Source organism: Anguilla rostrata, chromosome 5 (genome assembly GCF_018555375.3).
Source record: "Anguilla rostrata isolate EN2019 chromosome 5, ASM1855537v3, whole genome shotgun sequence".
Lineage (NCBI taxonomy): Eukaryota > Metazoa > Chordata > Actinopteri > Anguilliformes > Anguillidae > Anguilla > Anguilla rostrata.
In genome coordinates this window covers 44,142,740-44,270,139 of record NC_057937.1, presented here as the reverse complement: position 1 = coordinate 44,270,139, position 127,400 = coordinate 44,142,740, and the positions used below count along the sequence as shown (strand labels likewise).

Genomic DNA, 127,400 nt, shown 5'->3' with positions numbered 1-127,400 from the left:
ATTTCTGTGTTGATCCCAGTTTATCCCATTTTCTGTCATCAAGGGAGTGAAATTGGATTTGCCTGACCGGAAAGAGCACTTAAACGTATCACATATACATATAGGCATGTGCTCCACTTAAGGATGTGTGCTTGTCCAAATCGTATACTAACTCCATGTGCAGAAAAGGCACAGATGCCAAATTTCTCTGGGCCATTGAGTTTATGAAGCTGTTGGTAGTTTCCTTTTAAGCTAGAACAGCACTGTGTCATAAGGTTAACATAACGTTCCCTGCTACCTTTTGGGTCCTGATACCACAGAAACAGTGGAGTGTCTGCAGGGATGAGCAAATCTCTTAAATCCACTTGCTGAAAAATTACATTATATGTGATTGCATCAGTGTTATATTAATGTATGACATCGCATTGATATGGCATAATTTGAGTCATTAAAGTCGAGATAAAAATCAATTGTGTATGGTACAATATATGGGTAAATACCCTGAATAAATAAAACCAAAGTATTCAAATTATTCCTTTGTCATACAGTACATGAAGTTATGTTAATGTGCCATTGGCTTGCTTTTCTCCAGCTGTGCTTAGGGGAGCACTTTCGATTTCTGGTGTTGGTGCAACAGATAGACTGGAGTTACATTATTGTATAGACATTTTATGGACTATTAATATTATGCAGTCTGCATCCATGCTTAATTTGCTCTGGAGTAATATACCTCAATCAATAACTGTTGGCTATTTTAATGTAAGCACGCTGAGATTAAATTTAAACTTTGGCCTCCTTCACTTAATGGCCAATACTGTACATGGACCTGCTGTATCCCAGGCAGAATGTGCCACCAGCAGGTCTTTTGTAATTTGCTATCAGCGGGAGGGTCACAGTTTTTATTTAACCCCAGCTTCTGTCTCAAAAGCCTTGTATATTGGTATTGACAGGGTCTGTTTGGTAGGGGATCGAGATGCATCATCTCAAGGAGAAGAAAAAATTTAATTTTCTTTTTCCAATCACATAGCACATAAGTATTGTGTTTCAGGCAACTGGTACAACAGTATGTCAGATGCAGACTTCACGAAACTACAGATTCAGATTTTAAGCTTCCAGTTGTATACATTCATGTCGTAGGTTTACCAAAATCAACTGTTTGGAACACCATTTAGATGAAGACCACTCACCATAATGAAGAAAAAGACTCAAACACCTGTCTGACAGATCAGATCTTCAGGAGGCAGGCGTGGATATGTCAGTGACCACTGTCCACAGAAGACTTCACAAACAGAACTGCAGAGGCTACACTGCAAGATGCAAACCACTAGTTAGCTGCAAAATATAATGACCAGGTTACAGTTTGCTAACAAGTACCTAAAAGAGCCTGCAGAGTTCTGGATAAAAGGTCTTGTGGACAGATGAGGCCAAGATTCACTTGTATCAGAGTGATGGCAAGAGCAAAGTGTCAAGGCCAAAAGTATCTGCCCAAGATCCAAAGCACCCCACTTAATCTATGAAACATGGTGGTGGGAGTGTTATGGTTTGGGCATGTATGGCTGCCAAAGTTACTGGCTCATTTGTTATTTGTGGTGATGTAACTGTTAATAGCAGAAGTAGAATGAATTCTGTACAGAAGTGTCTTATTTGCTCAAGTTCAACCAAATGCCTCCAAACTCATTTGAAACATCATCAAGAGAAGTGTGGACCATTAATTGGTGTTCATACGGTCAAAACTGTGTCATAATAATGGTTTGATGGGTTTGTCTCGTAATGGGTTATAATAATCTCTGGCCTGTGGGCATTTTGTATGTATTTAACTGTAAGCTATTAATAACAGTTCTCATATGAGGTGTAATTGGTGGTCTGACCACTTAAATGTAGTCATTTTTGCTGCCAATTGGAAATTATGCTGCATGCATGGTCAGTCATGGTGGGAATGTGCATTAATGTGCTTTTGGCTGACTCCTGGTGATCGGCAGCTGAGGAACGCTCTTTGAGTAATAGCTTCTGCTGAAAGCCTTTCAACCAGCATGTGGTGGGAGGAGGGGTGGAAGATTACACCTCAATCAAGCAGTTGGCTCAGTGTGGATTGATGCAATACGGGGATGAACAGGGATTGATTCAGCTGGAACAGCTGCGCAGGCTAAATGCGCCAAAGGACAAAGTGGAATGCTCGGCTTTTCTGTTTGATGTGCAACATCAACAAATCTATCAGAAAAATGTGACCACCTGTAGATGTTCAATTTACAGGAATGTAAAGGACTTACTGTGTGTAGATCTGAGAGCAAGGTATAGCCTGTTTAGAAAAAAAGACCTCAATTTTACACCAGTTTTAGCTCAACCTTGATATTTTAGACCATTAAGAGTAATCCCCCTGTCACCGTTGTTCAGCCTGTTTTTTTAGGTAAAATGACCACAGTCCCCACACCTAATTTGTGGATATTACTAAAGTAGTGTTGTGCTGACATCCTTATTCAGTTTGAGAACTTTCATGTTGGGTGCAATAACTGTGGCTCATCCCTTACATTAACCTGCAGCCATCTTTATCCTTGGGCTTTCATCCAACACCTGTGGTGCACCACTCATAAAAAACCTATTTTATATTCAACAATCAGGGCCATTAGAAACATGAAGCCCACCTTATGGCCAGTAGGATATGGTGGTGCTGTTTACCTATTCCCACAGCTCTTGGCTTTGGAAGTGTTAGTGAGAGGTGCAGCGAGGGTGACTGTGCAGAGAGGCTGGCTGTGCAGAGAGGGTGGCTGTGCAGAGAGGGCGACTGTGCAGAGAGGGCGGCTGTGCAGAGAGGGAGGCTGTGCAGAGAGGCTGACTGTGCAGAGAGGGCAGCTGTGCAGAGAGGCTGGCTGTGCAGAGAGGGCAGGTGGGAGCAAGCATGGCCCCCTCGCCGCCCACGGCAGCTGTGTCCTTTCACCCTCTGGTACATGTGGCAATCAAAGGGATTTTACCTTTCAGGTCACCAGCAGGTCAACAGAAATGTTTTTTCAACATGGATGTTTTTGTAAATGTAGCTTCTATTTATAGGAGATTAACTAGGACATAAAGCAAACATAAACATTCATTAATTTCACAGTTCTCGGTATAAGAGTTATTGTGCTTCTGTTATGATAACCTGCCATATAAATATGCTCAGAATGTCGCATGTTAACCTTCAGAATGCGTGTTTGGAGGTCACCAGTTTACGTTTAGAAGGCTGGTTTACATTTTGATTTTTCACTAGTCTGTAGAACCTAAACTAGAGTTGGGGTCAATTCATTTTCATGAATGAATTGGAGTTATATTCCATGCTGGACTGAAATAAAATTATCCCCATCTCTGACCTCAACAGAAAAATAACCAATTTATTTACACTTGTTTTTAATAATAAAGTAATTGGCAGTGTGCTGTAATGGTTAGGGAACTGGGCTTGTAACCTAATGGTTGAATGTTTGTTTCCCAGATAGGACCCTGCCATTGTACCCTTGAGCAAGGTACTCACAGTAACCTGAATTGCTTCAGTAGAATATCCAGCTGAATAAATGGGTTGGCAAAAGCCACGTTTCCACCAAAAGTACCCAGAACTTTTAGTCCCAGGAACTACTTTTCAAGGAACTAAAAGGTTCCTTCAGCCCATGGTTGTCTGCGTTTCCACCGCGGTCTAAAGTCCCGCGAAGATTAGGCAAATTAGCCTACTGACGTATGAAAAAGCGACGTTGTCGTCGGTCCATCTGTCCTATGATTTCTTCTGTAACCCCATACTACCACCGAAGTAGCCTACATTATTTTCTAATAACCGGGACAGCCCGGAGGGGTTTATTCCACTTATATACAACGGGTGTACCAACAATGACTTATATATAGCGTTTACTTGCATTTATTGATTTTTATCGATTTAATCACCTGGAATTGAAATATTCTTCTGCAGCCGTTTGGGCATATTTTACCGTTGTCAAACAAAACTGTCGTCGGTAGTTGAACTTGGACCGTTGTTATGCAACAAATAGGATATAACAGGCCAATAGTCAGATTGTAACTGTTTTATATATCCTCTCAAACACATTCATTATGTTTTCATGCGAACATTCACTTTCATGTCTTGACTTCCGAGGCGACAGAATGCATTCACATTTCCAATATAACTGGCAACAACAGCAGAAAACATGCACACGTTGTAAACAATTTGCTGTTTGATTACTTTCTCATCGTCAATTCCATATAGGCTAATCGCAAAATGACAAGAATAGAACGAAAACTCGGACTTGCGTGAAAATTTAAATTAGCAGTGGTACAGCCACCGTTTGCTTTCCTTCGTTAGTTACTGCTAGCCGAGCAGCGAAGTGTGCCCTCCAGATGCGAACCATGCCCCATAAATTAGTCCATAGTCCTCCTGGTCTTTTTGTGGAATTGAAGAATGGCAGAGTAAAATTACGGCAGTCTGAAAAAGGTAAAGGGACGATTACTAGAATTAACCTGTTATTTTACCCTGACAAAAAGTGCGGAAGGTGATTTCCAATTTGCTTTTACTGTATCACCAATGTGAATTATGCAGAACTACCGCATACCTCACATAACTGTATCAAACGTTTTGAGTCAATTACAACGGGCTAACAAAGAAAATCCGGAAGAAAATATTCAGCAACCGAATTAATCCGTTTGAATGTTTTGGTACGTAATATGCTGTCCCAGTACGAATGCTTAGCATTTTATAAAACGAATACTAAAGCAAGAAAAGAACAGAAGAGCACATGTTATAATTCCAAGACGTTGGCAGGTTATAACCAATAGTATGCTACTGCGCCGCATAACATACAAGTTTGATTTGAAGTTATTATGAAAAGAAATCGGTTTGCGGCTGTAGATTTTTAAACATGGCGGTTGAAATAAAACAAATAACACTGCAAGTAGTCGACCAATCAGAAATTTTCAGTGCTTGAGCCCCACCCCAAAGGTTCCGGTACTTTTGGAAAGTACTACCCCCCGAGCAGGAACTTTTTTTGGGGTAAAATTTAGACCCTAGTTCCTGCGGTGGAAACGAGTTCCTCAAAAGGTTCCTAGTTCTGGGGTAAAGTTCCTGCGGTGGAAGCGCTGCTAAAGAGTGTCTGCCGGTAATGTAAATGTAGTGTAATATGCCCGTGGAAACTTTTGAAGGAACCAGGCAGTTAGTGGCACATTTTCAGGCATACTAAATTGGATGAAACGTTTATGCTACAAGTTCCAGCCCCACTTGTTTTCATTACAAACATGACCTATGTTTTTTTCTACCAGGATTTAAAGACACTTAAGTTTATATTCAGTTGTCATTGCTTGTGCATTTTTATAAATCCTTTCTTTTTGTTAATGAGACCTACACATGTTCCTATGTAAGTGAATCGGTTGATTTAAAGATAGACAATATTATATAGGTGTAAGCAGACACCCAAACATCTTAGAGGTTACTTGGTAATATATATCTTTCCTATTGCAGTAGCAGCCATTGTTTTAAAACTATTTTATGTAACTTAGCAGAAAATCTGTGTCTTAAGGGTGACCTATCATTACAGTGTTATATAGAAACTAATGTTAAATCATATATCAAAGTTCTAGTGACTGTCAGTCCAGTGTCATGATGTACAGCTTTCATTGCTAAATGCTATGCAGGAATGAGATGAGAACCTTGCATTTAGTGAAAAAAGAAAGAAAGTTATTATTATGCGGTGCCACAAGACACAAAAGAATGCATCAGTGCATTGTGGGAGTGAAGGCATGAAAGGATGAAATCTCTATGATGTGAAGCGTGTTTGCTTTAAGCTTTGTTTTATTGAATCCGCTTAAGTCTGGTTTAATTGTATTGCCTATGCCCTTAAACAAAAAAATGTGATCATTGAATCTAGGGGATGGTTCTGGAATTCATGTTTAGAAATTGACATAAAATGGAATATTTTTTGGTTCCTGCCAATCTGACTGTATGCAAATGAAAATAACTTTCTCATGTTGCATAACCAAATAATATATTAGCGCTAATTGAAATGAGGACACTTATATAATTCCACAATTTGAAAAATGCTTCAGATAATAAGCGTCCACTTAGACTTATTTTGGGTTTGCTCAACAACAGCAAAGGTGTGGTAACATGGTGAACCTTGAGTCGTTGCTATGGTAATTCATCCCACAATGCAGTGCTCTTCATACTCAAGTGCCACCAGTCAGTCCTCTGAGCTGCATAATGACGAGTTTTCAAAAGCTATATAAATTGTGCCTTAATGTAGGGTTTTTGCACAGCAAGAGTGGCTTTGGGCTGTAAAATTTAAGATTATATCATGCTGTTGAACAGAATGCTGTAGCACTGTCTTGTGCCTCTCCAATAATTGGCAGCACTGAGGAAGGACTTAAGGTAGACGATTGGCAAGAAGCTTAACGTGGACTGCCTCTTCTGTTTCTTAGTTTGAAGAACTTCTAAGCTTTGAGGGGATCTTCTGTAGTAGATCAGGAAATCAGGAAAGACTCGGTGCTTGTGTGAAAAGCTGTTCATGCTAATATGATCAAGATGTGGACCCTTAGAAGAAACAGCCTCTTTAGCAGGCCAGCTGACCATGAACATTTCAAGGTACAGGATGTGCTCTATATATATAGAACATGTTAATGTGTACACTAGCTGATGTCTGTACTGCATGTACTGCCTCTTGTTTGTGTGTCCAGTTGAGTATTTCTTACTCCTGGTGTAATTCTTGATGGGATTCCATGCTGAGTGCAGTGAGCGTGCTAATTGTCTAGTTCATGAATGACTTGAATGGCATTGTGGTGTTGTGTTGTCCGACATGGTGGGAATCTAAATGTAAGCTATAAACCCTGGATCTGCCACCTACATTGGTACTGAATGAGATTTATTTTTGTGAATATTTATGTTATTCATGCACTTGAATAAGGAGCACCCAGTTAGATCATCACATTCCATGCCCAAACAAGTCATATTATTTCCCCAGACAGTGAGTTGCACAGATTGACGTTTGTAACACAGACTAGGGATGTGAAGTGCCAAGATGTATGTCTGTGGCTTGGCAAACTGATCTGTCTTTTTGACTCATCTCACAGCAAGAACCTGCCAGTTGTGCCCAATGCCAAATCTATCTCTGTGTGCTTGTTGCTTTCCTACGTACGTATCAGTTTCCACTTACACTGGAGACACCTGGCAAATTCTTTTCATGAGGTCTTTTCAGATTGTATGTACTGCACTTGGTTCTGACTGTGAGTCTCCCGTCGAAATGTTTGTATACCACACCCAGGCGAAAATCTGCAGTAGTTGTGACATGGCAGTTTGAACTTGAACATGGATTCACTTATTTGCATGACTTAATTACAAGCAGAAAGCAGTTACAGTAAACATCCACCGCGCATCCGTGTCGTATATGGTAAATTGTAAATGGACTGCATATATATAGCGCTTTTATCCAAAGCGCTTTACAATTGATGCCTCTCATTCACCAGAGCAGTTAGGGGTTAGGTGTCTTGCTCAGGGACACTTCGACATGCCCAGGGTGGGGATCAAACCGGCAACCCTCCGACTGCCAGACGACCGCTCTTACCTCCTGAGCTGTGTCGTCCCTGTGTCACAATGCCGGTGGATCACAGGGTAGTCATACTGACCAGCTATCCTTTCCTTGTTGACGATTATTATCAACAGGTTTAAAAACGCTTGAAACAAAATAAAATAAAGATTTTCAAGGTGGCTGTTATGGCCAGTCCCTGACGAGTCACGTCATAAAGCATGAAAAATCACATGTTTATAAAAGATGAATTTATTTATAAAATGAAAGACATAGTAACAAAAAGGCTAAAGCAGAACACGGAGGGTTGCCGCAGAGTGAATCCTCTCTATGGCATCACAGGGCTGCTCTTAAAGGGCAATTTTAAGAAAGGAACAGAACAAGGAAAAGTAAGGCAACCAAATATCACTATGGGCGCCAGTAAGAGGGCTGGGACATAACAGTTGCATACTTGTGAATGATGTTTTAATTGTGTGAAACCAAATTGCTTGTGAAGTAATCCTTTGCGCGTACTGTCTCTCATCGCAGTTTGATTAATCCACTGTCTCTTTCTGTTTCGTGTCAGCTGTTTTCTTTGGCTGGTGTCATAAGGAGTAAGGTCTGTGACACGCATTTGGAATCCCCTGGTTATTGTGATGCAGAGGAAGACAGTAAGGACGCAACACCATCATCACTGGTACGTGTGTTATGTACGTTATGTATGTGTGTGCATGTGTGCGGGTCTGTGTGTGCGGGCATATGTTTAGCTGTTATCTGGATTCCGTGCACCCTCAGTGGGCTTGGAAGGGGAAAGTGCCCCAAGGTCTACTGAATTTATACTTTGCTCTCTTCAACCTAGGAGGCCATAGGCCTTTAAGATAAATGGTACCTTGAGTAATAATCTGTTGTTTGTTATTTGTTAACCTTGTTATTTTAACCTATTGCCTTGTCTCAGTTGCAAGCTGTCAGGCTTTGATCATCAAAACTTCTCAGTACAGCAAAAACCACATTCTGTTTGTACTGCCAAACCAGCTCTTTAGTTAAACTGTTTGTCCTGTCTGATTTTTTTTAACTTACTACATGGATAATACATAAAGGAATAACAAATGTCATCCATTAAAGTACTCTGAAGGGAGCTTTAGGCCTATCGTTCTGTTACTGGCAGTGGGGTTTAACCCAACACAGAAGGCCCTTGACTGAATTGTCGAAACGTGATTGAGTGGCAAACCCTCAGGCGTGAGTCTACTGTGAGAAAAAGTCACCCCCCAAGTAATACAACAACAGACATTATTATATAACTTCATTAAGTTTCTCCTCTCTTGAGGTGCACCAAGCTCCCCGGTGCTCTGGAGATGCAAGGCTACAGAAACGTTACAGTTCCCCGCAGCTGTTGCAGTGATAGACAAACTCAAATAAAGTGAATTATCAGCACTAGATTTATCTATGATATAGAGAACTCTAATGTTCTAGTACTTTCAGGACCGAAATTTATGACGCTATCAAATTCACACTCTCCTTGCTGCGAGTTTGGCATTAGTTTGAGTCACATAGTAATGACTTTGAGCAAGTACAATATTTATATTTGTTGCCGTATGAAGTTCACACCTCGGCTGGGCATTGATCTCAGTGTTTCTCGTCTCCAGTTGACAAACTTTGCCTTCAGCACTCTTGAATTATTCCATAAAAATTGGTGTATATGTTGATGCCTCTAAAAGAGTAGAATGTTTTTTGTTAGATAAGATGCAAACTCACACAGTGATTATTTTTGTGCATAAGTATGCCCTTGGTATGGCCTGGAACGGCTATGGATAGGCCGCTTTGTGAAATGGGTAGATGCTGTATTTCTTTGATGGGGTGCAGGTGTTGTTGCTGATTATTACGGTCTCCTCATGAAGGTCATGTTGGATTAGTTGGGTTTGGAGTCAGCTCGGCAGCAAATATGGCTCACTATTGCAGCGTCCATCCTCAACCGGAGGTACTGTACTTATGTCTATATTAAGTTTGTATTGATATTCATTACTGGAATGTAAATAATTTTTCGGTAGTTCCTGTTTGTATCCCTCCCTCTGACTCTGGTTGCTAGTATGGCCTTACTATTATGTCAAATGTAAAAATATAAAAAAGAGGCTCCAAAAATATGAACCTTCAGTATTGTCACCTTAACTTGTTTGACTTTTGGCTGCCTTTTTCCAGAGGGAAAGAAACCTCTGTCTTCTGTGAAATATGAGAGATGATGTTTTAATAAGATGCACATTCTGTGGAGATAGTTGTTTACGTGTCCATCTCCCCTTTGAATGGTCTATTTTGTAGAAAAATTGGGTCATTTGTTTCTTTTAGATAGCTAATGATAACGAATGGTGATTGCATATTTTATTCTGTGAAAATGAATTTGGTTTTATTTCCATGGACGACTAACTTTAATTAAAATGCAAAGAAGTAACTTTGCCTTCCCAAGATTAATCATAATTTAATTCCATCACCCTTGTCTTTAGTTCTTTGTAAAAGCAATAGGGGGAGAAAGTTTTTCCCAACTTCTTCTTGGAAATCATTCAGTTACATAGTCATGCATTAAGTGTTTTTAATTTAAAAGCTAAGTAGTGGACAATAATGCTTTAGAAATATAAATTAAGTTATACAAGAAAATGTAAAAACTGCACTGGCAACCAGTTTCTTTTGTAATCTTTTGTTTGCAACAGTTTACTGTAGTGGGACGTGGGTTTTAGTTTTAAGTAATAGAATGTTTTTTAACTACGAAGGTCAGCTGATTACTGATTACTTTTACAGTGATGAACTTGGGAAGAAACAGATATAAAAACAAAGCAGTCAACTGTGAGATGATTTGGTGACCGCAGTGAAACTGCGATTTGATCAGGAACTGTTGTTCACACCCCTGCCGTTGGATATTAAATAGTTTAAGAGTCGGGACCTGGCCCAGGTTTCAGGATAGTGGCCACCCGGCTGTAAAAGGGAAGTCAAGTCACATCTACAAAAATTACTTTAATAACCTGCATGGTTTGCTGAGCAAATGAGTGAGTAATTCTCATAATAAAGTAAATGGCCTCTCAGAAAGGTCACAACAGTTAAAATAGATTTTTCTTGGGGGTGAAGCAGGACATTGCATAGCATGCTACCAGACCTCTCACAGAGTGGTTGGAGAGGTCAGGCATGCCATCATTTGCTGTGCCTCTTTGTTTTTTTATCATATTCAACATCTGTGCATCTTCTTCATAATTTTCTTTCTCTGTGCTGGAATAACTGTTGTCATGGATCAAGAAAGGTAATCCATGACAACATAAGTGAAGTATTGCATGTTTCAGTCTTTTTTTCACATCAAAGCAGGATGAGTTACACCTCTGAATGAAGATTCAGGTTCAGAAAGTAAAAGTCATTCCCAGTATTGTGTTCCAATCACCTGGAATTAGCACAGTTCTTCAGCCAGGAGGTAGAGCTAATTAGTGAAATCAGCTGGTTGAGTTCATGGGTGGAAGAAATATATGGCAGGACTTTTACTTTCTGGCCCCTGAACAAGCCGCTATAGGATGTTGCTGTTAGACATTGCCAATGAAAATAATTTCTAATGAGGAGCACATGGACTGGCAGTGAGTCGTGTAAGTATGTAGTGTTGTTTGAAGGACAGTGGACGTGTTGTGAAGGGCCCACACAGTGGAATGGTTCTTCATAAATTACACTCCAGTAGCTGACAAAATAATAAGGAAGAGGTATCATAGGTGCATCGTCCCACAGAATGAGCCACTGATGTCTTTTTTATGGAACAGAGCAATGTGGTATATGGCATTTTCTTACTTGGAGCTGTGCTGTTGTTATTATTTTTCATTTATTTGGCAGATTGTTCCAGTGTGACTCACTGAGTATTAGAAAACTTGGTGCTGAATACAAACAGCTTGCATGCAAAGGGCAATACAGCCCATAGCCTTCAACTGCTTAAAAAGCAGATCTATCTTATTGAAGCTCAAGGTCAAATGTTTGTTTAGTTTCTTGTAGTTTTTATTTTTAATACACTGACCTTTGCCATTTATTGTGAAAAGAAACAGGAAAGGACATATTTTCATTTCAAAAGAAAAACCCTGGAATCATGTCTGTCTTGTTAATTGTTGTGCATTTTGTGATATCTAGACCCACCTATTGAGAATAAATCTTTATGAGCCATTGGTTTTACCAGCAGTTTTGAAATGTTTGAAACATGATGTACTTGGTGTTGGAGCAGTCCAGGAAAGACATAAGTGGGAAAATGAGAAAAGCTGTTATTTTTCCTTTGTTGTTTTAGAGTATGTTTTCAAGGCTCTGGCATAGTCTGATGGTATGGCCTTGTGGTTGGAAATTGCAATAACAAAGAAGGTTTTTATTAATGGTGTGAGACAGATCCTTCTGTCAAACTCATCAGTCCAGTGAAATTCATTTTTCACTCCCTCTAAAAGGGTTTAGGATGTGGACAGCAGTGTGTACAGATGAGCTCAACACTTTAAAAGTTCAAAGTAAAGCAGTTTGTTATTTGTATTTATGTTTTTTCTCTCTTTTTTGACAAAATGTGTTCAGTTATCCTGGAAAGTATAACTGCATATTGCATAATTTTGTCTGTCATGTTTTTATACCATCTCTTCTGCCACCATCCACCCCTCACTCAAATACCCCTCCAAACATTTGAAATCCCCCCAAAATGTTGCTTATAAAGGGGGAAAATCCGCCCCAAACCAAAAATGAATTTTAAGCCTTGTGTTAATTGGCTGAAGTTAAGCACCCAGAAATAGTCCCTAAAGTAAAGAAAGGTTTACATTTTATGTTGTTGTAAGATAGGGGGGAGAAAATGGTGGTGGGAGAGGGGTGATAGGCTTGAGCAATTGTGGTTAGATTTATTATAGCCCTCATTGATTGCTTTGGTCTGATTACTTTTTTTTTTTGTTAAACTTAATTCCCAATATACACACACACACACACACACACACACACACATTGCCACAGCTTCCCACTTTTAGGGACAGATCTCCACATAGAGTTCAATCATCGTTTATAAGGATTGTTTATAAGTATAAGGATATACAAAAGCTGCATACCAAAGGGGTGTCACCAGTAGCAGACCCAATGGCTGTCACCATGTATACTCCTTCCTGGGGACGTTCACACTTGGCAATTGCTACACCTCTGACCAGGATACTTAAACCCTCACTTGTGGCTGTCTTGTTGAGATTTGGACGGAACACTTGTTGATGCTCCTTGCCGAGTCTTCCTTTGCATAAAACCTTTTTTATTCGGAAAGGGGTCATAAGTGTGTTACTTCACCGGTCCCGATTTGGTTCCACAAAGGCATAAGATTCCCAATAGGGGGAGCATGGTTGCACTGATTGGGTGAGGTGTGTAGGAGTGGTGTATGTTTTAGCAGCAAGTTGACAAATTTAGTTATCAAATGTTATCAAATGTTGTGGGAAGCAGGGCTAAACACTATGGTATTATTATAAAATGATTCATAGTTTTAACCTATTTTTAAAGAGACCAAACATGAATATGTCAGAAGGTAATCTAGCTCAGCTATTGAATTCCTCTAAAGAAAACATGGGAATTTCCTTCTACTTCTAACAACAGAGGTGATATTTTTAGCCAAATGTAATAAAACCCAAATCATGTGGGTTTCCGCTTGAAACTGATACTGCATATAAAAATGTAGTTTTCAACTATCAGGCCTCAACAACCATTATCTATATAGATATTAATATTTTCAATCACTGATATCAATTAAATGTCACAGATTGCATTCAAACTTAAAATCAAAAGGAACACGTCGTTGTGTGTTCTTTGGCCATGCTGAGCCCCTGGCCCCATACATAACTTTGCGTTCTGTTTCTTCCAGTAATGAAGGAATTACATACATGTAATGATGCGATTTTATGCCTATTCCGGGTAGGGGGAGAAACAAAGGCCATCAGTGTGACTCCGATTGCACTAAGGATGTTTCCTTTGGTGTTTTTGATGAGGGGAAGAGAACAGACAATATTCCTATGGCTACACAAAGCAGGTTTTCCAGATCAAATTATATTGTCTGTTTCTCAAAGGTGATAATCTAAAAACCAGGTATCCAAGGTTGAAAATAATGTGTAATGTGCATTTAGAGTCACTGATTCCTATTTGGTTCTTTATGATTCTGTATGTATTAGAAAGTGACATATATCAGTTGGCCAAGAAAATGAACAATCGATGCAGTGGTGCTGCTTTTTAGTTAATTAATTAATTATGTTAATTATGTTAATTAATGAATATGTCTGAATCTACAAGTTTATTTGAGTGTAGGTTAGTCATTATTCTGTTGTCCCTTTTCATCTCCTTTGTCTTTAGTAATGAATGTCTGTAGTAACTAAACTGAATCACATATATCATCTGTACTTACATTTGCGGTATGATTTCATGCATTTTTATTTAATTAAACCCTGAACTTTAAACAAAATATAGCACAAACAATGAAAAAGAGATGAGCAATGACACGTTTTTGGCCATGTAACAGTCATCAGCATGAATGTTTCCTCTATAAAACTCAGCCTTGCGCATGCATGCTGGTAATGGTCTGTAGTGAGGACATAATGAGGGAGAATTGCTCGATTCATTAAGATAATCCCCAGGGTGACCCAGTGGTTGTCACTGCCAGTGCCTAGCAGTAATGCCAGGGAGAAGTGTACAGCTGAAAGAAATGTGTTTGTTTGGTTGTAGTAAAGGTTCCCCATGGAGTACCTTTGTAATCTCAGCAATTGAAAGACCCAGTTAGTTGTGTGAGTTGTGTGTTTAGTGTTGCCACTTGATGCAAGCACAACATTTCTGGAAAACAATGCATGTTTCATGAACATCTGGGAACATGGTGCTTAGCTGATTTTGTTGTGAAATAATGTTATAATGGGATTTTTCCCCGAAGAGTCTTAGAATGTATCTATTGTTCCAAGCAAGTTTTGTCAGTGTCCAAATGTGCTAGGCATCTTATATACAACAGCGACTTACTGGCAACCTCCCCATGATGGTTATCATAACAAATATTGAAACTATATTTTAAATACAATTTCAGAATGGTTCAAATGCAATGGCAGAATTGCACAGCGTTGCCTCAATTTCTTATAAAATTAGATGAATTACAAAAATGATTTGGGGACATTCCTGCAATGTTCATTGTGACTTAAAGATAACATTCAAGGGACATCCAAGAAGCTATAAACATCCTGTATGTGCTGGAAACCTTCCTAGCATTGAATGTTCCAAGTACCAAACATTGTTAGCTCAAATGGTACTACTGCTCTAGAGAAAGTAATACTTTCATATTCAGGTATCACTCAATATATATCTTATAGATATTAGGATATTGGCTGGTAATGCGATGCATCCAAGAAATAATAAGCAGATTAAATGTGTGGTGATGGGGAGGGACACTTCTGTGGCCTTCACCACTGTTCATGTCTAGCTGATCCAGCAACAGCTTTGGCGATTGGGGTGTTTTTTGGCTGTTCCTCAATAGGAGGGAAAAATGATTGCAGAGATGTCATCCTAGAAAATGGAGCCTATCTGTCTCACAGACATGGCTGCTGTACTTCGTCTGCTGTTGCTTTTGTTTCCTGATGTTTTTGTTGCCGTTGCTCTTTGCTTACTAATTAAGACCTTTGCTAATTTCTCCAACCCCTTCATTAACAGAAGAGGGCAGTAAAATATATCACATCACCCTGTGTTTTGTAGTGTTGATTGCCATGGAAAGACCTCATGGTCCTGATTTAGAGTCTTTATCTCTCATTAGCTCTTTGCTTGACTTCATCTCTAAAGTGTCAAGGTTAATTACAGCATTTATATGGTTCATATTATGTATATCAAACTAATGTGTTGAAAAGAAGTAGATTGTTGCTAAGGACGGCTCGGAGCTCCATAGCCACTCAGTGTACACTGATCAGTACCTCCTCACTCTTTTGCTTATCTTTTTTTTTTTTTTTTAATCTCTGGCTTGTTTTGTGCATTCTTTAATTGTATTTCAGCCATGTGTGTATGAATGTGATGAGGGAATTACTCTTTAAAACTTGACAAAGAAACCCACATTTTGCAATGCGTATCTTTTACTCATTTGATTGGAATTGTTACATTAGTATTGATTGGGAAAATCTAGTTGTATTACATTTACATGAATTGTAGCAAATTGTCTCGTAATTCACAAGACCTTTTGAATATTTGTTACTTAAAAACTGATTAAAATATAATATGAATTGGTGATGCATTTCTCCCAGTAGAAGCACTGTTTTGATAAAAGAGGTTACCTGTTCTCAGTATTACAGTGTGGGATGCAATGTACTATAAATAACACATGCCTTGCTGTGTTCCTGCTGTTAAAGTGCACTGCATAGATCTTATTGTCAACTTATTGTCAATTAGGGAAAGCACAGTAAAGGTGTGGACAGCTATCAGTAATAGTGGTGTCCTCTCCTAGTGGGGAACAGCCAGTGTGGGTGCAAGCTTTCATTGTAGCCCAGTGCTACTATGTTTCACTTTATGCATTGATCGTGGTGATCAATTAAGATCTTGATTAGTTGAATTGGGGGTTTGTGCTGGGCTAGAACAAAAGCCTGCACCAACACCAGGCCTTTTCAAATAGGTTTGGACCCCTGGTTTCGACACTTGCAGCCCCATACTATTCCGCTGGTCAGTCCTTTGACTGCTTGCCTCTGATTATTACAAGACTGTAGCCTGCAATTTATGCCTTGAAAATAAGGATGGGACTACTGGTTAATTGTTTCTCAGGTCACATGTTCAGGAAGAGAAACTCCTGACCCCAGCTGTATTAAATGTGACAGTTTTTTAAGTGCAGGGGTGCTTGGCAAGAGAGGCCTTAAACCATATTTTGATGATAAGTTGTAAGTGTGATCCTGTCTGTACACACAGTGAACTGACAATTCAGCTTTATTTCAGAAACATCTCGTGTTAATGGTGAATACAGCTGAATGAGTTTAAAGTTCTAGCTGCTATTTAAATTATGAGAGATTGTAGTTGTTGTTTCTTCACTAAATGTCTTCATCATTGATACATTTTAAGTTTGAAGCATTCAAGCCTTTTCTTCCTCATTTTATCAAGACATTGGTTGGTAGTTATCTTTCCCTTTTGCATTTGGATATTGAATTTTTTAGGAAAATTTGTGTGGTGCAGGTGTGTGACTGAATGACTGTGAATGCTAGATTAATTACATTTCATTACCTCATGGTGCTAATTGCATTTAGCTGGATTTAGGAAGGAGCACTCCTCCCATCCGTAATCAATCCATACCGGAGGGCTCAGAAAAAGAATTTGAAAATTTGATACCGTCTTTTTGTTCATTTTAGCTCAAAGTCAGAATGTCGCAGGAATTAGGGCATCTTGGAAGACACTTGACTCTTCTCTGCAACTTCCTGCTTCCTTAATCCAGTATTTGTGCTCAGAGTGTATCTGGATGGCTTTTAAGCTTCTCATGGGATTACTTCTGCTTTTATGGTACTTTCTGTCTTAGTTCTCTTTTACTCAGATCAGTGGTTTTACATAAGTAGACAAAAGTCTGTGCTCCATTTTGGATTCCAGCTGAGGAACTGTGGCATCATGACTGGAAAGAGGTAGTCTTCAGTGGGTCTGGTTTTAAAGCCTTTTAAAATTATTACAAAATATAAAGCAATCATATGTCTGCATACAAATATTTGTACTGTATGTACGTATGCCAAAGTATCATAGAAGTAAAGATGATACTACCTTTGACTCCAAATAATTGCATATTATGAAACAGAAGCTGAAAACCATAGCTAACAGCATTCACTCACTAGCAAAGATGCTAATGAGGAACACTGCAGCTATAATGCTAGTTAAACTGTTGACTAAATATGAAGACACATTTTTATGACATTACAGCATTTTATCTAGGTTATTGGCATAACCTTGACATGTTCATGGGTGCTTATGTAACATTTCTCACCTTAAAATAATGAAACAATCCATGTAGGCCTACCAGTGGGCTATTGCTCCACTGGCAATAGTCACTGTCATATAGGCAGTGGGAAATTTTGTAAACTGAAGTTCTCTGCCAAACTACCATGAAAAAATAACGGGACCCAGACAGACGTGATTTTAAAGTTTGTTTTATTTGAAATGGATGTTTGATATTTTGTTTGAATTTTGTTTTGGTCATATTTGTCAGTCACGCCACACCATTTCTGTTCACTTTCCAGCAGCTCTCAAACGATGTGTAGTCCTCAACTAAAGAGCTGTAATGCATTTTAATCAGTAGGCAAAGTACCAGGTTTTCCTCGTAGTTACAGTGAAAATGACTGTTACAATGGGTAATTACTGGAATGTGGCATGTGGTAGCATTGTACATACATGATAACATTGCAGATAATCTGGCTGTTTGCAAATCAAATAGAGCTCAAAGTACCTTTGCTGTGCTGCTGAACAATTACCATTGATAAAATGTCTCTGTGGTGCATTTCAAATGATAATGTTCAACATGTGCTCTGATTTATCAGCGTTACATCAGCACAGATAATGTTTATCGGTTACAGAATCATCAGTTGGATTGTTCTCTCTCAAACAGCTGAACCAGTTTTTGTCAGTTGACAGAAAGCTGTTGATCCTTTCAAAATGTACAATCAAATACCTATATATGTAAAAAATAATTTGTTGTTTCTTATATCGATGAAGACAACATTGCAGTTAAGATATTGGTCACTACAAGTAATATAAGTAAGAGTATCAAGTGTATAAGCAGATGTGGCTATTAGCTCTGGTCAGTGTGTCTCTGGTCTAACAGAGCTAACTTGACAGTTTAAGCAAATAGGAGCTTATGTCAATCAGAAATAGAGGGTTCCAAAAAGCATTAGTTTATTCAACATTGTATGAATACCTAGAAACCTGATAGCTTCTTGGCTGCTGCAGGAATTATGTCTCCAGGAATCAGATGTTCTGACTCAGCTCAGAGTCAGAGATATGTGTGATTCGTGTTGCTCTTTTGAGTGTGGTTTTGAAGGGCTTTATGGGTTCAGGGTAAAATATGGAGTGTTGAATATGCAGCTGCTGGAGAGGGATTTCATCTGCAATGCAGCAGCTTCGGGCTTTGTTTAGAGCAGCGAGCTCAAACCCAAATCCTGGAGGGCTGATGGATCTGCTGGCTTTTGATGTGCTCCTGCACATACAGTAAGCACGTAAGTCATTGATTGTGTATGCACAGCTTGTTTCCAAGGCCTAAACTGGCTGCTGATTGAAAGGAAATCCCAAAAACCTGCAGTCTGCAGCCAGGAGTGTGAGACCCCTGGTCTGGAAACTTGAGTTAGATACAGAGTACCCCAGGCAGCAACTACCAAATGAGTTCTGCTGAACTTCTCTTTCTCACCATTAATCCAATGCTCTGTTTTATATTTTACGGCTGAATCAAATTGTGGGTGCTGTGTGGTAGGCAAACACATTTTGTCATATTGTCAGAAATGTCTGACTGCATAAAAATGCCTTGAAACATGTAGATTTTTGGGGCAGGAGAGGCATAAGGTTGTCTTTAAGGACTGATATTTTATAGTATTATTACCATGACTTATTATTCCCCCTGCTCCGTCTTCTGGGATTTGCATTGTGTTTTTACAAATTCTATTCATCCAGGCTGACTCATGTGCATTTACGTATTTACACAGGCGAATGTAGGTCGTTTTAGAAATGAATTTATGAGTTATTTCGCAGTTTTGTACCATCTTCTCAAAAGGAGTAAAAGACTCGGTGAAAATTAATTTTGGCTGAGCTAAGTTGGCAGAATGACATGTCTTTCCTTTCTTTTTAAAGTTAAATTAGCACATTTCTTTTTGTTGTCACTTGATGGACTGTCACACAAAACACGCTGAAAAAAGTGAAGACAGGGACCTTTGGATCGGGATGAAAGAAGACTTCATTTACTTGCCTCTGATATGCAGCCCTTATAATATGCCTGTCTAATATTCTCAAATGTCAAAAAGGCTGAGCCTTTAGAGTGTCAATCATGAAAGAATTTCAAGTTTTGTCCACACTGGATTCGCTTGAAAAAATGTAAAAACGGAAATATATCCAGCAGCAGTGTGTGACATTAAATCACCATGCACAGTGTGTGGCCATAAATTATGACCGTTTTGTTGGTACACAATAGAGATGTTGTCCTAGACCTTGAAAGGACCTGAATGGCATATCTGCTGTGTTAATGGATAGAGAAACAAAACAGCCTGCACGCTTTGCAGGGTCCTGCAGAACAGTCGATTTTTCTGGCTCTGGTTCACCCGTCCACATACTCAGTAAGCATGCCTGCATCTATTCAGCAACAACTGCAGGCTTCTACAAAATGTAGTCTGGTAGCTGTGCACAGGATTTCAAATGAGTAAAATCAACAGACGATCTAATTCTCTGGGTCATATGACATATGATTGCAGTGACATGCAAGTAGGTCACTGAGAAAAGCTAACTGTGTACTGGAGGGGGTAATTGTGAAGTGGGACGAAGGCAATAGCGTCTGTGTTCCTGTTCTGGTTGGGCCAGGACACCGGTGGAACAGAGGTGATCATTTCAGCATGACAGTACCCCACATGAGTCGCACATCCTCATTCTTTGGTCACTATAGAAACCAGAGCATCACCCAGTTAAGACACTGTTCTAATGCATGGATGGCCCCCCACAGTCCAGGAATACATCCTGACTGTACCACTTCTGACTGTGGCTGGTAGCCCTGCAAGGCTGCACTGTGCTCTGTGGGGTGTCTATGTGACAGTGTTTCTGGAAAACATGCTATACAAATAAAATTGAATTCAATTGATGAATTATCGGTAGCATAATCCAGAGTTGGAGAGGCTTCAGTCAGCTGGAATTCACATCTCATCGTTCTCTAACGACCCCCTCTGATTGGTTGGGCTCCCCCAGCCTGCTTACTAAAGCTGCACATATGAAGTGTTGTCCTCTGACTGATGTCTGTGCATTTTTGGCTTGTGGTCTGTGGTGTGAAAATGAGCAGCTGGCAATATCACAAACTTAGGAGGAGAGTGCATGCCTGTCTACATTCTCCTGCATCAGCTGTGGAGATTTCAGAATGAGTGCAGCTGTGTACGTTTCAGACTGGGTAGAAAATGGGAGGAAAAGCATTAAAAATTCTTGTTTTCTTACTGCTGATAACCAAATAAAACGGACAGATGTTCTAATCTTGCAAGTCGGGAGTCGCGCACCATAATTCCACACATTATGATGTGTTTCTTTCTCGCAATTGCTCTGCATATGGGGAAAATTTATTTTTGCTTTGAATGCATATGCGGAGGCATGGCACAAAGGACGCTATCTAGAACGTGTATGGAATTAAGTGAGGGTAGAGATACATTTAGCGCTGCATTGAACCAGAGGATTTAAAAAAAGATCTTGGTCAGTATGAAGATTGAGAGAAAGCTTCAAGTCAGTGTGGTCCCTGGTGTCTGCATAAGGGAAGGAGCCTTTTCACTGCGTGAGCTCATTGACCATCTGAATGATAAGTGAGTTTTGCACTGACCACACTTACTCAAACGCGCACACACACACACACACACACAGAGCAATTTCTCAGATATATGTGTCCTTTATGGGCCAGTAGGGGGCGTAGGATGGTCATTCCTGGAATCAGCTTCTCCCAGTCCAGCGCTGAGGAGAGAGGAAAGGAAAGCAGTGAGTGATCGACAATTAATGACTGTTGGTTTGAACATCAGCCATCAGTCTTTCCTCAGTGTTACGGAAAACCCCAGAAATAGGGACAAATTCTAGAAGACTGATATTGAGTGGAATTGATCCAGAGGCCAGATACAAGCAGGGAGTTTAAACTTCAATTCCTGGACACATTTAGTATACATTGCATTGTCTCTCTTTGGTATTACTCCTTAACGTAGGATGTGTGAAATTTTGCTTTTACTATTTCGGGTCAAATTGATGTAAACATAAATGTTAATTTCAAATCCTCTGTTTAAATGTTGTGGTTTCCACTGTGGTCTAATTAAATGTAAAGGTATCATGATGTTCACAGGATGTGTTTTCATGAAAGGAGCATTTGCTCTACTAGTTATCTGGAGCATAAAGTACAACACAGTTGCATAACAGCTATCATGACGTAGTGTTTGTTATTCTGTTTATAATACCAGTGAAATTCTCAGTTTGCTTCTGCACGTTCCGTTGCCTTAGTGCATTAGTAATTAGGTATTCAGCCAATGATCCAAATGAGGTTTTAAATTTTCAGAATAGATCTGTTATTGGAAGGAGAAGTTTGCAAACGTAATGCAGCAAGTTCCCTGTGTGAACAATTGTGGTGTGTGAAAAGGGTGGGTATAAAAGTGAGAGGGGGAGCAGAAGAGAACGAGACACCACAAAACACGGACAGAGGAAATGTGTATCAGTTGTCGCCTGAGGTGACGCTGGGCTGATAAATTAACAGCAAGGAGCGACACGGCGATGGCACCGTGCTGTCTTCCCAGCAGACGCGGGCTGACCGTTATCAATACCGTAGCCACTGCTGTGCCACTGCCTTCTCCCAGTGTCACATGTGTTTTTATCTGCGAGCCGAGGCTTTCGCTAAGCGCATTTCACTCCCATCCGGGGGGGGAGGGGGGAGGGTAGGGGAGGTGGGGAGTGGGGGAGTTGCTTTCCACTGATGCGCTGGGTGGGGGGGGTGGGGGGAAGCAACTCTTGGAGTCGAGGCTGGGGGAAGGCAGTAGCAGTCCATCAATGACTGCCACCCCTTTAAAACAACCGCGAGGCATGCTCTATCCCAGAAGCTGACTGCATCAGCATCGCGGGCTACTACTCGCACAGAGGAGAGAAAAGAAAGGGACCCCGGGCTGTCAGTTGCAACATTTAAGCACCGTAACCAGGAGAAGAGGGGGGAGCGGAGGACAGGGGAAGGGCTGATTTCTGCGACTCCGGAGTGAGAGCTATGAACTGTGCTGAAGGTTTGTGGCTCGAGACGGTCCAGGTTTGCAGAGAGCAGTTCTGGGAGCGCTATGGAATTTGTAGGAAAACGCAGAACCCCTCGCTGACGGAGTGCCGGTCTGCACTGGAGTTGGGCTGTTAGGAGGCTGCTTCATGTCGCGCTGCACATTTGCTTCTTTTCCCAGCTGAATGGGGAATGCCTCGTCCGTCTTTTCTCTCCGCTTGCTTCTGCGTTAGTGAGGGGAGCTGAATTGCAGGAGCTGTTGCTGGTGGGTAAATTTAGTTGGCTTTTATAAGGAGTCTCAAAAATCAGGTATGTTCAGTAGTTTGAAGATTGACTGTGTTGTGGTTGTACATGGTTTGTGTTCCTCGTTGCTTTCCAGCTTTTTTATATGCTAATACATACATGCTTTCACTCATTGAACCGTCAGGTTCAGTGGTTATAAATGAGTGAATAATTCTTCTCAGTAAAAGGCTCTATTATTGATACCAATCAAATGTAATCTAATTGAATCTAAGTTGTGTGATGGTGATGCATGTTGAAGGCATCTGTATTAATTTAATAGTGCAAATAATTTAATAGTGTAAATTATTTTAGCATGTGATTTTTGTTTCCAATGTCTAGTTATTCACGCAGTGCATTAAACCATAGGGTGCATTTTGTGTTGGATGAAACGCATAGCTTTCATTTGGGAAGTGTTTCAAGATGAACTGCTTGCAGCGCTGCTCTGAAGGAATAGCATGACTTCATTAAAAATTCAGCGTTTTCCTTGACTAAAAACAGAAAGCCTCCTAATGCCATAAGCTTCTACGTTTCGTTAATCTGTCACTCTACCCTGCCAGATCTCACAATCTGCGGGAGAAGAGGAGCATGGATGGCACGGTGATGCAGAACAGCAGCAAATCAGCGCCCATTTAAAGCATGCATATTGAAATAGCCCTTTAGCTGCTTTGATATCCTGTAACATTCAAGTCTGTAATCCGGAGGAATTCAAAGTCTGTTCCTTGGAATTGAATCGTAATTGCCTTTGTTCCCATTAAGCAATTGGGTATGAAAATAACGAAATGGCATACATTAGAAGCGTTCAGGTGTCCCCCCAAAGCTTTCGACTGTGTTAGTGGGTGGGGCTTACTGTGGGCCCCATAGTCTACCTGATGAAGATGCTGTCATGCAGGCTAAAGTTTACCTAATATATGGCTAAGACTAGGATTCACAGATCAGGTTTTCTACTTTGACCACAAGTTGGTCATTTTTGAATTCCCATAGTGAGAGAGCCTGCCACACACTTGAATAATCTTTTACTAATGTACCAGTAAAAACATAAACTTTCCTTTTTCTCATATTGTACCCCCTACACACAACATCTGTATACATAGCTTTTTTTCATAGGGCTTGACTTGATTGATCAACTCCATTTTTCCAGTGTCAGGCATTATGAATCATGCTGCTTAGATCTAAAGGCGCAGTAATAGTCTGTGGAGGTGGAAAAGAGCAGGCAAAATTGGTGTTAATAAAATGGTTCAGAGATTAAAGAGCCTTATTAAGAAGTGCATGGCTGCACTGAAGTGTTGGTGGTACTGGACCACAATGCAAATTCTAATTTGAAATATGCACTTCCTGGCATTGGGGTTGTCACCCAGTTTTTATGTTGAAGTTCATCTGACCCCAGTAAGGAACTAATGTACTAATTTTCATAATTCTACAAACTTACTGTATGTCATCTCAATTTTCATTTGCCTCTGCATCGCTGCCTCCCTAATCATATTATATGAAATGTCCCTAGGGTGACCTCATGTCATTTGTATGCACAGTCATTCTACATACATGGAAATTGGGTATTGAATATAGTAGATTCAGAGTCAGATTCAACTGTCCATTTATTTGCTGAAACATTAGAATTCCAAAGAATTAGTAATAAGTATCACTAAGTTTCAGTATTCTACGTAATGATGAATTCAGCCTTCATGTAAATACAGCATGCAAGTGGATGCCCCTATACAGTACTCAGTACTTTGCACCTACCGTAATATAGGCATTTTATAAATTGTCAGATATATTTTTGAAAGGTAGTCATATATGAGCAGTCCAATTAATTCATTTTTTTATGCAATATAGGCTCGTGCTGTCAATCTGGCCATTTTATTACATGTTATTTGTTTAACTGTAACAGGATGTAGTTCTGTAGCATTACACCAGGAATAGTGGGCAGTTGGAGAGCAGGTTGGGATTTATGGCTCAAACTCTTCTGTTTTCTTCCAGATCTTATTGTTTCCTCATTGCTTTTTGTACTGTATTGACTCATTTATTACTAGAAATAGATACCAGTCATTTATTTATGGTCTCAGACAAAGTAGGCTACTTATTCACTTTAAAGCTAACATGTCAATAATGATGTACACTGATGCTATTGCATAGCACGCCCAAAGATCGAGGAACATAATATTTTCAATAACTGAAACTACATTCACTAAGCTGTTTGTCATACAGAGCAGTACAGGCACACAGTTCTGTAGTACACACATCCACACATACAGGTTAGTTGTCATGTGGTGTCTTGTTCAAACCTTTCAGTGTCACAAATTTCAAGTGACACTGAAAGGTTTGAATGGCATCTTGGGAAAAATGCAGAAAAGCAGTAAGTTTTGAAGCTAAAACAATTCACTAAACTCACAGCTAGATATAATTTCATTGTTTTTAGTTCAAGCCATAGAAAAATGTTATGGCTTGAATAGTTATATAGGCTGGCCTTCATGGTGTCCTTGTTGGTCCTTTGGATTGAATAAACAAATTCTCAGTTCTATTTCTATTTATATACATTGGGATGTGCTTCCTCAATGCCATGTCCACAGTTCAGCAGCACATCACTAATAAGGATTAGGCCAATTCATGTAATTGTTGTGCCCCCTGTTGTAAAAGGTGCATTTTGGCGAGGTTCCTGTTTATTGACTTTGATAAATCTATACATCTATATCCAAGTGCCAGAGAGCATGCCTAATGAAGACTGCCCAAGCAGTTTTCTGCTGTGTTTTAAAATGCAATGAGTCATTGCACTGCGTTCACCTCAAAAAGAAAAATCCACAAACAGATTCAATTGACTACAGATATAATGATAATGCATAATTGTGCTATTCCTCCAGTTCTGGTGGCGGTTCGTCTTGAAAACAATGTTTTGTGTGATGCATAGCTTTTTAAACTATGAGTAATCTGTGATAAAATTGATCATTTGGGTACCTGATATGAGCAGATAAGTGTTGTGTTGAATAGTGATGAAACAACTGTGTTAATATACTTCTATACACTTATTTTTCATGTGTGCAACTGTGTTTAATCTTTATTTTATATGTAATCAATGGGTTTCCTTTGTAGAGCAATGCGTTTAGCCACAAGGAGAGTCACTGGATTTTACAGTATTTCTGGGCCTCCACTAGGATGTACAGTTTTTGCGGAGTGGTATGATCACCTTTGAAAGCAACACGCTGAACTTTTTTATCCTGTCACTCAGGGTTAACATTAAAAAAAAAACTTTTTAAGTGCTCCTTGTATATTTTGTCACTGCTGGATTTATAAGTCAGTCCAGTTTTACTACGTTTGGAAAGCAGCACCAAAACATTGCCCTCCATGGTTTCTGCCCTACTCAAGAGCCTCCCATCATACATTGTAAAGATTTGCAAAGGAATGTTTACAAAGAAATTGGCAAATCCCACAAAGAAGAAAGAAAGTAGCGAAAAAAAAGAACCAAAATTGACCCTGGAACCGCAGGCACGGAATCCGACTTTTTCCACAGCTCTGAAAAGCACAGTCAAAAAAATCTCCAAATGTTCCTCAGCTCGCAACATATCCCTTGAGGAGGACGACGGAAAAAACGATCCCTCGTCACTTTCCCCGACATTCAGTTACCGAGTTGCAATAGCTAATGGACTTCAAAAAAACGCTATTTTGTTTAATAATAATGAGAGTCAGCTCCAAGAGGTCTTATCTATCGATAGCAGTTACTCTGACTCTCTGAGTGAGGTTAAACTTGCCCATAGATTCGATGAACAAAAAGCCCACACTATGCCAGTAAGACGGAACAGGAAGAGTTTGACCAGCCTGGCACCCTCTGATGGAAGTTCAGAGGGGGAAAGGGTGGAACGAAGCAGTCTGCACACCCTCCGGCTGGGAGCTTTGCGAAAGCTAAGAAAATGGAAAAAAAGTCAAGAATGTGTCTCTTCAGATTCAGAGGTCAGCAACTGGAGGAAAACTCTAGGTATCCGGAGCAAGTCTCTGGACAGGGCTGGACGGCAGCAGAAGGTAACCTCGCTGGAGCCTGGATCCAGCTCAACAGGCTGCATCAGCCAGACTCAGGACGTCATGGAGATGATTTTCAAAGAATTGCAGGGGATCAGCCAGATCGAGACGGAGCTCTCTGAACTGCGAGGGCATGTCAACGCCCTCAAGAACTCCATCGATGAGATCTCCAGCAGTGTGGAGGTGGTGCAGAGCGAGATTGAGCAGCTGCGCTCAGGCTTTGTCCAGTCGCGGAGAGAAACGCGAGACATACATGATTACATCAAGCAGGTCCACCACCAAGGTAGCAAAGCCACTCTGAGATTCATAAATGTGCCTGAGGAAAAGCATGAGAAAACTGACAGTCTTATTTACCAAATTTTAAAGGAAAAAATGGGGTTTACTGAAGCACACAAGACACTAAAAATTGAACTTGCCCATCGGTTAGGGCAACAACGAGAATGTCCTAATGCTAAGCCACGTCCCATCATTGTTATCTTTTCCACCTTCCAAGACAGGGATTTAGTTTTGAAAAAGTGTTACAAGCTCAAAGGCACGGGCATTTCAGTCTCAACTGATAGTCTTGTACATGAACCAAAAGACAGGAAAGACAAAGGGATGACCTCATCGCAAACGTACGAAAGCATGGACATAAAAGTCTCAACGAAAGAGAAAACAGATACTGATGACTGGGACTCTATGGACAGTGATAAAGAGTTAGAGGACTTGAACAGAAATAAATATGCAGTTGTGACTAAGGCCGCAGTCAAAGGCAAGTCTGATAAAAAAAAATCCCACGATGGACATAATCGGTCCACTGATGCCAGCATGTATTCTGGCTCAGTGCATTATGCTGAAGATACCTTCCAGTCAGCAGGATACGAAGACCAGGATAAGCAAACAAAGCCTTATTACACAGACCTGACTCCCGTGTGGCTTTCCCAGAGTGACTACTCCACACCCAAACTCAGTCGCTCAGAGTCAGACTGTTCAAAATTGTGCCAGTCTTATTCTGAGGATTTCTCAGAGAGCCAGTTTTTCACCAGGGCTAATGGCTGCTCCTTGCTGTCATCCTCAGATCAGGAACTTTGGCAGAGGAAGCAGGAGGACTTGGCATCCTCTTGGTATGCAAGCCCACCCAGCCAAACCCTCAGCCAGGAAAACCCACCTTTTGTGGAACCAAATGAAGCAGAGACCGCAGAAACGGTTGACAGCGGTGTTAGCAATGGGTTAGTCTGTGCATCAGGTGACAGGAGCCACTACAGTGGTTCTCAGCTCTCTTTGCAGGCTGACCTTTCACCATGGAAGGACTGGCACCATTTAGAACAAGGTGCTGACTCAGGCCTCGATGCTTCAACTGAACAGAACTTAGTTTCTGAGATCAGCAGCCCTTTTGACCCCACAGCTAATCCTGGTTTCCCTGAAAATATTACAAAATGCCAAGAGGTGGACCTGCAGTTTGAGGGTGAGAGCTACATGACACTTGATAGCACTCCTTCTACTTGTCCTGGTGTGGAGAGTGAATCTGCAAGCCAACCTGATGTCCAGAGTGACCCTTTCCCAGAAGTCAACATTAATCACATTTATCAAAATCAGAACAAGACAGCCACTATGTATCGGAGTCAGAGCGAACTTCCCATTGAGAAATGTGAAGAGGTTCCCAAATCCTGGCACAGCCGGCTCAGCATTGACCTCACTGATAAATCCTTCAGCTTCCCAACATTTGGTTCTACCCTACAGCGAGCCAAATCCGCATTAGAGGTAGTCTGGACCAAAAGCTCCCAGAGCGTTAGTGCAACAGAAGAACCTAGCAATTCCTCATTCATGAGTCGGTTCAGAACTTTATCCCAGTCTACTGCAAATGATTCCAGCACAACCATTGATTCAGATGTGTACACTGAGCCGTTCTATTACAAGGCTGATGAAGAGGAGCTCAGTGAACAGCCCGTGGACAATGAGACACATTATGTGGAGGTCATGGAGCAGGTACTTGCTAATCTGGAGAACAAGAAAAATGCAAATGAACCCCAGGAACAGGACCAGCCGGAAGAGTGCCAGGAGGAACAGTCTCCACAGGACCTGATCCAGGAGGAACAGTATCAGGAAGATGAAGAACCTCAGGAAGAAAGCATTGTGTTAGAATATGACTGTAGCTATGATGAGCAGTATGACGAAGAGTACAGCGAGGACTACGATGACAACCAAGCAACAGAAGAAACACCAGAGATTGAGTCAATGCTCTATACTGAAGAAACCGAGGACACTGAAGATTTAGAGGAAAGTGAGGGAGCAGTTGAACAACAGGATGAAAATCTAAATGTTACAGCAGAACCATCGGGTGAAACTGCACCCAAAAAGAGAATACGACCAACTTTCAAAGAAGTAGCACTGAGGGCATACAGGAAACAAATGGCTGAGCTAGAGGAACAGATTCTTGCTGGAGGTACATACAACACTGTACATTTCATTTTATTTTGTAATGCTCAGTGTAAGGCTGTAATGATTTGAGAAACAAGCAATATTAAAAAATTTGGAGTAGGAGATATACACACATACATGATATACAATATAACATAATAGCATATTAAAAGGAAAACATACCTGTGAAATATTATACCATTGAGATAAATTTGTCTTTAAGACATACTTGACACTACAGTAAATGGAATAGGATTAGTCTGTCACTTTTACTTCAGAAATACAGTACAAAATCATCAGAGTTTTTAAACATTCTGAAATACATGATAGCTCTCAGGCATAGAAGCTGAACTGATTGGAAACCCCAGACTCTGTTTCAGTGGTGTAAGGGACGTCAGTGAGGCAGCTAACATGGGTTGTCATCTGGAGAGGTCTTGTTTTCTCTTGGTCTAATTGGAGTTGATATTTGACTTTGTGTGTGGTGATGAATAGGCAGGGGTCAAGTATTTCATGCATAATAGATGATGGCAGTACGCTCTACTCTCTCTCTTTTTCTTTCTTTCCCTCTCTGTCTTTCTCTCTCTCTCTCTCTTTTTCTTTCTCTCTTTTTTCCGTTAGATTAGTAATTGCCCTAACTTTCCTGTACGTCTCCCTGAAACGGTTCATGAGTCTTTAAACTCAGATATTTATTAGTCTTGGCCATGCTTTTTTATAAATATGTAACATTTGAATGGTGAGAGCCATGCATGCATTTTAATTGATTTTGAACATTGGTTTTATTGTTAAATGGATGGAGCATATATGCATAAACAAATTATGAAATCAGTATGCCCCATAACACCCTGATGTTGGCAGGTCTTTCAGATAGAAATAGCTGCCCAAAACAGTCCATGACAAATTTCCACCTTGATGGCACCTCAATGGAACAAAAATAATTAATGGCTTTTAATCACTAAATTGAAAGTGGTGTATATATAACTTTTATGTTTGGCTTATTATACTAGTGGGGCATGTTTGCTATTATTGGAAGGTAGCAGTTGATCTGTTATTTGATGGAATGACATTCTTATATGTAGACATTTTAAAAATGGTTTTTTGGGAAGCATGTTTGCACTTATTCTTGGTGTACTTATTTAGGTATCTTAACATCGGCCATTGTTTTCTCTGGATATTTTTTTATAATCATTAAAGACCAATCAAGTGTTTCAGAAGCATGAACAATAACTAGATTATTTCCTCACCATGAGGCTGTGGTACTCCTTTCAGTGCTGGTTGCATGACTTCCTCCCAGCTGGCTGTGATATGTCTTCCATATGCATATTGTGCTGATTCTTTTGTTGCTTTTTCTATTTTGATTTGTTATTGCCTATTGATGAATCATTTTGGGAATAAGCATTTTATCATTGATCTATACAGCTCCTATTTATTTGTATGACTAAATGAATATTCTCGGTCATAAATGCATGTTTGATTAACAGTTTTTATTTATATAAAATGTTAAACACCGCTTTTGCTGGCTTTATTTTGAGACACAAGAATAATGTAAAAAAAGACTGGCATTGTCCAGTTTTCTGAAGCAGGACAATGACATGAGAAATTTCATGGCATTGATTCTCACCAAGGTTATGGTGTATTAGTGTCAAATTACAAATCATTTCGTAACATGCAACAATTGAAACAATATCTAGACAGAACTGTGGCAACAGCAAAATCATTCTCTGCTCGATACACATGACAGATATTGACCGAGAGACAGGAGGAATGGGCTTAGCTGTGGAGAACAACATACTCTGCTTTGAGGAGGACACACTTTGGTAGTGGTTTTCAATTACAATCATCAGAGAGCCAATGGACTCAATTCCGCCTTATTCAGAATGCTCCTAACCCAGATTTTTGAAACTTGAACACAAAATACAGTACCAGGGTCCCATAGTCAGGCATATGATATATAGTTATACATTTTGGTGTTATGGAATGGCAGGTATTTACAGGAGCTTAGGTTTAAATTGGGGATGCTCAGAACATACAGTAGACCAGGGCTGCTTGGGTCTTAAACAGGGCAGGGCCTGCCAGAGCTGTTCTTGGCTTTCTGTGTGATCTGCAGCCTTTTTTTTGGAGAGCTGTTGGAGGTTAGTTGAGTTAATTAGCTTGCCAGCTTGCTAAAGTTAGTAGCATACTGTAACCGTTGTGTATATTTTATTATAAAAGGAAGTGTATGGGTACACCAGCCACTGTATTCACAATAAAAACAAAAAAATCTGCTGGAATTGTACTAGCCTGCTCATATAGTTGTCAGTGAATTTTAATATTGGTGTAAATATTCGGGTTGTTGTGTATACTGACAAAGCTTTCACTGTATAGGGTAGCCTGCTTGCACTCAATAAAATTTGCTCTGTGTAACACAGAGTAGAAGATCAGTATCCCTGTAGGAAATAAAGACCCTGATTTGTTTAGTTGTTATGAATGTTTAAATACTCAGTACGTGGTGTGAGTTATTTTTGACAGATTTTAAGATTTCAATATATCAAATTTTGTTGATTCAGCTTTAGTTGATTATCATGATGGCACATGTTTAAACAATTCTTGCTCAAGGAAAAATCTATCTTCATTAATTAAGAGCAGAAAAGCACAATGAATTATTAAAGTGTATGTAAATTACTAGATTTCTAAGTTACAAATGTCTGGGAAAGCCCAGATTGGTCAAGAGAGACCTTTGTCAGAGCTCATTGTGGGCAGCATGATTATGATATGAGTGCACGTTTGTTTAAACGTGCATTTCAAGTCATCTTCAGCATAAACTGGTGCCCAAGAACACAGCAGTGTAGAACAACAACAGAACCGTAGTGTGTGAACATTTGCATTTATATTCTATGCGCACCTCCAAAATCACGCTGTTCATGTTCATAGCTTGGCAGCCGAGTCTTGATCTTCTTGCATTGCCTGCCAGCCCAATCTTCACTTTGCTACAAGAGGCTACTGTATTCAGATGCTAATTCCTCCATCCCAGGGGCATTTTTTAACCAGGTCAGCTTTGTTTAGAATATTTATTGCAGTCTAGTAGTGGGCTGCCATGTGTTCTGAAGATGGGCTGAGCTCCACTCCTTCCCTCTCTGTATCTGCTTCGTGCAGATGGAAGGAGCATGCCTGCTCCAGATTTCAGTTTGAACCTGTCATTAAAAATAGAGGTCTCAATGAGAGAGGGCCATGTTGTTTTATCTACTGCGCAAATACGATTTGTGAGATACAAATTTACGTGGTTTTCTTGTGAGAAATGGGCACAATTTTTTTTGTAAATATTCTCTAGGTATAGTCTCTGAATTCAAACACTTTTAACTGACTGTTTATGAACATTGAGATGTTCACGCTATATGTCTTTCCTTCTTTCTTCTTCCACACTCATACAAGAAGCACTGCTAAGTAATATGCACCCCATCAATGTAATTGCACTTGAGCCGACGTATATTTTGTACACTTCAGTCCGCTGTTGGTATCTTGCCATCTTTTCCAATCTTCTGTTGATGATCTTTTAAAATCCAATATCTTAATATTTGTGTGATTGAATTCCATAGTCCTCCCAGGTGGGGCTTTATGTGTTTTTAGACTTCTTTATAGATTTCTTTGTTCTGAAACTCTGCACGTCTTCATTTGGAACTCATATATATCGTTGTTGTAGACAGTTTAGGCAGAATGTGGTTGCAATTCATTCCCCAAGAATTTCTGGCTGACTGAATTCTAAGTGTACTTGTTTTTGGACCATTCCTTTTCAAAATTAACTGTGTACTCAGTGACACACATGCCCTAATGTGCCGGCCAGTAACTGTTCTCTCATTGAAGAGTGCTCTGTGTGGTCTTACATGACCAGGTGGTGTTTTTTATAGTAAATAAGATTGCAATGCCAGGCCATGTCCTCTAATACAACACACTGATGATGTGCAATGTGGGATACATTTTCTGGTGTGAGATACATACATACATTTGGAAAATTGATTAATGCCAAAACACAATACAATTTTTTTAAATTTTAAAATGGGATGGCTACTTATTTCTCTATGTTTTTAAATGTATTGTTGTCCTTCACTGTTTTTGGCTCTTACCCAGTGATTGCTCCTGCTTATAATGCAGTTTGTTTTGGTTCCCATGAATAATATTGATATGATGATTTTTTTAGAGAATTACAACTGGGATATAGGTAAAAACATCATCTTTTGGTATTGTTACCTCACAGACGGAACCACTTGAAATAACACTATGTGTGTTTGTAGATGTGAGGCTGTTATCGCAACACAGTAATTGTGTGTAGATTGCTTTAAAATGACAGGGACACTGAATTCAAAGAAGATAAGTAACCTTCATTTACAGTCTGATGATATCATTAGCATCTCTTCAACCTTTGAATATAGTCCCATTGACTGAATTCCAGCTGTTTCTATGGTAAATTCCAGGGTTTCCTGTTGGAAAATAGTTTGTCTCTGTGGCAAGTGCTGACCTGGGTGGGTGGGGAGTTGAGGTGGAGGTGGTTGATTGAATTGGGAGGGAGGGGGTCTGTGTGGTTCGTCTGCTCATGACAAGTTACATGCAAATGTCTTCATATCGACCTTTATTGAACACACTATACTATTTGATTTAAACATTGTAGTTCTGTTTTCCAAAACGTATGTGCAATTGTTTATAATACTGTGCAATCCCACTACTTCCTTTTGTCCAACTTGCACTTTGGGTTGCTTCATGCCATTCTTATGGGCACTGTATGTCAAAGAATATTTACAGCACCCTCTGGTACTCCATGTCCTCTACTGAAGGCCATTCTCACCCGCATGCACAAGTGAAAACTTTTATTTTTTTGGGAAGTACATGAGATGTCGATTTTGGCAATTATGTCGTAATCCAAAAGAAACGGTTCACACAATACAAGACTATAAAAAGTCACTTTCAACTATTTATTATCTTATACTGTAGCGGCAGGGGGACAAGATACACAAACAGTTCTGCAATATGCCTTTTTCAGTGTATAAAGCTACCATAGGTGCAGCTGACTATAAAAGTGACTCAGTTGTTACTCATTAACGAAGTGATAATTAAATAATTGGCACCAATTTACTCTCCAGGGACATCATGTTCATTTACACAAATCGAAAATAGAGTGCAAACCGCACGATTTGCAATTGTGAAATATAGCAGCTCACCGCAAATTGGTCCCGGTGTACTGTTGAGGCTAAGTAGGTCTGAGGGAAACCCTGCATTTTGATAATAATATTGTTGGTTTATTACGAAACAGGCTGGTAAAAATATCAGCCCTTGTGTGGGCTAACAGAAGGGGAGTGCTCTAGATAATGCTTATCAGTATGGTGTTTAACCATCCATGTCTGCTTCATATTAACAGCAGAGATTTAGCTGTGCAGGCTATTTCATAGTGGTCCTGGCATTCCTTTTAAGGCGAGTTATACTTGTACTTCATTGCCTTATGTTGTCTAATATGCAGTAGCCTTTTATGACTGTAATACTCATTTGTTTTAGATTTTGTTTTATTTTATGTAATTGCAAAAAAACCAAAAGCAGATGTGTACAGATTCTGGGGTTTCTATGTAGACAACAGGACATTTATACCAGTTATATTGATCAGTGGCTTATTGTATGCAATGTTTTTCAATTGTCAACTGCAGAGGATATGAAATTTATTCGAATTTGGTTAAGATTAAGAATCTGGAGCAGTGATACATAACATGCATGAAAAATGAGCTGCTCTCCACAATTCCCTGATGCACTGGCTGGCAGACAGTTCTGAATTATCTAGATGGAAGCATGATTAATTTGTTGATATCAAAGATGAAAACATTTTCAGGGTGGTATAAACCGAATGCCTTACAGTGGCAACAGTCCCTGTCACAGAAAAAAAATACAGAATAGCTGCAGAAAACACCACTGACAGTTTAATATTTATTCCAGGGTTTCTTGTAAAGCCTGAATGATTCAATACCAGAGGACTATTAGTATTATGAATGCAACAATTCACAGTCAGATATCCCTAGGGGCACTTTTACATTTTGCAAGGATAAATCTCAAGTCTTACAATGCCGCACTTGTGCGAAAAACACTTAGCGTTGTATAATTCTCAGGAAAAGTCTTGTCAGAAAATACCCCTTAAAGGAACTTTTCTAATGTTCTACCTTCCTGTCCTTGGCTCTCTTTTTCAGATAGCACTGCTTTGGATGCACAGGTTTTAAATTTGCTGTTCCTCATATTTCATATTTAATATTTATTTTATCCTCATGTTCTTTTTCTCTCTTTCCTTTCTTGTCAGTGTGGTGTATCCATGACCATTTCATTCAGTCACTGTAAAGCACTGCATGTGATTGAGTATTTTCATTAAATTCTTTCTATGTATTTTTGTTAATCATTCTTTTATTTTAACGCCATCGCTTTGTTTTCTTTTGAAAATGCAACTTGTTGCATTTGTTAGACAGTTCTCCAGAATCAAGGACATTCTATCACGTGGTGCATTTTACAAGTGATGGTACCCAGTTCAGTAAAAAGCATGCATTATAAATGAGAAAAATAGTGCTCAAAACTGTGAGCTGGCACTTCAAACTTAATAGAGGCATTGCTCAAATTACACAGAAAATAATAACTGATATTGTTTTCCCTTTCCTGGATTTTGACCCAGTTCTGCTCTTTTTACTCTTCTGTGCCTGAACCGTCCTGCAGATAAAGTGCACCACTCTAAATAACAGTCAATTTGATATGTATTGTGTGTGAAGTAATATTGGAGGGGCTTTACTGTCTCTAAAACAATGGCGTGTGATAAGACTCCAAAGTAACATTTTCACTGTCTCTTGTGTGAAGGCACGGCTTGTAAGCAGCAATGTCCTGGATCCATCAAAACTGGGGAGTGCTGGAGGGTGAGTGGAACAGATTGTTAACAATCAGCACTGGGGGGGGGGGGGGGTTATCTTCATGAAGGGCTGATGGTTATCAGATCCAGTTATATTTACGGCATATGTAAATGTGAAAAAAAAAATGTAATTTCAGAATTACAAGCATTCATTTGGTACAAATTGTTCAATGTAGAAGCATGGAAAATGTGGAGCAATATCAAAGGCTAATGTGGCACCCTTCATTATTATCACATTTGACATAAACAGTTGAAAATACACAAAATATATATTTTAATTTGTGCACAAAGCTAAGGGAAGCAAATAAAAGAGCACACTACCAATGTAAATTGAATGTAATTTAAACAGACATGGTTTTCTTTTTTAACTACTGCCTAGTTTAGCTAGATGACCACTTGAGTTATCCTCTACAAAAACACACTCCACAGAATTTAGAATTGGACATTGGAGGAATTATCTCATAATTTATTTGCATATTCACACGTTCATTGAACATATATATGCATGCATATAAGACAACCAAAGTCAGGTCATAGACATGTTGCCTCTTGTTTTTTTTCTGTACATTTTTAACCCTATTACAGGAAATGTAAACAGGACAATGTGAAAAGCACATCTGAAGTAATTAATGTTAGAGATTATGGCCTGCTCTCCTGTTGATACTGTGTCCTGCCAGCATTGTGCAGTTAACAAGCTGGTCCAATGGAAATGTGTTCTGGCTTGATTGCTTGCAGAGATGCAATTATAAACATCATAAAAAAATAGTGTTATCAATGTCAATGTTATTTGTATAGCAAGAGGGAAAGAATTTCTGCCAAATGTGGGACTGTTTGACCTTTCTAAAAGTATAACAACCAAGTATTTTCACCTCCAAGTTGCATGAACCTAGGTGGTAGTGTGCTTTCTGAGCTACAGTTTTTTCCATCTGATAAATCTCACATTATAGTGACTTGCGAAGACACTGCTGAAACAGTATCAAAATCATATGGCCTTTAATTGGTCAAAGGGCAGCAAATGTGCAGAGCATTGTTATGTGTCTCATTCAATGCACGGTCTGGTATCCAGTTATATTGCTTATAACTGCGGATGATCTGATGAGGAAATTTTCAGACTGAGCGAAATGCAGTGTTAGCGTGGGTTCAATCAGTGTCTGCTCTTTTATTTGACGAACACATGCAAATGTTAGTTTTTTTCCAACTTGAGATCACTACAGCTTGCTGCTATTATATGTGCATCTGTCAGTTGAGAATTTTCAATGACCACTCCTGTAGGCAGGATTAAATAAGATTTTATTTTTGTTACATTTTGTTATTTTCATTCCATATAATGTAACCTGAAGTCGAAAACAAGGCCATACTGCAAAGCATGAGGACTAAATTTCACTTGCTGGCAGAGAGGTTCAGACAGTCGCTGTTTATCAGAAATTCCATCAAATAGAAAAGCACTCTCTCTCCAGACCACGCATAAGTGTCCAGACCGCTCCCTGAAAATGCAGTCCGCACAGGTGAAGTGTCTGGGTCACTCTTCACACAAATGCAGTCACCCTATGTGGCTGGGGATCGAGTGCGCGTCACCTGGTGGGACCCCTGGGGGGGCTGGGGCGTTCCCTGTGCGACCTTGACACCCACCCACCTGGGCGTGACGCTCGCCCCGCGCAACGCGGCGGGAAGGAGCAGCTGGGGGCCGCGCAGCCTCCCGAAAGCTGCACCTGAGGATCTCTGTTTAAAGTCACCCTCGCCGTCACTCAGCTAAAGCCTGCCCTCCCGCTGTCGAGCCCAATGGCAGTGCCTGCTTCACTGCGCTGCGCCCTGCTGGCTTGCCATTTGAAGGAGGAGGTGTAAAACGTGTTAGCTGTTCTTACTGTGGGGCCACGCAAGCCAAAACCGTAAGACCAAAAAATGAAATGACGTACGGTCGGCGCCGGGCACCGGTCACCGTTACCGTAAATCAAATAATCCTTTCTCTCTCAGTCCTGTTATGTCTTACATGTACAGTGCACAGCATTATTATGATATTAATATGCACTAAATCTGTCTGCTCCACCAGGCCGGGCAGCATACTTTACGGTATCGACAGCATGCCAGATTTACGACGCAAGAGAACTATGCCTATTGTCCGAGACCTGGTGAGTTATCCACCTCAACAAGGTTACTCCTGATTTATGGAGAATTTATCTGGCTTCCAATATATTATGTAGGACAAGTGTTATTATAGCCTTTGCCTGCAACAGCGCCTTGTGTTAGTATGTGCCATTATACTTCATAGACTTGTAATTCATTCATGCGAAGAATTGCCCAATAGCATTTACCGTATGTGTGTCTGATCATTTTAGTATTTCATATGTTATTATTTTATAATTGGGCTGCATAAAGTATGTTCAGTATAATTCATGTTCATAGCACATTGAATTGTAAAAGTGTAAAATTGTTGAGTAAATCAGTACAATTAATGTCCTGCCAAAGATACAATGGCTCTTTGTATTAATTGACAGCATAATGTAAACAGAGATTATTGCTCTGATATTTTTTACATGACAAATGCTTAAACACTGAAGAGCAAAAGTTGATGCTTGATGATTGTATTTGTCCATATCTCTCATGAAATAAAAAAACAACTTTTATCTGGGTAAGTATGGGCTGTCATATTTTGGGTTTTGCGTATATATTACCATTCCCACATGGCCCCATAATGACTATGGGTGATATTTTTCAGTGAGTTGTCAGATTTCAGCCCGAGTGCTATTCGTCATCCCTCTGCCGAACAGGATATACGTAACATTGGCGCCATTTGAAATGTTGACAACTCAACCCAAAAATATATACGAGGACTTCATTGAAATCTGACTGAACTGTGCCAAGGCTTTTAGTCATGTACATGTGATGCGCCAGAAAGCCTTCCGCACCCCAGATGAAGTCACCGAACGCAAGCGGTTTAATCCGGCTCCCGTCCTCCCATTCCTCTCCTCTGTTTTCTCTCCTCAGTGGGCTGTGTGATTGCTTCAGTGCAGCAGCAGTGTTTAGATAATTTGGGGGAGGGTGAGATGGGAGGAACCTGCAATAGGGGCGGGGAGGAGGTTGTAAAAACATATAGCCAGCCCTGTTTAAAATTTGGATGCGCGTCATCCCGATGCCTGCAGCAACCTCGGCTGTTCTACACTGCATGACCAGGAGACTTACATCAACATTTACGTTCATGTACAGCTCACTGTAACCCCTCACCTACATTCCCGTGCTTTCGAAGCCTGTGGCATTCCATGAATCTTTACCATGATTCTGGCTGTAGCTGAGGGGCGAATGGTAAAGAAAAATCCAATATTGTCAGCTGTCAATGCCTGCATTCCTATTGTGTTGCCTGGACTGGTGCCAATTAAGTGTAGCCTACCTTTCTTTAACCACTTGGGCCAAGGTCAAAATTCACTCCTCAATGTAACTGCGTCAGTCTTGTGTTGCTGGCTTCACAGTGAAGGATTATAAGGGCCTCTTGTCCGTCGGTCTGCGTCCTTCTGAAACTGTGCATTATAGACAGCAGAAATATTATAAATTCCTTCTGTAGCAGGCATAAGAGATATCGCAAAGCATGGTTGAATTGGATTATTGCAGTCTGTAATGCTTGCATCAGTAATGACTTTTTGATCATTTCTCAGAATTATATTTTAAAAGTGCTTTCATGAACTTCACGCTCTCCTCCTGTATAATGATAAGCTGTTTTTGCATGGCAACAGAAGCAGAATATACTGTATGTGCAGTTTGTGCAGGGCTTCTGTTGATATAATTTTAGATCTTTTATTCTCGTCCTTTCCCTAACTGAATTTTTTTGTCTTCTTCTTTTTGCTGCTGGACCTCTCAAGGCTTTGGTAAGAGCTTGTTCTTGTCTTATTTTTGCTTTTGTCATTATCTTGCTTAAAAGGTAAATTTTTTTATAAGGTATCACTCAGCATATCTCTTAGCTGTTGTCCTACAGTAAGTAGAATTACAGTTCTATTTACATGAACTTGTGTACACAAGTACACACACACACACACACACACACACATGGTATACATTGTTTACATCACATTTGATAGATGCATGACATTATCCAATTAAGGTATTTTTAGCCATGCTATTTATGGTAGGGAGTCAGAAGAACATGGTGGAGGTGGGGCTCTCCGTGGGAGGTTCAATCTGATCAATTTGACTTTAATTGCTTTGGAGGTGTAAATCCCTCTGTACTCTGGGGGAACCATGACCAGTGTATAATTTTGCATGCTTTTGCTTTCTTTAATTGGCTTGTCTTAACTGATTATAATTTGAGGAATTATGTTTTGGCTTTGGATTTTAGAATTAATTCCCCTAAGCCATATATTCACATTATAGAGAAAAAGAACAGAGATTATTTTTTCATTTTTCAATATAGAAAATGAATATGTGTTATTTCCATTAGTTTTCACACTAAACCAAAACATGCAAAGCATTTAACTGTTTTGTTTCTTCAGCTATAAAAGTTCTGGAATTTACATATTAGCTATACTGAATTCAAAATAACAGCTTTCCTTAAACCCCCTCTGACTTCTAGGAGGCTCTTTATCTAATTGTAACACTAAGGAAAAATATTCAGTTTATCGCAGACCAAAGGGCTGTGGCTCTTTGTGATTCTTTTTTACTGCATGGCAGTTAGCAGGAATAATAGGAAATTCTCTCAGAGCAAAACAATCAGGCCAAATTGTTGAATATGTGATGCTCTGGTAACCCACCCTCTTATCACAAAGAGACGCCTGCATGCTGTTTTATTTTTACTGCAGAACTCAAAGGAAGGAGAATGCTTTTGCCAGAGAGGAAATTTTCTCCTCTCCAAAAAATCCACATTTAAAAAAAAAAAAATTTGTCTTCATATCTTATAGCTACGAATCCAGCATGGCATTAACAATGGAAAATGTATAAATACTGTCGTCGAGGAAATTTTGAGAATCAAATTTTTCCTGTATTTGCACAGTATGTTATATTATATTTTTTTATGTCCTGTTTTAACTGACTGTTTAATTTGACTCTCATTCTCGGGGTCACATTATTTTCCATCTGTTTAATTTCTTGCAGACATTGGCTGCTCGAAAGGCAGGCATATCTTTTGCCCTTGTGACCCGATCCACCTTAAACAATGAAGACCTGGTAAGATTTCTGATGCTCTGCCGCTCTCAGAAATATTGCACTTAAATCAGAGTCTAGAGCTAAACGGAGGCAGCCAAGTGTGACTAATGTAAGGTAATCCCAACAACTGAGGCATTCACAGGAAGCAGGGTTGTGGGAGAGGGGACAAGGCCAAATTCATACTGACAGACCGATTCACTGAGTTCAAACAGGCAGGTTTTCTCAATTTGACTCGTGAAAATACGGAGTTGTTGGTTGGTGCACTTCTAATGCATTGAAGAATATAAAAAATAAACTAAATAGAGCTTTGCAATGAAGTGTTGTCTTCAGAGTCACACATCCAGTGGGTTGTGCTGCAATTAATTCATTTTCAGCAAAATTTCTGAAATGACCTGCTTCATTTTCAGTCTACTCTAGATTGTGAGACTACTGTTTGCAAACTGCTCTAGATTGTGGCAACAGTGGAGCTTTGTAGAAGGCTTCAGTCAGTGAAGAGATGACCTATCTCATCAAATGTAAAGAAAACCTCATACAATATAACAAGCTAATGTTAGTAATGATTCATGCAATGGAAGATCACATCTCTTGGGAGGGCACTTTAACAGGGGTCTTATGTCTTCTGGATGTATGTACATCACGTCATCTTGTTGCATCAGTCCTAATTTAATGTTATTTTTAATACACGGTATGCTGTTGTTGAGGGAATTTCACCGTGCAGAGAAGCATCTTTAATGTATTTGTTTTGGACTTGGCGTTGTTTCCTAACAAGGCTAATCCTGTCCTTTCCATTTGCGAGTGGAGCTGGTTTGAGTCACTGGATTTATGGGGGTGACGGGGCATAGCTCAGCTCTAAACAGGCAGCCGCGAGCGCGGGCCACAGGGGTGCTCGCGGGGCCTCAGATCGCGTCGGCGGCTATAGGAGTAATTTTAGGGCCGGCCAGATGTCCGCGTGTTAGCCGCTGCGTTAAGCACACAACCGCGCGTCCCTGTGAGGAATCCCTCTCCGGCATGTTCCGGCAAACTGAGCCATATGTTTTACTGGGGTTACAGAGGAGAGCGACATATCCACCCTGAGCCCTCCATTTGATTCGGCAGTCTCCCTCACATTTTGGCAAAAAAAGTATGCTTCCCTGCATGGGAGGTGTAGTTTTACCCAGCTCCTCTCCCTCTCTCACATCTGCTTTAGTGTATATTGCTGTGGCTGTTTTGCCCAAGGGAAAGCAAGCTACTGCAATGGAACACAATGGGCCACATTCACAAAACTTTTCTTAAATTATTCTTACTTTTGTTCTTTAAAATGTTCCTACGAAAAACCAATATGGGATGCATGACATATGTGCAGACCTTTGTTTTTGTGCGTATCCCAGGTGTGTGTGATGATGAATGCTAACTGTTTGTAAATTTTATGCACGATCCTGTTTGTGTGATTAACATAAAATAAGGAAACAGCCATGAACAAGTACAGATTAAAAGGAGATCGTTCTGCATCGCGTGTCGTGCCTAATTACCCTACACTTGTGTTGTCACCGCTACTTAAAGCCAAGCGTGTTCCTGTTAAACATCATTAGTGTCTTCAGTGATGTTCTAAATGGGCTTGTTTCCGTATGTCTCCTCAAGTATTCAAGGTGCCGCAGCTTGAATTTTCCATTAAGGTCTGCAGGTTTGCTCTTGCATTGCGCATGTCCCAGTAGGAGTAAAGATGATATTGTTTCCCATTGTGTAGCCCTCATCAATCTCAGCAGCAGACAGGATCAATAATGCATGTGTCAGGAATGTATCTCCCTTTATGGCACGCCTGACATTGTCACTTCCGAGTCAAAAATAAATAATCAAAGAAGCGGAATTGATGCTGTCTAACCACAGGGCACGGAATATGGATTTTTAGCAGATTTCAATACTAACGTCCCAGTCTCCACACCGCATTAAACTAAAAAAGCTAGCGTGATACACTGTCAGCTATTTACTACAGCAGGTGAGTCATAGGCAGTGTAGTAAAACAGGGATGGGATTTCGAATATCAGCTTAGACACAGTGTGGTTATGTCAACAGAACAGTAAAAAAAAAAGGCCGGTGAAGCAAAAAGCTGTGGTCAGATATAAAAGACGTAGTGTAAGACGATGCCAAATGCCTCGTTTCATTAATGGCGGCTGGCAAACGACGGGGTTTATTCATGAGGTTTTGAAATGAGCCAACTTGAAACCATCGCAACCGTTAGAGCTTTCGGCTGTGTCTGTCTGAGTGTGCCTAGAAGGATTGGGAAAGTGTGGTGAGACCATGGAGGAGGGGGGAGAGAGAAAGAGTGTGTGTGTGGGTGGGTGGAGCTCACCATATTGCCCACACTGCTTAGTGCATGTATTAAAACGCTCAGCTTTGATTAAATCTGTGGATGAGAGATTCTTACTGTGGCATGTTGCCAGGATGTGAGCTCAGCAGATAATGTGTTGACATCTGGTTTGTCTAAACTCCTCTGGATCGCATGTGAAGTCATTTGCCAATCACTGCTGAGTGTTGGATGTTTTATTAAATTACAGTAGATCACCTCACCCATCTTGTCAGCTGCTATTGGCTACAATAGGTCTCTGCTTTCATTCCACAGAAAGGTATTTATATGTTTGGTGGCTTAACATTCAATAAAAATCTTTTTCCACCATTCAGAAATATGAATTTGAAACTTTGGTCATATGTTTTGGTTATAAATAATGAATGGTATGTTATGGAGCACTAGCAGTTGTCGGTGGGGTGTAATAGATGTGTGGGTAGTTGACTGCTTGATGGGGCCCTCAAGCAAGCTGAATTACACTAAAACTGGTGCAGCTCTGTAAATGGGTCGTGGGCTCTCACATGTACAGTACAGTTCACTGAAAATGTTCAGTGTAATGTGTTTGTCTTTACCTTACTATAGGTCTGCATATTACAAATCAGTGAACCAATTTCATGCTTAAATATAACTTTCCTTATGGAATAATGTTGAAATCTGACACCAGAGGCAATTCTATGCATTTCAGTGATCCAGAATGGTTTTTAAAGAATGAGAAAGAACAATGTGATTTACTAATGCTATTTGCAGAGATAGAGGGAGAGACAAAGCAATTGACTCTGGGCTGTTTATGAATGATAAACAATGAGGCTTGTAAAGAAACCACAAAATCATCTCAAATTGGGTGGTGTTCTTTTTTATTCAAACAAGCACCCATAAAAATCTGTGCAAAAGGCTAAAATTCATATTCAGAGTTTTTAGACATTCTTCACAAGTTTGTGTAGATAGTTAGTCAAGCGCATATATGACATATTGTATTCATAATATTGTAACTGTATACATTTGTATACATTTAAATAGGGACTATTTAACTTAAATTTAACTTAAATCTCAAGCACAACAGTCGAGGCTTATGAAAGAGAGAAGGTGCTCTCAGTATGGGACGGTACAGTATATATAGAATAGTATTAGTATACCTTTGTTGGTACAGTGTATAGTTCCCTGTGAATAAAGGTGGTTTTGGTGATAGGTGTCTCGTAAATATCAGTGTTGTTCTCTTTTGGGATCCTTGCACTTGTAGTAAACAGCTTAATATAAATCAGTATTGAAAGGCAGTAGAGGTATTAGCCTAATTTAAATCAGTATTGAAAAGCAGTAAAGGTATTAGTTTAACATAAATCAGTATTGAAAGGCAGTAAAGGTATTAGCTTAATATAAATCAGTATTGAAAAGCAGTAGAGGTATTAGCTTAATATAAATCAGTATTGAAAATCAGCATAGGTATTAACATGCACATCCAGGTTATTCTTCCCTCCTTTGCTTATCAAGCAGAGTATGCACAAGGCAAATACAGCAGATGTTATTTCCTCAGTTTAGTTGTCACATGACAAAGCCTCTCAGGACATTTAGGCAATGGGCAATAAATGCTTCATACTGCAGTCTGAAAACTATTTACATCGCTTTAATCTTCACTTTTCATGTAATCTGATATAGGTCTTAGTTTTGGATTGACTTTAAAATATATGGTGAATAACAAGCATTTAGTGTGACATCCCAGGAGACTGGCAATGATCTTTATTATGGTACTGTATGTAGCCTTTAAAAATAAGGATTGAACTAGAGTATATCATTATGACATTGCGTTTCAAATTGGTTTATGACATTAGGATTCAAATTTTCAAGTTAAATATGGCTCAATGGATGGATGCTGTTTGAAGTAAAGTTTCTCAGAGGTTTTAACAACTTTAGAGGTGAACAAGCGGGAGGAAACAAAATGCTAAATTTAACTCGATCTCCTTGGTGGAATAATTTTATTTCTTCACAAAGTGCTATTCCTATTGTTGCCCTGCAAGAACCCGCACCCTCTCGCACCCTGAAAGGTTCCCGTGTGTTTGTCTCCTTCCAGAAACTGCACGTCTTCAGGAAAACTTTGCAGGCCATGATCTACCCGATATCCTCCACCACCCCGCACAACTTTGAGGTGTGGACGGCGACGGCGCCCGCGTACTGCCAGGAGTGCGAGGGCCTGCTGTGGGGCATCGCGCGGCAGGGCATGCGCTGCTCCGAGTGCGGCGTCAAGTGCCACGAGAAGTGCCAGGACCTCCTCAACGCCGACTGTCTGCAGCGTGAGTGCCACGCGGCAGCATGAACTGCATACCGCCGTCCCTGCTGCTGCCAGCTGAACTGTGCTGCAAACCGCCACTGCCAGCTGAGCTGCGCTGCAAACCACCGCTGCCACTGCCAGCTGAGCTGCGCTGCAAACCACCGCTGCCACTGCCAGCTGAGCTGCGCTGCAAACCACCGCTGCCACTGCCAGCTGAGCTGCGCTGCAAACCACCGCTGCCACTGCCAGCTGAGCTGCGCTGCAAACCACCGCTGCCACTGCCAGCTGAGCTGCACTGCAAACCGCCGCTGCTGCCAGCTGAGTACTTAATACGTGGCTAATGGCCGGCTGCTATTAATACAAACTGTACAAACTAAAAATAAATCCGTGTAGTGCCCGGGGCCAAGTTAACAAGATACAGAAAGGAAATGCAGTCTTCTGGAATGTAGGATGGCCAGAATCATGCACATGCACAAGCCTGCATGCATGTGTACACGCACACACGCGCGTACACACACACACACACACACACACACACACACACGTATTGTACAATACAATTGCATTATTAATCCTATTTCATTGTATGTTTGGGCACGAAGATTACTGGTACAATGTAGTGAGGTTAGGTCTTAAAGGACTTTTACAAATGTTTGGGGAGCTTCTCCTCTATCAATTTGATTTTCTGGGAAAGGTGAAGTAAGGATTTGCTATGTTTCCCTTGGCTTTAAACACATAATGGTGTTGAAAACCTCTTACAATAGATCTGTTATAAGATCATGAAGCAGATGACCCCCTTAAGAGCATGGCGAGAGGCCTGTATGCCTGTTAGCTCATGCCATTCCATTCCATTCTAGCTCTCTCCTCTGCAACAGACTCATGCCAAATCACAAACTGTTGTTCAATGTTCTGTATCTGTAACTCATTAGGTAAATATTCACAATTGGGAATAATCAAGGAAAGCCTACCATCATATTTGGATGCAGTGTTCAATTATACTTTTGATTTGCCAGAAAGGAGACCCTGGTCATTATTTGGTGGTATAATGTGGTTTCTTAACACACTGTCGATATTGACAATGATTTCTGCTTTGATGGAGTTCAATGAGGGCAAAGCTTGGCTCAAGTCTTCTATTGTACTCTGCTGTTTGAGAACAGCACCTCACCACAGATGAGATGGATTAAATGAAAGAAATAATGTGAAAAGCTCACTTTTACTGGAGAGGCAATTCTTTGAAAAAGGCTTTTACTGCATGGCTATTATGAAGTAGGCTCAGGCTCTAGATCCTCAGGCTCTAGATCTTCTGCTCAGTAATAAATGGTACACATAGCGAAATAGGTAAATAAACTCCATTTGATTTATTGCTGCAGCACTCAATGTCATACTAATGCAAATGTGCAAATACAGCAGGAGAAATTATTCTGCAGGATGCCTTTAAGGCCATGATTATCATCATTCTATTCAGTGTAAACCATTTATTTTCAATAAATGAGATTAACCATGCTCAAATTGATTTTCAACTGATTTTGTTTGCGAAATGATGATACATTTTTTTAATTAAAAATCTAATTTGAGTTCATGGTCTCAGATGAGATGATTGACTTGATAAATCAATCAGAGCCAAAAAATAATACGAAGGGGTCACTATTACAGAGATACATGGTATGCAAAGAGGCAGTGGAGTGGTCATTGCCTTCACTTCTTCTGCATTGTTGTCGTTCATTGCCTTGACATGATGTTTGGCCCGGACATGATGTTTTCTGTGCAGGGGCCGTGGAGAAGAGCTCCAAGCATGGCGCCGAGGACAAAACCCAGAACATCATCATGGCCATGAAGGAGAGGATGAAGATCCGGGAGAAGAACCGGCCGGAGGTGTTCGAGGTCATCCAGGAGATGTTCCAAATTTCAAAGGAGGACTTTTCTTCCCACCTGAAAGCAGCCAAGCAGGCAGTACTGGAAGGCACATCAAAGTGGTCTGCGAAAATCACCATCACCGGTAGATTTGCGTTAATTTATTCATAACTCTTTTCATATCTGTATCGAAATTTTACTGTGCAAATAGCATAGTAGTACTTCTGCTCATAATACCTTTACCAGCGTTGTTTCAACACAGAAGACTGAAGCAAAAAAGTCCCCACCCCTCTGAATGTATTTTTTCAGAAGATATTGAATTTCCTATTTATGAAAGCATTCATTCATTATTTATGTTACTTATTTGCTGAATAGAGACAAAGCTTTATTGATTTGCACTAGTTTGGCAAGCAATGGGAGAGAAAGCGATAATATTACAATATTGGCATTATTATAGGATAATTCCAGCCATCGATTCTGAATGCCCCCTTTCACACTGCAGTAGGGAAGCGCTTGCAAAACTCTTCACTTAAGCAGCCCTGAATATTTCCACATTGATACGTTGGGCCAAATCGGACAAACCAACCTCCCATTGTTTTCTTATAGGCAGATTGTACTGATGCTTCATTGCTCTGAATGTTAATGCTACATTTTTCTTCCTTGTGGCCTGAGACCAGTTTCCAGTCAGTGCTAGGCGTAGTAACCACTAGCCGCAGAATATATATGTAGGTTGAATAATTAAACACGTCACTCATTTATATTTAATGCTTGGCACCCGTGAAATACTACTGCCTCAGTGAGTAATAGTAGTGTGGTCCTCTTGGCTTTTCACTGACTGACCCAATTTATGTGACTATGCACACTGTATAACAGCATCACTTGGCTCATGTGCTTATGGGTTTATAACGGTCTCTTATTTGCAAAACTAGCTTTAGCCCCAGAGACTGTATTATTGGGGCTGATGGGACCTCTCCTCTTTCTTCCCAGTCTTGTGTGCTCAGGGTTTACAAGCCAAGGACAAGACTGGCTCCAGCGACCCTTATGTGACCGTGCAAGTGGGCAAGACCAAGCGCAGAACCAAGACCATCTTTGGGAACCTCAACCCTGTCTGGGATGAAAAATTCTTTTTGTGAGTATTTCTGCGAGCGCTGGATAGCCGTACATTAAAGGATTTCCAGCCAGCTACTTTCTTTTTTTTTTTTGGTGGTGGTGTGCTTCTCCTGACTCTGATCAGCCTATTGATGTCAGGAGCCCTGCAGCCAACTGAGCAGAGCCTATTTCACAAAAACAAAAAATATAATGTTTTTGGGGGGTCCAGACAATCTGATAAATAAAATAGATTCTTCTTTTCCGGGGTTGTCACGTGTGGGAATGATAATAGCTGTCTCAGTCAAGATCAAATGTTGATATAGGCCCATAGACGTCTGCTGCTTCTCTCTCACTGCATGTATTACAGAAAAAGCAAAAAAAGCAGCAGGTCCAACTCAGAGGACTCTGTCTTCATTATTTAAAAACCTGTTGGCCAGTACAAAATGATTTTAAAAAATGTTTGCTTACCTTAAAATGCTATTTAATTATGGCATCCATGATACAATGTGTTAAGTTTATTACTGTGATCAATAAACAGATCATCATTCATTTCAGAATACTCTTGGCAGGACTTGATTGGTTGGGCCAACTTTCTTTCCCCCAATAGCATTGTAGCTTGATGTGAAATCTAAATATGCAAGAAGTTGGCAAAATGTACACCCCCCTGGTCCCCAGCTGGCCACTATTCCAAACCAGCTGGAAATTGCATACACTAGTGGAACGCCCCAGAACATGGAGGTCAGGAGAAGCGCTGGGCAATAGTCAGGAGCCTATGAATTAATTATTGAGAACCGCTGTTCCAGAAAGTGAGTAATCCTAAAACATTTCCCCTAAATTTCGGTGTGACTCAAAGCCATTTCATTTTAATGTGTGACGGGCTTCTCCCAGAACTGCGAATGCCTCCAAACTCTGAGACCTGGGTACTGAAGAATAATTTGTCCTGTGTGCATTCTAGCTTTTTCATATTAGCAAAAAAAAAATTAATTAAAGTAAGTGGCTGATATAGTCTGCCTCAATCATTATAGTACTACTTGAAAGCACTTCAGGGTGGCCGAAAATGTTTCAAGTCTATTTACTATTTCTATAGGCTGTAAAGTAAGATAAGGTACTTTTGACTGTTTATAACTGTAAATATATGCCATTTAAAGTATAAGGTGCATACTACACACATAGTAGCTGCACAATGTGCTGTGAATGCCTGCATATTGTCCAAGGAATGCAAAATATTGGCATTAACGCTTGATAATTCTTTGCTGGTGTATTCACGCACAAGTTCCTATGTGCAGAATGTACAGCAGAAGCTGTGAATTAAACAGAATGAACGCATGGGCAATTATTACTTTTTAATTGTTGAATTATTTGACGACACCTACATTTATGTCCCTGCTGAGTTTTTAAATATACTGTCTTTATGGTGTTTTTACAGACTGTGGCTTAGCGATTAGAGTGCTTGTCACTTTTATGTACACAGTGATGAGTGTAGCTAATGGCAGAAATTCCCTTCCCTAGCTGTCTGCGCAAGCTAATACCCTGCCATTAGCTTTCTGACTCTGAGTTGTATTTTTTCTGTATGAATGTGGATAAGAACAACATATCACAGCTTTCATTGGTTAGAGTATGAAGAATGTTTATCACTGAAATGTTATCCTTTAAATCATGGAAATCCTCTCTACAAGCATCTCCAACTTCATAGTTTGTTTACGCATATCACATTCACTTTTTTGTTAGTTATACAGTGGTCATAATAGTTATGAAGCAGTGACTTCTTAGAGCGAATTTCTAAGCTGTATAAAGACATGCACATTGATTAGATTTAACTGCTTATTTCTTCATAGTTAAAATTGTCCATGTACAGACCACAAAGTCCTGGACTTTGTCACAGTACATACTTTTGACTCACAATTAAGCGAGTAATTCTATATTTAAACAAGTATAACTTTTATGTATTGGATGGTTAAACTTGGGAACAGATGTTGACTGACTCCAGACCAAAGTCTTCCTGACCCCTGCCTGACCCCTTCTACAGATCAGTTTCGCTTTGTTTCCCATTCAGTCTAATGCTGTGATGAACCCAGGGATAAGAGAAATGCTTTTCCCATAAAGCATGGTGGAAAGCATTTCCTTAAAAAAAATCACTGTTGTCTTTAGACTTGGTGGCTTAGTCTAAAGCTGCATATAAGTTTGCCTTACCCGAAACAACCCCGTTTTCATTTTGAACAGACAGGACCTTATGTCTTGCATTTGAGACTTTTAAGTTCTTGGGATACTGAGTGCAGTCATCCTCTACTCCGACCTGTTCAGAGATGGGATGTAGTCCCCATCATCCTTCTCATAATCAGGCAGATCCGTTTAAACCACAGGAAGGGAAGACACGTGACACAAATATAAAATGGAAAAAATCCCTGTGTTGTTCAGAGGGAGCATCCCTCAAAATAATGGGAGTTTTTTTATATTGATGATAGCTAAGGCCATCAGCTTTGCCAATATTACATGGCAATGCATTGATCATTATTTTATCATCACTGCTGCAAGGGGCCCTGTGGAAAGGTGGAAATAGCAAAGCCATGCTCTACCAGAGGCTTGTTTCCTTGGGTTTTTGCTTGCCCTTGCGGAAAGCAAAGTAGCATTCATTAGCAAAATAGATGTATCACAATGGAAGAAAACCTATTTTCACTACTGACCTGTATCTTTTTGCATGGATTGATTGGTCCCTGAGATCTTAATACTGTGGTAATTAGCATAAATCTCAGATATAATGTAACACCTGAAGCACAGCCAGAGCACTGAAGTATTGTGTAAAAGAAGTATGAGCTTGCAGTGGTTTCTTAATGGTGGAGGCTGTCCCCTCTCAGATATCTTCTATTACTTCATTACACAAACAGCAATAATCTCCATCAGTTTTGGATAAAACACTAAGTGAAACTGGCATGCCAGTTCCTACACAGCTCCTGTAATTTGTCTTCTTCTCTATACATTGTTAAAAATTTGCTTTGTCATGCAGTATTACTGTGACCATGAATCTGTAAGCGAGATTGGCCCATTGTGCTGTCCCATATTGCAGTTTCGCATTTTCATTAGCATGTTTACAGTTTCAGTGCTAACTTTAACTGTTTGTCTGCAGATTTTTCAAGACCCTTAGATTTGGATTCAATTTGGTTTAATTAATAGGGGGCTAAAATCCTTTCCTAAGAAAAGCAGATGGATTTAAAAAAGAAAAAGAGTTTTTCTGGCATATAACAGTGGGCAATGCAGGCTTAATTAATGTCTACATTTGTTCCCTGACTGTGGAAGGGCCATCACTGACTGCTGCAGATCTGGACTGCACTCCTCTGATTACAGGAATTCTAGTTCGCAGTCATACTGCTCTGGTGAGATATGGCTTTGGCAGATGCAGTTTCAGGACCATGGACAGCAAATAGCACATAACTGGAAGCAAATCTGGTGCACATGAGTGTCTTGTTAAAATGGTGTGAACAAACAGAATCGTAATGGGAAAACGGTTGGCTGTATTCTTAATCAAAGAACCTTAAGCAGTTCTTCGCCTAGGCAATATGATGAAAAAACCAGCCATTTAGTTATTTTGAATAGGGTAATTTGGGAAATTTCTGAGTGTTTATATTTTTGTGTTTTTTTCCATGTTTACTTATTTTCTCCGGGGAGCATGGATCATTTAACAGCTTTTAAATCTACAGCTTTCTTCCATCTATTCATTTTATGATTACAAAAGCAACATTTGACCATTCTTTCTTTAGTGGTAAGACTTAATTAATATCAGTGACAGAAAATGCTATTTTAATTGCAAACTGTTTTCCTTTCCACTGAGGCTGTGTGTCATTGGAAATATCATTTTCATCATGGGAGAAAAATCGATTTTATCTCCCTAGTTTGTCCTCTGACCCCTTGCTTATTTTATACCCCCAGTATCTCTGGTAGCAGGCAAATTCTCAGATGCACACTTTTCATGCAGTGACAGGGCGTTTTTATTGAAAAACCACAGAAGAAATTCATTTTAACCGGAATAGTTATTGTGACTACAATAACGAAACAGTCTATCTGCTATGACTCTCTCTAAGCAGCCCTATGTGTATGTGTGTTTTTGGGGTCTTTGAGGCTCATGAGGCTTTGGTGGGAGAGCCTCGCTGCAGGTCCTCACCCTGGGGAGCACAGAGGAATTCCCTCTATTCCATCTGACAGGCTCCTCCGAGCCCCACTCCCACCTCTTCGCCTGCCGGGCACGTTCCATCCGGGGGGGTGCTGTTCCCATGCCCCCCTCAGACAGGCTGAGGGCGCCGCGGTGCTCCCGTGGGGGCAAGGCGGGTGGGGGAGGGGGACACATGGGGTTTCCTCACTGAAAGCCTGACAGGCCTGATCTGATGCCAATCTCATTTGACAGATAGGACCGTGGGAGAATGATGACTCGCACTCTTTCTACACCAGCCCTATTTTTATCTTAGCCAGTGTCCTTTATGCAAGGGACAATTTGACTAACTACAGAGAACAACAAAGCTGGTTGGTTTTATTTCCTTATTCTCTAGTGGATTATATATTTTCCCCACATGAGAAACATGAATCCTTGCTTTCGCTCTGCTGTTTTTTGAACAGCGTGCGATTGTAGTCGCTGTTTACACGCTGTAAAGGGCACGTCATCAAGCAACCCTGCATAGGGAACAGACTTTGTTTGGGCATTACTGTCTGTCTGCTTTGGCAGTTTAATGTTCATTACTGTGCCTGCTTACTCTCTGTGGCTATTATCAGACTGCTACAAAACCGACTCTCTGAATGCACTGGTGTCTGTTCTGATATGTGAGTGGGTTTAAGCACTCAAATTGATCTAACACTACAAATGTATTTTAGTCTTACATTTAGTCTTAAAATCTTATTTCTGGTAATTTATTGCTAAATAAGACAAAAGGATGATGTGAGGTGAGACTGTTTGACTTGTTTCAAGATTTGAGACAATTTCACTTTTCAAGCTAATATTTTCTACTTGTGAGAAACCATAAGATTTTGAGTCTCATTACAAGACTAAAACATTTGTTAAGACAGATTGTTGTGATGTGCAGTGACAATAGAAGTATATTGTCTGACTTAGTTGTTTTGTCACTGTACCCTTTTCACAATAGACGCTTTAGAGAAAGAGCATCCATCATTAGTTCATTCTTTTAAGGTTGGCTTTGACAGGCTGTGTGTCGGGTAATTCAGAGCCCTGACCTGATGTTCCAGTTCAACTGTAAGGAGTGCATCCACTGATTGGCACATCCAAACATTTTTTTCCCTTTTTATGAATTCCTGGCACCATCATTTTCCTTTCACTGCTCAGATCAAGTGTAATTGAGTGGGTGAACTGCATGCTTTTTGCTCCTCAAGGAATTACTTTGTAACTTATGACACACCGTATTGCGCTCCTGTTGCCTTCAACATCAAACTATTTCCCTATTTCATTTACAAATTATGTGTTTTGTCAAACTGCTACCCGGCAATGGGAGAATAATTGTCAGGCTTGTAAGTTCAACGAAGTGTGTGACTTAAACTCTGTCGAGAAGCTGAGTCTCACCATATTGTTAGCTTTGTCACTTCCACCATTGCTCTGTGTTCCAGTGAGTGCCACAACGCCACTGACAGGATAAAAGTGAGAGTCTGGGATGAGGATGACGACATCAAGTCTCGGGTGAAGCAGCACTTCAAAAAGGAGTCGGATGATTTCCTGGGGCAAACCATCATCGAAGTCAGGATGCTCAGCGGCGAGATGGACGTGTGGTACAACCTCGGTGCGTTCATGCCTTTCACCCTGCTCTATTAGCGTGCTATTTAATTAAAAAGGAGCTGACATTCACCTATGTGACTGTGTGACAATAGCACCACCAAAAGCTGCATGTCAGGAAATTAAAAGAAACCAGGCTCAGAACAAAGAAATAGAAGTCGACATTCAGACTTTAAGATATTTCCAAATGGCTACTATTTCAAAGTTAAATTGATTGAAAAGAAACAAATCTATTGCTTCCCTTCTTCCAGCATGCCCTTAGAGTTCTATTTGCCTCAAATAACGTGGACTATTTGTTGCTTTGACGGAAATGTTTTAAATATACATTCCTAAATGATTACCGCTGTTGGCTGGGCAGAAGGTTTGACATTCTCCCTCCTCGCACTGATTCAGCGCTGTAGGCTGAGTAAAGAAATGTTATTGTGATGTCTTGGGTCAACGAGCAGCGCTAGTTCAACTGCAAAAGTAATAAATTGCGTGGTCAAAATGACCTCCGCTGAAGCCATAACATACATGCTCCGGCGCTGAAGGAGCGTTTGTTACTGCGCTTCTCTTCCAGCTCAGCTGACAGCTGGGCAAGGCGTTCTTAGAAAAGATAGCGCTGAAGGCACGTTCCGCTAGGGTGCTTCATGCGCGGCTCCAGCTCTCCACAATCAAACCAAACAAGATGTCCGGGATTAACTCGACATCACAGCAAACAGTGATTACCTCAGACATTTCTGTGTCACGATTAGCTGTGTTATTGAGTGGGAGGAAATGCATAACTGCTGGTACACACTAGGGTGTGGCAGATATTCACAATACATTTGAGGGTCATTATTTTTTCCAATATTTGTAATTGAGTCTCCCCCATATATCATTTTAAATTATGAAGTGTGTGCGCTTGCTATGCCATTGCCCTGTCATTGACTGTGAAGTCAATTACACATGAGGTGTTGTGTTAGCTACAATTGTAATTTGAAGGAGAAATGTTCATGCTCACATGCTTGCTTGTGTTTATTTATTTATTTTACTGTGAGTAAGACTCACTTGTGTCTATCATATATGAATCATACCATATTGCATATTCTATAGCCTCATGTGTTCAGTGCTGATACATAGCCAATGTACTCCCAGCTCCCATTGCACACACAGTACAGTAATTGAATGCTGCTTTGTGTAAGGCAGGTAAAAGAAGAGAGATGAGATGTGAATAAAGAACGGATACCCAAAGCACTGAATGACCGTGTCTTCATATTTGAATCCATACATAGAAAAGCGGACGGACAAATCTGCAGTGTCTGGTGCCATCAGGCTGAAGATCAGTGTGGAGATGAAGGGAGAAGAAAAAGTTGCACCGCCCCATGGTCAATATACCTGTTTACATGAGGTACGCCAGACCTTCATGCAATATCTTTTATGGTGTTTCTTTTTGTTTTTCATCGATTTGATAAAACACAATGTGCAAGATGGATTGAGAGTTGAAGCAAAACTGGGGTGTTATAATCAAACATACTGACTTGCACTTGTCTGGGGTCCAGTTTTACTGTGCTGTCCATTAGCACGTCAGATGTTGAGGGATGTACTTGAAAAGCCACGTGGTAAATGCAAGGAGAACTGACTGTCCAGGTGCCTGTAAAGTAAAAGTCCTGGGTTTCTGCCTCACCAGTGTCCTCAGAAAGAATTGTTTCCACCCTTTGATACCCTCAATAATTAAAAAAACTTTGTCTCTCCACAGAATCTGTTCCACTACCTGACGGAAGTGAAAAACAATGGGATTGTGAAGATTCCTGAGGTCAAAGGGGACGAGGCTTGGAAGGTCTACTTCGACGACGTCTCTCAAGAAATTGTGGACGAGTTTGCAATGCGGTACGGTGTGGAATCCATATACCAGGCAATGACGTGAGTAACAAACGAGCAGGCGCAATCATATAATTAAGAAATCCATCATCTGTTTTCATCAATTTGTGCAATCATCTCAGAACTTCTGTACCGACAGGTTTACTGCAATTAAATTCGGAGACCACCTCATTGGTTTTGGCAGCTTAATAGAATGATGAATTTTTCCTCGAAAACACCCTGACCTACTCATGCTCTATGGATTACCTTAACACACATAAATAATGAGCATCGATACTACACATTACTCACCATGGGTGTTGTTCATGAAGCTGTATTCTACCGCTGACTTGCTCTCCATGAACATAAGGAGGTTATAAACACAGAAAGCTACTGTGAATGGTGGCACATTGGCCACCTGTGATTTGCCCACAGGTAAAGCTTTGGGCTTGTTTTTGGGGAAGTTATGGAAGTCTGACTGATGTGGATGCGCTTTATGGCTTATTGTGTTTCACCAGAAATTAATATGGAGTTCCTCCCACTGCAGGCTTTTTACTTCTGACCAGTGCCTTATAATCACTCCTGACAACAAATGCGTAAATTGTTGCATTCCTCCAGATGGCTCAAGCTTCCCTCAGAGGGACTTTGTGCACTGAAGGTGGGGACTGGCCCTCTCAGCTGTTGTTGTAGCTCCGCCCACGCTGAGGCCACTCAGACCACTCTGGACAGTACACACAGTGTGGAGTAAAGGGGAAAGAGGCTCTGCAAATTCGTCACACAGAAATAATTCCCTAGAAACACTTGCCAATGTAAGGGGAGTTTTATTGCGGGTGATAGATTGAAGTTTTCTCCTTTCTTGTACGCCATCGATACTGCTGCTGTTGTTTGTTTGTTTGTTTGTTTCATGGCAGTTTTGGACAGTGAAAAACCAGTTGTAATTAATGAGACCCTCCACATGCATCTCTCTGCGCTGGTTCCTGGGGAAGGAGGAAATTGCAGTCTGTTATGAATCATGTTTTCATGCGGCATGTCTCCCACCTCGGCCTTCCCCCTGGGGCCTTCATAACGGCGGAAACAGGACCATAAAATCTGATGCTAATGGTTCCTGGTGGCAAGCTTTGGGAGCTGGGGAAAGGTGCAAGCAGGACACCTCCAAGAATATGTGTGCTTTCCATGCACCACTCTCCCTCTACATGACTATGAGATTACCATGAGAGACATTCACAACAGCAGCCATGTTAGGTGATAGCCTTTGCGCTGCTCTTGTTTTGTTAATCAATCCCATCATCTGCCAAGGGTCACACCCTCTTTCTCCTAGATGCTTGTTCTGTTTTTGTCTCTGGTACCAGGCAAGTAGATGATGACTCTGTTCTTTGGCTTCGATTAGAATTGGAATTTAAAAAATTTGGATTCAGTTGGAAGACCTTTGGGAAGAAGTGGTGTGGAAGCACATTTCAGGACAGTAGTCATAATTTAGGGTGTTGCTGCTCTGTATCCAGCCCAGTCTAATGGAAGATACACTATCTAAAGGGAAAAAGCAACTGAAGAGCCCTAAATGCTGTGCATGTATTAAATTGTGGAGAATTATTGTTGTTATAAATAGTAGCCCAAATTTAAATATCTAAATTTCCTGATTGCTTGGTTGAACAGTTAATAGTGGGAACAAATTAACAACTCAAAATGAACTCAATATCAGGTTCAAGCTTAAACATGTATTCAAACATGTACATTTAAAAAGACATATGATTGAAATCATGAGAGTGCGAGAGAGAGCAAATTAAAACAATGTAGAAATCAATAATGTAGGCAAACACAAAACTAAAGAACCACCAAAAAGAAGAAAACCCATTTTCTCTGCTCCAAAACATAACTCAAAACTTTAATATTAAACTAGCCCGCAACTCAGCAGCTCAGCAATGAAGAGGGATTAGGTTAAATTATGGCAAAGTAAGACTTATCTAACAAAATTACTATGAGTAAAAGTAACTCTTAGATGTCAAAAGCAGGGCTAAGCACTGTAATATTAAGACAGATTTGTTGCTTTAGCTTCTTTTCTGCCAAAGAATATTGCTGTTATGTCAAAGGCCAGTCATACAATGTAGCCCAGTATTTGGTACAGATTGAAAATGTAAATTCCGAACTGAGAGGCATTAACAGCTGTAACCTATGTGGAATTCAGACAGTGAATTGATATTTTCAGTTGAACATAACAATGTCTTGGGGGTCACTTATAGGTTATGCTTTGGTATAATAAAGTAGTCCAATAACACAGCTCCTGTTGTGGGTATTTCAAAAACAACTCAGTGGGGTCTACTGAATAGCAAAATGATAATTAATTTGAATCACACTCTAATAATACTTTGACCATAAAATAGAAGAGTAAATGAGGTTTTGTATCAGCTAGTGCTAGAGAAAGAGAAGGTGAGAGGATGGATGGTTTCAATTACTGACCATGTTTGATTTATGTAGGGAGCCACTGACACTATTTAGATGAGCTCTGAGAGATGTTATAAAACTCAGAGCCATTGGTTTTCTGAAAAATGTACTGTAACCAGGAATGTTCCTTCCCAGGAGCAACCTTTGGATAAGTCCACTCAGCTGTCGTATAAGAGCACTAAATTGTATGCTTTAATTTAACACAATGGGAACTTCTCCCCAGGAGTCCTTCAGCAGATTGTGCAATGGAGACAGTATTTCTTTTCCTAAAGGCCACAAGCCTCGCCTCTATGGCTTGTTCGCCCTCTCTGGGGTTTAATATCAAGTAGAACCTTCACGGTGTAGGACTGGATGGGGCCAAAAATGTGGCAATCTACATTCATTAGAGAGGATTTTTTTTCTTCCTCAAAGGTGAAGACAGTTGTTCGATTTGCATTTCATCTGTCTCTTGATAGCTTGCCGTACTCATCCCATCGTGAGTTACAGCGTTTCTTTTAATTGAGAGGTCCTGCCATAGCCGTCACATTACAAAATGATTTCTGCCATGCGTGGCATCCATGCCTGGTTCAGCCCAAATGAGACAAGTAAATGGGTGAGTGAAAAAGGTAAAGGATCGGAAAGCGCGTGCTGATGTGAACGAGGAGCATGACTGCGATTTGGACGGCGCATATAAATCAAATCCCTCGACACCGTTTTCATAGCTGAAAATGAACTCCCGCGGTCTTGGCTCTAAACTGCTTATTAGCTCCCCTAACTGCTGCGGCTGAGGTCCGGGGTAATTAGCGCGGCCCCGGCTCGGCACCTGGGAAATGGACCTGGAGCGAGTCTCATTTGCCCGGGTCGGGCTGCGCGTCGCCGATCCGAGGACGTGCGCCGCCATAGGCCCGCACAGAGAGCGGTCAGTCATCTTCAGTCCCCGCCTCACACCAAACCCAGCCATGTAAACACTCACAAATGTGCATTCAGCAGCATTTAAATCACTTAGACGTGTGCCACTGGCTCAGCGTGCTCTTGATAACCTTCATTAAATTACCACGGGGATTCCTGTATCGCAAAAGGTTCTTGCTGTTGCCAGTTTTTATTCCTTACTTGCATTTTACCCAATACTGGAATTCCCTATTGTATTCATAGGCCTGTCTCTGTACATTCATTTTAGAGAGTGCAACTAAGTGTGAATCTTCTTGTGAAGTATGCACTGCCCGGTAACCCTTCTTCGCACTGTAGTTTATCAGCTCAGCTGCACTACTGTTCATGCACAGCTGACACAAGCAGACTGCGGGCACTTGATCCACCACAGGAGTCTCACCGGTGCAATGAGACAAGGGCATCCCCATTTAAACCTTCCCTCCTGCCCATTTACTGTAGGCGGCACACTGCCAGGCTGCTGAACACGGTCTCCATTGGCAACGATGTAAAACCTGACCATGACTCCGAGCACTACACAAAATAATTCATGTTAAACTCCTGCAAGAATACCCTCAGATACACCAAACAGCGGAAGTATCTGAGTGGTTAAGGAACATGTGTAGTCTTACCTGGTGTGACCGGAACGGGATTCATTTAATGTTAACTGCAAATGAGGGGCTGTAGCCTCTTTCAGCCAGTAGTGTGGCTCTATACTGACTGCTGTCTACCTTGGTAGATGTGTACATGCCTCTGGCCTGTGTAGCCTACAAAGATACAATTGTGTGTCTTGCACCGGCACTAGTGTATATGCGAGTGACTACGGGGTGCAGATATCCTGAGCTCTATATGTATGTTACGACCTAAAAACTACTAAATGTGCAATGGTAAGAGTCCAAGCGGAATGCTAGGTTAAAGAGAATGCAGTTGATTGTACAGTGGGTTCAATAATGGCAATACACAATGGTGCAAAATGTGTGTATAGTCGAATGGCTATACACAAATGGTGCACATGAGATTGCGTTTATGAGTCTCCTTGAACCATTCCAGTTTTCCCCTTATATAGCCAAGGATCAAAGCTAAATCCAAAGTTATCGAACAGAGACACAATTGCAACAAAACATCAATGGCCCTGCTTGCATTCTCTCTATAAGCGTGTCAAACCAGGTTAAAATGTCTTGGTTACCTTCTGTTCAGTTTTGAATTGTATTCCAAGATCTTTATTCAGCGCCCACTTTACCACACCATCAATGACACCAATTTGTTCCCCATGAGATTGGCTTTCCAATTACACCACACGTGATTACATTGTATATGGAAAACCTAGGGTTTACCCAATGCTATTTCAATGATTGCATCTGTGCAGTATTGGAGCAATAACACTGTCTCTTTATTAAACCTTGCTGACTCCCTGTCAGCACTGTAAACATCAGCCTGCTGTTCTTTAGGGTTGTGATAAGGGGCACATTGTGTAAACCGTCGTACACAGAATAACAGTTGATACCTCCTATTGCATGTGTCGTTTTCTGTAAAACTCTTGCAGGATCAGTGCTAATTTTACTGACCTGCTAAACTGTGAGCTGCTTTAGCCCTCTATCCTGCATGTGGAAATTCTGAATGTGGAAGCTGGGTGTACCTTTTTTTCACAGTTCATAATTAGTTTTGCGCAAGATGCCCAGAGGACCAGAGAGCTACACTGTAATAGTGTTCTACTAGTTGCTAGTGTTCTATTTTCTTGCCAGAGTGACAGTATCAACTGTACTATAATATTAAGATACACCAAAGTAACATTACCTTGTTTGTTTCAAATTGAAAACTGAATTTAATTTAATTTTACTAAATTACAGTTCATTCTTTTCTGTCACTAAATATGTGTATGAATATCTTAGTACTCAAATACTTTTACAGGACAGAGCACCATGCATTCATGTATTTTCTTATTTTCATTTTTCTGTTAAATTCATTCATGGCAGGCCACAATGTTATGGCAAAGCATATGGCAGAGACAGAGGTTATAATTGCACTTCAAGCTAGAGGAAATCACTCAATTTGTATGCAATAGTACAATTATTATTATGTTTTCTCTCTTTCAGCCATTTCTCCTGCCTGTCGTCTAAGTACATGTGCTCCGGTGTGCCAGCGGTGATGAGTAATCTGCTGGCCAACATTAATGCCTACTTTGCCCACACCACTACGGCCACCACAAACATCTCTGCATCTGACCGTTTTGCGGCCTCAAATTTTGGAGTGAGTCTGCACCTCTCATTCTGTCACTCCCTGCTGCAAACCTGGGTCAAATACGTATTTGTTTTGGATTCAAATACTTTTCTACGCTTTACTGATCGTGTCTGGTGTAGTGGAACCAATTAAATACTCTCAAAAAGTGCAAACCTACCTGCTGGTCATATTGGCAGGCTCAATTACACCAGGCAAGATCTGTATAGCACAGAGAAGTATTTGAATCCAAAACAAATATGTATTTGACCCAGGTTGCCCTGCTGCTGTGCCCATTGCAATCCTCTCACGCGCTGAAATCATTCTCTAATATTCTGCATGTATTGTATTGCAAATATGTGTCCTCTAATACGTGTTCCACATTTTCTGCAGAGGGAAAAATTTGTCAAGCTATTAGATCAGCTGCATAATTCACTGAGGATTGACCTGTCTAAGTACCGGGTATGTATGAAGGACATTTTGCTGTTTTAAATCTCTTGTAAACAGAGGCGAGCAGAATATATCCTAATAGAGTGAAGTGGGGAGAGATTATCCATCCATTCAACCCACTTATTCCTGGTTGGGGTCGCCCTGGGGAGCTGGAACCTATCCCAGCATCACAGGACTCACACACCATGTGTGGGACTGTGGGAGAAACCCAGAGAACCCAGAGGAAACCCACACAGACACTTGGAGAACATGCTAACTCCACACAGAAAGGCCTCGGCCAGGATTTGAACCCAGAACTTTCTTGCTGTAAGGCAAAGTGCTATCTGCACCGCCGTGCCAGCTGTGGAGAAATTCTTTGTTCCTTCATTCTGTCATCCACTTTATCATAGCATTGCCTTGTTTGTTGGATAATGCTAGAAGACATTTACATAATTTTCAGACTGCTGCATGTCTTAGACCACATGACCCAGCTCTACTGCATAGGTGTGGATGTTCTTCTTCATTTTGACAGGACTTATCAAATTAGGGGGGGATCATATTATTAATTTTGTTTTGTGATACCAGTGTTTTCATGAAATTAGCATTTCTGTTTAATCTTTCTATTTCTTCAGCGCATAATTTTAAGTAAGAGTCTGCTTAATTTGTCTGCAGTGTTCTCACTCAATATTGTTGGGTTCCCCAACACCCTGGCATAATGCAGTAATTTCATTTCCAGACAGGAATTGATTTTGGGCGTATGTGAATCTTATAAGATTGATCTGTTTGCCAAGAATAGCCGGCAAATATCTTACTCACTCTGTCTGATTCCACGCGTTCTTCAGCTTTCTCGCCTAGCAGGGAAATCCTGCAGGACGGTGGGACAGTCCAAATAGGTGGTGACTCACCACAGCAGTATAGATTTGTCCATAATGAAACTCTGAACAAAACTGAATTAGTTTTTTCATAAAACAGAGGGACTTATTCAGCAGAAATGATCTGAGGCACCTGCCACTGTGCATTTCAGAGCTGTCACATCTTGCGTCTCTTTTTTATGTTTTTTTAAACGGCTCGAGTCTCATGCCAAGGTTTTATATCACAAACTTGGATGTGTCGTCTGTGTCCTGCCGGCTTTCAAGTGAAGTTTTATCACTTTGCACTGCCTGTCAGACTCGGATTAGCTGAGCTTACACGCCATTCAGGGGAGGCTGACAAAAGAGACTTGAAAACGTCAAAATCAAAGATCTTTTCAGACAGTCGAGGAACGCAAGATGTTTGGGTACAGATATCGTTTCCCCCTAAACAAGCTAGCCATTGCTCCAGAGCCTACAGAGACACTGACCAGCTCCTGTCAAAGTGCTACTTATATCCATTGTAATGATTGTTTTCCTCTGTGTTGAATTGAATGTTGTGTGCTTTGTGCCCCAGGACTATTATTATTATTAATAGATAATAACAGACATCATTTGGGTGGGAAAATAGTTTTCAACTGATGATTTATTTCATTCTATATAACTTCATAGTACTGAAAATAACTTTTAGTGGAAAACAGATCTTACTTCCATCATTGAGAAAAATCTCCTGATATATTTCATATGTCTGTTCTTATTTACAGCTTAGTGAAAACAGAAAATTGCTCTGGGGTTATGGGAAATTTCCTGAGCACTTTAGAATGCAATTGAAAGTTCACTTTGTCCTCATATAACTTACACACAACAGGATGCACTGACACATTTGAAGTGCCACACGCAGACAACACTGCTGTCAGTGCAACAGAATCACTTTAAGGGCAATCAGGAAAGAGCCAAATTCACCCTACTCAAATTGCTCCTTTAGATGGGGCGGCAATTGCAAAAACTTAAAGCTGTTCTTTGATGCATTGCTATAATCAGAGTTTTTATTAAAATGGTCTAATATGTGGTACTCTTGTGATCATGGCTGTCAGGCAAGGTCGTATCAGCTTTATTGAAGGACACTTAGACCTCCACTAGGAGCCTGGCTTTTTGTAAATATCGTAATGTGCAGTGTGGAGTCAGAGACCAGAGTTTAATTTCCATCTTTATCAAACCGTCTTTTGCCTCCTTGAGAAACTCCTGCTCGCCACACTGAACTTAGTGTTTGAATAAGCCTACATAATCTGACAACTCAAATACTGACTGTTTAACCTTAGGTTGCAGTCTAGATGCAGATGGCTGATTTTTTTATTTTAGTTTATTAATGCAGTAGTATATTTCATATTGAAGTATAGCTGTCTAAAATTCAGCAATAATATATGTAATATATGTTGTAATGGTACATTTATTCTTACTGAATTCATTCAGTTGTTTATATTATCTGTGCTAGTGAATTGAGTTTCCATATATAGTAATAAGAGTATTTCTACCCATCTTTTCATTACACATCCACTGTAGAACATAGCAGTGCCCTGCTTCTATTCCTTAACGATCGCCCTAAAGCATGGCCGTGAGACAACAGGCAGCAGCCCTTCTGTGTATATCTCAGCTTATTGCCTTGCCAGCTGGATAATGGCGACTGTCTTACTGTTTAAAGTGAGCAGCCGAGGTATCGTCAACACAGATATCCTAATCATTATTCCAGAGTTTCTGTTAAAAACAAAGCCAGGATCAAGGTTAATATGTATTTGTTTACGAGAGAGAGAGGAATACAGAGGACAATGGAAGGAGGAGAGGATGCATTGAGTGTAAATAAAGGAGAAAACTGAAAATAAGTGGAATGGGTCCTTACTCCCTCTTTCTTATTAACAGGATAATTTTCCTGCTAGCAACCCAGAGAGGCTCCAGGACCTGAAATCTACTGTGGACCTGCTAACCAGCATCACATTCTTTCGAATGAAGGTAGGGAAGCTCTCTGCTTTCCTTTCATCTCATTGTGTGTTATGCATGCATGTATCTTTGCATTAACACTGTTAATTTGTTCTTTCCTATGGCTGACTGTTGATTATTTGGTTTATTTGCCTTTTCCTTGCTGATGTTGACAGCAAATGCAAACATTTCTACTGTATGTCTGAGACTAATCATATGAATGATGGCACTCAAAGCCATCATTCTTATTTTGTTTGTCAGTAGTCATGTGTTCATATTGTGCAACTTTATGTTTTTCCATTTATTCTGTCTCGCAATGCATGGGTCCCATATTAGAAGATTCTCTCCGGGAAGCAATACCAGTGAATACATGCAAATTACGAGTTAATGTTAATTATGTTAGCTTTTGTATTAAGACATGATACAATAAAAATTTTAAAATATAGTAGGTGCTTTCTTAATGTATTTTGGAAGTCAATAATTGTTCCAATTATTTCTGTGGGAAGCAGAGCTATTCCTGACTTGAACCTTCTTGAACACTTTTGCAGCTATACGCTCTCTTAATTAATTCATGCCTTTTTTCACCTGTTATATTCTATAGCTTCCAAAATATACACTCTGGCAAAGGCTGTACTGAGGGATGATAATTGCTTCCAGTTCAATGCTATTGGAGATTCTCCTATTGTTCCTTCGGCACATACTGTAATTTATGGATGGGAATTTTATTTCAAAGCAATTCTGGCCATGAAATGTCTTCATGTTACATATGCAGTACAGCGATAGATTTATTTATTTATTTAGCCTGCCTATGAATTTAATTTATCCACAGCTAAGTACGACTCGTACATGTCTATGCCTTGAGAATATTAATTCCATTTCATTTGTTTTGATGTAAGGTAAATGATATGTGATACTGTGATACTCCTTTGAATTCCTGAAGCATTTCATGTCCTAAATGCCAAGTATTGACTGGGATTAGTCTGTGGGGTATAAAGTCAAGGGAGAGCATGGCGGAACGTTCTGGTCCCGCCTTAAGCTGGAATACGTGCAGCTCCTTAATATCTCATATAAAAGATATATTCCATGCTTTTCCCTAAGCGTACTCACTCTACCCCCTTTTCACTCCCAGGCACATCTTATTTATAACACCAATCTGAGCCGTGTGGAGACAGATTTGCACTCTAATGAGTGGCAGTTCCATTTACTTGACCGTAACGGCCCGGCCTGGCTAAATATCGCGCAGAGCCTCTCAGTCAGCCGCATGGCAGAGAATTAAAGCTAAGAAGCTTTGTATGTGCAAATGTATGTGTTTGCCTTCACTGCAGCAGGGCATGGACAAGCTCTGGGAGTGTGCTGAACGTTGAGCTGAATTCACAGTAAATCAGTAAAACAGCTAGCAGGGGTGTTTCTGGGGGTTTTGTTTTAGTGAATGTGTTCCTTGTTAGGCTTTGATGCTCTGCAACAGATGAAGTGGATCTGATTGTAAAAAAAGGGTTTTGTGGTGCTGATTTTGTTTCAAGCGCAATGTATTATTACTGCTACACTGCAATCCTCCATTGCAGGAGTTGCAGCTGAGCTGGTGGATTAAACTATGGCATGGCCCAGTTGTTATACATGTTTCGGTCAGAGAGGTTTGCAGCAACGATTCTGAAATTTCAACTCCAAAGAGAATGAAAAGAAGAAATTTCTCCTAATTTCCATTTTTCAGGTTCAGGAGCTCCAGAGCCCACCCAGAGCCAGCATGGTGGTGAAAGACTGCGTACGAGCATGCCTTGACTCCACCTACAAGTACATTTTTGACAACTGTCACGACCTGTACAACCAGATGCTGGATCAGGTTAGTAGTTAAGTGTGTAATTCATGTTTCCTTGATTTAGCAGGGGGTCATTTTTTGATATTCCACAAAGTATTTTAGATTTTTTATGTTTAGATTGTATGGAAAAAATATTTAAATGCATTTTCATTTTCAGAGGAGAAAATCAGAATGATTGAATTTTATTTGAATTTTTTTTATGTATGCGGTTATTTCTGAAAAACAGACATGGAAAATGTATTGATTGTAGAGTACTGTAGTCTGTAGTTGACTGTTGACTTAAAATTCTATATATGATGTCTCTCTTATGTAATTAACAGACAGTTTCAATGGAAAATTATTTATCTGTGTTCATCTTTGGACCTTTTGAAAGGAGGATATGCGATTTTGTGGATCCAGTTTGCGGAATGTAAATGAAAACGGCAAATGTGCAGCCACATGTGATTGTTGGGTCACACATACATGCATTAACTTCCCAAGCATATCTAACCTTTAGCATGACATTTACTTTACCCCACACTTCTTGAAAACATTAATTTGTGAAAATGTAAAACATGCCTCTTGTTCTATCTTAAGGATTTGGGAATCTGTAAATATATGGTAAGTGGTTCTGACATTTCCTTAGCATAAGACAGGGATATAAAGGAATTGTATGCCACTGCTTCCAAACGTTTCATTTTGGTGATATATGGGCAGTGTTAATTAATGAGACATGTACATCTCCCCCAATCTAGGGACTTCCATATTAATATGGCTTTATATTTCCAAAGGCTGGCTTAATGGAAAAAGGAAAATTCACAGTGATTAATGTCATACAGAACAGCAATTTGCATTTTCACATCTATTGTCATTCACACGGGATTTTACACAAGCCTCTCATTTATAGTGTGCTCCTCATATTCCAATCAGATGGGTTCTCATAATTTCTTTAGATGAAATGCAAGGATTTTCAGGCAAGAATCCAGACCAGCACCAGACCAGTAGTGGGGATCAAAGCCGACTGCAGTGAGCTATATTCACAATAGTGGAACAATGACATTGAAAGATGAATACTCTTAAAATAAAAGTAAAGAGCACCTCAGTTTTATGCTTTGCCGAAATACCATGTTCAAAAAAATGATGGAAAAGCCCTTACTCAACACACAGAAATGGCCTTGAAATCTTTACTTCTGCTGGAAGTTAGAGCACTGGGAACTACCTTCTTAAAGTGAAATCACAATGAAATGACTGAATCTTCCCTGTATCAGAGGCTACAGTGAAGGCACACAGCTGAATTGTATCTCTTTTCCACCATAATGGTGGACATTAGCTACTCCCAGATTGAACCAGTACAGTACAGTTGTTTTTTCACTGAATTAAGTTTAGATTAAGTTTAGTATTGTTGGGAGGGGTGTCTGATACATTATTCTTTTGTATAAACTATATGAAATAGATAATTATTTGGTTGGCCTTGGCCAGGCTGCATGGAGGAAAAGTTTGCCTCTGGTGCATATGACCAAAGCTCTTGGGCTGTTTCCCTCTTTTCCTGAATATGCTGCATAGGGAACACATTCTTTGAGAAATCTCATTTACAGTGTGTGGGACAATTAGAATTCTGCCTATGCAGTAGACAAGCTAGAGTGGTTTGACTGGACATAATGAAAGCTCATGATGGAAATCCTGTTGCAATACAAACAATTTCAGTTCCCAAGTCCAATCATGGAGATGCCCTCGCTCTGGAAGAATAAAATACCTAGGCCAGCCTTCCTCTAGGCAGCGAGTGTGTGTGTGTGTGTGTTCGTGCGTGCGTGCGTGTGTGTGTATTTGTGTGTATTTGTGTGTGTCTGCATGAGAGCATCTGTTATTCTGTTATTACAGTTGGGTTATGTCAGCAGGGCTATGCGTACTGGGAAGTTGACAGGCATACTTGTAGGTGCCTGGGAGCTTGAAACCCTTATTATTATTATTTTGATCTCCTGAACAATTAGATTCTAGAATTCCTTAGACCCATAGAAATATTAGTAAACACATGACATCAGGCACTCATTACTATGAGATGAAACTCAGATTCTCTATTGAAGGTGTAATAATGCAGTGTTTCCTCAAGCTTTGTTTTCCCACTATACTTTCTCATGGGGTGAATAGTTTTCTCTAAGAATTATGTGCAATCTCTTTAAAAACATTTTATTTAATGTATCTGTATTTACATGTATACCTAGTAAATATAAATAATGTCAGAATATTCAGAGTGATTGATTGTAGATTTACTAATTCCAGAAAATATAGAATCCTGGTAGAGATAATAACCACCTGCAAAATAAGAAGGTTAATTCAAGTTGAACAATGTTCCTCTCTTAACTTTATTTGCTCAAATAACCAAAGGGGTCATTGGCAATTACCCCACCAGAGAGATAGATGCTGCTGCTAATTACATCCGTGTCCACAGCAATTGAAAAATTGCAATCCAGTTAATCAACAGTGTCGAAAATAGAGGAGCTATTACTGCTAAGATAGCTTTGAAGTGATGTGACAATGTAACTAATTTGTCTAATTGTTTTAAAATAGGTATTGTTCATAATCTCAGTTCTCAGTTCAGAATACTTCATGGAAAATGCATGCATTTTTTACTGCAGCTGTAGAGAGTGCACACAAGAACAAAATGTCTTGTTTTGGAATGAGAGCAATAAAATGCCCTGGTCACATCCTTGGAGAAATAGCCTGAATACTTTATTATTGTTCTTGTACAGTGAAGCAGTGTCTCAGCACATAAGTGTTTGGGTAACAGAGTAAACCATATTCACACTGAGAGTTATTTCACTGCTGGATTTGTTCTTCCTTTTTAAAATAAAAAAATATGTTCACAGTAATTCCAGAGGCATGTTATGTAACAAAAAAAAAAGCTTTCAAGATACTGTTGGGCAGGGGATGCGTACAAGCTCAAATGAACAGCTAAAGCCTCTTGGAGAAAGACAGATTTTAAAAAAAGAAACAGAGAAGCATTTTTTGAAAAGGAGCACAGTACTCTTCTCAAATCTCTGCCCTGCTCCCGTTCTGCGGAGTACATCAGCTGTGAAGACGTGAAGAACGTTGCCTAGGGCTCCGAGGATCACGTGGGCTATTCTCCAGCAGCCAGATAAACCGGAATGTTCCACTGAGCTAACATCGCTGGCTGTGGTAGTGTGGGGTAGGCATCAAATGGAAGCCAGCATTGTCTGCAGAGAGAAAATAAATCTGAATTGATGTATTTTCTGCTTAATATTTAATTACCCCCCTCCCCTACCCGACTGACTGGTCTGTCCTAAATGATGGCAATCACAAACACTGATGGAATTTCATCAGCTTTCGTTTACCTTTTGTTTATATTCTCTTACAGTTCTAGATTCTGCATGGAGAAGTGTTTAGGGACAACGTAAAGTGTGTGAATGTATGTGTATTTACATGCACAGCTTCTTGTGTATGCTCTTGAGGGTATGTTTCACCTCGGTTATTTAGAATGTTTGTACACTGCTTTTCAGTGGACGTCAGCAGCGAGAGGCAAGCGTTATATAGACACTACCTCCTTGCTGGCAAAGCATGTTTTGTCCAGACATTTCTCACACTGAAGTGTCTGAGAGGAAGAAAGAAGTTGTGGTAAACAGAGATAAGTGATTAACGTCCTGCCCGCACGGCGCTTGCAGTTTGGGTTTCCCGTGGCTGACAGTGCAATACCGCCAGAGGCGGTGCTTTTTATGGCAGTGGGCTCTCCGCTGAGCCCGTGCGCGACCCCGCGCACGATAATTACTCTGTCAGGGGCTGGCGCTCTGAACTCAGAGAGGCACAATCCCTCAACCGGACAGACCAGAATTAAAGTCAGATCTCATAATTCCAGTTCTGTACTCCATACCTTAAAGCAATTGCTCAATGCTAAAGCATTGAGAGATGATAACATTTGTATTGTTTTTTTCTTTAGTGTACTCCTTAATAGTCTTGTCTTCCTGTACTTGCTTTTCATTCAATACATTTTGTTATGTTCTTTTACAATGTTCATTTTTTAAGTTAAATGCTTGAAATGCTCCAGTTTGTCACCATAGAGGTGCCTTTTTAAAATTATTTTTGTGGTGACGTCACTTTATTTCTCTGTGCGTAGAACATCCATTTTCACAGGGGGGCCTAATCAAATAAATCCCCATTTGAAGGTTGAAATGTGAACAAAAATTAGTAGATGTTTTCTTTAAATTGAACATGATGACTATGACACCTTTGCTGGAGGTGTTGGCGCCAATTTAGCATACTGTTTCAGCTGCTGTAGTGAATGCATCAAAAAAACTGTATTTTCAACAGTTTACCACATACAGCACGCGACAAGGAGAAAACACAGTGGGGCACAGTTCTAATATGAGACTGTGCCTAATGTTGTAAAATGCCCTTCAACAAACTCCGTGGTGATTTGCATAACAGATCCACCTCCCACTGTGACGTTTATTTCATTATTTATACCGCCAATTAAGCAGGCGCAGCGTCCCCCCTTTGCACAGCTCCATGTCAGCGTTTGACAGACCAAGTCCCAAACAAGCTGTGTGCTGTAGATGATGCCAGTGGTACTGTAGTGGTTACGTGGGGTCGTATTTAAAATCACATTCTGGGATTAGCCTGCTCCGGAGGGGGGGGCTGAGCTGGTGCAGTTAAGACTGCTGAAGGAGCGTGGACACAATTTCTGTGCCCCCTCCAAATGGCTAATGATGGAATCAGTGGGTTCTGACCTCTGGCACTGACTAAACCTGCTGTGATGCGTGTTCATTAAATACCCCCCCACCACTTAGAGGTGGTGAGCTCTGTCCTTTGCCCTTATTAAGTCAATTTGAAATTTCCAAGTGTAGTAATTTCATAAGTGTATATTTTAACATTTTGTTCGTTGGTATTTTCTGGATTATTTTTAGGCTTGGTCATTGTTTATTTCTCTTTGGTGTGCAAATAGTAATCTTCAAGGTCAATCCTGTTCTTGGCTACACTGAGCAGCAAAGATTCTTTGCTTTTTCCCCTTTGCTTTCTTGCTTGCGTTCATATTGTATCTCACATACATTTTGTTCAGTGTAAATGTCTATACATAGACACTGTCACTGTATCTCATCTGCATTCTGTAAAAATGAATGACAAAGACAGCAAGATGTACTACTACTATCCCAGTTACTTTTTCCATGTGTTCCTCTTTGTATTTTTTCATATGTTTTTCATTGCACCAGCTCAATAGAACCACAATAAAATAGTCTCTCAATTATTTTCACCATCACAATCCATTCATGAAGCACAATTACTTGTTGAATGAATAGTATATCACCTGACCATACTGAAAATGTTAGGTGTTTTTATGTATGTACTGTACTGTATGCTTCAACATTGTGTGTCATGTATATGTACAAATAAGCACAAAGAGAGTGAAACAGGGAGGGGATGTATGACATTTGGCTCTGAGACAGTTATCGCTCCTGCTGGTGATGACAGGGAGCATCTCATTGCCTGCAGCAGGGTCCAAACGGGCCCTTCCGCAGCTGTCCTCAAAGGCAAACTAAGGACAGGACACTTAGCTGGCCATGATTGTCCCTGCCATCCCTATTGAGCATTTGCATAATGTGGGGAGGGGGTTGGGGGGGGACAGTGTTGTGGGCGTCTCCGGGACCGGACCGGGGCCGCCTGGACGGACAGTGCCAAGGTCCTGGCACCGTGCCCGCTCCCATCGCCTCTGCTTGGCACTCAGTTGTATCAGAGGCCTCAGTGCAATTCTCCAGTCCTGCCCTTCTCTGTCCGCCAGCACATCATTATTGCCTGATTTATTTTTTATTTGTATTTGGATGATGTTCTCATTGGGAGTCACCTGTAAAGGCACTTTGAGGCAATATTATGTTGAATGCATATTTCAGGAGCCCTAAGAATAACAGCTCAAGAACGCACAGTACAGAACAGTGATTGAGTATCAAATTGTGCTTAGATCAAAGCTGTTACCTGTGATTGCCTGACCATGCATAGTGTGCATATAAATTGCTATGCTTCAGAATGATAAACTGACATCGTATTGCACTTCCACGTACAATGCTTTTAAAGACAATGTTCTTATGTGAAGTCCTAATGTTTTAATAATGTTTATATCCCAGTAATGTACATCATAAAAATAGCAACAACTATGCGCATGCTAACATACTTTGCTCATTCTCATGTTACTAAATAGTGTGGTTAAGGTACACTAAACTCCAGTTTACAAAATGTTAAATGCAATAAGATGCAGTAAGTGTCATTCAGCCTTTCATAATATAGTGTGAGGCAAAATATGTCCTGTTGATATTCAGTGTTGCACATTGCTGTTGTGTTGTTAGGTCGACATCTTGGTTTCACCATTGATTGATAAGAGTTAGAAAAATGAAATCAGAACTACTAAAGGGTCCTTCAGAAATTCTGAATGCCATGCCGATGTAATTCGGCTTTGGCATGGCATACATTAAATTTCAAATGAGCAAAATTGGTTTACAATTTGAATTGGGCAGTTTTAATTTATTATCGAAACGTGAACTTTGTCTGAGATGTTTGTGTTGTTTGTTTTGTGTTTACTTCTCACATCTCTTGACGTCGTTCTTGAAGCGAAAGGACAGCCCTCATTTACACACCCGTCGAAGCATCCGGCCGTGCTTGTTCAATAAAACATGGGAGGGCTGCCTGGTCCTTCACTGACTGTGAATTATTCAGATATGCTGCGTATCGTGAACCTCTGCTCTTTCTTCTCTCCCTCCTCTCCCACCACCACCACCACCACCACCACCTCCACCTCCTCCTCCTCCGCCGCCGCCGCCTCCGCCCAGGCGAAGAAACAGGATGTCCCACGCGAGGAGCAGGGACCCTCCATCAAGAACCTGGACTTCTGGCCCAAGCTCATCACCCTGATGGTGTCGGTAATCGACGAGGACAGGCTTGCATACACCCCAGTGATCAATCAGTGAGTCACCAAACGTGCCTCTCCTTTTGCTCAGGGGTAGAATCCCGCCCCTCATATTTTCAGTTGTGTGTCACCTCCATCATGACTGTTGCCTCGCAGCACTGTGTGTTTCAAAATGAGGCCACAAACAACAGGCTATGTTCTGCACAATCGCATCTTTTCTACTCCCTGCCCCAAATTCTCTGGGCTTGCTCAACATGCTCCATTCTAAGTTTCCAGGATTAGAATTTTTAGTGGAGATATATTAGGCGCAATAGCGATGATTTATTTGAGAGAGACGTAGCGCGTAGTAGCTTCTGGAGTGGAGCTACCTCATACCTCAGCACTTACACATCACAGGAAATATTTTTTAGCATTTTTTCTGGCAAGGGGCCACATACAGCCCAAATAAATAACGTGCTTAAAATATATGCAGTAAAGAGACTCGTTCAGTCCTCTGCCACCACAATGATATACAGCACCGTTCATGATGTTAATTTCCTATTTTTTCTTCCGTTATCCACACACTTTATCTACAGTATTCATGTGTGTAATGCTTATCATGCTTCATTGCTTGTGAGATGTCTCAGAAGAAGTATATTTCCCTAATAACGAAACCAAGAAGGAAATGTTTGCCTTTTCACAGAATTCACAGTGGACTCAATAAGCTTGATCCTAGACTCACAAGCCCATTAGGGCTCTGTAAATTCAAACAAATTCTGGTAATATTCTGTGCGATTGTTAAAGTTATATCCACCCTCCATCAGATATATGGTAGGCCCAGTTTAATTTTGCTCCACTGACTTGAGTCTCCCCACATTAGAACAATAAGAGCTTGTCCATTGTTATGATCAAAAATGATTTATTATGCAGCTTATTTTTTTTTTTTTCCTACTCAGATGCTGCTTACTGAAACCAAATCTCGAATAAATAGATTATTTATGTTCGGTTAAGGCATACCTATTTATGTATGAAGAAAGTGGTAAAGTGATGCCTAATAGCCAAATGACTAATATCTCTCCAAGGGCACAAGGAAATATGACAGCGCAACTGAAATTCATGACGATAAGAAAAATACCCGATAATGTGACCAAAACATGTACGATTGACATCTGTACATATTTTTGCCGCCTTGATTTTCTGTGACAGGATTTTCTGTACACATTCTGTACACATCGCTGCAGTTAGGGTGAGAATAGATTGTGTGGTATCCCTCCGCCCACTCCAAATCGAGTTAGCGAGGCGTGCAGGTGGAGGAGGGCGACAATGTGCGCATCCTGAAGCAACCGGTGGATAAGCTATTAATAATCATTTTCAATGGATTGCTCTGCAAATGTGTTGCTATAGAAACGTGATAGTTGGCTTCATAGCAAGATGTTGAACCTGTGAAACACCCAAAGTGAAAACGGCATTATTTGGAGGAAGCTGCATATTTATCTTTCCGCATCATTGTCACAAAGACGGGCGGGTGTAGTGTTGATTTCAAACATTTAGGGATTGTATACTTCAAAATTACAGTAGACAAATACGCTGAAGTAAAATTTACCTTTTGCTGTAACGGTACGGTAATCCTGTTTTCAGTATAATATGAGGAGGCGAGCTCAATATCACAAATTAATACACAAACTCCATTTCAATTGTCACTAGGTTCCCACAAGAGCTGAACATGGGGAAGATCAGTGCAGAGATGACATGGAACTTGTTTGCCATGGACATGAAGTACGCCATGGAAGGTAAGTGTATGCGTTCATGTGTGGTTTGTTTCTGGACCGATTCTTTCGACCATGACTCTATTGGAAGGGCCACAGTTGTACCATGCTGCCTCATGTGTTGGCCAGTCTAATTCAGTGGCTTACTCTGTGGACAGATTGGCTGTGAGACACGGTCTCTTTGGGTTACAGTACAATGTGTCTCCCTTATTGATTACCTCCTGTGGAAAAGGTCATATAGTTGTTCTGTTTTTTTAATCAAGATCGTTGGTGGTGCCCCATGGTTTGCAATCACTACACCCCCCCCCCCCCAGTCTGCAATCGGAGAATCGCTTCCCCAGCTTTGGTACTGCTTTCTTTTTTTTACGTTCTGGGACCTCTGAAATGCTTCGGTCACCTCCCTCACACAGGCACTTGCTGTTCTGACACCTCCCGATTTACGGATTAAGCACTGATTGTCATAAATGATAACTAAGTGTTTATAACGTAGGGACTGTGTTTACAGACCTAGGGACCAGAAAAGATGTGCTTAAGAGCTCCTTGGTGTATTAAGATGGATTGCATAGTGTCTTGGTTTGGACACCAGGTATAAATCCTATGTTGGGCATAAATTCAATATTAGAATTATTGATTGAAAATATGAATTATTAATTGAAATCTGCCAAGATCCTGCTTGTTATTTAGGGTTTCACATTCACTAGTTGTGTCATGAAATGGTGCTCTGTTGCAGGTATTAAGACCCATTGTTGTGATGGGGCTGTAATAAATGTAGCACTCTGTCCTTTCTGAATTACCCAAGAGTCTTTGTTTCTGACAGATGGACAGTGTGAAATGTCATCTATAAGCCTTCTCAGAGGATTGTGATTGAAAATGGTTGGGATTTCTCCTTGGCATTAACAACCTTCATTAAGCAGGCATAATTTATTCCAATCCGAGCAGCACCACTGCTATGTTCCAGGTCTTGTAATCTGTGAGCATTGCCATGGAAACCAGGTACAGAGATAATGTTAATCGGTATACGTCTCGCACTGGAACATGCATGGCATAGGTGAAATGTGTCTTTTAATGTCAGAATAGCTCTTGCGCAGCCTCCCTCAGTGAACGTTTGTGCTTCCATGATTTCTGCACATTCGCTGATTACATAAGCAGGTAACTGGAGCTTCCTCTATCTCCATGCATTAGGTATGGAGCAATCTGTCAAGAAGCGTTTACTTCTTTCCGCTCAGGAAATCATCAAGTCCACATTCTTTCATATGAAGTGACACTGTGATGTGGAGAAGTGAGAGCTAAAATCCCCACAATGCTGGGGATAATGAAATCAAAGTTAAAGATGCTCCAAGGATCCACCGCCCCTAATCCAGGGGAAGGGAAACCCTTTTGACTGCCGTGATTGTTCTACCTGCTCTGCAGTACTGATCAAAGCTAGACCAGGAGTCGGTGATAAATTTCATAACAGTGAAATGTCATAGCTGGACTATTATTATTATTATCTTATCCTGCTTATTCCTGGTCAGGGCCGCAGGGGGGGTGCTGGAGCCTATCCCAGCGTGCATTGGGAGAGGCAGGAATACACCCTAGACAGGATGCCAATCGATCGCAGGGCACACACACCATTCACACACACATTTATACCTACCTGCATGTCTTTGTACTGTGGGAGGAAACCGGAGTACCTGGAGGAAACCCACATGGAAAGACCCAGGCCGGGATTAAACCCAGCTCCACCCAACCAGTTCTGTTTCATTCCTGGAATAGCTATTTTTATGGGATTAAAAAAAAACAGTTATTGCAAGCGCAGATAGTTTATTTTATATTTGGATGCCAAGATGTGTTGGTTCTTTTTTAAACCAAAATCAAATAAAATTAAAGCAACTAAAACAAAAGGCAGTGGGCTTTGTAATTCGCAGCTGAAATTGATTCCATTCTGTTTTCTTCAGTGAATACGCCAAAAAAAGTATATATCAAATCAAATATCCATGTAGTGTTAGTGAAATGTTTGTATCCTCATTGACTCTAGAGCTGTTCTATTTCTTATTTATGTTCATTCAGGATCATAAACTTCCAAGAAAGAAAGAATATATGTGCAAAGGAACTCAATGAACAATGAAACACATTTGTTATGGCCCCATTTACAATAGGAATGTCACAGAGAAATGTACAACACAACAAAGGGATTTAACGAACAGACAACTACTGTATGATAATGTCGGGAATAGGTCTTTGTGATAGCTCCATGTATAGTTATGCCTCACTTTAAATGATGGTTACATCGTTGTCAAAACCGATGCAGAAAGAACATTAAACATGAATGAGTAATAGAGGTTTAGGTTCCACATCCCCACTGGTGGCATTTTCACCTTTTCTGTTGCAAGCATTAGTTATTTATTCAGTCATTTTTTGTAATTTAAAGTGGAGGTACCTTGGCTAAAGGGAGTTGTGTACGTATGTAGAGAATTTTGATGTTGGTGATGTCAGAGCACCCTTAGCCTATATAGCATTTTTATAGATGGGGTAGGTTCAGGTTTACAGGGGTATCTCAGATAGGGGGTATCTTCCCAGCAGTGTTCTAGATGTCTGTAGGCTCACAGTGGTCTTCATTTAGAGATACATCTGTCCTTTTATCAGTTTTAGCTGTCTTTTGTTCTACTGTGTGGACTGTTGCAAAACAGTTCATAGATGAGAGTGCACAACTTGTACAAAGCCATGCTGTGTGAATGGTATACTACAACTTTACCTTGAGTAGCACATTTGATTGTAAATTGTAGACAAAATAATAATAAAAGAGAGAATAAAAGGTAAGAGTGGCAAAGTGGCAAAGCAAAATGATAGAAAAGAAATGAGGAAGACTTATAAATCATTTCACTAAAAAACTGTTCAAAATTATAGAACAATTATGCAAACATAGGGTGAGTTATACAAATGATGAGAGACAGGAGAACAAAATGAGAACTATTATAATTGAATGAATGGAAAAATTCTGAGCAGTCGAAAAAGATGATACAATTTCATTTTGAAACATTGTTAACTTCAAGTCTAATTACCAACAGATTGTGAATCACAGTGTATTTCATATTATCATGTATTTGTCCACAGAAAAGAATGACTTTGTTTTTCCTTTTTTGTCAGAAGGATAATTTTGACAATAGGAATGTGGGTTTAGACAAAGAGCTGCAGATATTCAATAGATTTGATTGACTATGCAATTTCTGTTATTCGCTGACCTAAGGGAGCAAATCAAGCAGAAAGCCTGTTTTATGAAAGGGTGGTTAACTTGCTCAATTCCTGGCCCAGATGCAGTGCCACACATTTGTTTTCAGCAAACATGAGCTGGATGTCTTATTGGCCACTGAGTGATGGACGTAGAATTACCCCAGAGTTTTAAACCTCGGTTTCCAGCAACATAGCTCTGATGCCATTGTTGCTATTCAGGACTGTAACCTGCTTGGTCCAACAGATGAAACAGACCCTTCATGACCTCTTATGGTAATGTCCAATGTATCATCGCTACTAATATTTTTTTTGTTCCAACTGCATTGAGGAACCTTTTGCTTTAGTCAGAATCTTGAAGCTAACATACAACAGGACTGCAATTGGATGCAAATTCATTGCCTGTGGAAAGACAAGGTCTTGAGATATTTGTTTTGTTTTCTTACTCTTTCATTTGATACATTAGTACGGCGGGCCAAAGGATGACTTAGAACAACACAAACTCAAGGCGGCAGACCACCACCTGAGGTTGTTCCCGCCGCTGTCAGATGAAATTCCGGCAGAGGGTCATAGAGATTTTTATGGCCTCGTCTCTACGCGCCGCTGAAGGGGCAGTGGGGGGGGGGGGTGGGGGGGCTGTGTGCTGAGGCTGTGGACCTTCCATGCCTGTGCGAACGATGGGCCCAGTCCCACAGCCACTCTGTCATCCCTCCTTTATCCCCGTGCATCTGATCTCAAGGACGACTCAAGCGCACTCTGCCCGCTGAAGAACAAGGCCTGAAGGCTGGTGGAGAGATACTTAACTTCCAGATTTCTCAAAGATGTGCATAAAAGCGCATGGCTGTTCAATACCTTGTACTGTAATCAGGATTCTGAGAGAGTTTTTCTAATTTGGTTTAAAGGGATTAAAGCATGGAGAACAAATCACAGAGTCTTCCTATCCAATGATGGATCAGTTGTGTTGCATTATCACTCCTTGCTCTAGCTAGAAATACGTGGGCATGGCAAGCAAAGAATATTCTTTCAAATGGTAAGCCTATATAGACAGAATGGCCTGTACGCATATGCAGTCTTATGCTCCTGTATTCTTGTAAAGTCACTCTGTGTTGCAGCAAGCAGAAGAAAATCGATTCAGCCGTGCACACTGAAGGGAGCACGGCACAGTTTTTTTTCCGCCCTGCTCAACGAGGCTGCTCTAATTAAGATACCCACTCCAGCTCTGCCCATTTTCTTGCAACAACAATAAATTACTGGCTGTGTTGGGGAAAGGTTGAAATGACAGGAATGAGTCCCCAGACCTTTACTCTCCATCTGCACATAGTTCCCCTCAGACACGTGAATGGTGTTCAGCTATGCTCATGGGCTATAGAACAAGATAACAAGATGGCCTAGATGCGTGTCTCAGTGGTGCCATTGGTTGCTTCTCTCGCTCGCTCTCTCTCTCTCCCCGCCGTCTCTCTCGTTTTTACACTGTCATAAAAACAATGTTGGCTTGAACACCACTGCCAGAGAAAGACACTGGTTGAGGTATGTTGTTCCAAGTGTTCAAGACATTATTTATTGTTTTATTGTTCTTTGAACAATAGTGTGTTAAAAGTGTTATAGAACGAGTGATAAATCTTTGTAATCTATGCTTGGTTTATAATTTTTCAGTTATTATTTGCCATTAGAATTCTGTTTTAACAATTTAGAAAACTCTGTTCCTACAGAATGTTAAATAAATGTCATGTTTTATTGTCTTTTGGCATGGAATAGAATTATTGCTTGGATGGGAGTAGAATGCTCTTACAGATGTACTATACTTCTTTTTAATAGAATAGATTGCTTCCAATCAGAAAGTAGCTGAAAGGACATTGAACTCTGGCTTGCACTTCAGTGTCCAATAAAAACAACAGAACTTAGTTTCCCTGCCAAAAATATTGGTTGTAGATTGCCTATACTCTACTGCAGGCTTGGAGATTCATCATTTATAACAGAGAGATTAGAACGAAGCTCAGCCTATAGAATAATATATCTCCACAGGTACAATTTGTGTCACCAAAACCTTGTGGGCTATAGCACAGTGCTTGAGAATCTCTTTAGGATGTGTTCTGAGACTGCTGTTAATAGCTGAGCTATAGAGACTATGCCTGTTCCAGTTTGCCATCATTTGTGGATATTAGTATATCATGCAAGATGCCTGGCTGCTTTTTGTCTGGGAACAATACTGCAGATGCTTATGTTGTTCAGTTAGCAAATGGTGCAATTTGAGAATATCTCAGCCAGCTGTACGGCTATTCTCATTTTCATTTAGGTCCTACTGCACTACAACAAGATGTACTGCTGCTTACAAGACTTTCTGTATTACAGCTTGTTTTTCCAGGCTAATTGTCTTTAGTGTGTTGAATTAGGCAGAAATATTAGAAATATCTTTCTCTGGAAAGATAAAATTTAAACAGAAAAGTGACTTTAGGTCAGGCTCCAGGTCTGGAAATCAGAATCCTGACTGAAGCATCACTCTTTGCTTTGACAAATGAATATTCTTGAGAATTTCAATTCATCTTATTGCCCTAGGCACCTATAAATCTTGCACGTTTCTGAGACAGAGTGTTATATATGTGTGTGTATACCTTCTGCTTGCCTCAGCCCAGCTAGCCACAAGATAACACTGAAAACGAAGTCTTGCATTGATGAGAAGGGTCTTTGTTTCCGGATGGACCCAACCATTATGACTGCACAACCACCTTGAAGTAGTTTATTTCTCAAAACAAAATTAGAAAAAAGTTTGTGGTTTCAAATGAAGAAACTACGCTGTAGGCCTGTTCCTTCCAAGGCACTTTCCAAGAATAATTTGTCTGGATGGGTGTGTACATTGCAATAGCGTCACTATCTTGTGTTGCACCACATTCTGTGGGGGGGGGGGGGAATCATTTGCTTGATTTGTATGCAAATGAGAAGTAGAATAGCATGAAAAGCTGAATTTCTTCTGAAGTAGCTGTGCCCCTTGTCTTCTAAGTGGTTGGAAATAATTATTTGTGTCCGGTTTATTCACTCATAGCAAGTTGGAGGGACAGGAATAAAAAATTGCTTCTACACAAGGAGCTCCAGACTTTGATGCATTCTCTGGTTTTTCCTTCCTGAGGTGGCACTGGGGTGCTAAAAGCTACTTTGCTAAATTTAGCCTGCTCTGTAATTTATTGAATAGAGCACGGAAGTTTTATCGGGAGACTCGTGTGTTAATTAAAGGTATGAGTTATGTGACGGCTCAGGAGCGCTGAAGAAAAATGGATCTCACCTGAATATGTCTGTCGGTATCTCCTCTTTGTGACCTCTTTGTCACCTTGTGCTGCAGTCTTAATTGTCAAAGGAAAGTTTTAGAATGAACATTTATCTTATTAAATATTAGTCCTCTGTTGAAGGTACTGTTCGTCTCCCTTAAGCTTGTTTTCTGGGTTCAGTCCTGGTCTTATCCTGTATAATCTCTAGGCTGGAGGTATACAAGGATAGCAATGCTTATTAGCAAGGGCTTCACCTTATTTATATGCCAGTGCCACAAATATCAGTCTTTGTCCTTCTGAAAAGAAATGCTGCCTTTTGCTTCAGGTTCATTTCATAAGGATTCTCTGCTCTGAGAGAGGAGTAGAAGAGGGGGAGGGGTGAGTGAAATTCAGTGTTGAGTGCTTCCCATCTTGCAAAACACAACAAGCTGTTTTGTTCTAACTGTCGCAGCTCGGTTATTGCATTTTGTTGGCAGGAGCCGCCGGTCTGTTTCCCAGCCTTCCTGGGAGTGTTCTTTAGATTCCGCCAAGTCTGTCTCTCAGTGCCACCTGGCACTGCCCTGGCCATAACATGGGACGTGGGAGGGCTGCATGGCCCTCAGGAGAAATGTGGCTCACTATGCATGTGTCACAGGAAGCTACTGTTAACCAAACAGTGACCCACTTATACACGGACCCCACCACCCCCATCCTAGCATGGCTTGAAGGAAGGTCACTGTTGGGCAGGGGCAGCTTGGATCTAAATATGCCTAGGGGAATTGTCAGCAGAACCAAAATGAGATTTAAAGACTCTTTCTGGAAGGCAAACATAGCATTAGAGCCAGTGAAACCACAAGGGGGCACCGGGCAAGAGGACACCAGAAAGCTGGACACCATGGTGATAAGATGGCAGAGAGATTAGGGACCAGGGCTGAGGGAACACCCCTCTCACCCCTGTGTCTGCATTGTCATGTGATTCATGGCACGAGACTGTTTCATAACCACACCTGAAAGAGTACCATTTAAAGCATTATAAGGATCACCATGGCGATAGCAACGTCCATTCATTTCTAGTGATTAAAATTTATGCCAAGGCACCAAGAGTAATTTGGCATTACCAGCTCAAATCGTGTCTAGGGAGGGAGATGGCATTATTTTCCATTCACACGAATGGAATAATAAAATGGACACTTTTGAAGTGTTAGTGTGTAATCCAGTGCTTTTTTACTGTGCATTGTTCCGACTTCTCTCTGTGATGAGCAGGTATTGCCCAGTGAAGACACCATTGAGCATGCGCCATACCATACCCACTCAGTCACCTAATGTTTACGTCAAATTTCTGAATCGTGGCTATAGCTTGTGTGTGTGTGAACATTGTCAACTGAAAACCACTTATGACAGCCAGTGCAACCAAATATTATGAAACCTGCTTATGGATATTGTGCTCTGAATCCTTTCAGTGCTTGGAAAATCACAGTTGGCAGTCCTCATTCGATACACAGTTGGACTTCACTTTTAGTGCATTATGTGCCAGACAGCAGGTTTAAGCATATGTGAAATATTTCATCTGTGACTTTTAACATCATCGTGTAAGAAACCCGCTGAGTGAAAAGAATCATGAAAAAAATCACTGAAATAATGCTTGTTTTATTTCAGTCACCACATACAGTTGTGTCTATTATGCAGTGAATGAGAGGGATGAGGAGATTATTAAGGATTGTGAATGCATTCCATGAGTGAAAATGTTCGAGACTCCGTCCAGACCATAAAGAAGGGCTCAGCAGTGTCAGTCTCCACACCCTCTGCTTCAAAGTGCGATGTGTACTGTGATAGGAAGACAGAAAGAAATCTTCCCTTCAAAATTCTGCTGTACATATCTAACTGAACCCAGTGTTTAAAGCACTCCAGGAGGGAACAATAAAACTGAGCATTGAAACAACATGGCCCCAAATCTCCCGAAGCTCGGTGGAGATGTACAGTTTGGGTTAAAAAAATATCTAACTTTCTTTCTGTTGCACTGCTCAAAGCCAGGAAAGCTGAAGCCATGGGACGTGAGACAGGGTTTTCCTGAAACAGCAAAAATGGCATGCATGCATAATTTATAACAGGACACACGTTTTCCCCCACTTTTGACTTTTCCAAACTCAGATCTTCAAAACTTTAATCTGATATGGCCTTAGATGGTACCACTTCACAACATGTCACCACTAGGCTTTATTTTATTTTATTTTCTTCAAATTGATGGCATCTTGCTGAGAGTAGATCTGTTAGATGCAAATATATCTCTTGTAAAGGCATCCTGTGACAAGGTGGAACACTCTAAGAAATATAAACAGGCAATGTCAGCAGTTAGGACTGCGTATTTTTCACAGTTAATAACAATAAAAACAATTCCTATTTTTACACCGTGGCACAGCTCATCCAGAAACATCCATCTGTTCTTAATTTTTTTAATTTACCCAATCAGGCACAACGCTATTGGTTTTCACCTCCTACTCTGAGGTATTCCACCACCTCAAATGGCTGTACCTTCTCACAGTTAAAGGTGATCTCCCTTGAGACCCTTACAGAACTTTTAACTATCAAAACCCACCACCTGTATCCTGGACCGCATTCCATATAAACGTTTTGAGGAATTGCTTCCAATTTTAGGGGAACCAGTTCTTAATATTACTGTATAAACATATTGCTTGGGCTCTGTCCCAACAGCCTTTAAAAGGGCTATCATTAATCTCAGGACATAACCTTGAATATTGATGGCTCTGTTATATCACCACAATGGTGGAACACCTTTGTTTTATTTTTGATCCCACTTCATTTCAGCTGCACATCAAGGCTATTACCAAGACAACATTCTTCCAACTGCAAAAAAAGAATCTGTCCTATGCTTTCAATGGAGGATGCTGAAATACTATTACATGCATTTGTTGAGTATTGCAACATCCTTCTCTCTGGCCTTCCAAAATTGACCTCTACAAGTCTGCAAATTGTTTTTTTGATTGCATAACACCCATTATGGCCTCTCATCACTAGTTACCAATTTAGGCCAGAACCTCCTTACCTGTAAAGCTTTAAATAGATTAGCATCAGCTTATTCAGCTGACCTTATTAGCCTTTATACACCTGTGCACCCTCTCCAGTCTATGAACAAAGGCTATTTATTTACCCCAAGGGTTATTCGGAAACAGAGCATGTGCCTCCCGTACTCTTTGTCTCTGGAATGCCTTTCCTACATTTATTAGAAAAACAGGCACAGTTAACATTTTTAAATCGAAACCTTTTTCATGTGGTTCTTGTCTACCATAGTGTTGTCGGGTGAACAGCTTTGATTTGTTGAAGTGCCTGATTGTGATTGTATGGTCCTCTTAGTCATATTCATTTAATTTTCTTACTTTTTCACCTGTGTGAATGTATGTGCATATTTGTGTTTGCTGCGTGTGTATGCATGCTGTTTTATTTTATGTATTCTTTGTTTCACTGTAAAGTGTTTATAGTGATATCTTGGTTGGTTATAATGCACTTTAAAATAAATTTGACTTCACTTTGACTTTGACAGAGGAATATTTTTGTAGACAGCATGGTTTTTATTGACAGTTCTGTAATGTCAATTTTTTCAGTTTTCATTTTTTCCAGGCTTTGTTCTGCTGCATTTTGCTGAATTTTTTTGTGGGCCTTTGAGAAAGGAATTAATCTATAACATTTGGGATTAATTTTCCAAACAAGTCCCAAATCATTTTTCTGCAGTCCTTTCTCATTCAGACTCCATCTGACAGCATGTCCTGACTGGCTGTTGGTCATTAGGTTTGAATGTCACTTTTGCAATGAATCAGCAAAATCTTTGTCTTGTACTGAAACTACAATCTTCAGCCATTTTCATTTTCTTTGCATTTATAGAGCTTCCTTATGGAATAATTGTCTTTGCTAGAGGGGAACTCCTTTTATACAACAAGCTGCTAGACCAACAGAACTCCAATTATTGTATTGTGCTGTCAGGCATTTTCACTGACATGACGAAAAGACTGTAAAGCTAATTATGAAGATCCTTGAACAGGGCAGCGTTACTGTTCAAACGACTAACCCTTTAAGGCTGCCTGTTTGGGATTGCAGATTAATTCTGTTTGATAGGTGGGAAAGACAAAAAAACGGAACCAGATTTTGTGAACAAACTAACAGTGACAAGTTTTGCTGCCGTCTGCTGTTGTTTCTTTGTTTTGAGTGTCATTGAACTGTTATGAGACATGTAGAATAATTGCTCCTGGCGTGATAGTAATTCCTGGCACTGCTGACCCTCGTTGCCCGTAACATCCATGACAATTCAACTTTGCAATTTCTTTTTATGCTTTGTGAGGTGGTTGTGAGAGGCTTAATTCAACTGCAATCTGTGTCAATGGCCTCTTCTGTGAATAATGGGTCTGTAACACTGCAGTCATACTTGACTACTGGGTGGACTGAGTACTAGAAATGTACGATGATAAATGACAGAGTCAAATTCTGAAGGGTGTTTTTTATTGTGCGTACACAGAGGAGCTAGAATACAGATTGAATTTAAGAGTGCTTTTAAAGGAAAAATGTCTTGCCTAAATCTTTGTACTTCGTAGCTTGACTGCTTTTGCCTTTGAAGTGAATTTCCGCTTTTCACATTTTCAGCATCTCCCGAGAGTTCTTCAGAATGTATCTGAGATCTACAATCTTTTTCTGTATTTTAATGGAACTTCTTCAAAACCACAAGCTATTAAAAGAATCATATATATATATATATATCTGTGTGTGTGTGTGATCAAAAGTATCTGGACACCCTTTTCTGCTATAACAGCCTCAGCCATTCATCTGGGAAGGCTTTATACTTGATGTTGGAGCATTGCTGCAGGGATTTGCTTCCATTCAGCCCGAAGAGCATTAGTGCGGTCGGGCACTGATTGGACAATTAGGCCTGGCTTGCAGTTGTCTTTCCAACTGATCCCAAAGGTGTTGGATGAGGTTGAGGTCAGGGCTCTGTGCAGGTCAGTCAAGTTCTTCCACACCATTCTCACCAAAACCATGGATGTCGCTGTGTGCCCGGGGGCATTGTCATACTGAAACAGCAAATGGTCTTCCACAAATTGTTAGGGAAGCACAGAATCGTCCAAAATGCGATTGTATGCTGTAGCATTAGGATTGGCCTTCACTTGAACTATAGGGCCAAACTAAAACCACAAAAAACAGCCCCAGACCAAGGGGTGTCCAGATACTTTTGGTCACATAGTGTATATACTGTATATGCTGGCATTTGTTTCCTTTTCTGAGTCTCTGAAGCCAGTAGAATTTAAGGACTACTTTTATATAATGTCCTCTCATCTGTAGAGAAAAGGCTCAAACATGACCTGTATGTCACTTGACATCCAATAGCTTAGAGAATTGAAATCATTCCACGAAAGGAACTCCCATTCATATAAGATGCCAGATTCAATAGCCACTGTGGGATTCAGCAGAAAAGGCATCCTCTGTTTATAGGTTAGCAGGTAGATCAATTTCTGTTTACACTTACATGGCCTTGAACAATCAATGGCGAGCATCTTTTGTGTTGTCAAAGCATAGAAGTTATTCCCTGAGACTCAAGAACAAAACTCAGGACCTGCTGTGCATAATTTGCGATTCCTTTGCCCAGGGATGGTGGGTTTCTGTCAGCAGTGACGTCCCCCTCTCATTGTACTGAACTTTCCAGAACATTTAGAACTGGTGCTAATAAATAAAGCTATATTATTTTGGGGCTTGGTGGCTCTGAGTCTGAGTATTTTTCTGGGTCTTTTTTATGTACACTGAGTTTTGAGCACTTTGAAAATTTCCCAAAGGTCTTTGTGTGTTTTCTTTGGAAGCTCATTTCAGGTCTCAAGGTCTCACGATACGCTTGATTGCTGTTATTGTTTTTGGGCGAAGACCGAATGTTATTAATCTGTTCCTTCATACTTCTACTTGTATCTAGTCTGGCTGGCTTCTCTCTGGCAGCTAATAAAAGCTTATTTTTGGGTGAATGTGTACCCTGGTATGACCCTGATCGTGAAATGTACTCTGCTAATGCTACGACTGCACCGCTTAGCTTATGGGCAGCCAAGTGAAAATAAGCAGCAACTGCAAGCATGAGCTTCAAAAGAAAATGAATCCTTGTCTATGCCCTCCAAAACTCCAAGGGCAGTATGGGAGTGATGTGGCAGTCCAGTAATAAAACGTGGCATTTCAAAATGGAAGAAAAAGAAAGAAATGAGGATCAAATCGGTTCTGAAAGTGAATATGAAGGACAGGAACCTGTTCAGCCTCCCGTGTCCCTGCTATTTGCTCGACAATGATATTCCCGAGATCTTACATGTAACGACACATCCTCCAGGAATCCCACAGAAGTTGAGTCAGTCAGAATATTGCTGCCAAGGGAGTTTAATGAGAGTGACAAGAGCAGTGACAGAATCACTGTTGGGATAGATTAAGGGGAGAGGGCTTACATTCCGTGCTCTTGTCACTGTGGAGCAGAGGGACAGAAAGCACTGTGTGTGTGTTACAGTATCCCTTTCCCCCGCATTCCTGTCCTCTGCTAAAGAAGAAGGAATGCTCGGCACTGTCTTCATGCTGTTTAAATCTCAAAACCACCATCAAACCTTGAAAGCTACAATTATATTCCTACTCATTATCTCCCTCTGGATCAGTTCCTTTACAAAGACTCCTGGGTCTGACATCTCCCAGTCCATAGCAGGCTGTAAATACCCCTAATATTTTTTCTGATTTGTGAGCTAATACACAGACATGCATTGCAGTATGAATGTCTTTAAGGACATTGTTGTCACTGTCTTTCGCTATGAATGCATAATTTGAGTGACTTTTCTCCTGTGTAACTCGTCAGGTGCTCTCCACAGGAGGCTTCTCACTGTCTCTTTAGTGTGGCTTTAACCATTTACCTGCATGTAGAAAGGTAGATAAATACTTAATGTATAGCCAGTGGATCGGGAAATCAGTCAGCTCTCGTACATCAGCTGTCACAGGATAACATACCATACGAGGACAGGCCATTCAGCCAAACAATGCTCGCCAGCTCAGAATGTTTGGATGCACCACCCTTGTACCCCAGTATGTGACAAAGATGCATATGGTTTGAATCCTTCATTATCCATTTGTTCATTTGCTGAAGGTGTTGTGCCTCAGGTTTTTGGGCTACAGGCTAACTCTAAACATAGTATTTTGGAAAAAGTAGCAACCTGTTAAGTAGAGAAAGATTGAAGAAAGAAGGTTTTCTTTGCATCTATGTAAAGAAGGCAACAGTGCCTGGGAATCCACATTATTTTCATTTCTTAACCTGTGCCTAGTATTGCTGAGGTTTATTTTAGAAAGGAAGGATTGCCTTCTTGTCCACTTTTTGGCCCCAGTCAAGTTGCTTATACATGAGGAAATTGCATTCTTCAGACAACACAGCATTGTGAAATTGGGATAATATAGACCCTTGGCACAAATATTTCTGGTCTTCATAAATTGTTTTTAAAGGGGTCTGTAGGGTACAGTAGTTAGATAGAGAAATAAAAATTACAGAGAAAAATCACTGGTGTATCTGACCAAGTAGATAATCTTTGTAACTATAATGTATAAGTGTTTTGTATGTCCTACCAGACACTTGTCTGTTTATTATGATATTTTTTGTCAGAAAGACCCTTAGGTTCATAAGCTGTTGTCCCTATGTGGTCTGTGTGCACATAACAAAGATACTTTGAAAAAGGAAAATATAGGAAATTGTACCAGAAACTGCCATCCGTAATTCCATGACTGATTCCATGCATCAGTGATAGCTCAGTGCAAAACATTTTCTATTTTTTATAGCCTTTTTGCAGAGACTTACAGTGAGGAACATGAACATAAATCTCCAAAGATGAGGATCGGTGTACACTGCCCCCACCTCACAGCTCACTCTACCCTCCTGTGGACACACTTGCTCGATCCCTCAGCAGAGTCAGTGCTCATTACCACTCAGCTGCTCCTGGTGTGTGCCAGTCATGCTCTGTCGTGCAGAGTGGGAAGTTGAAGTGTGATGAGGAAAAGCTGTGAGATGAGGATGGTGCTTTCTTCCCACTTGAGTTAGTTTGAGTGTTCCACCTCAATTCCCTCTCCGTCACCTCAAACACCTCGTCGCTCAAAAACACGCATCTGCGAGAGACAGAGAGGCTGTTTTGGGCCATTTTTCTGAGATCAAAATAGAAAATCGTATTTGTAGACCTATGGCGTCACTGCAACGTGCGTGCGTGCGTGCGTTCAGGAGAGTGCGGACTAGCACGCGTGTCCCCTCAAGCGCGTGCTGCCAGTCACTGCTCCGTTCCACTCTCTAGTTGGCCAGCTGAGCTGCACTGTCAGTCCATTGATGGAGTGTTCCACACGCACAGCTGGCGCATGCAGACTGCAGCAGCCTGTTCATCCAGAGGGATTGCTTTTGTGTCCTGGGACGGGGTAAACCTTGCTGGCTGAACACAGTCAGCCCTGGCACTGTGAGGTTCCCATGTGAAAAGGGCTATTGCTTCAGCTTAATGTCTGTGAGGATCAAAACGGTCCTTTATGTCCAGCAAAATGATTCGATTCAAAGCAAAGGCCTAGCATGGAAACTGTTTCCTCTGGGAGCCTGGCTTTGTTTACACACCGTGTAGGTTTTGCTGGCTGCAGGGTGATATTGGGATGATGCATGGGGTCGTGAGGATGCCCGGGACATCATCGCAGAGACAGGGGAACCCAAGCTGCTCAGGGCTGCCCTGTGTCACTTCAACCTACCGTTTAAAATGTAGCCGCATCCTCTGCAGTGCCACACTGATGCCCACAGTGCCATGCAGCCAGAGTTATCAAAGTGGCTGCATGTCACACCGTGTCTTGTCCTGGTGTGCATACAGGGTCCCCTATGGAGATACAGTTCATCTACATACCACACCAGTGCTGGGCAAAGAGAGTGGCCCCTGAGAGTTCTGTTTTCACTGAGCAACATGGATTGCACGGCGGACGTATTTGCTTTTCACTCAGTATTCAAATATTGTTTCTCTCATAGGAGTAGAATAAAGAGATTTTATTAGAATGCCTTTAACCTTTTTCCATTTCCACACAAAACTGCATGTCAGGGGCCTCATTTTTTATCCTCTGGTGCCTGAAAAAGTAGGGATGTGGGTGTAAACATGGATTATTCGCAATCTCTGAAGTGTGAATGGGAGGATAAGCTGCATTGTTCAGAACTCCTTGTAGATTTGCTTCATTAGCAGCATACTCTCACTCTGCCGTAGCTGCAGTGTTCCTATCTGCTGTTCCAATGCTTGTGGGTCTTTATGGAACAATGCCTTCATCAAAACAAGACATTTCTTTTTTGAGAAGCAGCCATTGTCTTTATCTGAGGTGTATTTGCAAGAGTTGCACACATTTTCAAATACAGAGAAGAGATTTAACAATCCCAGAATGAAAACTGTCTTCTTTTTGGCTTGTGTAAAATTCTAAGGATGATCTGTGGTTTTTAGCCTGCTGACATATTTAGTCTCACATTTGAATAATTGATGCAAATTTGACTGTGAAGCATGTGTTTACGGTGTGCTGTGTGATAGCCATGCTCACAACTTCAAAGTGCTATTTAAAAATGTTTTTTTTATGTCCTCGTGGCTAATCATGTGTATGTGCTATTCCAGGAAGGACAGAGACAATAAAAAAGTCATATCTGCGGAGCATTATTGCCTGCCTATAAATCCAGGCCTTGCATACGGTTGTGTAAAGACAGCTGAGATAACCGTTTTGAAATGTCTGTCAGTTTCCACGGTAAAAATATGTATGTCCCACAGCACTCCTACTTGAGATAGAGGGCGTGTGTATTATCAGCACCCCTGAGTCTAAATGGAAGCCCTGTTTGTCCGGAACAGAAGCCAGTAGACTACAAGCTAATTTACATTTTATCACGCAACACTTTCCATGCGTGTCGTTCGACAAAAATGAATATTTTGAACGTAAAATAGTGCCTCTCAACATATTTTCTCAATGTTGCGCACGTCTAGGATTTTGTGAAGTCACAGACACTGACATACATTGTTGTGCAGTGTGATCAGACAGCCTGAGGGAATGTGGATGGGACAGAGGAAAAACTATCGGAGGAAATAAGAAAGAATCCATCCCTCGAAATATTAAAGCCAGCCAATCACATGCCAGCTAGGTCATGGCAAGAGACTGTGAAATAAGGATGGATGTGGTTAAATAAGTCATTGAACCATTTGGCCGACATCCTAAAATATTTGAAATGTGTGTCTTCATCCAGCATTTCACACATTTGCTTAACTAGAACATATTCTCCCTGGTTTTCTCTCATTTAGTTTATGGGATGGAGGGACCACCTTCTTTTTCTCATTCACATTATAGTATATACTGTATTCCAAACGTCATGTGACACCTTTATTTTTGCAAGCAACCCTTTTGTGCGACAAAGTATAAATGAGCCCGTTAGATGCACCAGGCAACCCGAGGTCAATGCAATCAATGGGTCTGAGAGGATTTCTCAGTAGTCAAGTGGTGCAGATATTGATGCTGAACACCTCTTTTCAATGAGCAATGTCAGTTTGAGAAAGTGCATTAAAGTGTTCTCCAAGTGAACTCTGTATGTGTAGTAACTGCATAAGACACAACTAGATAAGATTTTTATTTTCCGGTTGTGCAGTGCATCAGATTGTACCCAGGTGGGAGAAAGTTAAGAATGTCAATAGCAGCTTTTATCTAATTCATATCTGCCAAGCTGAATCAAATAGCTACAAGACATTGGCTGATACATATCCATTTTGGTTGGGATGCAATTTTCCATTTCCATTTATCGGAATTGCAAATATGGTAATTTTGCCATTAACCAAAACTGCAAGACTGCCTGTCTTTTTCCTGCTTCTGTAGTGCTTTTATAGCTGCAGTCATACTGTAAGTTTACTTTTTTGCCCTTTCAAAAATGTGTTTTTTCTTTATTCATATTGCTGTGGCAAAAGTGTTTCATAATTAAGCCTTGTCAATGTTGCTTACAGTGAAGGTCCATGCTTATTGTTTCATGTGTTGGAGGTTGACATTGTTTTTTCTTTCCTCTCTCTTTGGGTGTCTATACTGTCTGTTGTTCTAAAAGGATTTCATGGACACGGCTGGTCCGTATCCTCCTGATGTGACCGTACAGAAAATACTTTATCCAATTGAACTTTCATTATGTAACATGTCTGATTTTATTAGACGGTGTGTTCGGACAAGGTCGTGCAGGTGTTTTCGTGTCTCGCTGCATCTTAGCTCTTCTGTTTCTTACTTAGGCTGAGGCCTTTTTCTATTTGCGTGTTGTCAGCTGTATCAGACACACCATTAGGCCTATGGGATGGCTGAAAAACAGTGAAGTCAACCTTCCCTGTCTCTAAAGATTGAGCTGACACAAACTGCCCTTTTGCTCTCCATATGTCTTTGTTCTATAGAAAATGAACATATATTTGGCAGAAAGTTGGTAGATATATATAGATTATGTTCACAGAGGTAAATAAATGGTTAAATCAATACTGGCTGCTGTGAACATGTGCTCAAATGGGTGTGAGGTGTTAAATTCTGATGTTTTTGTATTGTGGCAGACAATGGTTATATTTCCCAATGACTAGTTATAGGACATTCTGTCGACCACATACCATGACATACAGTGTACAGATGTGATATGCACTACATAACATTCCCCCTTTTTTCTCGTATTTGACATCCACAATTTCTGTATTTAGTCTGAATTGTGTTTTGTCATTCTCACTGTAGCTGAAATGTGTGCATTTCTCCAATATATTCTTCCATTAAACAATTATTTTTTTTAATTAGGAAACTATTACCTAATGACCCCTGACCAAATTAAGCCTACCTTTTCCTGTAGCCAGCTGTGTCTCACCATTGTGAACTCAGCAAGGGTCAGTCCAGATTCCAGCTATCATTGTTTAGTGTGTGTACATTTTATTCAAAGGCAGTACTGTCACCTAATGAGATGATGTTGTTTAAAATGGCAGTCACACACTAATGTGCTAACTTTCCTCTCTTTGTCTTTTTTGCCTTACAGAACATGAGAAGCACCGGCTGTGTAAGAGCACAGAGTATATGAATCTGCATTTCAAAGTGAAATGGTTTCATAATGAGTACGTCCGAGATTTGCCTGCCTTCAAGGACTCCGTGCCAGAGTATTCTCTGTAGGTATCACTGAAGTTGCCTCCAGTTTTTCCATTGGAGTCTGTCTTGCTTTTGACAACAAACTTCACACTTCAGTATATCAGTCCTTCCTCCTCCCTGTCAATTTAAATTAATTGCAGTTTGCATATTTGTGGCAGATATCATATTGTGCATACACGGATTTCCTTATTTATCAGATGGCTTGCCCACTGCCTCCACATTGTGAAGGGAGGGTAGTAATCGCTGCTTGTATTACAAGGCATGTTTTGTAATGTTACTGAAGCAACATCTTGCCCTCTTCTGCTGCCCTGTTGCTGGTGGAATAGCATCAATCTATTAGTATGAATTATGAGTGGGGGTTGGGATGGCAGCCAGGAACACAGCCTGGAGCTGAACGCCTTGGCTGTCAATCACGCAACACCTCGTACGATTGATTTTCCCTTTAGCTGTCTCAGGTGCGCAGAGCGGCTTGGCCTCTCTTACGGGAGCACTGCAGCCGGGGGCTCCCTGCATGCAGCTGCACCTGCATCTCCTTCCTCAACCCTTTCCCACATCTCACTGCTCCCTCTGCCTCAGTGTCTCTGCCTCTACTCCTCTCTCATCTCACTGCTCCCTCTGCCTCAGTGTCTCTGCCTCTACTCCTCTCTCATCTCACTGCTCCCTCTGCCTCAGTGTCTCTGCCTCTACTCCTCTCTCATCCCACTGCTCCCTCTGCCTCAGTGTCTCTGCCTCTACTCCTCTCTCATCCCACTGCTCCCTCTGCCTCAGTGTCTCTGCCTCTACTCCTCTCTCATCCCAATGTCTCCCTCCTTTTACTCCCCCACCCCATTTTCCTCTCCAGTCCTTGTGCTCATCCCTCTACTCCTCCTTTACCTCAGCAGCCCTCTTTCCACCAATCTGCCCTTTTTCATCCTCTGCAGCTCCCTCCTCTCACAGCCCCTCTGTCTTCTCTTCTCTAATCCTAGTGCTCCTCTCTCTGCTCCTCCCTCTGACTGCTCTTCCCTTTAGGTTGACTCAGATTACTGCATATCAATGTCTCCCAGCTCCTCCCTCTCCACCCTACCCTCTTGGCTGGCTCCTCCCTCTGCATCCTGCACACTGGGCTGGCTCCACCCTCTCCACCCTACTCTCGGGCCTAGCTGTACTCCACACACTCCACATGCTTTACTGCTTTGATATTTATTTGCTCTGCTCTCATTTGCATGAATGCCTTTGAAAAGTAGTAAATCCATCCCAAGATTGATAATATATTACAAAGAGCAAGCACTATACAACAGTGTATACTGCAGACTAACAAAAAGAATTCCTCGGAAATTGAAGGACTCATGTTTAATGCCAAATAGCAATGTTTCCAGCTCAGTGTAACAAGGAGATATAGGGCCAGGCTTGCAGCCTCAATTAGAATGGTCTTGATGCTGTCACACTTAAGTTTCAGCTTATATTTATTGAACAATCATTTTGAAGTCATTCAGATTTAACCACGAGGGCTCTTATCTTTTGTTTCACTTTGTAATTCAGTACAATCAGTTAATTGCAGCTGTGGTTTCACTCACTAGTGTGTTGGTGAAAACATGTTTCTGTCTAAACATTGCAGTACACAGTTAATACATTCTCCTTTTGATATTTAAACTGCTTACTCTATTGTAGCAATCAATGTAACTTGCAGTTAATATTGAAGTGTTTTCTTTTTTCCAACATCGAACCCATAAGCTACAGTACATTTGCCTCCAGGTGCTAATTGAATCAAATCAATGGCACAAATGTATTCTAGCCACTGTGATGAAATTTCTCCAGTGTGTCAGCTCATTGGAACACTGCATTTGGGCTATGCAATATGTCCTAAAATTTATATCACAATATATTTTGAATTTGGGATGATAACGATATATATAAATTACATTTCCAAAAGTATGTGTACACCCGAACATCACATCCCCCCCAAAAAAAATCTTTTGCACTGACACTGTAATGTAACCATCAGAATCTCTCCTCTACCGGTATAGATGATCTGGCCAAATTCATGTTGTGGCACATATTTCTACCGGTATGCCCTTTATACCCCTACCCCACCCCTACGCTACATAAAACAAAGCTTACAGAAGACACAAGATGCAGAGTAGTAGAAAAGAAAGGCAATGCTCACATTAGCTTTACCGCCCCTTCAGATTTAGAGCAGTTGTCGATGCAGTGACCTCACTCGCACATAATTTCACAAGCTATCACGCGTGCAGCCTGTGAGAGGAGACACCGTTCACAGGTTACAGAATGTGTGTTTTCCAAAAGCCGTCTGCTGCAAAGGCACCAAGGGGTTTCAAGAGGCTGTGTGCTCCTCCAAAGTGGAATAATCGTTAAAAAACTGTCCCCCCCAGATGGTTCGATCCCTTTGTTATTCAGTGGTTGGATGAAAACGAAGATGTGTCCATGGAGTTTCTGCATGGAGCCCTGGAGAGAGATAAGAAAGATGGTGTAAGTACTGCATTGGCGTGTTATATCACCTGTCACAAGTTTTTTTTTTATTTCAGTTGCTCATACTCAAAGGGGTGTTGGGTTTTCTTTTGCCTGTGGTTCATAGAGTACCTCAGGGTGCTTCCAGAGTCGAGTGGCAGGGTTTTTTTTTTAGAAAGCCAATTACTGTTGCTTACTATGAACTCAGCTACTGTAACACATTCACAAATTGATGCTAATGATCTCAAACTTCCTTCAAAGAATGGACTTGTACTAATATTTCAGAAAATTTGAGAACTTCATACAAATTCTGTGCAGTATCTGCAGATCTACCAAACTTGCAGAAATAAAAACATTAATATTAATTGGAAATCACGTTAATTGGTGTGCTACTGTGGCATTTTAGATACGCACACAATCTGCTTAAATCTATTGACAAACTGCTATTTTTCCTTCTGTTTGCCTATCTGAATGCTGGAGCAGTGCCAAAGAATGTGTGAATTATTTAAATGTTCAACATTTCTTTAAAATGAGTTGTGCAGAAGTGACAGGTTGAGAGACAGCCGTATGTTGCATTATGACTAACGTAAAGGACTGCCTTAGAGGGGAGTTTGAGAAGGCCTGGTTCATCCACAGTCTTCCTGCTGTCCCCCACCTGCAGTTCCAGCAGACCTCCGAACACGCCCTGTTTTCCTGCTCTGTGGTGGACGTCTTCACGCAGCTGAACCAGAGCTTTGAGATCATAAAGAAGCTGGAGTGTCCCAACCCCCAGGCCCTGGCCCACTTCATGTGCCGCTTCGCTAGGGTGAGAGCCCATCTGCAGGGAGTATGCAGCCCGCAGAGGCTGATCGCTAACCACGCTCATGGACAAGAGAGCCAGAGAGATGAGGGCGGAGAGGATGATTTGGGAGACGGAGAAACAGAGAAGCCATGCCAGAGAGATGGAAGCTATAATAGAGAGTGTGAGAGAGAGAGGTGATAGAGAAATGGACAGAGAGGAGAAGGATAAATTGGAGAAAAGCAGCAAGGTTTTCTGGGGGTCTGTGTGTGTGTGTGTGTGTGTGTGTGTGTGTGTGCCTGAGAGAGATAGATAGAGAGAGTGAGAGAAAAAGAAAGAAAGAGACCAAGAGAGAGAGAATACATGGCAATTTATAATTACATTTGAAAGGTTGTGAAGACAGTTGCAGCGATGATAAGTTATTTATAACCGGCACAGACACAAGCCTGTCACTTGGCTTCCCTCCCAGTGTGACAATATTGGAGATTTCTGCAGTCCATTTCATCTTAGTCAGGTGTAATTAAAGCTGGTGTCCTCCCTCTGTATCTACTTTCTTTCTCTAAAAAAAGATGCTTGTTTCAATGCAGTCCATTTTGGACTGTAATCTATACTTTCTCTAAAATTGGACTCCACCCACCACAGATTTAGCCATCCGTATTCATCATTTGGATCATGTTGTAACACTCACTTATCAATTTGTTTCTGTGCCTGGGGATATGTGGCTTTAATCAGGATACAGAGGATGTGGACTGAGTTCAGCTTGTTAAAAAAAGTCTACAAGTATAGTCATACATATATTTAGCTTGCCTCACTAGAGCTCTTTTGGGTTCATTCTACCAGGAAATAATGGGTACAGGATTCTTGGAGAGAACAACGATTCCCTCGATTTCACCCTGCAGGAGATAAATTTCTGCTGCCTACACCACAGATGAATGTTCAGTATGAGTTCTCTTGGAGTTTTTGTACTTGTATAGCTCTTATAAAAAGAGTTGTGTTCTCTGGCATTCATAGCATTGTGAACACAATGTAGGTCACAGGGAGGGCCGGTGTTCATGCTATGGATCAATAATGTTTAATGTGTTTGCCTCAGACACTTAAAGAGTTTCCCGTAGCATACAATTCAACTCAGCTCCCTGCACTTTAACACTAAATACATGTTTATGGTCTTTCTCACAGTAAACGGGATCCTTTTAACATACATTGGAGGGGTTAGATGAAATAGTACCATATTTACTATATTAAATGTATTAATATAGAAACCTGTACTATCCAGACACATTTATATTCCAGCGTCTATACTATGGCTAAGTTAAATAAATGGGCCATTCTGATATTTAGACTATTCTGCTTTTTCTACAGTCATAAGGATATGTCATTTAATCCAGATATTTATTTATGGTTGAGGGGGAGTTCTGACTTACTCTATTATCAAGTAGATTGCTTTTAAGGCCAAGGCTGTAGCCTGGATTCAAGGTTCATCCTTCAACAGTTGCCAAAATAAACCATCCAAACTGTCCTTGTAAAGAGAAAGTACACCTGCAGGTATATGTAAGTCACAGCTGAGGACACGTTGACTGACTCCAGGCCTACATTTTGTATGTTCCTAGTGTAAAAAATATTGCCGGACCCAGAAAATGGCAGAGTGAGAATGCTTGCAAAAGATAAATGGAAGATGAATAGATCTGCAAAGATAAAAAGGAACAAGAACATAGATACCGTTGAGGATAGTCAGGTGTACCTCCTTAATAATCTTTAAAACATACAAATGGGAGAGGCCACAGACTAACAAGCCCAATCAGTAAAATTAATATTGCTGTATTAATTTTGCCAAATTAGGTGCTGTTATTATAGCTACTAATCTCATTCAAATATATCAGATTTTTGTCATTCTCATTCAACACAGTTAAGAAATATATCTTCATTCATATAGTGTAGTTTCACCAAGTGAGTGTTTTAAGAAGTAACAGGTCATCTTTTTTCCACAGACCATTAACAAAGTCCTACTTCAGTATGCTGCAATCATATCAAAGGATTATTCCTCCTATTTGAACAAGGAGATAGTGGTAAGCATTAGTATTTGTCTTGTCTTTGGTTTGGAGTTATAAGGGATCAGTTGTGCACTGTATGCCAACATACAGCTCATCTTATTTGAGGGACCCTGTTGACCGCTCTTACAGTCCAGTAGTGTATCCCACAACTGGCAGCTCTGTATTTAAAAGTTGGCCTACTACTCTATGGAGTTACTATAGCAATTGACTAATTGTACAATTCAGTTTTGAGATGCTTATTAAAACTATTAGTTGATCAAATATGGGGAGAGTCGGGAAGTAACATGAACATAGATGGAAGTTTAAACGTATGAAAAGCATGTCTTTGAGTCTTTTGTGGTCCTCACTCCTGGCTTGGAGAGCCACAGGATCTGCCAACTTTAGTTGTTACTGGACACTTGAGTAGCACAGCGATTGATCAGTTAAAGCAGTTGATTATTCAGTTAACTTAGATCACCTGATTTCTTGAGTTTGAATCAGTCGCTGATCTTTTGGCCCTCGAGGAACAGGATTGAGTATCACTGCAGTAAAAATAAAAATGCCTCCGTTTAAACCATGAGTGTTCTCCAAAGGGCTGGTGTGGGTTCATATGCTTGTTTTGGACCAGCATTAAGACATCTGTTTCCACTTAAAGTCTTGATTGAAGACCATGATTAGTTGAATTGTGAAATTTTTTTATTTACTTTTTTGTGCAAGTTAAATTTTTATATTACTCTCATTTTAATTTTGAAGTGTGGCCTGATTGTCTCTTCCCTGGTTTACCTTTGGCAGCCCTGCATCTTGCTCAACAACATTCAACAACTTCGCATCCAGCTGGAAAAGATGTTCCAGTCCATGGGTGGAAAGCAGGTCTGTGTCCTCCCCTCAACTAAAGCGCTCATGAATCCTTATGTGTTACATTCTTTGTTTAAATTGATGCCACTACTTTATTAATATAACATACATGAAGGGCATCTGCGGCCGCTGTTGATCTGTAGTTTACATTTGTTTTACAAAAGGTATATGTCATTGATGTAACTGGGTTTTCTGAAACGTTTTCTAGAATTCAGTCACTGCATTTGAAACTGAACCCTATGCAAAGTGTTTGGCCTGTGTGCAGTATTGAAAAATACATACTTGCTTTTCACATACAGTACTTCTGAACTTGGTAATATGTACTCTCAAGCACATTACGTGTTGCCAGGTATGTGATTGTGCAGTATGAACAAAATGTTTTTACATCATCACCATGCTGTGAACTTTGCCTTTACATACAAATTGTGTACATTCATCATATTACAAATATATTTTAATATAAGCTATCAATATTACCCTTAAGGTAAGTTTGTTGAGAAAACAAAATATTTTCCGGTCACCAAAATTTTTATACAAATATTCTTATCATTGCTTTCTTCTGAATTTCTCTGAATTTTTCCTCTGAATTTCAATTAGTTGGACAACTTTTTGGATATTTTTGGAAGGATAAATATGAATAAGGTATTCTTGAATGTGTCCTAGAATTTTCAGTCCTTGAATACATACAGGAGCACATCCAGGGAATGCAAATGCACACTTACCTTAGCATACTTGAGTTTTGGAGAAGCAATTCTACATCAGCCACAAACCATAATTACATAATTCTCTGTCTTCAAGGTAGCATGCCAGTATGCATTTTGGAATACAGCCAAAGAACCCTACAAGGGCAAACAATTTATATTTCCATGGTGCATACAGCCAAGTACAGTGCATTCCTTGGGATTTGTATTCCATTAAACAAACTGAGGTGCATTTTAGCATTTTACGTGTACCTAACCTGTAGACCAATGTGTCAAGCACTGTAATAATGGCCTGGATTTAATCAACATTTATCCTTGGACATGACTTAGAAATATAATTGTTCCTTTTTTGCTCACAAATAGTTTGGTGAATTAAATTGGGTACTTGTTACAAACTGTGGTTGTGTAGATAGTTTGCTTTTGTTTTTGATGTGTTTTAATATATATTTTCAATTGGTCTAAAGGTAGAAAATAATAGTTTTTTTTTTTTAAACCCCAGAACATTAACTGTCCTTTTTATTGTCAAAGTCAAAGTTATTGAAGAATATGTATTGAATTCAAGTCAATGTCTACTGTATTTTGCATGTAGGCTTCCAGCATACTAGCCAGTAAAATGTCATGCATGCTTTTTTAGTTATGCTGTTGTCAGTTTATTTGTGTGTGTGTGTCTGCTGGGGGGAGGGATATTTTGGTATTTTGTGTGTGCAAGTGTATGTAAGGTGTTTTCTGGTGTTTGTGTGTGTTTGTGTACAGTATTTGTAGGCGTGTGTTTGCGTGATGTCTGTGTATGTCTGTGGTGTCTGTATGCGTGTGACTGTGTTGTCTGTAACAGGTCTGTCTCTTGTGGCTCTGTTTCTCATTCCCCTGTGCTGCAGGAGGAAGGCACTGTGGCCTTCTGTAAGGTGTGTTCACAGGACTCGCTCTACTGCTGTACTACCATCTAAGCGACTGAAACAAAATGCACGCCCTGCCCCACCCCACCTCCACAACACCCCCCACGGCACTCACCCATTCGGGAGCATGTGCTGCAGTCCTTTAGATAATGGAAGTAATCCAGCATGCAACAGCACAGAGCAAATCATTCTCAGAGCTTTCATGACAAATTTCCAGATCCACACTTCTCTCACTCCTCTGTGTATTTTTAGCAGTCTGTTCTGTTCATTCTATAACCGTAGCAAATTTAGCTGTCAGTTTTTTCCTTTAATTCCAACCTGGCATCAGTGCAAAGTAGAATCTGTCCCGCTTTTGATCATTTCCACTGTTTGCTAAGCTGCGGCTGCAAAAAGAAGCAAATACAAGATTTCAGCGTCAGTTTGAAGTGGCCACTAAACAGGTAGAGATCTAGCAGGGCAAAGACACTCTTTCAACTGCCAGAGGTGTGAGTGTGAGGTTAAAAATGAATGCAGGCAGTATGCAACGCAACAGAGTGTTAATTCGTAGATCTGTGACTCAAATGCGGTGTGATCACGCTATTAAATCTGCAAATCCTGTGTGTGGACCTAGAAAATAATACTGCATACTGTAGCTCTATAAACAGATTATAAAGTAGCTGTGGGAAAGTAGCTCAGAGCGTGCTGTAACTCAAAACGTTTTGAGCTATTCAAAAATCAGAGAACACATGACATTCTCGCCTCTCTTCCTGCCGACAGCTATTTTTATAAAAAAGATTGTTGTTTCCCATATTGTGTGATGTGAGCTTAATTCTGTAATAAATTGAAGCGGGGATACGGCGAGGTTTGTCAGATAACGTTTATTGCACAGCTCTCGTGCTCCCTCACCGCTCAGTTCCAGGTCGCATGCTTCGCTTGGGCATTGAGGATGATTTGCGGCCATCTTCTTCACCCAGGATAGGCTTGAGTCTCCTGTAATGGAACGTTGTCTCTGGCTTCATAAAACATCAGCACCATGACCACAGGGTCTTGAGTCATGAGATCTCTCTTTATTATATTTTGTTTTCCATTATGTTTGAGGTGTGATGGCTGCATTGTGACAAAGAGAGCACAGTGTGATCGGACATGTTATGCTACTAATGAGAACAGTCTTCAAGGCTGAGGGATCCTTAATCCCTTCTCTAAACTCTGAAAATATTAAATATTCTTTTCATAAAGAGGCATGCAATCAAGCGCTTCATGCTTTGTCTGGTTTTACACTGACTTTCTTCAATTTCAGAATTATACTCTGAAATCAATGTGGAACATTCATGAAAGACAATTCAAGACATCTCAAGGATGTTAATTTCATTGTTTAGATTACTTCCAGAAGACCTGTCAAGTGTTACATCTTGTTTGATTTTGCTTCACATTCCTGTTGAGAAATGCATGTTTTTTCATGCAAGTCAAATTTTCAAATGACCAAGTTTCAGGAATATTCAGGTAGAAACAAACATCTTGCATTTAGTTGTTATGGCAGTAGCGCTGGTCTGTTATGTCATCTTGTCATATTTTATAAGAATGGGCCCAATTCACAATATAATTCTTAAATTGTTCTTACTTTTGTTCTTTAAAATGTTCCTATGAAAAACAATATAAGATTCATGACACATGAATGCATACCTTATACCTTTGTTTTTGTGCATATCCCAGGTGTACAGTTGAGATGATGAATGCTGGCTGTTTGTAAATTTTATGCACAATCCCGTTCATGTGATTTGCATAAGGAAAAAAATACAGACAAGAAAAAAATGATGAATGCCGAAATATTCTTGAAAACGTTCTTACATGCAGTTTACAAACGAATGTGATCGTACATGTTTCGTGAGTGCCCCAGTGTTGCATTGACGGAGATCAGACAGGAAATACAAGTTAATGCAGAAAAGACCAATGTGCTGGGATTCCAGCATCTATTAAGGATTGTGTTTTTGTTTTGAGAGGAACAGCCTGCCATCAGTCAGATGCTTGCCAGCTGCATTTGAACTGTATATTTAGCAGTAGAGAGGCTTGTCAGTGACTGAAAAGCAGGCCTTTCCACATCTGAAAAAAAAGTGTTATTTGCAAACTAAGCTTGTGTGCTTCACCGTACTCATCTGCCGCTTCCCATGAGATAGCTCCTGCTAAAAAAGGAAAGCTAATGAGCTGGCACACTGCAGAACGCTAACAGATCGTTACATTACTGCTGTTTATAAATGGACATCCTTTTTCTGTTGGGTGAGGTGGCATCACCCTCCCAGAGGAATGGGTGCTGCGATACACCTCTTCTGGCTGGCTAACAGCACAGCACCCCCCATGTACCAAAGGCCACTATGCCACTCAGTATCACACATTTTTGTAGCCATCACATTAGCCATATGTGACCCCAAAGTGAGGAAGTTCTCACGGCTTAAGGCTAGGAGAACACTGCATTTGTTTTAATCCTACAATTTTCCTTATTTATAATTGAACATCCATGTTTTGATACAGGGGGCATCCTCAGCGAAGATAGACAAACAATAAAAACTAATATGTGTTGTCCATATTATAAGCATATGGCCATAAATTAAGCATTAAAATTCAAAACTTCACCACTAGATCATCGTGATGTCTTGAGAAGCATTGTAAAATGTTTGTGACTGCTGATTTTAAGCATGAATAGCGAGGCCCTGCTAGTTGTCTTTGTCTTCAGAGCCCTTTAACAAGTGACGCATCAATTCATAGCTCTATATGCAGAGCAGAGCGTTCTCTGAAAATGATAAATCTTGTTCAGTAAACCAAATAGTGTGCGTGTTTCTAGTTCATAATGCAGTCAATGAGTAAGGCCTCATGTTGTCGTATTAATCATAGGCTGTGTAAACAGCTTGCGTAGCGTGTGAAATTGCTTGTTGTACACATTAGAATCATCTGTTATCATCTTTACTAGCATGAGCAGATCTTATTCACGGTCCCTCGCTGAACGCTTTGCCGTGATTACGCTGACATTTGCCTTCGCCAAAAGCATGAATGGCTTCGCCTTATTTAATGGGACGTCCCGAAATCACATCGACAGGCGGCGCGCGAATCGATGCTGATACCCGCCCACTGGCAACTGAACGAGCGGCGTAATGACACACAGCTGATCGTCGCGTTTCAAGTCTCTCAGCGCTGCGCCACGCTTGTTAAAATCCCTCCTAACTCCGGGGTTTTATCCACCGGTCGGTGTTCACGAGCGCACAGGACATTTCTCATTTTTGATTGCTTCTATTGAACTAAATTTTCTTTTACTGCTTCTTTGAAAACTTTACATTGATATTAGCATGTATACAGTATTAATGAGCATCAGAATAATTTACTATCAAACACTTTGGTTTTGTGGAAGTAAAAATAAAGTGTTATATTTCCTGGCACTCTACAAGCAGAGGATTGAAACAGTGGGGAAATGAGATCAGTTGGCTGGAAGTAAAATTAATTAATATTGTCATTATTCTGAATGTAAATGACACTTTTTTAGGAAGCTGCTTTATGACCACACACTCATATTTCTGTTCCTAGTGTATGTATGACTAACCATAGTTTCATTTTAATTTTCTTTATGAGTCAAACAAAAATTATGCCTTCAATTATTATGATACTAGATATATGCCCACAGTTTTTCATAATTGTTATGTCCCTTATTTAGAATACTGTATTTTGGCTAAAGGTAAACTTATGAATGTATTTGTTATTGTTGTTTTAACACTTTATCACACTGTATCAAGTCATGAGTTTAGCTACAGTATGCATTTTTAATGTTGATTAACTAATTAATTCTAACTAATTCATTAACCTGAACTGTACTGTATTTCAGTATGTTTATTAATTCCTGAAATAGATTTATTTTTCGCTCCGTTCTTTCTGGATCTTCATCTGACATAACTGGTGCTGGTGACATGGAATATCACACTGGTCAAAACAGCAGACTGGTTGGATAAAATGAGATTACTGCAACTGCCCCTGCTACATAGCATGCCATTCTCAGAATACTGATAATTGTCATAGGCAGTAATGGTAGCTGCTAGTTGCTCATTTGAAACAAATACAATGCATGTATTATTATTGGGAGCATGGCCTGGTGACGAAGGAAAGAAGAGCTTTGTCAAATAATAATGGCTGATGCCTGTAAGTATCTGCACTACCCCGTGGAGATGGATGATTCAGTATTCACAGCCACCCATGCAAGTGCATGGGAGACTATGGTGATATTTATAATATTGGAATGAGTTTTTAAATAATTGAAGCACTTTATACTGCATACACTGGTACACATCTCCAAAGCTAACCCTTGTTTTCAGTGAAGAATGCCATTCCCCTGGAAGCACTGTAAATAATTTGCAGGAAAGTCACGTGGAAGGAGATGTAAGCAGAGCTGTTCTGACAAAATCTGGATGGCTTTTTCACCGTTAATTGGGCTGCATGGAGCCATTTCCTCTGCTGATTTTCCAATGCTAATTACTTGAACCTGCACTGTATCCCTTCCTTTGTCCAGATTGTGATATACTTCTTTTTTCTGCGTATACTAGAGATCTGTTCACCAACCAAGAAGCTTTTTTATGAAAACGGAAACATATAATTTTCATATATAATGCCTTCAGCACAGTAAGTCTTCGCTGCATTGTCTCCAACTCCATTCTACAGCCTTTGTGCTGAACCCTCCTCTTTCATTGTTTGGCACATATGGCTTATTATTATTATTATTATTATTATTATTATTATTATTATTATTATTATCATCATCATAAGCTACTGTGCACTGCTACATCATAAGCTGCTGTGTACTGCTAGCAATGTCATTGAAACAGGAGTGACCTCACCAAGAGAATTCCAGCTACTACTGGAATGAGATCATCAGTTTGTGTTGAGGCAAAGTAGCTGTCCACATGCATTGACCTGCAGTCCTTTAGAACTGGTGGCCAGACTCTGCTCAGCTAGTGCCAACGATTACCGTGGACTTGGCTGTATTTGCGCCAGCTTTGTAGAAATGCCCTGTGCTTCTCCTCTGCAGCTGGATGCCGAAGCCAGCGACCTCCTCAAGGAGCTTCAGAACAAACTGAACATTGTGCTCGATGAGCTGAGTGGAGTTCTCGCCTCCAGGTAATTATTCAATCAGTCCACTCTACGACCACACCAAGCTAGCCATTAGTAATTAATAATGTCATTTAATGTGTGTTGTTTTGTATATTGGTCATGTGTATATGATTGACCAGAGGTCTGACAAGAGGACATACATTCGTTCCACCAGAGTCAAATGGGTAGTCAACCAGGATTCCTTGGGTTTCTGCTGCATACATGTCCCATAATTACAGTACTTACCAGGTACTGAAGGGTAGCCATCAGCTCTAGCTCTGCTCAGTGCTACGCTCTCTTGTAATATTCTGCATTGTAGTGGATTCATATTGTAGACATTGATTGGATTATAGTGTAGAACAGTCACTGGCTCAGAGGAATGGCTGTGCTGCAGTGCCTTGCAGGTGGCATACAGGTGAGAAAGGGGGGGGTGGGAATGCATGTGAATCACAAGAGTGTATTACCATAGATTTTTGTGCCATCTGTATTCTGCCACTGACACACAGGCAAACAGTGTAGTTTCTCATTGTCTCAGGTCATTGTCTACGATAAGCTGCTAATTGGCAAGGCTGAGTTAAAATCAGCATTCACAAAAACTATTGTTAATATTATTTAATAATAGTGCTTTAATTTTATTAGCTAACCGGCAAAAAACCTTGATGTGAAATATCGGGAATTAGAGTGATAGAGCGTAATCAACACAATAGGCCTAGTCAGTTAATGAGCTGTTGTTAATAGCTGTTATTATCCGGAATTCTCTTCACGGTAAAGTGCACCTCACATCGCTGCTACGGCTCTCCCTCCTCCGCTAGTTTCAAGCCTGTCATTGAGGACTGTGTGAAGCAGATGAACCAGGAGCTGGCGCAGATGAAAGGCAATGGGGCAGCAAAGAAAAGCAACGCGGCCATGGACGCAGAGACCGTGCTACGACCCCTCATGGACTTATTGGATAAGAAGTAGGGCCTCTCTCTATATCATTCTCAACCACAGTTAACCACAGTTTATCAACAAAATGTTCAAAGATTTTTTTTTTCTTTTCCATATAAATGAAAGGTCTTCCAAGCATGAAAACTATGGTTTTGATGAATTGTCAAGTGGCGTATCCCACTAAAGCACTGGTTCAGTATAATGACATACCCTGTGATCTGGTAACAAATCCTCGCAATTACTGCACTGTTTTTTGGCACACAGTAATTGGTCATGGCATTGCCCTCTGAGGGAGAGCTGTAAAGAGCAGAACCATCCTCATTTCATTACACCAGAGCAACTTGTCTAGTAGATCAGGTTCCTGGAGTCTGTCTGCATTAACTGCACAAGCAGTATGGCTGGTGGGCTTTGCTTGTCTTTCCCAAATTTATTGGCCCCATTGTACTGATGAGATGAGCTTGCAAATACAATAGAAAATACCACAGTAGGAGAAATTATAGAGGTGTAAACAAATAAACACTAAATAAAAAATAAACATTAATCACAATAAATTCATTATATAGTCTCGTAGAGAATTGTCCATGTATTTTTGTACTCACAAACGCATGCTCAAGAACTCTACTTCTTCAGGTGTATTTTTTAAATTGTGCCTTGGGGTAGCGTTTTATTCAATCTCCGGTATTATCATGAGGTATAATTCTAGGATATGGTGAAAAATAATGCATGAACATTTGTTTTTATGTTGGCTCGTTGAAATTGTCTCAGTTCTTCCATCAAAGTAACATCGAGGCCAATGCGGTATTACAGAGAATCCTCTTAATCATATGCAAATACTAAATCCTTTCTAGTTGTAAGTTTTTTTTATGACTCCTAAGCCGATGGTCGTATAATTCAGGAAGATTAAAACGTAAAGCTGCGGCATTTATTTTACATTAGGGGTTACTGAACTCTGACTTATTGTTTACCATTTTTGAAGGTGCACCCTCAATCTTGCTTTACTGTTGAGCACTGTTCATAGTACGATGTGCTGTAGGCTTTTTTCACTGTGCAGCAGGTTTTAAATAAGTAATGTCACCGTTTATAATAATTTTCTGCTCTTTTTTCCCGCAGCCTGATGCTATTTGCGAAGATCTGTGAGAAAACCGTTCTGAAGAGGGTTCTGAAGGAGCTGTGGAAGATCGTGCTGAACACGATCGAGAGCCAGATCGTCTTACCGCCGTTAACGGACCAGACTGTGAGTCATTTTCACTAGTACTACGGCCCCAATTCTCCTCAGCTTTAATTTTACATGAAGCTGTACACCCGACGGTTCCTACTCATTTACGTTAATCCTACTATATTTTCTCCAAATATGGCGCTGGGGTGGAAGCGGTGGCGGTGGCAGGTGGGGTTCTCTCATACGCTACCCAGAATTGATTATACATCTGAAATAGAACGTCTCGCTGATCCCCGAGACGGGGATTCCGTCAAGACCTGTTTCCGTTCATCTTGAGAAATAGGGCACCGTTATCTCTTTCCCGCACATGTCAGACACAGATGCAGCCGCTGCGTTCCGCTCCGGGTATTAAACATTCATAGAGCTCACCTGACTTTGTGAAGCCTCACTGCCAAAGTGAAATGCATATTACAGAAATTCATTCTTTGTACCGTACCAACATGGGCGGCATACACATTATTACGCATAGCCTGTTCATAAACTCTTATTTACTTATTTACAATTGACCATGTGTACGGAATGATAACAAGCTGCAGTTTCTGTCATTTGCAAAACTCGTTATGAATGTTTTTTGATATTTATTTGTTTATTTATTAAGTAGACTTATGGATATTGTTGGTTAGCGCTAAATAAGGCTTAACTTTTTCCCTGTATTTACCATATTCGATGTGGTAGTGTAGTACATTTCCACTGGCGGCCAGATGTCAGTCAGTAGCATTGGATTGCCTTAAATGCATATTCATGTGCCTCTTGTTGTCTTTAAACAGCAAGGAGCTCAGATGATTTTCAGCGCTGCAAAGGACTTGGGGCAGTTGTCCAAACTCAAGGTATGACTTGTCCATTGCTGACATCTGTCTTGCCATAGGGCCTGTCAATGACAAGCAGACAGATGATTCCACCCACCACCAAGAGTCCCATTCCCATTGTGATTCAGTGGGAATATATTCTGTCCAGATATATTTCTACTCAAATTGAGAGTATTCATCTGGTATTCTAAAAGTCTTCTGAGAATATACATTCCTTTTTAGTGATGTGTGTTTGTAAGCCTAATGTGCACTACATGGCCAAAAGTATGTGGAAACCCGACATCCAAAATTATGGCCATTAATATGGGGTTCATCCACCCTTCGTTGCTATGGCAACCTCCCCGCTTCTGGGAAGGCACTGATAAGGCCTGGCTTGCCGTTGGCTTTCCAACTGATCCCAAAGGTGTTGGATGGGGTTGAGGTCAGGACTCAGTGCAGGCCAGTCAAGTTTTCCACACCGTTCTGGAAAAAACCTTTCTATACGGACCTCGCTGTGTGCCTGAGGGCATTGTCATGCTGAAACAGGAAAGGGCCATCCCCAAAATGTTGGGTTAGCACATAATTGTCTAGAATGTCATTGTATGCTGTAGCATTAAAATTAGCCTTCACTGGAACTAAGGGGCCTAGCCCAAACCATGAAAAACAGCCCCAGACCAAGGGGTGTCCAGATACTTTTGGTCATATAGTGTTACAAAGCTGTTATGACTGGGTAAGATATGCCCATCCAAAAGTATAAACTGGCTGCTTTATTCAGAATGTTTCAAAATGAACATTTAAGTAAACTCAGCAAAATGTTATTTTGTATCTACAAAGATGTGTACAGACTACACAGCAGTCTACTGCTGATGATACATCTGAAAACTAGTTTTGGCTCAGGATGGACATTTTGAGGAAACAGGCACGAGTGAAGAAATATTCTGCTCTTCACAGATTGAATATTGACATTGCTGTCTGGCCTCTCTACTGCACAGCCAGACAAAAAATAAAATAGTGTGAATGAGTGTGACAGTAACATAGCAATATTAATAAGGTTTTCTACTACTTCACCATGCAGAAATGTGCTGCCTGCTTCTGCTCAATTTTTTGTGCATTGGTCACATTAGGCAGTGTTATTCCTGCTGCAGTGCATCGTGGGCCGGCCACTTGCCTCCTGTGATATAGTCCCTTGCTGAGCATCACTGTGCCAAACCGAAGCCACTTCACAGCTTAGCAGGTCTTATGCAGACAAATTTATATTACCAAGCCGCCCTTTCAAAGGACCTGATTCAGACCTCCAGCAGCGGAGTAATCTCTGCAATCTGGTGCCCTTTGCTGAAGCACTTAGATTCCCGTATGACCATAATAAAGCCCCAATCAGGATAATAGTGCCTAAAATTGTTTCAGATTGGACATTTTCTTCTGCCCTCCTGCCATTAATTCACAAGGCATTGGATTCCCTCCCATGCTATTTTTAGAGTCATGAAAGTATATTAAGTTTTCTATTACATTTAGGACATTAGGTGAAGCATTAAGAGGAAAAAATATGAATGTGGGGTAAACAGAGTATTTGTTGCTTGAGCATCCCTGCTTCCCACATTAAGCTAGAAATGATGTTGTGAGAGTAGGATATGACGTCTTACAACATTTGGTGTTTCTGTGCCTTTAAATCCATATGGAATTCTTCTTAATCCACAAGGCAATTAAGATGTTTTAAATGGTGTAATCCAATGGGACACAATCAAGAAACACAATAATTGTACATCCATTTTAATAAGTTGTGCATTTCAAACTCATTTCAAATACCCGTTTTTCAAAGTAAGGTGGTTTCATTTCATACAGTCTCACAGAACATGTCCAATAGTACATTTTATTTGTACTGAAAACCTTCACCCTCTCTCTCCAATTGTGTGCATCAGTTCTGCAGTTTTGCACTGAGTTACAATGATTGTCAAATAATCCACTCTCACACTGACATGTCAGGAATGAAATCTTTGCTGGATCACTGCTCTCAAAACAATAAACTTTGTTTCTGTCTTCTCTGCGAAAGTGCATACAATTGGTTCTATTGACATAAAAGTAAGGTTATCACAATTATATATTATAAGTAATACTGTATAAATATTGATGTCTCCCCCCTCCCCCCATTCCATAAACATTTATTTGGGCCCTTATATGACATAATTGAATCCAACGGTTGTAGTCAGTGAACCGAAATAGTTCCTTGCAGACATATCATAATCGGGACTTAATAGCAAGGCCAGTGGTTGCATCTTGACTTTAATAGAGCGTAATAGGGAGTCTTGGACTTTCCCAACCTCAGCCCTGTCACACCACATTCAACTAGAGTTAGCACCTAATCAATGAGCTTCGACAAAGCATTAAAACTGTTGTTTTGGAACTGATCTTTAATAATTGACCAATGAGACAGAGTAATCAATGAACAGCTTCTCTTGTATTAAACCTCTCTTTGACTGATTGAAAAAGGAAGTTGGATCACCATCCTCAGTACCTCCCCTGCACATGGCTGGAATATCAGAAGGCATTGTTGGCGCTCGCTTGTGCGATTGCGTAAAAGACAGACGAGACTGTTATATTGGCATGTTGCGTTCTGTCTTTGGGCCACCAACACATTGAATCGTGTCACAGGTAGTGCCTTTTCCAAAAGAGAACCAGGACATGTTAACTGAAAGGGCATGTTTTAAGACTGTTTAGCCATAAACTTTACCTATTTCTCTGTGTCGTGACGTCAAGTTTGAACCTCCTGCATCCCTTTGAGTTAACTTGCAAAATGTTGCAGACTGTTGGCAATATAAAACTGTTATATTTGCCTTATCCAGCGGCTGGTTTCTGGTGGGTAGCACAGAGCTGTGGATTAAAGACAGTTTGTTTTCTTTCTGTGCAGGAACATGTGACCAGAGAGGAGGCGCGGAGCCTGACCCCTCGGCAATGTGCAGCCATGGATTTAGTCCTTCCCACCATCAAGGTATCAATCCCCCATTCTCATCCTCCTCTGAATCACGCAGTGTATGCTCCATCTCCTGTGGCATAGGAGGGAGCAAAATTCTGCTGACGTCATTTTTTCTTCTGTTTTGTTAATTTAGCAGCTCCATTTCATGGTTAATAACTAGATACTGGGCCTGTATTTATTTATTTTTTACACCGCACTGTTTATTTCCCTTATATTTCCTTTCCCTTACTGATTATTTATTGATTTTTTTACTGTAGCCCATTCATTATCAGCCACCAAGGGTGTAACTTTAGGTTGAACTTTGGAGAGGTTGAGGTGAACATCCCTCTAGGTGGGGTCTGGGAGCATGCTCTCACGGAATTATTGTTTTTTGGCTATCATTGGCTATCAATTATTGGCTATCAAATGGCTCTTTCTGTATTAAAACTCATGTTTCATATATTAATGTATATGAATTTTGTATATGTATTTCATACTAATTTTCATGCTGCATCACAGGGTCTTTATATACCAAGAAGTGGGCAAACTGACCATGTCAGCAAGTTGTCACAGGCTAACATGACTAGTCCATAATAGTAATGTAGTGTAGTTCTGTAGGCCAGTTGAGCAGGTAGCCAGTGGTCTAATACTTACAGCTCCTAAAAAAGATATAAAACCTTATATCTTGCCTCCTCTTGCAATTGCTCTATATTAGGAATTTGAGAGAAAATAGATCATACTTTTTGCGGTGTATGGTCAGCACAACAGTTGATTGAGCGATATTACAAAGCTAACAAAAATAATCACTTGTTGTCTACTTTTATACACATTAAAACACCTAGAGTGAAACTTATCCTCATCCTAGCTAGATTACATTTATTAAACCAATACATCAAAAGATAAATTGAACACAAAGGCGTACCATTTTTCAACTCTCTTTAGTCCTCACCAACAATGACAGCTGCTATAAATGAAACTTTTCTACTTCTCCCTTCACAAATGAAGCTTGCCTGGGCACAACCAAGTTTTAGAATGTAGGAGGGACAGAGAGTTTCTTCACTAATGGGCATTAAATTGGAAAAAACATAACTTTTCTGTCAGAAAAATATTTTTTATTCATCATAACATTTTATTGTGGGTTTGTTCTGCCCAGTTATGATTACTGAAGGGGTTACCACCCCTTTATCCCCCATGGAGATTACACCCCTTGTCAGCCAACTACAGTGTCATGAAAAAGTATTTGCCCACTTCCTAATTTCCTCTATTGTTGAATATTTGTCTCTGTGGTTTCAGACTAAATGTAATATTAGACAAAGAGAACCTGAGTAAAAACAAAACACGTATTTAAAATTATTATTCAATATATTTAATCAAAAAGTTATCAAACACCCTAATTCACTTAATGTGAAAACCTAATTGCCCCCTTAAACTTTATAACTGGTTGTACCAGCAGCAATAACTGCAACCAAACTCTTCCTATAATTTGATTTCAGTCTTTCACATCACTGTGGATGATGTTTAGCCCACTCTTCTTTGCAGAACTTCTGTAATTCAGACAAACTGGTAGGTTTTCGAGCATGAACTGCTTGTTTCAGGTCCTGCCACAGTATCTCTATTAGGTTCAAGTCAGGACTTTGACTAGACCACTCCAAAATATTGTTTCTTCTCAGCCATTCAGATGTTGACTTGCTTTTGTATTTTGGATCATTGTCTTGCTGCATTACCCAATTATGCTTAAGCTTCAGCTCACGGACAGATGACCAGACATTCTCCTTAAGAATTTTGTAGTACCGAGCAGAATTCATGATTCCTTCAATAATGGCAAGTTGTACAGGTCCCAAGGCAGCAAAGCATGCCTACACCATCACACTACCATGTTTGATTGTCAGTATGATATTCTTACTGTGAAATGATGTATTTGCTTTGTGCCAGACATAATGTGACCTGTGTTGACCAAAAAGTTCCACTTTTGACTCATCTTTCCATAGAATATTATTCCAAAAGGCTTGGGGATTATCCAGGTGCTTTTTCACAAATATGAAATGAGCTTTGATATTTCTCTTGGTTAGCAGTGGTTTCTGCCTTGCAACTCTCCCATGAATCCCAGTTTTTACCAGTCTCTTTCTTATTGTGGAGTCATGAACACTGACCTTAGCTGAGGCTAGAGAGGCAGTTTTTTAGAGGTTCTTCTGGAATCTTTTGTGACTTTCTGGATGAGCTGTTGCTGTGTCCTTGGAGAAACACTTAAAAATTATTTAGAGGGAATTCCCCCTCTACACTTATGAATTCAGATGTCTCTATTTGACTTTGTTAGTGGATTATTCCGTCAGTATGGGAGAGGAACCACAATCAAGCATGTATATAAAATATAAGTTTTAATATGAAATAATCCAGAAAATAAACCAGTTTTGTTGTAATGCTGGATAAAGATACTGGCACAGAATGACACAATGCAATGCTACACATACAAGCTAATATGAAAAATGTGAAAAATAAGACATGAATGTATTTGTATTATGATTGTACATGTATCCACAAGGCTAGATGCTTTACTAATACAATTCTATACATGTCTGGTTAAGAGACAAACACTGGAATGGAATGGTATTATACAGTAGCTTATACAATCCGAGGTTATCACACAGCGTGAGGTCAATGTGGTGCATGGTTTGCAATGTGCAAACATTTGGTACTATGCCTCCACAATATGCAAAGAGGTTGTTAATCCACCCTGTGTCATCTGTAGCGTTAATCTTATAATTATGGGTGTCTGGTGTAAGGGATCTAGAGATTAGGAATGGTAAGTGGAAGAGTGTTGAAATGTTGAAAGTAACAGATGCAGGCTCAATTGGGAGTTCATGCAGAAATAGCATTTTATGCCCTCAGAGAGAGTACTGCAGAGAAACGACTTACGACTGCCCTATAAACTATTTCCTCATCTCTTCTGGAACTTCCCTTTGGAACCGTGGCATGGTGTGCTTGTAGAGACACTATGTGTTTTTTGTTTACTTCATTTCCTTTTGTCTAATATTACATTTGGTGTGACAAATATGCAATAATAGAGGAAATCAAGAAGGGGGCAAATACTTTTTCACAGCACTGTATGTATCCATGGTGATTACTTTTATTTATTTATTTATTTATTTACTCATTTATGAATTTATTTATTTATTTATTAATAACCTTATAGCAACAGTGTAATCACTTTCATTGTGCTCATTGTATAATAGCCTCACTTTTTGTGGGCCATAGCCGTACATAGTCGCCCCAACATAGGGGCGACATAGCTCAGGAGGTAAGACCGATTGTCTGGCAGTCGGAGGGTTGCCGGTTCAAACCCCGCCCTGGGCATGTCGAAGTGTCCTTGAGCAAGACACCTAACCCCTAACTCCTAACTGCTCTGGCGAATGAGAGGCATCAATTGTAAAGCGCTTTGGATAAAAGCGCTATATAAATGCAGTCCATTTACCGTATTAAACAGTTTGATTAATATTACCCCTTTTTTATAGTCATTTTTATTAAAAGCACACAAATCTATGGAGCTGCATTAGGGTTGATTTCATTCTGTGATACCACATTTTTATATCAGGCTTGTAACTGAGATGCACAAAGGAAAAAAGGCATGTTTCTGGGGCTTGACTGGTACAATGAGAGAGGAGTTAGTGTCTGCTGCACTACATGCAAAAGCTTCTCTACGCTGGCGCGGCGCGATGCCTCGTAGAATTTAATTGATTCTCGCGTCTCCAAGGAGACCACCTCCTAGCTGAGATCAGACATGATGTAGAAAGCCTTTCATCTGTATTCCAAGGAGAAGGCGCAATCATGAAAGTTAAGTAAAGCCTTAAGGAACATTTTTCCAGGCACCAAGCTAAACTGACTTCATGCTTGGCTTAATAAAACAGTTTTGTTTTTGCAATAACCGATACAATAGAAAAGCACAATTACCTCATGTGGAATCCATGCAGTTACAGAGCCCTGTGTTTGTGTTTGTGCATGCTTGTCTGAGTGGGGTAGAGAAATTGGGGAGGGGCAGTGTACTGCTGTTTTGTATGCAGTTATGTATGTGCTGTGTGTGTGTGTGTGTGTGTGTGTGTGTGTGTGTGTATGTGCGCGTGCGTGTGTGGTCTCCCTGGAAAGAAGTTTTTGTTCTGGTAATTGATAACATGCTACGATAAGCTGATAAGCTGATGGCAAGCTGTTTTGGATAAAAATATTTATTGGTTCGGCGGAAGTGATTTAAATTATATTTGGACAGAGATTTAAATTAATCCACTTTATCATAGGTGTGTGGTTTCATTCTTATAGAGGTTAAACAGTTGTTTTTATTCAGATATTTTTATGATAATTGGTGGTCACTAGAGAGAAATGAAACATGGAGCGATGCAGTTGGCAGTTGTGTATCGTCCCTGTGGATGGTCGATTATGCCAACTATGTGTCAAGCCTGGCAATACCCAGATTCAGTCTGAGACCATGGGGCTCATCATGCATTAGTGCAATTACTTGACAGAATGAGCCATCTAGCAGCCTAATATTCTGCCATTTTTATTAAATAAAAACTATTCTGAAAGAAAATCCCTTTATTCCTGAAATTTGGTATTCATTGGGAGAATTTGTTTTGATATTTTGACTATCAATTAACCTTGCTTTCCATTTTTCCACTTGCCTGGAGGAACTATGTGACCTATTCTTAAAGTTCACCAAAAAGCACTGCCAATTAGCGAAGGCCACTGCCAATATGAGCCCACTCTTTTTTAATGGAGCTCAGAACATTAGGACGTTTGAGAGAGGTCCAAGCATTTTGAAACACAAATAGCCACCTTACAGAATCTCACAGCTGTAGCATGTGTGCACACAGGTATAACCCTCATTCTCTCTTTCACTGAGCAGAATTATGGTTTTATAGCAGGCCGTTGCAAAATGATTCTGTGGTGCATTAGAAAAGTATCAATTGACACATCCACCTGGCAAATCAATACAGCATTGAATAGTCTGCAGAGACAAAGCCAGAAGGTAAACAACACAATTCATCAGCTGCTGAGAAAATTAATCTTCTGATGAAATCCCAGCCAAGAGAAAGCAATTATCTTATTTTTCTCAAATTACGGGATCCGTTTGCAAGATATAATTGTCGGGGCTTTGGTGGAGGGTTAAGCAGCTGTCTTGAAAATGACACGGGTCTAGACAGCATTTTAATAGGCCCTTGCCCCCTGCCCCTTTCTTGCGTCTTTGTGGACCAATGGTAGTGGAGGAGACGAGGAGAAGCCTGACAGAATATCACCCTCCTGTTTGAGAGGATGGCAAGGGGAGCAGTGCTTGACATTAGGCAAACCTCATCTGTCTTAATAACTCAGCATACAATTTTTTCCCCTCACTTCCTTTCTGCTGATTCCAGCAATCTATTACATTCCCTGGAGTAAATATGTTAATAATAGAAGATTTCTTTTTATAAGATGTAATGTGTGGAATGTCAGCCTCAAGTTAATGTAAAAACTGAGGAATTTTATTTTTCAATTCTCTGCTGTCATTCCCGATTCTGGAGTCTTGCAAGGCTGAACATATATTTATAAATCATGAGTTTGAGTGTGCGTGTGTGTGTGTGTGTGTGTGTGTGTGTGTGCACGCGCGTGTGTGAAGGGGGGGCATTAGAGCGTATTGTATGTATACGCTTGAATGAAGGTACAATGTGTGAACATTTGTTTGCTATATTGCATGTATGTATGAATGCACTGCAAATTTAAATACACATTTTGAAATAAATACACAAACATTTTTCCCACAGCAATATTTCCATGCTGGAGGAAACGGCCTGAAAAGATCATTCCTTGAGAAGAGCCCAGATCTGAAGTCACTGAAATACGCTCTTAGCCTTTACACACAACCTACAGATGCCTTGATTAAGAAGTATATATGCACCCAGACCTCTCAAGGTAAGGTTCATACAAGCGGTTTATTGTTTTGTGTTTTTACATGTTCATGAGTGACATTTTACAGCAGGCCATAATTTTGCCCATAGATACATTTTTAGTAATTTAAGCAACATATTTTGTCTGAAGGATACTCTTTACATCCCTCTCAAACAGCTCTTGGACATCCCTGTATAAAAAAGAAATATTTATTCCGCAATCCATTACAGTACATGCCAAATTCTTCTTGAACTTCAAAATGTGTCTTTATTTTATTAAGTATCCCCATTCTGGCCACAGTAAGTCTTGCAGAAATCCGGGGGCATTGCAGGCTATTTGTTGATGTGCGAAAATGTTATTTGCTGTACTATGAACAACGGAGCTCCCCGGAAACTAAATTCTGTTTCTCCTGATCTGGTCTTTTTACATCACTGATTAATCTAAGGATAGGGCTTTTGTGTGTGATTATGTGTCCGTGTTTATATAGGCTTTGTAGTGAAAATGGTTTACTTGATGTTGGCCGGGATTCAATCGACAGTTTGTCTTAGTCTTTGCAAACACGCTTTGGCAAGGTAAATTTGGCTGAACTTCGCAAACAATGTTTTTTAGAGCATGTCGTATGTGTATGTGTTCATATTGTCATTAATGATGTCATTCTAGATTCGTGTTAAGCAGAACCTTTTCATTTTAAAAGACATTGAGAAGCACATTGCTTAGCTGAAAATAAAATGTCTTTATGGATGTGCACCTTGCTTACTGCACACTGCGATGAGACGGTATTTGGGACAGGGTCACAACGTGGTTCATTCACAGGTATATAGGGTAGAGTACAGAAAGCCCTTGGTTCCTCTAAGGAGCAAAGGCCATCGACGAAAGTCCTCCATTTGATTTGGTTTCCATTCGTCAATGTTTCTGTAAGTTGTTTACGGGGTAGGGTAGTCAGCCCAACGCCCAGCCCCCAGCCTGTGTGGTTTGGTTGAACCTGCCAGGGGTATAAACACCCTCAAGCTGAGCCCTCAGGGTTGTAGGAGTACACAAGCCTCTCCACTGCAGTAAGGTTACAGTCCAGGAGAGGCAATAGTGGTTTAGCCTGTCCAAAATGAATTATTTGTATTTTTCAGTGCTGATAATGAGTCCAGTGTGGAGTTTGAGTTGGTTTTTTCAGTTTTTATCAATTCAGCATTGCTAATAAATTCAGCATGGAGTCTGTTTGTGTTTCTGTTTGTGTCAGTTCAGCGTTGGCAATGAATCCAGTATGGATAAGTGGTGTGTGAGATGGGATTCTGAGTCTGTTGGGAACAGGGTCTAACCTAACATCCAACTCACCCTCCCACCCCCCACCCTCGAAGAAATCCAGTAAAGCAGAATGTCCCGCTCGAGCTGCGGTATTGATTCTGTCTCCGAGAAATAAATGACCTACATTGGAAGCCTAACAGAAGACCTAATCCCTGAGGATTTATTGAAGATGCATACATTTGAAAGTTGGCAATGTCTCTCAGCATGCAGTCCTCTTTCTCTCCCTCATTTTGTGTGTTTCATCAGCACAATTATTTCCTCTCTGCAGCCTGTCTCCTGTCTCCGGGCGCTGCTTTTTGCCCACATGTGTAGTTAAAGAAGTCTCCCTCTCTGTGCAGTCATGTCGGTCACCATAGTAAAAGTGCAGACCTCTGAACTGCTCCCTTGCTTGACTTTTACTGACCCACTTAAATTAAGATCTCTTTAAATATAAACCTTATATATAATATTATTCAGCAGGAGATGGGAATTCTACATTCAACCAAGTCAAACATACCCCCGAGAGCACTGGAGCTTTGATTCCTTGGTAATCGAGACAGATGTTCCTTGGTAATCAGGACAGATTTTCTTTCCTTCCAAAAAACATGCTCAGTGTTTTGGTTAAGTCTTATTTAATTGCAATGTCCAATTCTACATTTCGAATCATAAACGATGGGGCGCACGGAGTGATTTAATTGAATATGTTGTAAGTATAATTATTGTGGCAGTCAAAGGATGTTATGGTAATAAATCTTGCTCAGTTTCAGATGGTGATGTTTGATCAAGGGCGCCATTATTTACTCTCATTAATCATCTAGACTTGTGACAAGATGTTAAGGGCTAAATAAACGCATGGCGCAACTACTGTTCCTCCCCTCTTGCCTCAACATATATATATAAATTGTCAACCATTATTACTTGGTGAAATATTTATAGAATATATACATAATATACATTAACAAATAGGTTTTATTTGTTTGTTTTAACATTAGCCCATATCCACAGTGGCATATTATACAGATTTTGTGTATATATATCGATTATATATGGCTAATGTTGGTACCCACTACCTTGGGTTTAATTAGGAATCTCTGAAGTTGAACTTGCCTGAGCCTTTTATTCCTTATCACTCACAAGCTGGCAGTCTGTCTTATAGGAAAACCACAAACTCCCTGAAGCACAAGATTGTGTACACAATTAGAGGGAGACACACACGCTTCATGCTCTGCGACTGTTTTATTCCCCAGAAACCCCCTCCCCTATTATCACTCTTGCAAGTAAAACATGCACTACAACTCCTACAGCCCCAGCCCCACCCCCACCCCCACCCCTTCTACACAAAAACATAGGATAGCAGTAGCATGAATAACAACAGGAAGCCACCAGGGACTAGGACCCAAAATAGTTTCCATATCATGCTCCTTAACCAGCTGCCAGCATTTTTTGGCAGGGGGGACTCTTGTTATGGCTCTCCAGGCCATCTCAGACTTTAAAGACTACTGAAGACAACTTTGAAGACAACTGAGTGTAAAACTAGAACCAGCCCTGCAGGAGTAGATCTCATATCTGAGTCAAAGAGAACATACTCCACTCTAATGTTGTCTTAAGCACTATAAAAATTGATACCTTTTAGGTTTCTTTGAGAAGTAAACTCAATCAAGTTCCACAAAGGGCACTTTTCTGAACTGTTTGCCTTGATGGCTTTTGACAACCTGTCAAATACACACTAGTTGGACTGAAATGTTTTTTGTGTTTTCCATGCTGGACCAGCAGAGCAGTGTGTAAGAAAGGCACCTGCATGTTTGATTATCAAATGGGACAAAAGGGTAACCTCCACAGAAATATGCAGTAGACATCGTCCATAAATTCAATACTGTTCAGACATGAATTCCTAGGAATAGTCCAAACCACAAGTATTGGTGATGGCACAGGACAAACCACAAAGGTCTTTTAATTTATTGTGACAGCTCCGTCAATTACAGCGCACTATAGGGGCAAACACTTGAAAGGAAGCTCCGCTCTAGCCCACTTCCTGTTCTTTATCATTACTTTACAACGTATGTAAGACGCACAGAAATAATCTATTGATCTGCACAAAGAAACAGAATTACATTTTCTTTGAAGCTCCGTCACGGTCAAGTGCATTGTGAAAAGATTCTAAATCTTTTGCATTAGCACTGCATTTTCTTGTTCAATAGTCAAAATAGACTATCCGGCATTTGTCATTTATCTGATTTTAAACATGGCAGCGGTAGCATATACTACAGAGTCTGTTTATTGAAAAAAATGGCAAGATGGTCCCGATTTTATTCACTGCAGTCTTCTACTATCAGCTATTTTAGTTGCAGTCCACCCCCATGGTATTAAATAATACTGGGCACTGAGAAGGTGTACAGAATACTGATATTAAAACAAAAAAGTATAGGGTCTTAGTGTTTGTAACAAGTGGCAATTATGTCTCCACAGCAAGAAAACTGATGAAGTTTCCATTTTCTGTCATTCCAAGCTGCTGTCTGGATCCCAAAATTTCTTTCTGCTGGGGTCTACACATGTTGTGAACACAACAAAGGAAGAATAAAATATGTCATGTGTCTCTTCCCTGTGGCTCTTAGATGTATATATTAAAACTCCAAAAATTCACTTGTTGAGATCTTGACTTCCAAATATGGTGAATAATTACAATCAAAAGCTATACTGTAATGCCTGTTTGCATAATTTCCTTATTCTCATAAAGCACAGCAAGTAAGAGGCCGTCTGGTAGCTGTGCTGCTAAAACATTGCCGTAGCAACCCAAAGAAATGTGCTTCACGCACTGTAAGCCACATGAAATAATGTCCATGAGCACCTTTACACGAACATATCTTCTGATGTGAGAGCTACAAGTAATAGTATTGAACCTAGAGAGTGACAGTCCTATCGGCTTCATTTTTTATACTAATCATACTTATTAAGGGGAGAGGTTGTGAATATACCTTTATTGTCTGTCACACTCAATGTGCAGTTGAGTATGAATATGCCAGTTTGTTGTATACTGTAGCTTTATGTCATTCTGTAAAGCGATGACAAGGCCCTTCAAGATAAAAGATCTAAATTATGGCCAAATTAAAGCATAGATTAGTAGCTGTGATTTATTTAGTACCATAGTACTGGTCACAAGTGGAGGAATTAATTTTGAAGATGTGCCTCAGAAAGGATAGAGAAAAATCATTACAGCTATATCAGAATGAACTGACCCCTGCCAGCGTCAATGAGCAGCAAAGTAGCCACCTCTCACCGGCTTGGCACTGTCCAAAATGTGTGCTCTTGTTTCGATTCTGATCAATGTAATATACTGTACTTCAGTTTTCTGATTTGACACCCTGGGCTGTACACTCGGAAAAAGGGGTTTGACGGCTGAATGTTGCCTGCAAACCTGTCTTAAAAACACAAAACAAAATAATTGGTTGTTTTTAGAGGCATGGTCAATTTTAGTGGCAGTCAAAAGTGCATCATTATAATATCCTCTTGGCAGAGTCATAAGTGTTGGCAGCCAAGTACCTGAGGTTGTAAAAGAGCTTGTCTTAATCTCCCCATAATGTTGTTAGCTGGTCCCTTCATCCAAAATGACCTCCTCCCTCTCATTCAATGTGATTAGGCATGATTATCATCCATGAGAAACTCCTAATGTTTCATTATCTTTGCCAATACGCAGTACTTGTTCTGGCAATTACTTATTAGATGACATGCAAACTTGGAGTATGTTACGTACTGTGTCATAGTGACAGGCTATCTATTTTGGCTCTGTACTTTGACTCATCCTCTTCACTCTCTGTGGAGACAGACCTGCCATTTGTTCTGTGAATAGCTTTGCCAAGACCTTTCAGCCTTGAGAGCAATCATTATAAAATCATTTTATGGCTGTACTCATATAGAGGATTATGATTTGTTTAATTTTTTTATTTTTTATTTAAATACTTTTATTAACTTTAGATGTAAATATTCAGATAGTGCTCTCTTTACTGATAAACTGTGAATGGACTTTTGGTGGACAGTTTTCTCGGTACTGTAGTTGTAGCTAATGTTCTGTTTGGTTTTTCAGGGGGGTGTATGTAAATGTAATGTTCTCCCTGCTGACCCACATTCTCTGTAGCTCTGCTCAAGATGAGGGAATGGTGGGAGCTCTGTTTTATTACCCTGTTTTGTTCTCGGGACTGCAGTTCCGTCATCTAATGGAACAGTGGGCGAGGTGTCCATGCAGGTGGACCTGATCTCTCATCCCGGCACCGGGGAGCACAAAGTCAGCGTAAAAGGTAGGCCTCGCTGTCCCCAGCAACTGTTTGGTAACTGTTTTGTGCTTACAAAAGCTGCACTAAGCTTTTCGGCCTGCCTGGATTCATTTAAACCGCTGTTCTTAACTCTGACTGAAATATAGTTCAAGTATTATGTTTTATTCTTCCACAAACACAAATTAGGTAGTTCAGAAATCACCAACATTAACTCCCCAAACTGTGTTTTTGAAGACAAAATGTAATCCTTGAATTGTAATAACGAATTGATCTACTGATGAAATCCTGGTAAAAGTTATTAAGCCATTGAGAGACCCTGGCGGCTCTGCACCCTTTTGTCCTCATTGCTTGTGTCTGTGTGCTCTCCTCCCTCAGTCGTGGGAGTGAACAACCTCAGCTGGCAGACCAGCGCCATGTTCCGCCCGTTCGTCGAGGTCAACGCCCTCGGGCCTCAGCTTGCTGATAAGAAGCGCAAATTCAGCACCAAGACCAAAAACAACAGCTGGTCTCCCAAGTACAATGAAACATTCCAATAGTAAGTTTAAAAAAAACACTCACAATGTTTTACAAATCATACAAAAATGGCATTGACAGTAAAGTTTGTGTACATGCATGTACGTGTACGTGTGTTCTGTCATTATAAGAAGTGTAAAAGAGCATTGTAGTTCTCTGTTGTACAATCCATTTCTGCCATATTCGCTGCAGTAGGTTTGTACGTACGCATATGAAGCTGTATCACCCGGGTAACCTCTGTTAGCTACATGGTGTTGACCATTGTGTCTGAACAGGCAGCTGAAAGTGAAGCGCTCCTACTGACACACTGATTTCTGCCTGTTTTTTATCGCTGTGGTCGTGTAGCATTTTCAGTAATGAGCACGGGCCCGAGGCCTACGAGCTGCACGTTTCCGTGAAGGACTACTGCTTCGCCAGGGAGGACCGCATCATCGGGATGACTGTCATCCAGCTGAGAGAGCTGCTGGACAAGGGCAGCTATTTGGCCTGTCAGCCCTTGGTCAAGAACGTCTCCATGGACGACACCGGATTGACCATCGTTAGAATACTCTCTCAGAGGACCGGCGACGAATTGGCCAAAGAGTTTGTTCGGCTGAAATCAGAAACGAGGTCTACTGAAGAAGTATCGTAAAGAAAAAAACAACATTAAAATAAAAAAGACATTGGTGTATGTCTGAGGGCTCGACTGCAAATAGTCGTGTTGTTTGTATTTGTGCATGTATGTAAAACATCTGTTGGAATGTTCATTTTAAACTACAGTATGTACAAGTGTTTACCTAAAGTATACTTACTATAAAGTACAGTATTATATTCTACAAGTTATGTTAAGAGATATTAAATACCTTTTTGTACTACAGTAAAACTTTAAGTCTTTTTGAACAGGACTTTGTTCAGATAAAGTGCCAAACCAGAGAAAAAAATGACTACAATAAGTGTTCAAAAGAATGGTGATGTTGGTATACTTTAAATTTGCTTGATTATTTTGTCCTGTGTTACTCATTCTCTAACTGTGCTGCATTATAATTGTTGACACATTTCATTAGCACTGCTATTTTTACAGTTTGTTACACAACACTTCTGTTGTGCATGTCCTGATTTAGACCTGGCTTCCCTCCATGGGCTCACAGTGACTATTGGCTTGGGTCTTCCATCGCCGCTCCAACACTCTTTGTACTTTTAGGCTGCCCTCAAAAGCGACCATTTTATAAATAATGGCAATGACTGCTATGTAAACCTTCATAGATGTTTGTAATTTTATAACTGTTAGTAACAATGCAGAGTGTCCTTGTTTTATCAGTCTAAAGAGAAAGTAAAGAAATTTTCTTCTTTCTATAATTTTTTTCCCCCCCCCCCCCCCCCCCAGTCATTGGCTTCCAGCCATTCTGAATATCACTGTGAACATACGCTTTGGAAGACTAGCTTGCATAACATCATTGACAGTTTGATATTGTTGATTTATCTCTAAAAATAACTTTGTTCCCAAGAAACTGCCAAAGTTACATAAAAAGTCTGCAACAGCAATCCATTACCTTTATGAACAGTATATATCTACATGTGCTATGACTTTTTCCAATACTACATATCTGGTTGTTATTGGGGTGATTGCTTTACTTACCTAATTAGTTATAACAGCTTCAGTCATTTTTATTTTTTCTTTAAAAAGGACAGAGTTTAAATATTTGGTAATTATGCAACATTCCTATGTATTGCACTGATGGCGAATTGTATGTCATGTAAATATATTTAGTGAGAAATTCTAATCCGTCATATTGTGTTATTCAACCCAAAGGGGCTGACAAAGGGTCAAAAAGGAGTTACCTTTGCTCCACACTTTGCACCATTTATCTGCATAATAGACAGCATCATTCACAATAACATGGCTTACATTTTTACATATAATCCACACTTACAGCTGAATATCGTTGGGGAAGAGAGAATTTGTTTAAAATCACAATATCCAAATCCAGCCGTTTTTACAGCTGACACCCTTTTTTATGTTTTATGTTTAATGTTTGTCACTTTGAATACAGAACAACTAGAATCGACGATTAAAGTATACAGCAACACCATGATTTGGCCTGTCTCCGCCCACTTCACAATTTTATAAGATGGGAATTGGGGTTGAGAGTGAGAGCACAGAGGGGAGGGGAGAGGAGGGAGGGGCGATATAACCAGTCGGTAATGCGTCGTACGCACATAGGTGGGGCCAGCGAGGGGGAAAACCAGAAACCACTGAACTCTATGGGAAAACAATCCCACGCCTGTCAAAAAATGGGGGGAAAAAAAATGTTTCTGTCACTGTTCTGAATAGGCACCCGCTGCATACAGTGCGAAAGAACAATATAAAAAATGGAACAAAGAAATACTAAAAGGGATTTCTAGCTAAGCTTATCTAGAGAGAAAAAACACTGTACTGACTGTCGCAACTCGACCGCTGGCAGTTTGAAATGAGTAGGGTAATTTGTACAGTCATATTAGACGGGTTGAATACATAATACTTACCCATCAATCAAGAATAGGGGTGGAGATTTTGACTTGTTTACACAGAAGTAGGATGTCGCGTATGCGGGCTGGGCTCCAGGCAGAACAAAACACAATTTTTCACCTTTGGGTGGCAGTGCATGACTCTTTATTGCACAAAATGCGGTAAAATGTTTGGACCGCAACACCCTTTTAAAATATTTATTAGACCATAAGGACGCTAACGTGTTTCAAAGATGGAATTCTTCATCAG

General features: G+C 40.4%; 1 protein-coding gene across 1 annotated transcript; it reads left to right on the top strand.

Moving 5' to 3' along the window:
* Positions 1 to 25,962: 25,962 nt before the first annotated feature.
* On the top strand, positions 25,963 to 126,426 carry LOC135255363 (protein unc-13 homolog C-like). The gene is made up of 32 exons (XM_064336441.1): positions 25,963 to 29,104; positions 35,271 to 35,293; positions 35,920 to 35,975; positions 38,016 to 38,094; positions 39,817 to 39,822; positions 41,042 to 41,113; positions 45,475 to 45,694; positions 47,441 to 47,668; positions 48,511 to 48,652; positions 54,211 to 54,380; positions 55,627 to 55,742; positions 56,091 to 56,254; positions 61,624 to 61,777; positions 62,138 to 62,206; positions 64,936 to 65,025; positions 66,701 to 66,829; positions 73,609 to 73,742; positions 75,369 to 75,454; positions 93,932 to 94,058; positions 96,408 to 96,504; positions 97,145 to 97,288; positions 99,247 to 99,324; positions 100,081 to 100,158; positions 106,773 to 106,861; positions 107,647 to 107,790; positions 108,872 to 108,995; positions 109,745 to 109,804; positions 112,665 to 112,745; positions 118,490 to 118,637; positions 124,085 to 124,177; positions 124,529 to 124,688; positions 125,012 to 126,426. Exons 1-32 carry the CDS (start codon positions 26,014 to 26,016, stop codon positions 125,295 to 125,297), a joined length of 6,738 nt encoding a protein of 2,245 aa, XP_064192511.1. The 5' UTR covers positions 25,963 to 26,013; the 3' UTR covers positions 125,298 to 126,426.
* Positions 126,427 to 127,400: the final 974 nt, after the last annotated feature.

Excerpts from the sequence above, each read along its gene's own strand:
- LOC135255363 (XM_064336441.1), top strand. The coding sequence starts at position 26,014 with ATGGTTTCTGCCCTACTCAAGAGCCTCCCATCATACATTGTAAAGATT. Across the intron at positions 45,695-47,440 it reads CAACGCCGACTGTCTGCAGC|GGGCCGTGGAGAAGAGCTCC; the intron begins GTGAGTGCCACG and ends TTTTCTGTGCAG. Across the intron at positions 61,778-62,137 it reads TTGCGGCCTCAAATTTTGGA|AGGGAAAAATTTGTCAAGCT; the intron begins GTGAGTCTGCAC and ends CATTTTCTGCAG.